The 144179-nt window shown below is 40.6% G+C and overlaps 4 protein-coding genes across 5 annotated transcripts; all 4 read left to right on the forward strand.

The window, feature by feature from the left end:
• The first annotated feature begins 9159 nt into the window (after positions 1-9159).
• Positions 9160-66227, forward strand: VEGFD (vascular endothelial growth factor D). Of its 2 annotated transcripts, none has more exons than XM_072347393.1 (7): positions 9160-9498; positions 50781-50991; positions 57222-57412; positions 59564-59712; positions 60731-60828; positions 63924-64119; positions 65487-66158. In XM_072347393.1, exons 1-7 carry the CDS (start codon positions 9355-9357, stop codon positions 65611-65613), a joined length of 1116 nt encoding a protein of 371 aa, XP_072203494.1. In that variant the 5' UTR covers positions 9160-9354; the 3' UTR covers positions 65614-66158. The 2 variants fall into 2 exon arrangements, with proteins under 2 accessions (XP_072203494.1, XP_072203500.1); XM_072347399.1 differs by lacking the exon at positions 9160-9498 and adding an exon at positions 32525-33185 and having other exon boundaries at positions 65487-66227.
• A 12544-nt stretch (positions 66228-78771) lies between these two features.
• Positions 78772-88626, forward strand: PIGA (phosphatidylinositol glycan anchor biosynthesis class A). Its single transcript, XM_072344060.1, has 5 exons — positions 78772-79661; positions 80212-80344; positions 81988-82120; positions 84037-84243; positions 85543-88626. Exons 1-5 carry the CDS (start codon positions 78992-78994, stop codon positions 85861-85863), a joined length of 1464 nt encoding a protein of 487 aa, XP_072200161.1. The 5' UTR covers positions 78772-78991; the 3' UTR covers positions 85864-88626.
• A 4079-nt stretch (positions 88627-92705) lies between these two features.
• ASB11 (ankyrin repeat and SOCS box containing 11) lies at positions 92706-109778 on the forward strand. Its single transcript, XM_072348287.1, is given in 8 exon segments — positions 92706-92763; positions 92766-92948; positions 96002-96081; positions 104159-104266; positions 105487-105637; positions 105894-106028; positions 107059-107250; positions 109654-109778. Coding segments are annotated over 8 exon segments (1032 nt in total).
• A 13547-nt stretch (positions 109779-123325) lies between these two features.
• On the forward strand, positions 123326-136988 carry ASB9 (ankyrin repeat and SOCS box containing 9). The gene is made up of 7 exons (XM_072345875.1): positions 123326-123699; positions 128736-128815; positions 129918-130025; positions 130297-130447; positions 131010-131144; positions 132447-132638; positions 135268-136988. Exons 1-7 carry the CDS (start codon positions 123606-123608, stop codon positions 135390-135392), a joined length of 885 nt encoding a protein of 294 aa, XP_072201976.1. The 5' UTR covers positions 123326-123605; the 3' UTR covers positions 135393-136988.
• The last annotated feature ends 7191 nt before the right edge of the window (positions 136989-144179 follow it).

A 144179-nucleotide genomic window follows, 5' to 3' on the forward strand; every position in this document is an offset into this window, starting at 1 on the left:
AAAAAAACCCAGCACATATCTTTCCAGATGTCTGGTCAAATAAGAACTTGTTTTGGAACAATTTATATGGAGTACTAGTTTAGTAGAAGTGGTAAAATTTAAATGGCAGAAAAATAATACTCTGTAACTTCTCCCACATGTAATTTTCTATCCTAGTAATTCTTTTGTAGCAAAGTGTGCCCTGCTTTCAAAGAATGAAAAGAAAATGAAAACCATTTTGTGTTTAATGTTCTGTTTCAAACCTACTGAAACAGAGTAATAATTCAATCTTTTCCTATCTTTGTAGCAATTGAAAGAGGTATTGAACATGTTTGAAGGTAGCTGCATCTTTTCAATCACAATTTTGGTGTTGTAATGTAAATTTTTATTAGGATTTGATTGCAAACAGGTGAAAGAAGTGGTCGGTTTTCTCAGTTACAAGGGTTAGGTAAGAGTGCCTTTGTGATCTATAGGAATGTGGTTTGTCAAAGAAAATTGAGTTTTTGTATGTGCTGTGGACCAGCAGGATGTTTTCATCAGAGAAGCTTAGAAAAGAAAAATAAGCAGCACAGCAAACAAGACAGGTTCCCAGTATCCACACAAGGATCCCACTAGCCTGCTCCTGGCTTCAGCTCCACTTCCATATCCACCTCCTCCTTCCAGCCTAACAGGCTTCTCTGAAGCAAATTAGGGGCCTGTAAGTGTCTCTGTCAGAAGTGCATGTCTGCAACCCCAAGTGGGTTCAGCCACCATTCCAGTCAAGGAGTGGCTTTAGAGGAAAGAGCCTACAGGGTAACAATGATAAATGATGTCTCTAGGCTGCGCCTTTTTTTAGTCAGAAAGTACTTTTGTACTTGCAGTTTTATGTGTTTCCTGTGAAGCACGGAGGGATCTGTAGAAATTAGCTGAACATCTGGGGACTGAAGGAAATAGATGGAAAAAGAAGCACCACCCTCTGCTTCATGTGTGCTCTTCACGGAGAGAAAACTAATCATCCAGATGCTTCTTTTCACTGCCTTTCCAGAACTGTGGGCAGCAAAACTAAGTGAAAAGCAAGCTTCAGACCTGACATGTAATTTTAGGAGGCTCATGGCAAGCTGGATGGATTCTACTGTAAACAGTGCAGTGTCAAAGGAAGTAAACTATGTGCATGTAAGTAACACAGCTGTGTAACTATTTCTTCTAGCAAATTTCTGCTTACAAGTGAATGATGCAGAGGGCCAAGTCTGCACGTTGGTCTATCCTGGATATTCAAAACAGGTCTGGAGCAAGGTAGACTCCCTTTGCAACATGGTGCTGTGCTGAGGCTCAGTTAAGCTGCTTTTCACCAGTCTTACATGGTGGCATTTCATACAGCATTTGTCCATACAGCATCTGGTCCCTAGTTGGCTTGTTCCCTTGCAGTGGGGACAGAATTCATTTGTTGCTAGATGCATAAGTGTGCCCAGAGTGTCTGAGCAGCAGTACAGCACATACAGAAGAACCGTTTCCTAACTGAGGAAGTGAGAGATAATGGGTTCCATCTGGAATTGAGGACAGATAAATGAAGAGAATAAAAAACATCAACAGTTTCAAGCATGTTTATTTTATTTTATTTTCCTATTTTAATCAGTTTCTGATAGACGGATGTGAAAAAGGATGCTGGGGACAGCAGATCAGAAGGAATCCAATTTTTCTGTTACAATCTGTAGCCTGGTGCATGAAAGCTGCCCATGAGGCATAGTAAGAACATTCACAAAGCTGAAACAAAATGAAAATAAGAAACCCCAATCTTAAAGCAAGCAAAGCAACAGAAAACAAGTAAATAAACCCCACAGGCTTTTTGTTTTTTTTCCAAAACAGGGATAGTTTTGGAGTAGCTTTGAAATAACTGCTAGGAATCCTTTTTCTTGAAGTCCGGTTGTTTCATACCAACTGAACAATGTGTAAATACAGTCACTAAAAACAGAAACTTGGAATTATAGAGCACTGCTTCAGAGCACAGAGCACATGTTATTCAACAGTCTCCACTTGTAGCAAGGCTGGCCTAACCTGAGAAAATTATTCTTAAGACTAATGTGCATCATTCTACAACTATAAAAACAATGAAGCTAGAAATTCCCCCATGTGCTGAATCACTAGATACAGAAGATATAATTCTCATACAAAATTTGGTTTACCAGGACTAGATGTTTGGGTTTTTTTGTTTGTTTGCTTTTGTTTTTGTTGTTGTTGTGTTTTTTTTGTTTGTTTGTTTGTTTTGTTTTGTTTTGTTTTTCATTTCCAAGCAGAATATTTAACTGACTGGAGCATATTCAGAAATATTAGGGATAACAAAAATAGTCTGGTATCTCCTGCAAATGTGGACACATATGCATCTAGCACTATGACAATGATCTTTTTGTAAGGCAAGTCCATCAAAATAGCAGAATAAGGTCTTAGGACTGGTGCTCTTTAAGTCTGTGACTTGCAGGTATACAAGCTGTGTGAAATGATGTAATTGATTATTATTATTATTATTATTATTATTATTATTATTATCATTATTATTATTATTTTTAAATGATGTGTTTAGAAACAAGTAAGCTAAATAAAGGAAGTATTTTATGTCTTCTGTTCTGCTGGTGTGGTGTCATTTAACTGCAGACAGTTCAATCAGAGAAATACTAAAACATTCAGGAAAGATCAAGATTTTTGGAATGAATGTTTGCCAAAGAAATGCTGCCAATCCACATCTATATTTTTTCTGCAAGACAAGTTTTGCTGTTGATGGCATCATGCTTAATAACACATATTTAATTACACCCTTTCTGAAGCAGCAGTTTCAGTGGAAGAGGTATTGCATAGACTGGGCAGGTCAATAATACAAGCAGTTGGTGATAACCAAAGCAAAGCAAATGTGTAGCACATTTTTTGCTGATATAATGTTTGAAAGTATTTTTAAGTTCTAAAGGTATGTAAGAAAAGCTAAAGAGACTATTGTATGAGGGCTGCTCTGAAAGCAATGCCCCCTATTTTATTATGTTGGTCCATGATGTAAGAGATGGATGCTCATGGCATGGCAGTAGAGGTTGAATCTTCCCAAATGCTTTGATAAACCTTGGGGTCTCTGCTGTTTTAATTACATAATCATGTACCAAACAGTAAGTCCAGCAGTCGGCTGTTGATGCTTTTTGAGGGATGTGAATCAAAGGGCTGGTAGTATTAAAGCTCATAAATGGCAGCCTTCAAATTCAGGTTTCAAAATATAACTTATTTTCATAATGACATCTCTCTTTCAAAGAACAGTAACTAGTTGTCAGCCTTAAAATGCTTAGCAGTTAAATGAATTTTACAGAGATGCAGAGAATATATAAAGGTCATTATATTAGTTGAGACAGTAGACAAATGATAGCCAAAAATGCAAATAATGGGATTTAGGTCTATTGCTAAATTCAGAGTGCTGGACAGAGAGACGACTGCTTGCCGAAACCTCTTTTTTGACAAAAAAGAAATTCCAACTGCTGGGTGTGTCCCTGAATAGTAGTTTGATGAAAGCTGATGCTTTCTCTAGCAAAGACATAGTTAGGCTTTGGAACTCATTGCCATTGACAGCTGTTAATTCTGAGAATGAAATAAGACTCATAAACCACATGACAGAATTACAAGGTTAATAAGAATAGTCAGGGTGGTAGTGGCTATTGGTTTAAAATGCTGTGGTTCAGAATGCTATTAAAATGCATTCTTCTGCACATCAGACACTCTCTATTGTAAAGCAGAAAAACAGTTCCTCTGTCTGACGTGGAATTTCTCACTCTTCCTCTGATATAGATAAGGCTTGTTGCTCCTTGTATAAAAAAATGATGCTGTTCAATTGGATAGATGCTGGACTGATTTATTTAATAATTATTTTCCCTATATCTCTATGCCTCATATAATTGCCACATATGTCTATGTAAAATGATTCCCCAAATAGTTCAAGGCAAAAGCTTTAAGCCCTTTTCCTTTTGTAGACATGTATGCAATGCCTAGCATGTGATGGTCCTGTTGGCATGCTGATTTTTGCCATACACTTACAGGAAAAGAAAAAGCAGAGCACATCCCAAATTCAAAGCCTAGAGCAGTGCAAAACTGAGATGTCTGCCTGAATTTTCTTCTAACACTTATTCTTTCCTCACAGATTCCTGAGCAGTGTTTGATTGTGTGGATCTGGTTATCTCATAGATCTCCAACGGCCTTTTTAAAGCAGTTTCTTACTAATGATGATAAAGATGAGAACAATTTAATGTGTAGCATAAAAGGCTTTAATAATTAACTTGATCTTTCAGACCACAGATTTCAGATATAGGACTCAGGTGCAAACTTACTCTTCAAGTTGTTCTTAGCATTTTTGTGGCTTTAAAATCCTGTGAATTGCACTGTATGGGTTCATGTGGTTGAAAAGAGCTTCCCTTCTGTTGACTATAGTAACCCATCTCTGCCTCTGCATCAGCTGTGTCTGTGGGCAGTCAATTGCATCCTCTGTAGTTGTGAGCCATTACAGACCTTGTCCTGTCTCTCTCAGAAGAGCAAACACCTGTAAGGCAGTGATAGATGTGCCAGTGCCTACACAGCCACCCTCCTGTTTCAGAAAACTGGAGATGGAAAATAAGGCCAACAAGCCCAGGCAGTGTGGAATATTGTGCATCTTTTATTCATTTCTCCTGTGCCATGGCACTTCCAGTGTTTCCCAATTCCCATCTTTCTGCATGATTCCTCCCTCTTGGAGGCTACCAATAGCAATTTGGTCTTTTCCAAAGCTGTGCCTCCAGTTTCTTAATGGCCTATTTGTTACTGACTAGACACTTCTGTTCTTTGGCATTGCTTTTGTTATCTGGTCCCTACCACCTATTTTTATTTATTTATTTATTTTTATAACTTAAATAACAGCATCTCCAGAAGCATGTTGAAAGTTACTTAAAGAAAACAAAGCAAAGCAACACAGACTGTATAATCTCCATGGTGTGGTTTCACCAAGCTCTCATCCTTTGCTTTTGATCAAAGGAAAATCACATTAATCTTATATCCTCCCACTTTCCCTGATCCTAAATGTGTACTTTAAATAAAACCAGATTTACATTAATCCCTAAATCCTCCATTATCTGTCTCCTGTGGCCTCTTTACTTAGGCATTTATCATGGTCCTAGGTTTGTGTTCGTGTCATTTTTCAGTCTCTGTGACATTTTTAATGCTCACTAGTTCACATTAATTTTGCAAGTGAGATTCTGTAAGACAGAGGATGAAGGATTTGCTATAACTCAAGGGTGGTATTAGCTGCATTCTTTTCATCTACACATCTTGCACTTCTGACAGAAAGCAGTCAAGAAGAAACAGTGCACATAGTGCTGGAGGACATAAGGTGCAGCTGAGTTCAAGATGTACAAAATCAGGAACTCAGAGTAATACAGTAGAAACAGTGTTCATAGATGATGCTTCCACTTAATGCATCCAGAATTGTTTTTCTTCTGCCACTGATATAAATATGCTGCCTGGGTGAGCAAATATACCAAAATAGCCGGGAGAGTCTGAGGTGATTTATGGTTCCTCATGCCAGATGAAACATGTATATGTTCACAGAAAAGGGAAGAATGTTTCAAGGCTCACAGATGAGCGTTTCCTAGGACAGTTCTGGGTTTGACTCTGTATGAAAGGTTTATGGAAATTTTCACCCCATTTTAAAGGTTGCTGTTGCCACTCAAACTGAATTAGATCTGTTGACCTCAGGAAGCAGCTTGGATGCAGATGTCTGCTTTTGATCAAATGAAGCTGGTTCCTGGTGCCATTAGAAAGGAAAGGTTGGGTTGCCTTTTTTTTTAATTATTATTATTATTATTATTATTTACCCTGTGCTATGCCAGAACAGGCTGAGAGAACAGGCAGGCTCTCAGTTCTTAGCACCAAGACAGTTTTCCACAGACCACTTTCCACAATTGTATTCATGTTGATGTTGTTATTGAAACTGCTTCTAAGTGCTTCCCAAACCAATTTGTCCAGTCACATTTCACATGAGAGAGGGACTACAGTCAAATGTGTCTTCCTGTGCTAAGGAGCAGTACCTACCTGGATGGAGGCCTGCTCCATCCTCCTTCACATCCAAATGTCAGATAAGGCTGGAACCTATTTTCCCACACACTTTCAGGGGCACTGACATGGAGCTAGAGCTGCAGCTGCCCCTACTATGAATATAGTTAAAAATATTTTTCATAAGGATAGAACATAAGCTTAAGATCTCCCATTCTTTATGTTAATTTTGAGGATGCTGCTAAAAATGTGTTTGAAGACAGCATCATCACCAAGAAGATTGCTACCTTCTTCAGATCCTTCCCTTCTGAAGACAGTAGGTCCTGTAGGCTTAGCAGAATATGAGAACTACCTGATTTTTCCTTTAAAGCCAAAGTTCCGATTCCATTTTTTGCCCATTCAAAACAAATATTATTGTTTTCTGACTGTCTGCCAATTTTAGTGAGGGCCACAGAGAAGTGTCATAGAGCTTATAAAAATTTAAGCAAATCAAGACTAGAGTCAAGTATCTGTTTCCAACTTAAGGAACCCAGTACTTTCAGTGCAAGTGTCATGGGAGAGCCAGAAAGTAATTGTTGCTTTGACTCTCTTTATAAAAGTGCACATGGCTTTTTGCATTTTTCATACTTGATAAGGCCATTGTAATTTATTCTGCCAACTCAGTAGATATACTGAATTAATGTTTATTAACTTGTCATCAATAGTTAATAACTCCCTAAAATTGAGCATTGTGTTGCCTCTGGTGTAAGCTCATTCCCAGCACCCTTGCTGCATGACAAAAGGCAGTTATAGAAAGCTCCTTCATTTTCACCTTGTTTATTTACTTTGCAGAGATACACAACTTTGTGGCTTCATTCTCTTTATTAAGAACAACCTCTATGGGAGGAGGGGAAGATGAATGCATACTGAAATAACATGTTTACCACTAACGTTAATTAAATGCCTTTCAGTTTTCCATGAGTTCTCTTACAGAATAATGAGTCCTCTTACAGTTAAACACAAAGCTTCTCATTGCACTGCATCTGTGATACTTCCTTCAACTATGGGAAAGACAGATAAGATATGGGAAAAGCTCAGGCCTCTTGGCGTTTTTGTTCAAGCTAGCAGTGCATTCCCAGATGTGATGGTGGCTGGATGATACCAGTAACTTTTCTGCTGCAATTTAGAGTTCTGATTACCCAAAATGTTCTATTTTATAAGCTACTCAAAACATCTTATGAGCAGGTGACAGATCGTTGTCAGTTATTTGCTGTTATTTTTAACTGGATTTCTGCAGACAAACCTCAGAGAGATTTTGCTGTTTGTGTAAGATGGGTATTCTATAGAGTTTCCTGCTCTTTAAAGATTTCTGCAAATAGTTCTTTAAAAGCATTTAATATTTTAGCATCTTTTAAAAATAGATGTTATCCAGAAGCTGTGCTACAAAGGTAACATGAATTTATTTGCATTACATTTGCCATAGCTATTATTTAAAGTACTTTATTTCTTTTCAAGATATGGGTAAGGTACATTTTGTCTTAGCAGGTGGAAGCACCTGTGTGCAGCTGCAGTATCTTGAACCCTTAGAGGCTGTCTTCTGCACTTTTTGCTAGATCGTTTTAACTTTGAGGAAGGGCGTTGTGGCTGCCATATCTCTCTAGGCAGACATGATCTATCCAACGTCATCTATTGCTTTATGTACTAAATTAGAGAATAAAACCATGATTTTGAACCAAATTCTTATATAGATGACTCTCTTATGTCTTGTTTCCTGAATGTGCAGGGTACAAAAGCCTTCACTAACAGATCTTAATTCATGTAGTTGTTGAATAAAAGTGTTAGTAGCTGGCAGCTGTAGCTACAAACATAGCTATGTCTTCTACTTGCTCCTTCTCTAAGATCAGATGCTCATTCTCAGTGGATGTCTTTGAAGCAACACAAGAAATACAGCAGCTGCCTAACCTACAAACAGAGCATGAATTGTGATATGGCCTCCATCACCTTTGGCCATTGGAGGGTGATTATTTATTCCAGGTTCAGTAGTTTGTTTGTTTGATGATCTTGCTATTAGTATTAAGGATCAAATAAATAAGAGCAAACGAACACTTGGGTGGGATATACATTTTTATTAGTTTCATTCATCCTGTGGGTAAAGGAAGGCTCTGATCAAAGCGTAGCCTTATTGCAGATATCTGAGTGCAAGCATTGTTTCATTGGTCAAGGATTTGATCTGTAGCACTCAGGTGAGCTAAATGATTTAAGAGACTGACCCAAAGGAAAGATAACACACAGGAAGGGGTTACCAATGCTGTGAAGTTTAAAAGATCTGAATTAAAAGCAGTTCATTTTTGAAACAGGAAGTTTATGACAGTGTTGACATTTACTGCCCTCCGGCAGGAATGTAGTAAGTCCATCTGGTGGGTTTGTGTGTGTGGTTGGTTTTTTTTTGTTTTGTTTTGTTTTTTTCTTCCTAACAAGAAAGGGTTACCTTTTTTTGTTTGCCTTTAACTTACCAGTAGGGGGGAAAGATGCTTGAATAGTATCACAAAATAGGGGGAAAATAAGGAACTCTCCACCCGTTATGAGGTCTGTATATAGAAAAAAAGCCCAGTCTCCTAGTTTGTTGTCCATAATGCTCTCTTCGGCACCACTCATTCATTGCAATAGCACTGCAGATTGTTGCTTTGTAAAATATCCTCACATAGGTTTCCTTATATGAATACTTAGTCAAACAGCAAAAATATACACAAAACTGTGTTTATGTTATGGTAAATAAAATGAACTGTGAAAATATCACTGTCGGGTTTTCCCCCATATTAGTATTCCTAAGTATATCGTTTACTTTACCTGCAAAACATTGGAGTGAAATTAAGGCCATACTGAAGTCATTAGATATTTTGCCATCACCAGATGAAGAAAGAGAATATTCTCTGTTTACTGTCTGCCTGGTGCAGGTAAGATTCAGATATAGCTCGATTGCATTATGTCTGAATTGTTCAAAGTTGGAACTAAGTAATGGCTCCTCATTATAAAAATAAAGTTTTTGGCATTTCTCCTACCTTTGCACAGAGGAGCATTTTCTACTTCTTTGGCATTAATCTCTGTAAGACATCTGCGCCCCACAATTGGCAGGGATTCTTGTTTGCTAAAAAAGGGATGAGGTAATCAAGCTTTGAGTAAATCAGCTGATTGCTCACCAGAGCAGGCCTAGCAGGGAACATAAAGAGCAAATACTTAGAAGTCATTAGAACAAGTAACTAGATGAAAAATTGGAAAGTATTTCTGGGAGGTATAAATTGTTGCTATATACTACAATCAGAAGCCTGTTTTGAGCTTCTGATATATGAAATTACTCTCCTGCTATAGCACCAATGCAGAATGCATGCATTAAAACGAATCCTGTCCTGTCCAACTGTGGCATTTTGCCCTCTGCATATCATCCAGGGTCTTCTCTTATGCACCTATGAGCAGCCCTCTATGGACAGAAGAGGCAGTCTGGACTCCATCTTTCATCACAGATGGGTAAGTGCCAGCTGGGGGCTGAGCTGTGTCAGTAGAACACTGATCTGTGATAGTGTGCTGTGCTGTGGGTGTATCAGGTGTGTGAGGATGGGTAGCATGACAGAAGTGATATTAAGGTGTTTGGATTATACATTCTGGCTACTCAGTCTGTTGCCAGCCTTAGTTGTTTGTATGCACCCTGTATAGCCCTGCCCATTCATTGCTGGATCAATTTAATAGCCCACAATAACTGTATTCTGAATTGCTTTTTTTTTTTTTTCATGTTGACATTACTAAGACTTCTTTTTCCCTTCCTTTATAAATCATCTGTTTTCATGCACTGCTAGAACGATTCCTTCTGGGGAGCTGGATTTCTCTGTGCTTTTCTGTGTTTCTGAAAGCATCACAGAATCTCTGGCAGTTTTTGAGTTACTCATTTCACTACTATAAACAAGGAAACAAACAAACAAACAAACAAAAAAAAAACAAAAAACCCCAAACAAACAAACAACAACAACAAAACTGACTTATTTTGTATTGCATCTCCCTGCTATGAAGAGCTCAGCAAGCATGTCTATATAGTCTACTGTAGTAGTGTAATGCAGAAAATAAAAAGAAAGAAAGTAATAAGAAAATCCTCCTTTCCAAGAGAACAGCTTTGCCCTGGTGTAAACAACACCTCTCCACAAATTTAACACATCTGCAGCACATGATGGAAACTAGTTTGGGCATATTTGGAACACAGATCTCAGGAAAATGAAATATGCAGTGTGTAGAGCTTGTTAAGAAGGCCTTGCTGGCACCAAGGACCTAAAGAGGACCTGAGTGCTGTAATAACTTTAGCTCTATAGTGTTATATAGCAGATTTCTCACAATGAGTAAGCTTGGGTTCAGCTTCAGACTTGTGTGTAACAATGAGATACCCTTGAGGCACCAAGTGCACAATCAGTGATGTTTAATTTTGCAGAAAATCTTCTGAGTTCTTCACTAGCTTTATCTTCTATAAATAACATTGACAGATCATTTTTCCCACAACTGTTTTACCTATAACTTCACAAGTAGTTCACTTTTCGCTTCATGGATGTTACTATGTTTGTTAGCATATGTGCTTTCAAAGAGAATCAGATAAATATTTGCAAAGATAGATTAGTGATCTACCTACAACATTGGAGACTATGATAAATCAAGCTCAGATTAATTATGGGTTGGCCAGTTAGTCTTACTACACAATTTTTTCATCAACAGTAATTAAAGTATTTATATACATCACATGATAAAATAAACAACAGTTCTCTGTGTGTAAAGATTGTTTTGAAGAAATACTTTAGTCTCTCTTTGAATGTGCTAATGTGTGTGTGTACCCAAAGACCATATGATTGCTCTTTGGAATTTTTGTCTTAGCCCTGTTAATGTTGATTGAGTAACCTAATCTCAGTAGTCACATACTTTTTCAAACAACTTAGCAGGGGAACCATGAGATGATTTGACATGGAGACTAACCTTTCACCCTTTGGGGTGGTCTAGTGAGGACATAAGAGACGGAACATAAGTGGATTAGTGTGTGGAAGCTTGCAGTGATGACCATCTCTTCAGTGATTTCCATAATCGTCACGTTATGATGATTCTAGCAGCAGTATAGTCCTGCATAAGTGAAACACATCTGTTTGTGCTGTTTTTGTACCCTCACTCAGTTGTGTTGTTTTTTGAAAGTAAGGCTTTGTGCTGAAATCAGATGCTCAGTACATATTACCATCATGTGAATATGACTAATGAAAAGCAGTATCCAAATGGTGTTTAAAGCACTAATGGCCAATGAGTTGGCTATTTCCTGGCAGTTAATGGCCATCTGGAGGAGGTCTTAATCCATCTGGTCGTTAACTGTCAGGAAATGATTGACTTGGATGTTATTAATGATCTTAATAAAGAAACAGATTTTTTTCCTTCTCAGTCTCCTCACTATCATGCCACCTGGCTCGCAGTACTTAGATACTGTTCCATAGTACTTTCTTTTTTTTTGTATTTATTGTGAAGTTTTTTATCTGCTGTTTTCTGCACTTCACAAAATCAGACAACTGTGATCCCTACCTGAAAATATCTACTATCAAAGGTTACAATTTCGTGTATGTATCTAAAGAGGAAGAAACTCATGAAATTCTGTTAAACTTAAGGGAGTTCTATGCTTAAAGAGAGGTTTTGGTCTTTCAGATACAACTGACAGTCTGTGAGACAGGCAGAAATAACATGTGTTAAAAAAAGCAGAGAGGGGTAAGCAAAAGAGCAGTAAGGGGCAGGAGAATGATGAAGAGGGAAATAATGATTACAGTTATTTCCTGCATCAGAAAATTGAAAAGAAAAAACTTGGACAAAATGGAGAGATACCTTGGCAATTTTTGTCTTTTCCCAGACTTTCTTTTTTCCACTTTATGTTTGAATATATTATGGTGTGACATTTTATAATTCATTCTTGTTTATTATGAAAGATACTGAGGAAAATCTGCATTTCCAAATCTCTCCACAAAAACTTGTGTTGCCAAGTTGGCTACAGTGATAATTTGAGTTTGTAGTCTGCATCTGAGTGAGGCCTGAGTGAGTTAGAAGAGTGGATTTGTTCAATACAGTGCTTCTACAAAAGCAACAGTGGAGAAAATTTTAGCTCATTTCTATTAAAAAATCTCTTTGCATAGTTTATGTGTCCATGGAATTATGAATGACTTATTCTAGTACAGTATGTGGATATAAATGATTTACTTTCTTGATTCTGTCTGTTACTAGGAGCAGAACCTTTGGGAGGAAGACTAACTCATTTTTTTTTCTAATGTCAAAAGACCTGGTGTTTCAGACCTTTGTTGCAGATTATAATTGGGTCAGGTAATCAGAAACAATACACTGCAGAAACTGAAAAATGAAGCAAGTTTGAAGAAGAACATGAAATGAAAATGTCTTTAAAATGTGATTGTAAAATAATTATATTTGAAATCACGTTGAAAAATTTATGACTGCTCTAGCATGTGGACCCCATTCAATTTATCCTCGCTTCTTTATTTCACTTTTAAAATTTTCTTTTGGCTCAGTTTGGCAATAAAAGTGACATACTGAAAAAGGTTTGTAGTCAGTTCTGATTTGCAGAAGAGGAATTTAGTGTGGATGTACATACTCTTGTGTCTCATATTTGCGCTAGGAATTCAAGTGTTTCCCTTTTGGCACAGCTGTGATTACAATGAGCTGCTTAGCGTATGTGTGGCAGTGTCTTTCTTCTTATAATCAAGAGCACATTTACAAATAAAACCCAGGAGATGAAGGAAAGAATGTTGGGGGAGACACAGTTAAAGACTTCTGAATGGAAACTCTTTGAAAGGCATACAACATAGCTAATTCTTTATTTCAGAAAGAAAATTTATAAGTCCAGTTGAGTTCTGATGAGTGCATTTTCTTTATTGAGGCTGTGCATATAGTCACTATGTAAGACTGACTGCTGAGGGCAAATCTTATTTAATGATTTCTGAGGAGTTTGGCAGCTCGCTTATTATCGGCCTGGATGAAGGGTGCTCTGTGAACTCCTCTGCTCCCTAGCCGGTTCAGTTTGGAGCGATACTCCAAGATCAAGACAAAGCAAAGGGTATTAAATTAGTAGTGAAAATCCCGTCAATCTTCCCCATCCAAAAATAAATGCTGTGGGAGACCTATATGGCTTCATTTTTGTTGCTTTCTCTGTAAGTGTTTTTGCTCTTGTAAATTACCTGCCTTTCTTTGATCCACATGTATAATTAAATCTTCAGGCATATAATAAAATGTGTTAACCGGCAAGCAGTTTAGAGCTTAATAGGCTATATGTTCATAAATAACCCAAATAGGCATTTTCTATTTTAAGTATGGATTAGAAATATTTATTAATTTTAATGATCATCACATGTAATGGTAAGCAGACTAATAATGTCACAAAATCTAATAATTTTCTGTAAGGGGGGGGGGGGAAGAATAAAAAAAGAGGCACTTCAGAAAACTTCTGACATTTTCCCAAACTCAGTATTTCTTTGTAATCTCAAATGCTTGCCTCTGCAAGGTTAGGAGCTGTTCTATAACCTGACTTTGACGAGGACAGATGCTTGCTTAGATTCGAGAACCGAATTCTCTGTCAATACCCCCATCTAAATGGCTTCAGGTCTCCAGAGCTCTGTGAGTGGCTCAGTCAAGCACACTCCTCCTTTCCCATGTTTTCCAGGCTGGCAGTCATGCATCCACATCCAAAATAGCAGTGAGATGCAAAGCAGGTGGCTCTTCATTTTGTTCCCCTCCCTGCTAATGCTGGAACAAGCAAGGAGACACAAGTGCAACTGGAGAGCACAGGGTTTGGGTTTCCAAGGCATGTACTGAGTGATGTGTCTTTGGAGTTGGGCATTGCATTTGTAGGGGTAGGACAGGGCCATCCCCAGCAACTGACCACAACATACTGAGCCTAGGGAGAAAACGCCACATGCTTGGTGTAGGTTAACACTTGTGGTGGTCTTCTGCTTGGGTGGAGTGAACTATAAGCAAGCTTCCAAGCCTCAGCTGCTGTCTAGAGAAGAGATGCAGCTTGGGCAAAACAAAGAAAGGCCCTGATGGAGCGAGGGCTCCAATCAGGCATGGATATTAGGAAGACTTTCTTCTCAGAAGGAGCAGTGAGGCAATGGCACAGGCTGCCCAGTGAGGTGGTACAGTCACCATCCCTGGAGGTGTTTAAGCAGTGTGGAGATGTGGTGCTGAGAGAGATAGTCACTGAGCATGGTGGGGATGGGCTGGAGTTGGATTTGGTAATCTTAGGTCCAACTTTAATGATTCAGTGATTCTGGGATTTTGATACCCTGGTGTAATTGTATGAACTGGAATAGGTAGCCGAGGGAGGTGATGGAATCTCCATCGTCAGAGATACTAAAAATCTCTGGACTCAAAATACTTTTTTTTTCATTCAGCATGTATGAATAAAGAATGCACTGCTGCAAAGGTCTACAAGAAGTTATCTGTAAGAAGTGCTTTGCTGTTTTGGTTTTGGAATTTCTGTAAAATTATCACGGTAGTATTTGGATGAAATGTTTTTTTTGTTTGTTTGTTTGTTTTTTAATGTCAACTAAAAGCAACCACAATATATTCAAGTGCATAACTTAGTTCCAGAACTTCTCATTGTTTGCCTAGATGGTCCATGATGTTCTGTCCAGACAGTACGGGGTCTCTGTTTAAAGTCTTTTGCAAATGACCATTACCATGGAGCTCCTATGTTCTGTTTATGGATGGTCAACCTGTTAAACATAAGTGGCTGAAAGCATTCTGCAGAGACCAAGAGAGGAAAATACATTGTTGGGTAGCATGGGGATGAAATAGTAATTACTTAATAAAGACTTAATAATAATGACTTCACTTCAAAAGTTGCATTAGCTTTGAATTCCTTCTAGAGCAATTCAGGATTCTTGAAGAAGAAATGTGATTCTCTGTCAAGGTCAGTTAAACTTGTCACACCAATTTTTGTTTTCGTTTTTGCTTTGTCAGTTGTATTCAGTTGGCCTGCAAAAAAAAAAAAAAAAGGACTTGAGCTCAGCAGCAACGTTACCAGGAGTAATCCCTAAATTGTTCACTTTGAAAAGAAGAATGCTCCACTAAAATTGCAGGTTGATCAAATCCAGTAGCAGAATTTCACAGAGCTGGTGGAAAACATCCATTGGCATTTAAACCTTTGCCAGTTTATGCTGACCTCTTAACTCTGTTCATTACAGCTGAATGGCTTTGTAACATGAGAGTCCCTCACAGGAACAAGTTGGGCTTCTTGTATTCCATGGTAGAGGGATGAATTTAGGAGCACCTCAGGGCTGTTATACAATACATCTGGAAGTTCCAAAGAATCTTCATTGTTTTGTTTTGTTTGTTTGTGTGTATGTGTGTGTTTTGTTGTTTTTAGTTTTGTTTTGCTTGTTTTGTTTTGTTTTGCTTCTGAGGAAGGCAGATGTATATTTTGGAAAACAAAGGCTTCTAACTTAAATGTACTTACAATGTCTTTTTATTTGGTGGGGGGTGGAAGGGTGGGGAGGAAATGAAAATCTTTTCTTATGTACATCTGGAATTGCCTCTTAACTAGATATACTTCCAAATAAGGGTAAGCCAAGTAAACACCCAGTGGAAAAATTATTTTACAGCTTTGCTATTCCTAGTGGATATTTTCATTGGTCTTATTTATTCAAGTTCTAGTCACATCACTGGCATGGAAGAGATTTCATTAATACTACTGCTTTCTGCAAATAATTTTCTTTGTATAAAACTGTGTGAGGTAACTTCTTGAATACCATCATTTACCGAAGAGTATCAGGCCAGGGGTGGTGACTCTTCTAATTTGCTTGTAATCTGTGAATTCAATGTAATATATCCTGTGATGTGTAACAAGGCCTAAAATTATGATTCTTCAAAGTTTCCCTTAATTTTCTTCACAATGTGCCACCAACAAATCATGTCCCCATAAATATGTCCCCATTAGTAACTCTCCTGTTTCAAATTCCCTGTTTACTTCTTAAGAGTTCAAAGGTATATACTTTGAGTGTACAGAGAAAAGTGATATTGTGCAGCTGTTAAGCAGAAAGGAGAGACAACTGCAGTCTACAAGCTTCTTCCTTTGTAAGGGATGTTACATACTTCTGCTTAGTGTATCTATGTGAAGGAAAAGGACACCTTTAAAGCACACAGATTGAGGACATGTTTTGAATATTAACCTCAAACTTCTCTACCTCAGCCAGGATTCCCATCTGTTTTTTTTCTTTTTGATTCCGTGGCTTCCTGTTTTACTATGAACTTTTCTTTTTCTCCATTCCCACATTTTGTTTATGCAGCTGCCATTGTAGTTACTATTACCACAGCCCTAATGCTACTAATGTGGAAATCTTCAACTACTCTTCTGTTTCTGTAGGATATTACTTCAGCAGAGCAAAGGAAAACAAAGTGGCTTTCAATAGTGGTCCTACACAATTTTTTACAAACTAGTCAATTTGTATCACAATAGTGTTAATTGCTATGTGTATTTCTATGTGTATTTTAGTAGGTATGGTACAGTTAAGAGAGAGTGACTTCAAGATCTTCAGCATTGTTCCAGACTGCCCCTTTTCTCTACAAAACAAACAAATAAACAACCTACATTTCTCTGTAGGTACTGTATGCAGTGGAATAGCTACCCTGTACCTCTATGTGTACTTCATCCCTGACCTGAATAGAACTCTGTTTGTGTCCATAATCTCCCCTTTTTATCACTAATGTACTTGTTATTTAATTCTGTAACACAGCAATGTATATCTTTAAAGCTCTTTAAAATACACAGTGCAAAAAAAAAAAAAAAAATGACTAAGATTGTCATTGAGGAATGATATTTGTAGAACCTGACTAGTATATCACTCATTATTTCTTCAAGTTCAGGTAAATGGCATTTACAAAATTAATTTAATATCTTACCTGTTCAGTAGACCATGTTAAAAATAGCTTCCATGTATGTAAAAATATTTTTCTTTCCTCTTTCTTCCTTAGTGACATAGAACCTTAGAATCTCTAAGGTTGGAAATGATCACTATGATCATCTAGTCCAACCACTAATACAACCCATCCACTTCATGAGAGACAAAAAAAAAGCAGAAGCAAAATGAAACTGTCAACTATATAAGCTTGTAAGTGGAGTGGTGTATCTACATACCTTACATATCTGCTGCATCAGTCTGAAGGTAGACGATTGAGCCAGCATCTGTGAGAAGGAATTAAACACAGGCAGCTCAAACAATACCATTATTTTTGTGAAATTTCAGATGTGTTGGTGCATTGTTCCTTCTTTATTTGGCTTCTGTAGATTCGTTAATTACCAGACTGCATTGTATCAACATCAGAAAATTCACACAAGAGTGAATGGGAACAAGAAATACAGAGTGTTACAGCCCCACCAGATATGACTTTTCAGGGAACTATTTGTTTTAATTTTATTCATTTAAAATAGGCACATCTAAGAGTTAAGCATCTGGTCAGGGCTTGTGCTGTCACTGAAAACAGATGTTTTTGCACAGTGTGAAGTAGCTGAAGCAAGCCTGTGGGTTTGGAAGCAGTACTTTCCACATGGCTTGGAAAGAAGCTGGGGTAACATCCTGCAGCATTCATGCATCTGATAGCTCCCTCTTGGGAGCAAGACTCCACACACTATGCGCAGTCATGTCAGTCAAAGGTTGCTCTTAGCATTAGCAGAATCTCAGCACCACATAATTCTTTCACATTTGAAACATATTTTTTTCCCTGCTAGTTGCATAAAAGAGAATTCACTGTTATCCACTGGATTGGTTTTGATTTGCATAATAAATCAGTCTTATTTGCAGTACAAGATGCAGTTGTTAGCTGCATTTACACTAGTAAGGAAAAAGATGGTATCAAGTTTACAACTGTGTAACACCACTAATGAACTCTTTTGCCTTTATGGGCATAAGTCACAAATTACATATGAGTACAATAATAAAGGTGGGAAGTGAATCACCTCAAATTATGCATTATATGCATCAGACAGGTGTGTATGAATAAATTTCTAGTTGAGTGTTTGTGTCTGTATTCAGTTCTGAAATCAGTGCATCAGATCTTAGCTAGCAGAATAGGCTGGAGGTGGTCATGGCTTATGGACAGTAGTCCAGTGAGCAACTACTTTGAAGTTAGCAAAGTGTCAGAGTAACCTGGCTGTTACTTAATGACCTTCTGCTTAAAGGTGGGAAAGAATGTGAATCCCTTAGCAGATCCCTTAAATCAGAAATATACTTATTTGTGTTCTTGCATAATGGAGTTTCCATGCATATTAGTACACAGAACTGTAGTTGCTAAGCCAGCTCTCTGTGAAGGAACAAATGAAATAAATTGAGGTTCTGTAGTTGCCATAAAGTAAGTTAATTCTGACCTTTTGCTTTTGAGGTAAATTCAACGTCATTACAACTTTGAACTTAATACCAAGTAGTCAGACCTCATTTAATTAAATAGTTGCCCTGTGTTGCTTCTTCCTCTGCCCATTACCATATTCACATTAAGATAGACAAAAAGTCATAGTGCTCAGTTAAATTATGATGATATAAAACTGTAAGCAACAAAAGAAAGATATTAGCAGAACTGAAGAAGGCTGATTAATTTTGATTGCTCTAAGTGGGAACAATGCAAAATCATTAACCAATCCCATGTAAAGTTCATATGTCAAGTCTTTTCCATTTTCATAGTCAACAGGGCTGTTCATCTGACAAGGAAGATGTAACATGTTTCTTTAACCTGAAGTAGCTTTCTAAGAGTAAATCCTCTGGGAGGATATTGTACTCTGTGATAATACCATCTTTGGAGGTTTGAACTATCTTAACACTTTTAGGACATGCTGGAGAGCTGTGTCGGCCAACAGTACCGAGCCAAAGCCAACAGTCTGTAGTTTGGCTTGAGGAGACTGACTAGCATCCAAAATCAATTTATAAGGTAAGAACAGAAGTTGGTTAGAACTGGTGTAGACAGATGTTAATAAAGGAGGTGTCCTGTGTAAGGGGCTTAGAGACTGCAGCATAACTTAATAGATTAGGTTGGTGGGAGTAAATTATTTTGAAAGAGTCCCAGTGGCTCCAAACATATATTTTTCTGGGTTTCAATGTATGGGAACTGGAGAGAAAAATGAAAGAAAATTGTTGAGGTATACCTTTCATTAAAATATAATTAACCGAAAGCATAAAAGAATGGATAGAAAGGGAAAATAGGGATGTGAAAAGCATAGAATAGAAGAGACATTTTGAGAACTTCAGAACTCAAGCTCTTCACCTCCCTTGCCTATTGTCAGACACAATCACCAGGAAATCAAGTGATTCCTTGCATGCAAAACATGGAGGGAATGTGATAAATGTGGTCATTGTAACTTGGTGGAATTCCTACCAGCTGTTTTAATACAGATTTACTCCCGATACAGAAGTGGCCTGTAAAAAGCAAAGATGGTGTTGGTTAGCTTGCTAGTAGATGGTGAATGTATGTTGATGATACGTGTGAATGTTTCTCACTGTGGTATGGATTGGAAATTTGACATACCAAAAATCCCTTCAATGCAAAGAGAGTTTTGATAGCAATATTAACTTGGCTGCACTGAATACTAAAGCATAGTTCAGCATGCAGAAAACACAGCACACTTAAGAACTTGATTAATAATTGCAAATAAAGTCCTCTAAAGCCTTCTAACATTAGATAGCATGCACTAGTTGTAGAGTTTTGTCATGTAACAGATCTGCATGTAGGATTCAGTATAATATCTCCAGTGAGACTACTATACACCTACACAAATAGCAAACCACAGCTTCTATTAAATGTAATTGCTTCTCCCATCAGTGCAGCAGTGTAGTTCAATACAGAACAAAAGCTGTTTTCTCACTTTTAAATAATCCTCCCCACAGCCTGCATGGGTAAGACGTGACTGGGAAACAAGCAGAATTAATGATGGAGGGAGGACTCTAAGGATGAAAGCCGTATGTTTTTCCAAAAGAGACCGAATCAAATAGGAAGCAAACTGATCTACAGGGAAATCCTTTGCTAGAGGTCAGTGCTTTGTGATAGTTCTCAGAAGAGGCAGAGCTGGGTGGGAAACCTTGGGAAACAAGGGTGCATTGAGTTACGTGTATTTAGACTTTGACAACAAGAGACCTGCCTCGTGATATTTTAATGCATTTCACAAAGGAAGACATCATTATAGGTGGGAAAAATGTGATCCTAACAGAGAAAACCAAGCAAGCTCTGGCACTTATACAATAGAATCACTGTGAGAAAAGCAATAAAATGTGTAGAACTGTGGCAATTATATTTTATGGTCAGGAAAGGAAACTGACAGATATCTACTATGAGAATAAACTCTGAACATAGCTTTAAAATTTCTATTCTGAGGAGATTTTGGTATTTAAATAAAAAACAACAGCAACACACACACACACACAAAGAAACAAAGAAACAAACAAAAAAATGATATCTGAATTGAGTTAGAGAGTTATTGAAGGTTACTTAAGAAACAGACAACATGTCTAAAATCATAAGGGACTTACAGAAAAATTTGGAAGACTTCATTTTCACCTTGAGGAAAAAAAGGCATGGAATTGAAATATTTCGATTTAGATGAAGCAACAAGTGCAGATGGGATACTTTATGGATTCTTTAAGAAGTGACAACTTATCTGTTGGGTGATATGGCAAAATAATTTGTAATGTTTCCAGAAAACTGACTTTTTTCAGGCAGTAGAAGAAAAGAAGAAAGATGGAAGCCCATGAGAGCTAGAGTCAGTGGAGGGAAACTCCCTAGAGCACAGTCATAGAATCATAGAATGGCTTGAGTTGGATGGGACCTCAAAGATCATTTAGTTCCAACCCCCTGCTGGTCAGGTAAATAGCATCCTGAAACTTTCTTTCTCTCCATTGACTGGAAAGGGAGTTCAGAGTGAAAAGACTGGATAAAAACCTGTGTACTTGTTTAGAAAAGTCCAAAGTTAGATTAAATGAATCCAATTATAGGTACCAGTAATTCCCTTGGATTGCTGTGATTGGGTTCAGTGCAATGAGTTCAAAAGGTTAAGATGGATTGCAGCACAGGTACACAAACACTAGTAACCAAACATAGTAACCAAAGGCCACCCATACCTGGGCAGCTCATTGTCCACGTCTGTGAAACAAGACAGCCCTCTCCAGTGCCAACCGCCCTATAAGATTTCAAAACTCTGTACACTGTCCTTGATTCTTATATCTCGCTGTACTTTGGTGCTCACATCAAAACTGGGAGTGCGTGTGTTGGTAATTCTCAGTGTTGAGCTCTCCCCAAAGCTTCTGTTCAGCTTTTTGAACATGATGTTCTGGAAAAAGACAAGACGACAAGATTTGCAAATATGTAAGATGCTGCTCTTAATAAAAACAACAGTTTGTGGTTGAGCAGAACAATGTGTTGATGGATTGACAGCTCGCTGCTTTCATTTCCTCCTCAGCCTCTGCGCACTGTTGATGCTGCCGAGTTTTAAACAAAAACGTGTACAGACAAGGGTTATATCAAGAGATTATTTAAATGCTCCATGTCATTGATCAGATCTGTTTTACCACCTGCTGGAGCTGATTTTGGACCCACTACACTACCCTCTTTCATCTCAGCAGTGCCCCTGTGCACATGCTGTTGCAAGACCACCCCAGAAGAGCAACCTGACGGAGAAAAGCCAGAAGGCCCCAGCAAGCAGCTTCCCAGCCAAATGGCCTCGATGGTGTACGAGCATCCCACTGTGTAGCTAGCTGACAACAATCAGTGGCTCACAGGTGGTGATTTCAGCTGTGAATTGTGACTAACTGTGTGGTTTCCTCAATCTGTGGTGGAGAGTATTGCTGATGCTGATTGCAGTGCTGTAAGCCTTCTGGAGTGCCAGAGGGCAGCAACTGGGTTGGAATGGAGAATTGCTATCTTGCTTCTGATTCCTTATTTGAGAGATGAGAATGGGAGTTATCCTGCGCTCTTCTTGGTGCTGCAGTATCCCTCCACAGATATACCTACCAGATTGCAGTGAGGCAGTGTGGGGTCACAGCAAGAATGTCTGCGGTCATATTTCTTACTCATATGTGCATGAAGAGAAGCAGTGCTTTCTAGTTATCTGTTTAACAAATGAATGACCAGGGGCACATTTTTTTTCTCAGTTTGTGTATTTAATCCTAAATCCCTTGCTAAGAGATGATGGGCAATCTATAAGTCTGCTGAGTTTTTCCAACCAAGAAGCACTAATCAGAGTTTCGGTACATATACTGCAGTGAAATTGGTCTGGTCCATATGCCTGAAAATGCTGGGAATTACTGCTTAATCCTCAGTGCTGGGAGAAAGGAAGCAGACCAGATGGGAAGTGGAAGCAGTAACCAGTGTATGTGACACGGTATGAAAACATTACAATTTGAAATGAAAGGCAGACTTTCCAGGTAGCTTTCACTGTGGATTTGCAAATGTAATCTGATCACATTTAGAACAGCTATTTTCAGTTGAAACCCCTATGAACTGTACTGTTAGTTAGCATACTTGGCACAGTTTAGCAATGGAAAATATTTCTTATCTGATTTGGCTGTATTTATAAGTGAAAAACGTAAAATGTATTTTGTCTTTCAAAACCTCTTTGATTTATGGTTATCGCATTCATAAAATATCAGAAAAATAGCCTGTGAACATCTATGCAACCGTCTCTGCAATTCTTTTGTAAACATTTTATGTGTAAATAGCTGTGTATTTTACATGTATAATCTAGTCTTGTATAGCTAGAGTGTTTTTTTCTTTTTTTTCTTTTTTTTTCTTTTTTTCAGTAGTGTAGTAGTATCTTAAATGTCTCTGGATGTACTCAAAGCTCTGCCATTCAGCCATGAAGCCAGGAAATGGAAACATCAGCAACAGGCTGTAGAAGACAGATTCATTCGTAATTTGAAATGATCTTTCATATCACAATACTGGTGTTTCCATACATCTCTTAGAAGAACAAGGAAAGGAAAATTAATCCCATATAAAAGCATAAGCTTTATTTCATTTTATTTTACAGACTGGTTCTAGTGATGTTTAGACCGTGATTATTTGGAATTATCTGAGAAAATAAATTGTCAAGGAGCTTCTTCATTAAGAGGTAACTTCTAATATATCTAAACTGCAGATTTTAACAGAAAATCATATGTGTCACTTTGGAAAAGGGCATTCCAATGGTACTGAGTGATTCCAGTGTCACAGTGAGGATGCTGTGAGATCATTCTGTGCTGACAACGTATGCCTTGAGAATATAAAATCTTGCCTAAATACGAACATCCAATTCCTACAGCCTCTTCTCTTTTGCACCATGCCTTTTTGAATATGTATTAGAGTATTTTAGCCATTTCTTACCCATTGTCCCTTTAACAACAGAAGATTTTGTGACAGAAAAGATTCTTTAACATTCTTTTTCAGTGCTGGAGGAAAGACTGGCTGGACAGAGCTGCTTGAAAACAGAGGAAAAATGGCCTTTTCCCATTATTGAAACATTATGGACTGACTTTGAGAAATGATTAATCTGAATATATTTGAGAATAAAATCTTGTTAGTATTTTAAATTGATTATGAATTATACATATTTCTGAGCAAAATCATTTTTAGAAGCGATTGGAAAGAATACTTTCAGAATTTACATTTACAGAATTTACGGTGTTGTTAAACAAAAAACAGAACTTCATCACTTGGTGTGTTAGCACTATGGGCATCGCTGCTGTCTTTGGCCAAACTCAATGGCTTCTTACCACTGGGGAAGTGTTTGTAAGACAAGTAATTTTCTGGGTTAATTCTGTTTCTCCGTGAGGAGCATAAAGCTAGGTGTTGATGGATGATGACTGTTCAGTCTGAGAACAAGTTACCTCTGCCCTAATAACTGCAGTCTGAAGAATAATTCTTGATAAAACTGAGAGTTGCTGACATTGTTGCCATAAACTGTAAATGTGGTTCATCATCCTCCTGATACTTTTCTGCAACCCTTAGTAAGTACATCTATAAATTTATTCTTTACTTATTACTATTACTTACTGCTCAGTGTTTTCTTAATTTTCATGATAATTTAAAGTATGTAAAGTCCTCAACCTCTGCATTAATTTTGAAGTCAGCAGTGGAAAAGGGACTGTTGCATTTCCATCAGCATGAATGTTTTCACCTAGTCTGATCATTTCTTTTAAATCTGTTCTGCAAATCTGAAAGCTTAAGTAGCCCAAGATAAAATGGCATGCTTTCTGGAGTTTAATTTTCTCCACTGCATTTAAAGATTAATTTAGCAGCTTATAAGAACTAAAGAATATCTTGTTATTTCTCTTATCTTTTCTCTTTTTTTCTTCTAAAAGCATAGAATAGCTTGCCACTCCCTGACAATCACCTGGCCAAAAGACTGTGTTAGAGGTTTATGTTCTTGGTGTATTCATCAAATGCCACCCATAGCATAGTTCTCAGAGCTATTGTGACCTCAAAAGATACTCTTTGCATAACCTTGTGCTCTATGTGGCCCAGTGAAATACTTTGCAACACCATGATAGGTAGGTGTTCCTTCAGGTCCTAGGTCTGAGGACAGCAGGCTCAGAGATGAAAGAAAGCTGTGGCACTCCTTGGGCCTCTTCAGGATTCCTCCTTCCCTTTGAGATGATTTCATGGCACCTGGTCTTTTGAATCCTGATATCAATGATGGGCAATTAGAGATAAATAGATCATTTCATACCAGTCACTGACCAGATGATGGGGGATCCAAAGTGTTTTTTTAGATGTTGTTTCAATTGGCAGATAGAACTGGAGTAGAACCATCAATTTAGGTATAAAAACTCTTCACAAAAGCCAGTTGGGTTGGCCATCTCTTATTGCATTTTCAATTGGAATTGGAGGGTGAAGTAAAAAAACCTGTGTTTACGTCAAATACATTATTGAGAGCAATTGGTTGTCATAAGGTGAGGAAGCATGTTTTTTTTATGGTAGAGGGCAGAAGTGTTTTCATGTATTAAGGGTGGAAAAAAAATCATCCTATTAGATTCAGAGACGAACTTTGTAATATATGCACCTAACACTACACATTTATTTCTCTAAACATCCTCGAAAGATAGAACATTAATTCTCCTCAACTGACAGCAGTTAGTTGATTTATCCTTTCATTGGCCTAATGTTTATGAATACTAAGGGAGTGAAACCAAAAATAAATAATAAACACACCATCTCCAAACTTAAAGCTGCTCCAGATGGGTTTCATTTTCAGACTACCAAGTTGTGACTGTCAAATGTCCTCAAATTGATATGAATCCTGAGATTAACTTGCAAGGTTCTGCTGTCATTATAAACCCCTATGTGCATGTTCTCAGGGTTTTCACTGCAAAGTCAATCATGATGATCCTTGTACTTGTTCTCAGACCATCTGTTATATATGCATATATCACTCCAAGGATTTTTCTTCAGAATATTACAGAGTAAGATGGGAAAACACTTGTAAAAAATAAATGTATAAAGACTTCTGTTGCCGCCCTCTCTCTGTCATACCTCCCACAAACTGATTTCAGTTTGCACCACATTTTTTTCCCTCTGAGCTTCTGTGCTTCTACTTCTCTACATGTACTCTCTCATCTATTGCTTTTATTTGTGAAAATGTCTGTGTTGGGAGAGGGAGTGCTCACAACCCAGACACTATTAAGCAAACCAGATGCTCATTGTGCTTTGCAATTACGTCTCCCTTGCCTATTGCATCAGACTGCAGTTGAAATATTGACTTTGAATTCATGCTCTTGGTATCTACCTCCTTCATTGGCACTGTGAGCTTTTACAGACAGGCACCTACCTGACTTGAGTAGTTCAGGATCCTCTGATGTACTCAAACAGCAGTCAGTGAATATTTCATAGGCGATTTGGAGGCATGGCCCTTGTTTTAACAGGTGTGAAACACGGCATTTGCTCCCTGGTCAGAGCTCTCTCTCTTCTTCCCTCTCTCTGACCTTCTCTGTCCCTCTTTTCTTTCTCCTCCTTAAACTTAAAAAGTCTTTTATCTTCCTGTTTAATTTGCCTCACTTCTTTGTAGGAAAAAAACAATGACTTATAAAAGTCACAGGTGAAATAAAGGGTTATGAATGCTATTACATGTCTTAGTAATTAAAGTTTGATTATTGTTCCAGTGGTACCCTCATAAAAGGCTGTGTAAATACAGATGGATAGGAAGACAAGCTAATACAGAGCTCCCATTGTTATATCAGTTGCAGGAATACAGAGATAAGTCCTTTTTCTCTGGGTTAGGGGCGATGTAGGCCAGATTCTTCAAAACCTAGAGTTATACAAAGACACCGAGGAAGCACTGAAACCAAAGAAACTCCTTCATACTTGGACTAGCTAAAGTTTCTCTCATAGTAGCAGAGTTCCCTGCAATGGTTTTCCATCCTTCCAGGCACTGAGAGTAACAAATATGAACTAGACAAGAGTAATGGGGCAGCTATGCACTTTGTGAGAATGGGGCAGAGCCCCTCAAAGGCAGAGCAAAGCAAAGGTGTGTCCATCACTCAACCCAACACGTCTGTGGTTTTTTATCTGCCTGTTGTTGACAGTTCTCCTGCTGCTGCTTGTGTTTACCAGAAGCATTCCTTCTCCAAGCTGGCTTCAGCACAGCACGGTGGGGAGGTGAACATGTGGATGCTGTGGTTCACTTTTGTTGAAGCTGAGAGCCTCTGCCCTTCAGCCACGGGTGTGTTTGTGGCTTGGGCAGGCATTTCTCAGAGAACTTTAATGTAGCTAGATTGGTTGCTGACATCAGTTCACCCACCTCAGCCTGGAGCACAGTGGAGGCCTGACACCCAAGCATCTGGCCCACTTTTTAGGTAGGTTTTTCAGCCTCACAAGATGCAGCATCAGGCTTCTGGTTGCAGGGCTGGTCCTGGAGCAGGCTGGTGGGCACTGCCCCACATTCATACCAGAACAACTTCTGCAGCACCTTTCCACAGCACCCGACCATCAGATTTTGTGTGTTTTTCTTCATTAGTTTTGACAACTAATTATTAATTCATTAGTTTTTGTGTGCCCCCAGTGGCGCAGCGGTATAAAGTGCTGCTTGCAGCACTGGAGGGCCCGGTTCAAATCCCCCCTGTGGCGCAAGTGGTACAAGTACATCTTTATTGATGACCTCGATGGGGGCATTGAGTGCGCTCTCAGTAAGTTCGCAGATGACACTAAATTGGCTGGGAGTGTGGATCTGCCTGGGGGTAGCGAGGCCCTACAGAGGGATCTGGACAGGCTGGAGAGCTGGGCTGAAGCCAATGGAATGAGGTTTAACAAGGCCAAATGCCGAGTCCTGCACATCGGCCACAACAACCCCAGGCAGCGCTATAGGTTTGGGGCGGAGTGGCTGGAGGACTGTGTGGAGGAAATGGACCTGGGGGTACTGATTGATGCACGGCTGAACATGAGCCGACAGTGTGCCCGGGTGGCCAAGAAGGCCAACGGCATCCTGGCTTGTATCAAGAATGGTGTGGTGAGCAGGACTAAGGAAGTCATCCTGCCCCTGTACTCGGCATTGGTGAGGCCTCACCTCGAGTACTGTGTCCAGTTTTGGGCACCTCAGCACAAGAAAGATATGGAGGTACCGGAGCAGGTCCAGAGAAGGGCAACGAGGCTCGTGAAGGGCTTGGAGAATCAGCCCTATGAGGAGAGGCTAAGGAAGCTGGGGCTGTTTAGCCTGAGGAAGAGGAGGCTGAGGGGAGACCTTATTGCCGTCTTCCAGTACCTGAAAGGTTCTTACAGTGAGAGTGGGGCAGGTCTCTTCTCACTAGTGACAAGTGACAGGACGAGGGGAAATGGCCTCAAGTTGCGCCAGGGCAAGTTCAGGTTGGATATTAGGAAGAACTTCTTTACAGAAAGGGTGGTTAGGTACTGGAATAGGCTCCCCAGGGAGGTGGTTGAATCGCCATCCCTGGATGTGTTTAAGAACCGTTTGGATGTGGTACTCAGGGATATGATTTAGCAGAGGTTGTTTTTTTTGTTTTTTTTGTTTTTTTTGTTTTTTTAGAGATGGGGTACTGGTTAGGCTGCGGTTGGACTTGATGATTTTCAAGGTCTTTTCCAACCTGGATAATTCTATGATTCTATGATTCTAAGTGCTGCTCTTCTACACAGAAGGGCTCGAATCCCGGGAGTTGGACTTGATGATCTCTAAGGTCCCTTCCACCTTGCACGATACTATGATACTATGATGATGATACAATCCAGCTTGTCACTTACTGTGATCTTCCAAACATCCTGCTAATTTGGAAGAAATTTGTGTTCCCAGTAACTGTTACAATAAACTTTGCGTTATTAAAAAATATTTTTAATAACTACTTAATAAATAATGTGTACTGAGTGACCTAAAATTGCTATGTCTTGAGTACTGTATTTTGTCTGTTAAGATTCTTTTTGGTAATATTTCATATAACTGATCCAATTATTCATTTTCTATTTCAAAGAAGACAAAATTCCTCTGTGTGTGGATTACTTAGAAATACTGTACAGACCTACTCATAGAATCATCTTATAAACACTTGACAACCTTCTCTGGGAACTACATTGGTTTCCTGACCACTGCTCCATGTTGAGGCTTGAAACTGTGCTGAGTCCTCAAGTGTGAAGTATCTGATGGAAAAACACACAGAAGTAAAGGCACTGAATTTTCTTTATTGACTTTGAATTTTAACTTTTCAGTCAGAGTCTGGTCAATCTAATGGCATTTATTGAGGACAGGTGTTCACAAACGCTCAGTCATTTGAGTAGTCCTATTGATTTATGGCTTATTCTTGTATTTAAAGGTATGAAGTATCTTCCTCTTATGTTTTGCTTTATTTCTTCCAGTGGAGACATTGTTTGGGTGTTTCTGTATTAGTCTTGCCTCACAAATAGAGACGCAGGTCTGGACCTATCTGTGGGTATATGTTATTTGCAGATAATCAAAGGAATTTATTTTATCAGATGAAAGAATTTCAGCTGGATGAACATGGGTTGTTCAGTGTTGTCAAGAAATTCTTCCCTTCCTTGGGTGTGTATGTATGCAAGAAATGTATAAGTCAAATATGGTGCTGTTTTTCTGTGCATTCCATTCATCAGTATTGGTCACTTTTCTCTTTATTTACTGTGAAGCCTTAGAATAGAAATTGCAATGCAAACTGGTAAGCAGTCCTAATAAAAACAGTGTATCTGACCTACAAATTCTATCTTACAAAGTAGAGGAAAGCATATATAAAATATGATTGATCTGCTCTTAGGCATATCTACCAATTTCAGGCTCATTTGTCTGTAATCTTCTACCACAAAACTGGTTTTTAAGAACCAGTGAATCAGGGTTTCTATGCAATGAATGTGAGGCCATTACTTTGGAATAAAGACTTGTAAGTTTACCATAATATTTTTTAAATTACCCATAATTTTTGCAAATAGAGTCTTAAACTTGTTTTTACTTGTATTGCTCATCCATTCGAGTCTTCCATGTTGATCAATTATTTGGAAAAGACTAAGCCAATTTTTTTAAGTTCTTTCTGTGACGAGCCAACCCACAGCTGTTTATCCATAAGAGGTGAAGTATGAACTTTTATTTCAGTTAAAAGAATTTAGCATTGCTGGTGTCAGTGGAACCGAACATTCAGCTACCAAAGCGGAATCATGCTAATAGTCATGTGGATTTTATTGCAGTGCTTCTTCGTACAGCGCTAGATTAAAAATAAATAAATACAGTCAGAGCCTGCCCAGAACAGAGCAAGTGGTTTTACAATAGCAAATGGAGGTAAAGGAAACTAGAATGCTGTCATTATTTCATTTGGATATTAAAAAAGATCATAGGGCTTAGCTCTTGAAGGTGCTTGATCGCTCAGCAAATTTGTTCACTGCTGTTGCAGGCAATCTATAAGCACAATCTCAAAATAAGGCTAATTATAAAACTTTTAAAATCGTTGTCAGTGCAGTGGCAGACAGGAAAAATGTTAGAAAGCTGTGTGGGCTTGAGATGGTGCTGGAGGGAGATGGAACCCTTGTTGAAATCCTGAATTGTATAGGAGACATGGGAAATAATGAAAGGGATGGGAAAGGAAGCTGTTCCCAAAAGGCCATCATCAGAATTGCTTTGTTGTCTTATCACTTGATTTCTCTTGTTTTGTCAGTGCTTTCGCTAACAGCTTTGAGCTAGATTTGAAGTCTACTGCAGTTTAGAAAAGTTCCCCCCCCCCCTTCCCTCTTGTTCTAGTCTTTACATCTAAGCACGAAGGGAGAGATTAAGTAATTTTTATCTTCTGCCTGCAGCATCTAACTTGCTGTTGTAAATGGGTTTGACTGAGTTCCAGAAGTTCAGTTCAGCATTCATGCCAAAAAACCCACTGGTGCCAAAGCTGGACAGCCTTTTCTGATAAACACTTTGCTTCCAGAAAGACAGAAGTTCAGTCTTTCCAGACGTATTTGAAATTCAGAGTTTAATCTGGTAAGCAGCAGTGATGAACTAAAACACAAACAAAACATTATTGAGGTGTTTCCCTCCAGTGTTTCCAAAACAAACAGTGTTGATTTTCTTGTGATAGATTGCCCTGAGGTAAGTTCCATGAGTCCCACAGGGGTGGAAAGGCCACTGCTGCTCTCACCATGAGGCTGAGGGAGGGAGAGTCCTTGGGTTTGTATCTCTTTTCAATCTGATTTAGAGTAGAGAGCTGATCTTGTTCTCAGCTGTCTGTCCTCCTCGTTGACTTGCAGAGCGCACCACCAGAAGGGCTTTCCACTCTCTATCTCCACAGTCTGTTTTGCTTCATGAATACAGTTAAAAAACCCTCTGAGATAAAGGAGGAGTTCCATAGCTGGTATTCAAAACACTCTGTGCTGTTCCTGGATCATCCCTTCTACCTGCCCACTTAGGCAGAGGAGTGGTGATGCCCATCCTGGATACTGCTTGGAGGAAAAGTCCTGCCTTACTCCAGGACCCCATAGTGACTGAAGAAAAGGTGGGATTTTGCACCAACCCTCCCAGGGAACCAAGAGGTCCATCCCTGAACCGTGCTGTAGGTGGGTTGTATAAGTAATACTCAGAGACCAGGCTTTGGGGCATGAGGGACATATTGCTTCCTGCCTGTCTTGGGAACCTGAGTTTGTGTGCAATTAATAATCCCAATAAATGAGAGATGCTGATGGCCAGGTATCCCCTCCACTTAATTGCAGGTCAGTAGAGAGATATTATCATGAAATTCTATATGATGTAGTGCTATTATTTCACTTGGTTATTTCTGCAGTAGCTGTGCACCTGAGGCTAAGAAGCATCTCTTTAGTTCCACAGGGTTTCAGTTCCTGCAAGAAGATGGCTATCAGCATCAGAAGGGAAATGCAGAAACTAAAAGAACTCAAAGTGACTGTACATAAGTGTGAGATAATATGTTCATTTAAAATGACAAATTAAATAGTTGATGTGTTTCAATGAGCATTTACACTGAATGTCCCTGTTGGTGTGGGGCCAGTGAAGAAGTGTGAACACAGCCAGCAGTGTGGCTGTGGGCAAGGCAGGAGGGTAGAAGCAGGTATACAGGACAAGGGAGTTTGCCCAGCTCAGAAGGGGAAACTCCTGCTGTCCTTACACGAACCATGGCAGAATGGATGGGGGAGGCCACCAGCTACAACAGGGGGAACTGATTACTTTAAAAAGAAATAGGAAAAAGCAAGGCTAAAAGTAATGCAGTTACATCTATGTTTTTAAAACATAATAGCTCAGTTAACTGTCAACAGCTGGAAGAAATGGATTCAAATAGTTTTCTCTCCCATCTCCATTTGAAAAGAATGCTTAGGAAGAAATTATGCAAGCTAGTTGTTACATAGACGTGGCTCGTGTTTAAGAGAGCTACTGCTTGGAAGTCTGAAATAGGAAACGACTGCTCTGAATTCTTAATTAAAGAATTGTTTTATGGTAACAACTGTAGGATCTGATTCCACAAACCTTAAGCCATGTGAAAGTGGAGAAAAGTCTCATGGATATCAAATATTACACAAGAGTATAGCAATATGGATTTAACACGCATAATTATCTGGGTCTGTGTGAATGTTATAAATAGAAATGTTTGGTCTCCCCTCTGGTGTTAAACAGGGAAAATATACAGAGGAAATGCATGCAGGTCTTTATTATACCTTGGGACAGAAATAACATCTCATTTCGCTGCAAGAAAAATAGATGGATCCCTTTTATATCTGTGATTTCATGAACTTTCATTAAAAAAATCAACATTCTGTTTGTTACTAAAGATCATTTTTAACTTTCCTTTTTAAAATCTATCCAGAAAACACTATCCCACATAAGAGCACATAAAAGAAAAAAGTCATTCTCTTTTCTGTTCTCTCCCTCTCTTTTCTAAAAGAAGTAACTTAAAATATGTGTTCTGTGTAAGAACGTGTGCTGAAGTTTCATGTTTCAGGTAATCTTCTTTAAAATAATGGGAGTCTAGATTGCATCAGTTAGTTTTAAAACTGCTATGCTATTGGTAGGGACAAAATGGGATCAGAGCCAAATTTTGACTGTGTGGCTGCCAAAGCCTGTATCAGATTTAAGACACATGCTTCTGCAAGCTTCCACGAAGGTTGTGAAAAAAAGTTTTAATACAGAGTTGGATTACAGCTCTCCAGCTCGAAACATTGGCCATTACGCTACCATCTGAAGAGGCTGCTGAAGCACAGAGCGCAGAACAGTGCAGACTGCTTAAATCTTCTGGACCACAGATGGATTTTGAATACCTCTTTGTGCCCTGATGGAAGATATGGTAACTTCATTAGCTGGAACCCATACCTGATCACTTGTGGGAGTGGGAGTGTAGCTGCGTGCACACAGATACCAATCTATTTAAAGCCTTATCATGATTTTCTTTCTAATGTATCTGAAATCTACTCCAAGAAATTACAGTCTCTAGGTGAATTGTTCAAAACAATTGCTTAGAAGAGTGAAGAGTGAGATATTTACTCTTGCGTGCTGGAATCCTTCATGAATTTCTAACAGAAATTTGGAAGCTTTTCTTGTCTGTTGTGGTGAAATGCATTTCAAAAGAGACGCCTCCAGCTGTATGACAACAACTGCGTAGTAACCTGCGGATTTAAACATCAGAATGTACAAACCGTGGGTGACTGTGAATATTTTCATGATTTCATTTCTGCATTTGCTGCAAGGATCTGACTATGAGAATGGCTCTGTGAAGGTAGGCGATGTTTAATTATTGATAATATTAATAATCCACAACGCCAGAATTACACAAACCTCATGGGCATGGTGCTGGCTTTCAAGCTATTTTGGTGAGGGGCTTGTTTATTTTATTTTGTTTTGTTTTAGTGATTGTTGGTGATTAAACAAAAGTTTAGTAGCCATAGAGAAAAGAGAATCTATAAAGAAGTTAAATAGGTATTCACTGTTTAGTATGTCATCTCTTTGTATTAGTTATTCTTACTTATTTTGTTAATATATTTTGTTCTTTAATTGAACTCCTTGTATCACTCATGCAAGATAAAAGCACAAACCAAAAAAGCACAAACCGAGATAAAAGTACAAACCAAAAAGTAAATCAGAGTACTTAGAATACTTTCCAAAAGCACTTATTTTTCTTTCAGTTATTTGCAGTTTCAGGACTAAGTATTCCAGTGTTGAAAATCTTCCTCTACAAACACTTGTTCATCAGTTGCTCACTTGTTTGCCAGAAATGTGCTTCTTTTGTTTTATAGTAAGTGATGTCCAAGACTTTACCATAAGCTACAACTAGTAATTTTGGACACAGTGCCTGGGAAATAATCTTTCTTCTGAATGTAATGCATGCAAGGAAATTTAAGCTGAACTCTCACCTTGATAGTAGGACTTTTCAGATCTGATTTTCTGAGACAATGTGAGAAAAGCCAGGACAATCATGTAGAAAAACAAGAAAAAAACTGGAACAGGATTCTGTGTGTGTAGTGTGTCCAAAAATGATTAATTCAGTGTGTGGTCCAGAACAAATTATTTGTTTCTCACTGACAAGGCAAAACAAGCTAGTACTTCTGTTTTCACTTCAAAAAACCTCCTGCTTGCAAGAGATGACCACACACCAGCCTGTGAACTGCACTGTGTGTTGACCTATGGTTTCGAAAAGAAAGGATCAGTTGTGTGCTTAATTGCAGATTTCTGTTCCCAGCACAAGAAGTTAGCAGTGGTGAGTGATGTGCTTTCAGGGAGACTAATGGCTCACCCCTTTGCCTGCTCCCTATTCACAAGCTTTTAATTTACAACCTTACCAATCAGGTCTTTGGAGTCAGTAGGACCATTGTAATCATTCATATATACATTGCCTTCATTCTTCTATAAGTTGCACTGCCTGACAAGTCACTGTTAAGTTTCCAAAACAATCAGAAGATACAGTATAGGTCATGCTTTAAAGGGCTATGTTTCACATATGTTGGCTGCTGATTACCAAAAGGAAAAGACTGTGTTTTTTCATACTGCTTGTTCTGGCTCTTTCTGTATAGACAAAGATTTTGGGCTGAGACACTGATTATTTTTGCTTTAATGTTTTACATTGTGTATTAGATTTCTGGGTTACTTTGGCATTTATGTTGTGGGCTTTTGTGTGTGTGCATATGTGGACATAACCTGCAGAAAGTCCTTCATGTTACAGTGTTTAATGGTACAGAGGATTATGCATATTCTTACGAATCGCAACTCAGATTTTACTTGTAAAGCAAGAAATAATGTGTTATACTCACCTATAACATCTAAAAGTTCTTTCAGGTCAACAGCAATACTGCCTGGATAGGAACCATGAGAACAGGCTGTAGGTAATGCACAATTAATGGGACACAGGAAGGGCTGCAGACAGGCAGCCTCCTCCCTTTACCCATTGTTACAGCAGTTCAAGTAATCAAACTCAGACCAGGTCACTTCAAGTTTCAAATCTGTTGATGGTCTTAACCATCCGCTGGTGTCAGTGTGGTACCATGTGACACAGTTCCGGGGTCTAAGTATTTAAATACTATATTTACCCCCTCCACAATGACGCTAAGTAATACTGTGAAAGTTAAAAACCTTACATGTTGCTCATGTATCTCTGTCGTGCTTGACTTTTCTTAACCCTATCCACTTCTGTGTACTGGACTCTTTCATTTCCCATTTGCATACTCAGTGCAGTAATTCCCTATCTGCTAGTCCCAGTTCTTTCCATCCCCATTTCTGTCCTGTTCCTGTCTCAGCACCACTGGCTCCCCAGCCTATGATCTTGTGCCTCTCAGGCTTCGAATAAGTTCCACCACCATGATCCTTCTTGCACTCTCTGTGTGCCACTCTCCTCCCCACGCACCTATCATGGTCTGGAATACCCTGCTACTCTCTCTGAACCTCAGGAGGTGGCCTCAATTTCTCAGCAGTAATCTCAGTGCCCTACTGAATCCCTCTGTTTTCCAGTTATGTCTGAACACAGTCCCCTCCTCCATCCCAGGCTTCTAGCTGTCTTTCCTCACCATTCACAATCTTACCTCCCTCTTTACCCCAGTTACTACTTCAGGTGTCCCCAAACACTCTCACGCTTCCTGCCTAGGTTTTGCATACCTCTGCCAACATTCATCTTCATTCCCTTCCACACTCAGCACTGGCACCTTCCTTTTCCATGTTAACTGACCTCTGAAAGAGCCTGAGGGAGAGGAAAAGTGTGCTCCTGCTCAGCTCCGGGCTGCAGCGCGGTCAGCCCAAGCCACATCTACAGAGATTTTAACTGCTAAACCCTGTCAAGTCACTACTGAGCATCTGTGAGCTGTTGCTGATACATTCGGGTGGGTTTTTGCAGAGAGATCAGGAGGCATATCTATGTCAACAAACATTCCTCAGGTGTCAGAACTTAACATTTGTGGTCGGCCACAAGGCAATGCTAGATATTTAAAAAGATGAGATTGACAGAAAAGGCTTCTGCATTGATAAAGAAGGAGAATCATCCTCAACCGTGGTCGAACTATTTTGACTGAGGCAACTCACCAGAAAGTCATAGAATCAGAAAGTGTTTTGGGTTGGAAAGGACCATAAAGAACAGCTAGTTCCAACCCCTCCTGCCATGGGCAGGGACATGTTCCACTGAATCAAAAGTTATTAAAATCATTTAGAAGCAGACATCTGGCATGAAAAGTTTCAGACTGAACATCGAACATCTGGCAATGTTATAACAACTGGAAACAATCTCAAGATGGGAAGCGGTAGGCAACCTCAGTCTGGGGCAGGTATCCGACACGCCTCCTCAACTGAACTCATGTCAAGGTTGGCAGTAATCCCTCCATTTCACACTCTGGTTATTGGATTCAGAGTGCCAGTCTGACACAGTAAATCCTCAGTGAACAATTAGATTTCCACATGGGTTTTCTGAAGACTGAGCATTAATGTTTTTCATAAGGAAATGCTTAAAAAATTCCTTGTCAAAGTGTTGCCCTGACAGTCTCTTACATTTTCGAATACTTCTGCTAGAGAACCACAAACTTTACTGTCTCTTTCCTGTCTCCCCCTTCCCCCTCATCATTTTTCCTCTCCTAGAACAGTGACAGACATAAGCTACTTTTTCCAGAATTTTAAAATTAGATACAGAGGTATGTCCTATATTCATCAAAGCTGAAGTGACTTTTTCCGGTAAAAGCCAGCGGTCTATCAGAGCTACTTCTGTCTTCTCACACTAAAACTGCCTCTCTAATGAGGATCCAGGTCCTGATCTCCGAGAGTTTGAATCTCAAGGCTCCCTGCCCTGTTCTGCCCTTTATTCTATGTACTGAGGGGAAGACAAGAGAAAGTAATGCCCATGTTATAACATACTCGTAGTTTTCTTTTTCTTTTGCAGGTCTTCTCACTGTTAAAAACTTTCTTTGGAGAGAGGCAACCCCATGGTTAGTAGGCCTGAAGATTATCAGAAGACAGTGGATTAGATGAGCTAAGACCTTTAGGTGAACATGGCAGTTCACTACTATGTGCATATCTTTTCCCCAGCAAAACTCTTTTTTTAACCTCTACACCAAATATTTATAGAATCATAGGATGTCCCAAACTGGAAGGGACCCACAGAGATTGTCATCAAATCCAACCCCTGGCTCCACATAGGACCACCACAAACCAAACCCTATGTCTGAGTGCATTGTCCAAATGCTTCTTGAACTCCGGCACTCCGGGCTGTGCCCACTGCTTTGGGCAGCCCATTCCATGTGTATTGCCCTCCAGTGAAGAACCTTTCCCTAACTCTCACCCTGACTCAGCTCCATGCCCTTCTCTCAAAACATATTGATACAGGCTTGAGTGGACATTTTTGCTCCAGCAGGTCTTAGATTCAACAGTCTTATATTGACACTGTCAGCAGGACAGAAGTAGAAGCCAGATGCTAAACACAGCTGTCTTCTGGCCTGCTTTGCTGAAGGTAGGAGCGAAAAAGCACTTACCCATGATTCTCAACACCTAAGTGACGAATGCTTTGCCCTTCGGTAAGCATGGAAATACTGGTGAGCCATCACACCATGAGCTGTGAGAGTTCCAAAACTCTGCATTTCTCTCTTCCTAAAGTCAGCTACACTATATCTCTGCAACCAAAAGAGAACTCTGCAAAGGAACCTGAGCAGTTTTAGCAGAGCTGGAAGTAAGCTTCCTTCTCCCTGATTATCACTGATGCTGTTCTTCAGATAGTCAGATCTTCATAGCATTCTGGTAACTGCTCACAAATGTTGCTGATTTTTTAGAAAAGAGATAATCTAACAGATTTTCTGTTTCATAGTCTCTCTTCCTGAAAGGCAGCTCCTGGAACTAGAGTGAACTGCTCAATAGCTGGGGAAAAAAAACACTGGAGGCTGTTGGAAACAATTTCTCTCTTCAAACTTGACTTTTCTTTCTTACATCCAGCTTCCTTTCAAACTTACCAGACTCTTTGGGGTAAAGATGATGAAACTGTGGGTTACAGAACTGTTTTATTATCTCAGTTTTGTCTTTGCTGCTCTTGATTCTCTGTGATTACAGTCTCAGATAGGATGTCCAACGAACCAAAAACGTGTAGAAATGTACTTGCAGCACTCCTGCAGAAACGTCTGGCTGGGCTTTTGCTTCAGGAGTGGGAAGCTGTCATGGAGGTTGTGAAGCAAGCCATTTTGTTCTTATCTATCTGCTGCTGACTTTCAGTGCTACAGTGAGGAATAAGAGAACAATCTTGCATTGTTGCTATCCCACACGGCATCCGTCCTTGGCTCTTATCAGTTTGGAGAGGGAGGTGCTAATACACTACTGCTTGATCGAGAGCAGTTCACACCCAGGAGAACTAGCAAAAAAATCCCTCTCAGCTGGTCTTCCAGTCTGGCCCACCTCAGCTGGGATCTTAATTGCCGAGTACATAACAGAGTGCTGAAAAATGCATCATGCTGTTAAGATTGATCAGACAAGAATGAGAAATTCATTCTGCCATTCAGCTGTTTGAAATGAGGACAGCACTAATTAAAATTTGACATCAGGCATGGATCACTTCTGGAGCTCTGTAGAGCCAAGGGGAGGCAGGTTCAGAGGGTAGTGCAGCAGCTTTCAATTAATTCATGATCACAAGGCAACTGAAACAAGCAGTCAGCTCAGGCTCAGCAAGTGTTGCTGGTCTGAGGGTGGGTTGCTGCAGCCTGTTTGCTCTTTCTTCCCCTGAGGGTTTTGTTTGTTTATAGCCACTGATGTGGTGGTTTTGATGCAGCTCCCAGAGGAGGCACACAGAGCTAGGAGGGGAACAGTCTGCCAGAAAATGAGAAAAAAATTGGTGTAGACTCAGGCTTGTGAAACCTCTGCTGTGCTGGTTGCAAGTTTTGCTCTGGTCACTGCTGTCCCCACGCCAGATCCATGTAAGGTTTGCTGGTGTTTTGTTTCCTATGTGTCAGCTTGGGAAAAAATACAGTTGTTGTAGGTGATAACTCATTTATTTCCATTCATTAAAAGGCCCATACAATAGTTTTTATAAATATCATTAGATGCTTGGCACCTGTGTTTCTTTTAGACCTTTCTCACAGGGCAAGTTCAATTACAAAATTGGATACTACTGTTTCCTGGGCTTCACTCTGAGATGTAATCCCAAACTGACTGCATTCTCTGGGGGAAAAAGTGACTCAAGATATTTTGCTGCAAGCAGGAAACCCTTATTCCTCCCACTATTTGCCAGTCTCTTGTGTAACTTTCCACCTGCTCCTTACCTCCCCAGTACATTTTGCAAATCTTCCTAAGTCTTATTGAGACTTGAGGGGAATGGGAATAAAACTCTCTGTGTCCCTATGACAGCTGCAGAGGCTCCATTTGTTCATGGGAAGACCAAACAGAATTTGTTTTTTTCTTTGATGTCTTTGTGAAAGTGGTATATGTGGGCTCCTGTATCAAGTAACAGCAGAACAACTGAGTACAGTATTTCATTTTGCTCAAATTAAGAAAAAAACCTGAAGGATGTCTGTATATTGTTTTCTATTTTCTCCAAATATGACCTAAAGGATATAACTGTTCACCCAGTGGGAGAACACCATTAGGGTACTTACTGTTTCTGCAGAATGGTGCTTAGGAAAACTGGGTAACTATCTGAACACATGAGATATGGCAGTTCAGTGTGGGCACTACATGGATTAGCAGTAATTCTTCTTGTTATTGGGTCAGGATGGTTTTGTCAGATCTGTGTTTTTAGATCAAAAGTATGCTGGGTTAGTTTTGAGAACTCATTGCTGAATACAGAGCAGTCACCATTTGCACACACTTGATGAAGGAATCGTATCTGTGTGGTGTTAAATTGCAAATTGTTGCTGTATCAACCTGGTCTAATGAACAACCTAGTCTAATGGGAGGTGTCCCTGCCTATAGCTGGGGGTTGGAAGTAGGTAATCTTAGAGATTCCTTCCAAACCAAACCATTCTATTATTCTATCGTACATTCCAATGCATGTAGAGAGTATGGCATACAATCAGGCAAAACTTTTCACTTCAATTGGCAATGTGACTCAAAAACCATGTCAGGATATTTTCCTGAACTGCTAGGGAAATATTACTTAATAAAAATTACAATTCCAGGAAAATGTGTGCATGTGATTGAGGTAACATAAGTTCACTCAGCATTGGCAGTAGATCTGCTTTGTGAAGTGACATTTGGAAATCCGGCAGTTCAGTTGGCTAATCACACTTCCAAAACATTTGTCAAGAGTCTTGGGGCAAAAACAGAACCTATGGAAGCTGTAACAGAAGGAACCTTCATCACATGAAAAAATATTTTCAAATATTGAAAGAACATACAATCATCTGATATTGTTCAATTCTCCATTACTGAGACATTCCAAAGTCTTTGTCCAAACCTCAGTGATTTCCAAAGGCTGGACACATATCAAAAGAAAGTGACTATGTTCTGGATATGTTCTTTGTAAAAACATATATTATGCTACTTTTAACATGTGTATTCTGTCAGATTGTTAGCAGCTAGCATTGTGTACGATGACGAAAGTGCTGAGTAGTGTCTCTAGTTGTATTCTGTGCTGAGCATCATGTCTGCTTGAATGTGTTGCTGCTGTGCCAGATGATACAACCAAAGACAGAGGAGAACTTGAGAAAATGTACTGTTGGATTCCCATAGCTGTTAGTAGCGTTTGAGACATACAAGCAAGTTACTGCCATGAGCATTTTATGACAATCCATATCTGTCCTTTTATTGTCCACACAAATGTACTTTCCATATTTATCACAGGAGAGACCTAAAGGCAAATTCTCTGCATAAATGGCTAGGACTGAAAATGAAGAAACTCCACACCACGGTAGACCTATTCTTTCGTTCCATCTATCCATTTCAGTTTTCCATCATTGCCCACAAAATGAGGCATATGTGAGTGCCGTTTCCTTCAAAAGCACACTTTAGCTGCTGTGAGGATGTTTCTCATGAGAGCAGAAGATCTGGTTGTGATGTTTAATGATGTTTAATGAGTGATGTATTTGATTCTCAAAATATTTACTGGCTGGAAAAAAAAAAAAAATCAAAACACCAAAAAAACTCAGTTTGGTTAAAAATATAATTAGCTGGCTAAAAGTAGGAGATATTTTGGCAAAATTTTATCTGTAGATATGTCATCTGTAAAAGAAATAATCATGCTTTCATTTCCAAGTTGTGTAATGTTCTGCTGTTTTTACTTTTTTGCTTTGATATTTTGATTCATTCAAACCAAATGTTCAGAGAACAACCAAAATGTCTCATCTCTGAGGATTTTGATAATGTAACCATGCTACTAAAGTGCAACAAGTCTAGTTTGTTTGCCGTAGCACCACAAAAGATCTATTCTAGTTGAAAAAAATATATATTCAAAATATAAAACAGCTGTTCTCTTGAAGACATTGGGTATCTAATATGATTTACTCATGAAAGCATATGATCTTCAGTCAAGTTAGCAACTGTTTGTCCCTACCTGAACCACTAATCTTAGAAAACAGGTAATTCAGTCTCTTTCCTTCACTGAGAACAAGGCTGGAGTCTGGAAGAGTTTGGAGAGAGCATTACCATCTGAATAGCAAAGATGTAGCAGTCTAGAAGTTGCTTCTCCAGTTTTGGGTCTTGGTCAAATGATACACTGGTTAAGTTTTATCAAAAGATACTCTCAATTGTCATGCGTCTATCAGTGAGAACTATGAACCTCTCAGATAAATGCATCCATCAGTCCCTGCACCTTCATACAATATCAGATGAAACTATTCATTTTGTCACCTCACATTCCTCCACAAACCATACTTCATGTACCTGTCAGTACTTCTGTATGTGCCCTGGCCATTCGCTGCTGCCCTTCTTATGGGGCGCTGTGCCATTTCTCTTTCAGTAGCATTGACACACATGTGATAAGTGGTTCTATCAACACATTCACCGCTGACTGAGAGAAAGCAAGGGAAATTTCTGCTCTAACTCTGGAGGCAGATGGCAGAGGCTTTGGGTGGGGAAAGTAAAAGTTGCCCTCTCTGCAAACTTAGAGCTCTATCAGGGACTGATGAGGGTGGAGAGGTGACCTTCAGGCTTTCTATCCAGAGTACAATTTACTACTTCTCCTGCAGCCAGAATATACATTTCTGATGCATTTATATTTTGTTTGCTGTATGGAGTCCTTCTCTGATGGAGAAAATGCTATGGCACTGGAAACATCTGAAAACCTGAAATTAGAAGACAAATTGAGGCCTCAATTTTCTGAGATGACTGTGGAGAGGAATAAGTGTTGCCCTGGTACTTTCCCCCTAAAACAACTTCTTTGACTATTGCATAACTACATCTGATGCTGCCCTAGGGTTTCTCAACTGTAATTCAGTTCTTACTAATTTTATATTTGGGCAAAAACTTATGAGGCCATTTCTAGTATCTTCAAAAAGATATTCACTCCAATTGCATAGTTTTGCAATCTACTCAGCTATGCTCTTTCATTACAATTTTAACGAGAAAGCATTAGAGACCTTTTTTAAAAATTGAAAGCTAGGGGTCTGCCCCACTGGACCCACAATCTACTAAGAGAATGTCCTGTTTATCAACACTGTTGCTGTGATGATGGCCCAAGTGATGTGCAGTTTGGATAAGTCAGTGCACTGAGAGGGATCAGTTTTTTTTCCTGAGCATTAGAATAGATTTTCTTTAAGCAGTCACAGTCTGAAAGTGCAAGCTGTTGAAGATTCATCTATGCTAAAAAATTATTTGAGAAGGCAGAGAAGAGTATTAGTAGGAAGTCAAAATATCTCATTGTTTTGACTCTGAGGTCACAATTATTGTAAGTAAAAATAGCTTATTTGCGTACTATTAATACATAGATAATCATGTGCCCAAAGAGGATAGGGTCAGGAATGAGACAAGATAGATAAAAAATACATACAAATCAAAATTTTGATTTTAGTGGAGCTGTAGAAATTTAAGATATGTTTTTTCTCCTCAGAAATGAAATCAGAGATAATAAATTTAGTGCAGGCTAGTGTCATACATGGTAAAGTTAGAGTCTTTGTGCTATGTTTCTTGTTTGTAAGATTGCAAGTTACTCCTGAAAGTCTGATGCTTTCAAGGTGCAGAAGTCTCTCGCAATTTTATTATCCATTATGCAACACCATAAGATGCCCTATTACAGGCAATATATTATGATAAAACTTGACACTGGTTGGATCCCTGCTATCTCAAAATCAAGGCCTGTCACTCTAAGCAATATTTTCTGTGTTCTCTTGGTACTCTTTTTGGATGAATGCCATCTTCTGTTTTCTCTTATCTTCTAGTTTGATTGTAGATGGTAGATTAGGGATTGCCTCATTATTTTGTTTTTGTACCTGATTACTTACTCCTGGGAGCCGCAATAATGCTAGAAATAATAGTAATGATGCAGATAATCAAAAGAAATTCCTGTAACTGCAGAGATTCTGTGGAATCTTATCATCTTCACCAAGCAAATGGCCATGTAATACCTTCAGGCATCACATACATGTTGACTCCACAATGGCAGGAGTTGGTCCATTTTCCTCTAAGAGAGAACAAAGCTTTTCCACAAGAATTCTCTTTCAATCTAGAGAATCCCTGGCCACATCACAGATGGTACTACGAGCTACAGCATGACTGAGGAATTAACCCATGGCTTTGAGGTTGTGAATTAAGTGCATTCCTCAACCCTTGTCTTCAGCCATTTCCAGGTTTTTCAGGTTTTGTTGCAGTGGCAGGTCCTGGTTGTTTATATTTGTGTCCTTAAGAAAAAGTGAATATTGTGCCTCAGCAGCAGGATAGGGGACATCATCTCATATGACTGATGAGCTAGTGACTGTACTCTCCATTCACTCTCTAGGAGAGTGAGAGGCAGTTTGGACACACTTTAGAAGGAAATGAATGTGCAGCCAAAGCACCTATTTTTCTCACTTCAAGATAATAAGAACCTCAAATAACAAGTTCACATATTCAGTCAGGTGAATTACATATATAGGATCATATTTTTTTTAGTTGTAGGGGGTTGGCTAGGTTGACAGGGAACAGTAGGAAGTATATCTCTGCAAGATGAGCCTGTAACACAGATGAGATCATACACTGTCATGAAAACACTTCAGAGAATGCATCAGAGGAAAAAAATTGTTTTATTGTAGCATGCACAACAGCAAAGTTCCTTTGTATTTTTATGTGGTGATGAATCATATACCTTGTATTTAAAACTTGATTGGATCTAGTTCTGAGGCAGCATTGTAATAGGGGGAGCATTCATTCTCAAAAAGTACTTCTGTGTTTGTCTTCCACATGACTTCTCTTGACACGACTGTGGCTGCTACTGCTGCATCAAGCACACCATGCCCACCTACACCTCAAAATGTTCTCACTTGCTGCCAGTCTTCGTTGTCAATGTCCAAGTGTCCTCAGTAAGTGATGAAACCTCCTGACCAAACTGGCTAATTTTGAAAGATTTGGTTCAAACTTAGCTCAACCATGTTTGGTCATGTTTGTGATAAAATAGCATTAAGAGAGCCACAGCTCTTTGCTACAAAGCTAAAATCTGCTTTCCTTGGCAAGATAAAGCTGTTACCTTCTTTTTATTGTTTAACAGCTGAGATGGTGGATCGTAAAACAGTGCAAGGTTATTGAGAGGTTCCCCAATCATTTGTCCTGGCTCCAGATGCAGTGATAATGTTGAAGCTTTCCATTGGTATTTGTGCAGTGCTTGACACAATAGAATCTATGACCGTAAATCAGAAAAAAAAAACATTCCTTTTCAGAAGAGCTGTTACACACGTGTATAACTTTGAGCAAAGGTTTATGTTCCAGTGTGGATAAGAAGTGCTGAGATGGAGGTTTAAAGAAAGTAGTTTTGATATCGTGTAATCAAATGGGATGTCCTTCTTGGGTTTATTTGTGGATATTGATAACCTTTATTTTTGCCTGTTCACACATACAAAATATTATTTACCATTCATCAGTTTCCTTAAATAAATATATTGATAGATACTGGACTTGAAAATAATGAATTTTGGGTCCTAAGCATGTGTTTGGGGTATAGGTCCTCATGAAATTTAGGACTTCAGTGGACCTTTCTTTTACTTTTGCATTTCACATGGCCTTTCTTCTTAGTTCAAAATACATCCAGGAAATCTTGAATAGGCCAAACATATCATTAATGTAAGATTATCTGTGACATGCCGGAAAGGGTGGAATATGTGAAAATGTATTACTTGTATTCTGCTAGCTCACTCAGACATTAGTTTGAAAAGGGTAGGGTGCATTTTCTTAGGCAGGAAACCTAAGATCTTGCCAAAAGTGGAGAAAAGCTTGGTGCAAACTGCTGATTTGTGCCATCTGATAGGAGACTTTAAATACTAATTGTCAAGAAAAGGCACTGTTTGAGCAGTGCAGACTATGAAATTTGCATGCGTATAACATGACGCAAAAAACCACACAAATATCTGACTGCCATAAATCAAAGGGTTAATGAACTCGGCATCTGATTTAAGCTAGCTTCCAAAGTGGAAAAGGCCACTGAATGCATCAGTCGCCTTTTGTTTCTTTCCAATACTAACTACTTATAGGGTTTTTCTGGCATCTGAGATTGCTAGGAAGAAGATAGATAGTCCATTATAGTTTCTTTTGGAAGAGCAGAAGTTGTGATTATCCAAAAATCACAATACTAACCCAAGTTATCATTTCCTGATGTCAATGACATTGCTCATTGCCCAAAAACAGGAAAACAGCTATTCCTTTATGAGCTGAACAAAGTTTTGAAATATACAGGAGGTTACTGTTTCAAAAGCCAGAAAACTTCATCAGACCTTTAGCTGTGGGTATGAGATTAATTCTGATGCTTTGAAAATCTAGCACTTTCACCTTAATTTGATATACCTTATTGATGAGCTCTAGAGATAAGAATGAAATACTTAAACTGAATACTTTAATTCAGTATTTCTTATTGATGAGCTCAAAGTAAAATTTTATTAAAGGCAGTAATATTATGTACATAGGTCACTCTGAAAGTAATATTTCCTATTTAATTCCATGGGAACTACAATAGATACAAAGAGCACAAGAACATTATTTGATAGAGCAAATTCTCAGCTACAAACACTAGTTTTCAACACTGTCACCACTATTAGCTCTGTATTTTTGCAAGTACTCAGAGAGAGCCAGCATGCTGAGCTCATAAAAATCTACACCAGTGGAAGCGACTCACTGTTTCACAGCTGTTACGATGGCATCTTTGCTAGGAAAAGGTTGCCCATGCAGTTTATCTTTCATTGACCAGAACAGATGGAAGTCAGAAGACATCAAATCAGGACTACACAATGAATGTGGTAGAACAGTCCAGCCAAGATTGGCAGTGAGTTCTATGATCTTCAAACTTGTTTGGGACCTGGCGCTACCATGTTGCAAGGCAAAAGTTTTCTTCTTTGAAGATTTCCAGTGATATGGCTCCAAAGATATTTTTTTCTTCTTGGGGTCACGTAATATACATTGTCTAGGTCTTTTATCAATTTCTCTTTCTCCCCAAGTCTTAATGGAAATTTTCACATTTTTAGGGCCAGAGATTACCATTTTTCTAACTCTATAAGCAATACCAAATGCAGTGAAGTCCTGTTCCACAACTAGATTTCAGCTATCACAGCCAATAAACATGTTTATTGCTCATCTCAGCTAACTAGCAAGATCTGTGACTTAAAAGAAGGGGAGTGAGGGCATGAGAAATGGATGTCCCTTTACACCAAAAGGTTGAACAACTAATTGTGAGTTTGGTATCATTGAACTTGCACCTGACTTATTTCTTAAGGCTACAGGGAAAGAAAGTAAAAATAAACAATATCAATGGACAGTGGGATCCCAGCAGTACAAGATGATAAGAGCAGAGTGGCAAAAGTTAGAGGTGGAAAGTAACTGAGGAGGGCAGAGTGGAGGCAGAGCACACCATGACAGGGAGGGGAATCTGGAAGGAAGAACTGTATTTATCAAAGAAAGCATAAGAAGTGAAGTTAGGGGCTCTGAAAAGTATGAAATAGCATGTGCAGGTGGCTGCAGTCAAGAGAAACAGACAAAGTGGCTCTGTTCCTCTTGCTGTTTCTCAGGATCTGGACCTCCCAAAAATGTCAGTGGAGATTTGGCCTTTTTGCATGCTGCCCATTCAAAATCACTGTGAGAAGGAAGAAAGTCCTTAATCGTAACACTTGGGGTAGACTTAGAAAGCTGTAAAATCTAAGATTTTCTTCCACTTTCATATTTTAAAACATCTATGTGCAAAGCCACACCCAAAGTGGGTTTTTTGTTAGTTCATTTGTTTTCATTCAGCCAGCATATGTTTGTCTATAACTAAACACGTACCGAGTTCATACAGTGGTACATGAAAGAAGTGCTCAGATCTGCATGATATTAACAATCACACCATATGCCATCTGTCGTATTACCTGAGGCCAGAAAATGTTCTATGTTTTCCTTTTGATGCCCTTTTCAAAACAGACTGACCATAAATGTTTGCTTGGGAAATATTTTATGACCACACAGTATTAACTGACACAGTGCCGTGATGAAAGAATGTTCCATCTGAGGCTATAGTGACATGTCCTGCTATAGATTGCTACATCTATAGTCAAAGTGTATAATGATGGAGATGTTCGAAACAATGAAAAGTCTGTCCATGCTCTAGAGGTAGTTTAAAAGAATATACTAGGGGAATGCATTGTAATGGCCTCAGTGAAGTCAAAACAAAAACGTAAGGCAGTTTTTATTGCACCTATTTTGGCACCTAGGTAGACTGGAACAAAATGAGATGTTTTTCTTCAAACTTTTAATATCCCAGATAGTTTCAATGGTACTTGTTTGACCAAAGATCTACAACATGGATAACTCTTGTGGTCTGGTGAGTCTTTGCTTGCTGGCCAAGTAAAGCACAATTTCAAATGAATCATGGTTTAAAGTATTTCTATTACTCTGTATAGGCTGCAATGGGAGCTGAGAGCAACTAGGCCACGGACTCAATAGATGTCCACGCTGTAAAAATCTACAATTTCTTGAGATTCAGTGGTCTTTTAAAATCCATCTGTGTCTTCCATTCACCATCATGCCTAGTGTGTCTAGTGCTCTGAGCAAGAGACAACACTTTATCTCAGTACTGCTATTGATATGGTAAAGGACATAAGCAATTTCTGTATTGGATTGCTGTGAACATTATAAAATCAGCAGTAAATTCAATTCCCTCCAGTAAGGAGTCAGATATAAGAAGAAGGAACACACCTATTATGGCATTGTGCTGGGAGGCAATTGAATATATCATTAACCCCAGAGTCTGGGTGCTTGTTAGGAAATTAAAAGGGTAAAGGCAGCTGATCCACTTTGGGTTTGAATAGCCTTGGCCATACTGAGCATGGTTTGAGTTGGCAGAGAAATTATAACTCAGTTCCATGGATTCTGTGTGAGTTTTGGATGAACACAGTGTAGTTAATTAGGATTAATCTCTAATGACTACCAAGAGAATCCTGTAATGCCTACTGTTCTTTCCATTTCCCAGGAGTACTTCTCCAATTTCCAATAACAGAAAAGAAGGAACAAAATTGCATACATAGGTAGGCTTTGTCCACACCACTGTAATACATCAACATCAGAAGTACTGTTTTGTAATTACCGCAGTTCAAAACCTACTAGATGTGCATACGGAATAGAATTCTATTAATAAAACTTATTATCTTTTCCATACAATAACTATTTAGTAGGCATAAAGCCAGTGAATTTACACATCAGTGAAATTCTGTAGCTTTAGAAATATAAAAATACTTAAAGTAGTACAAATAATTGAGTTGGATAAGCCTGGAGATCTTTCTGTACCATGTAGCATGTGTATTTTTTTCTGTTTTCTATGATCTTAGGTTTAAAATTACTAGTAACCATTAATAAAAATATTTGATATTTAACTAAAAGAAATGGAAATGCAAGGTTAAACTACTGACTTCCACAAGGAATGCAGAGATACATCTTTTCATTTACAGGATGCCATCATCACATTTTACTGGTTCTCTGTAATTTTGTTTAAGTTTAAAATTTTTAGATGATGATCCAGACAGAAAATCTTTTTACTGTAGACAAAGAAATCTTGTAACTGCTTCAGTTTTAATACCTTTGATCTCAGTGCCACACCACATCAGGTCCTATACTCATCTTTTGTATAGTCAGAGACAGTACGTGGATAGGAAAGAATACAAGCTGTGGTTCTTAGAACATATAACTCAACACATTGACCTCAAGTTGAATTTCAGCCTTCCTAGATCAGCAAAATTCTGGGTATCTTGTTTCTAAAACTGTGTTGCAGTTCAGTTACTGGTGCTAATTATTCACATTCCTTTTGACTTATTGGCCATAAGTATTGAGATGGGCTTTCCAGTTTTCATCACATATGAAATGTATGAGAAATCATATACTTACAAAAAACAACTATCTTTGTAATGATACATGGCAACTTGGTAGAGCACAATACATTGTTCCATATGGGCATAAAAGAAGAGCAAAGAATTTATTCCAAGTTAACTGCTTAGGGATTTTTAGGTCAGTGGAAGGTAATTATGCAAAAAATGAACTTGGCCAGAATGTACAAGTTAACATCTGTATCGTTGCAAAATAAATGCCACAGATGTTTTAATAATGAATAACAGATGTGATTAGTGCCTAGGTTTTAAATCTCATCTAAAAATCTTCCTCTTGTAGGTAACTCTTCCCCTTACCTTTTCTCCAGCCTTATGCAGAAAACTAACTGGCTACTGGTTGGGACTGCCGGCTGCTGCCTACCTCATCACCAGCTCCTATCTTTCGGCTTTGCCTTTAAGACGTGGTGCATTATTTATGAGAGCTGGCAGAGCAGCCCTTAATTTGCAAGTCAAAAAGTACAGTCAGCTGCATAATCAGAGAGCACAACTGAGAGCACCAGCCCAGTGCAATGCAGTCATGCACAATGATAACCTTTTGCTTGGGTTGAAGGCAATAGTATTCTGCAGACTCAGTGAGTCATTGGAAAGAAATACAAACTGTCTTGGTAAAGGCGTAAACACAGATGCTGGAAGGCAACAGTCAAATAATCAAGCACTGCTGTGGAGTGCTCTGCATTAAGTTTATCTTAAAAAGGTAAAGATTAACAACTTTAAACTAATGGAGTAGGCCTCTGTAAGGAACATTCTACCATGGGAGTGAAGAATGGTCATATACATCAAGATGGCAGAAAATGAGTGACTGAGGTAACAGTGCTGCACAGCCAAACATGGAGACTGGAACTGAGGCCACCTTGTCTGCCCTGTATGGTAGGGTGGGAAATGGGATAGGTACCTTGCACTTTGCAGTTTGTTGAATGTTGTGTTTGCCCACCCAGGTGGATAGGCCCTTCTAGTTAAGAAAGCTTCTGGCTCTATCAGCTTCTCTTGCAGTGGTGTTTCCTGATAGACACACATTTTGGCACCTGAGGTGACTTGCTGCAAAGCTGAGTGGATTGTCCACACCAGCTGAAGTCACTCAGATTGTGAAGGTGATCCAGTGCTGCTGTGACACGCCATCCCAGGCACAGAAGTGACATGATGGGTGCTAGGTTTCCTGGGGAGCAGCAACACAGGGAGTGTGGCCTGCTATTTGTCAGTCAGCTCCAGTGGCTGGAACAGAAGGGACTGGGGAGAGAATATCCCAAGATATAAGGGCACAAATCTCTCAAGTCAGTTTGACTTCAGGTGCCATCAGAAACCGGTAGCTGTTGTCCCAGCTAATCTTAGCTTCTCTCAGCAATGTGCTGCCTCTTGTGTAAGAGCATCCAGAAGCTCTGTAACGGTTCTGCCTTTTTGATTTCCTCCTTTCCTTCCAGAGGACATCTCTGTCAGCATTGGAGAGGTCAGAGCAGCAGATCAGGAGAGCATCCAGCCTGGAAGAGCTCCTTCGAATAACTCATGCTGAGGACTGGAAGCTGTGGAAATGCAGGCTAAAACTCAAAAGCTTGGCCAACTTAGACTCCCGCTCTGCATCACATCGCTCCACCAGATTTGCTGCTGCTTTCTATGATATCGATACACTGAAAGGTAAGTGCAGGATTGCATTGAGACTAGCTCCAGCTTCAGGACTGCTGTTTCTTATGCAGTAATGGGTTACGTACCACGGGTTTCCTAGAAGACACCTGCACTGGAAACAGCAGGATATTCATGGAAAATGACATTGTATGAAAAAATGTCAGGCAACAGTCTGAGTACATCTCCCTTTTTATGGCCAAATCAGGCTTATTGTACTGTATACCATCCAAAGGAGAGTTCTATTATGTATGGATCTGTCAGTCCAAGGACAGACAGGAAATAGACATGCAAAGAGTGGTCTGGAATGATGGGCTGAGGGGCTTGCCAGTGGCACTGTGCCAGATTCAGGAATTTACTTGCAGTCAGAAACAAATGAGCTTTAAAACAGGCATTGAAATTCTATTTTTTAATGAAGTGCACTCTGATCTAAGGCACTGCATCAGCACTAGTGTCTGGGTGGGAAGTGGAGGAAGGAGCTATTGTCCTAATACTCTTGCTCTGTTTGAGGAAATCTCCCTGGAGATAAGTAGGCTTTGAAACTGCCAGTCAGCACCTAAGTAAAGGGAATCACAATCTGCTCCCTCTCTTGAAGCAAAAACGAATGCTGTTCCCTGTAAGTGAGAGACAAGAAGGCCATTATATGATCATTGATGTAAAATAAAGGATCAGTTGCTATGCTTCTGTCAAGGAGGTGGATATCCTACAGCAGAGCTACTCTGTAGCCTAGCCAAGTACTGACAAAGCTATTTTTTTGTTCAGTTTTAAATCTGAAGCGATATGACCATATCACTTTCCTTTGGGGAAATCAGATATTGCTGATTCTGTTCCAGCATCACTATTGCAATAACCACAGCTACATTTGCACACCATTAGTGTCACTTTCATATCTATTACTTCTACATTTCAGTTAATTTATGGCAAAGCAAAGGCCTTAATTTGCTTCTCTAAGACATGGGACAGAACTACAGAGATGAATGCCAATCTGAAAATGGCTTTCATATGACTGGCATGGCTTTAAACTTCTCATAGAACATTTGTACTGAAAATAAAATAAAATAAAATAAAATAAAAAGACACACATACACAAAAAACAAACAAACAAACAAAAAAAACCAACACCAACAACAAAAAACAGAAAAAAAACCCACAACAGAAGAAAACAACATCCAGTATACAAAGGAAGAACAGTTAAGAGGGCTTTACTAAAGACACACTTTTCATTTTAACACCTTTACAAGCCTGTACAGAAACATTAGGAACCCATGTAGTTGTTGTCAGAAGTAGTACCAATGCTCAAATACATTTTTTCTCTATTCACTGTGGCTCATTTAGTGAGCATCAGTATTTCTGGAGAATAAAGAAAAAAAAATAATAATAATCCTTTTGTCAATACAGTGAAAAAACAAAGGATGTCGTAATAGGTTTTCTTCAATGGCAGAATAGTATAACTGTTTGGGTAATGTCAGACGCCTGTAGGCGTACAGATATAACTCTTTTATAACAACATGGCACAGCTGTTAGGTCACTTCCTACTTTCTTTTTAAAGATCTAACTTTAGACACAGAGATGTCAGCCTATTGGGTCATCTTCTCCATTCCTTCATCCAAAGTGGAATTACTCCAGGACAGAAACATCTTTGTTCTAACATCTTAATACATTCAAGGTACTAAAGCTCCTTACAAAAACAGAAAAAAGCCCCTCCTCCCCCCCAAATAAAAAAAACAACAAAAAAACCCCAAAGCTTACAAACCCATAAACATATATTTCTTTCCCATGCTCTTTCCAGTCAGTAAGCACTGACCCTTTTGCCAAGGGAAACTGTTTTGTTTCAGTGAAGTGTTATGATGAGAAGTCTGGGTCTAGCCTATTCACTGCTTCACTATTAGACCATCTCCCACAGCATCCCAGACACCAACCAGGGTGGGAGAGGTCAAAGCACAAGAAAGACTTCCTTAAGTATGTCAGTAGCAAAAAATAGACTAGGGAAAATGTGGACCTGCTGCTGAAATGAGGTAGGAGCCCTGGTAATGGAGGACACCAAGAAGGCCAAGTTACTGAACACCTTCTTTGTTTTGGTCTGTACTGCTAAGGCAGGATTCTCAGGGATCCCAGACCTGGGAGATTAGAGAGAGCCTAGGGAAAGGAAGACTTCCTCTTGGTCAAGGAGGATCTGCTCAGGGGTCGTTTAGGCAACCTTGATGGACACGAATCCATGGGCCTCAATGGAATGCACTCATGAGTGCTGAGGGATCTGGCTGAAGTGATTGCCAAGCTGCTCTCTATCATCTTTGAAAGGTCATAGAGAATGGGAGAGAACTGGAGGAAAGCCAGTTTTCAAAAAGGGCAAGGAGGAGGAGCAGGGAAACTACAGAACAGTCAGATCACTTCTGTCCCTGGAAGGCAATGGAGAAGCTTATTCTGGATGTCATCTCCAAGCAAGCAGAAAAAGAAATATTATTAGGAGTACTAATTAGGAGTAGGTGTTCATCAAGGGGAAATTAGACAGGTAGTCTATGGTGTCATGACTGGTTGGGTAGATGATCAGTGAACAGTGGATGTTGTCTACCTTGACTTCATCAAGGTCTCCCATAACATCCTGTTAGGTAACCTTAGAAAGTGTGTGGGATAGATGAGTGGGCAGTCAGGCAGATTGAGAACTGGCATTGCTCATTGGGTTGTGATCAGCAACAGAGTCTGGTTGGAAGCCTGTAGCTAGCACTGCTCCCCAGGGATTGGTACTAGATTGATTCTTGCTCAACGTCTTCTTCAGTGTCCCGGTTGAAGGGCTAGAGTGCACTCTCAGCAAATTTATTGATTATATGGAGCTGGAAGTAATGGCTGACATATGACATATCAGAAGGCTGTGCTGCCATTCGGTGGGACCTGGACTGGCTGGAGAGTTGGGCAGAGGGGAACCTTATGAAGTTGAACATGGGAAGTGCAGAGCCTTCCACTTGGGGAGGAATAACCACACACATTAGTACAGGTTAGGGGCTGACATGCTAGAAAGGAGCTCTGTAGAGAAGGACCTGGGTGTCCTGTTAGACTACAAGGTGATCAGGAACCAGCAGTGTGCTCTTGTGGCCAAGAGAGCCAATGTTATCCTAGGGTGAATTAAAAAGAGCATCACCAGCAGGTTGAAGGAGGTGATCCTCCCCCTCTGCTCTGCCCTAGTGAGGCCACTTCTGTAGTTCTGTGTCCATTTCTGGGCTCCTCAGTCCAAGAAAGGGAAATTCGGTAGAGAGCCCAGCAGGGAACCATAGAGATGACTCGAGGACCTGAAACATCTTTCATACGAGGAATCCTCAGAGAGCCAGGTCTTTTCAGGCTGATGAGGAGAAGGCTGAGGGGAGGATCTTATCAATGCTGATAAACATATAGAGGGTTGGAGTCAAATGGATGGGGCCAGAGCTCTTTTCAGTGGTGCTAAGTGACAGAACAAGGGGCAATAGGTGCAAACTGAAACACAGGATGTTTCATATGAGCATGAGGAAAAACTTCTTTGCTTTGAGGGTGGCAGTGCTGAAACAGACTACCCAGGGAGAGGAGATGGACTAGTTGATCTCCAGAGGTCTCTTCCAACCTCCACAATTCTGTGGTTCTGTGAATTCAAGAAATTGTTCCTCCTTTCTAAAGCTTTAGTGATGATCTCACTGAAAGCTCACCTCACCCCATGCCACCACAGTCTCTCCACAGCATCTCAGCTCACCTACAACAGTAACACTTTCAGACTTCGAGTGCATCTCATTGCACCCAAATTTTGCAACAGAAAAGATCAGAGTGATCATAATGTTTCACAACAAAATATGACATCCAGATCTTTGATCAGACCTTCCTAAAACATCCCTTCTGTTAAAAAAGTGGTTAATAAAGGAAGGATATGTACGGATGGAAAGGTCACTGCTTACACTCACTGAAGTGACATCTGAAGCGATTACATGCATGTACTGTAATAAGTTTGGCAAACACTTTATTTTCTATTTTAAGGCTTAGGATTAGAGAGATGTTTTGATTGACTCAGTTACTCCAGAGAATTCTATTGATTTTAGTGATTCTGCTCTTAATTTATGCTGTAGGAAGTAAAATCAGAATCCAGGTCCCAAACTCTTATTTTTTGTACTTTTTGCATGACTGGAAAGTGACATGAATCAACCCTTGGGAAAGACTTTGCAGAAATAAACAAAGTGATTTAAATGTACACGGTCAGATGAAGAAAATAAATAAAAGTAATAAAAGGAAAGTCAGACAGGAAAGGGAGAAATAAAGGCTCATCTGAAGAAAAGTATAGCATTTTGATTAAAAGTCTTTCAGAGTTTATTTTCCTTCTTTTAGAACTGCTCTGTAAATGCACACACTGCTGGCATAATAGCAGGAAGATGGACTGCAATGGAAATGAAAGCAATTTTCTTGATAGAAGTTGCTCCCTGTCCTTCATAAAGCTGATGAAAGGAGGCAGACAGGAAAAAATATCCTTGATTTTGAAACAGACTTAAAGCATAAGCGCTGTTGACTATCAACTTATTCCATAAAAGGAATCTGGAAAACAAAAGTGCAAAAAAAACCAAACCACGGCCACCTCTAAAAAGAACTGAGGTGGTATTATGTTGAGATTTTTCTCTCACTGCATCAGCCAGTGAATGCATTATTCCTTCTCACAGTCAGTATTTGATAGATGTGCCTGAAATAAATTACTAGCTGACACCAATTCAGTATTTGAAAGATGCCACAGTGTTTTGAATAGATAAAACACGCTTGAATTTGTATTCCTGTTATTCTAACTTGAATACCCTGAGGGCACTTAGTGTGAGAGTGTTTATCTTGGATTTCGCTCATCAGCTCAGAGACAGCGCTGTCTGGCTGTCATCCAGTGGGAGCACTAATACTCTCTGACCAGAGTCTGTTAATCACTTATGTGCTTTTCCAGTCAGTCAGGACTGGGCTCTGCATGCCTACTGAGGGGTACGGGTGGTGAGTTGCTGGGACTGCAATTTGAGATGGTACTGCAGGACAGGAGAAGGAGCTGGGGACTACCATGATGAGTGGACCCTGGGATCTCATTATCTGCCAGCAGGTATCACAGAATCTTAGAATGGCTTAGGCTTGGAAGGGACCTTACAGCCCACCCAGTTTCAATTTCCAGCCACAGGCAGGGCTGCCACACACATGATCAGGCTGCACAGGGCCCCATCTAAGGCATTCAGGGATGGGGCATCCATAGACTCTCTGGACAGTCAATGCCTCACCATCCTGTGAGGAAAGAATTTCTTCCTAACATTTAACCTAAATCTCAGTGTTTGAGTTTAAAACTATTCTCCCTTGTCCTTTCACTATAAGACTGTGTAAAAAGTTGGTCTCCCTCCTGTTTATAAGCTTCCCTCAAGTACTGGGAGGCTGCAATGAGTTCTCCCCAGAGCTTTCTCTTTTCCAAGCTAAACAAGTCGAACTCCTTCAGCCTGTCTCCCCAGGAGAGGTGTTCTAGCCTTCTGGACTGTTTCCCCATCTTTCTTGTGCTAGGGGCCCCAGACCTGGATACAGTACTCTAGAGGGGGCCTTACAAAGGCAGAGCAGAGAAGGGCAATGACCTCCCTGTCCTTGCTGGCCACCTCTCTGCTGGCCCAGGAAGTTGGTCATAGCTGGCTCATTTTCAGCTTTTTGTCCACCAGAACCCACAAGTCCTTCTCTACTGGGCTACTCTCAAACAGTTCTTCACCCATTCTGTACATATATGTGGGACTGCTGCAACTCAGATGTAGCACCTTGCGTATGGTCTTGCTGAGCCTCATTAGGTTCACGTGGACCTGCTTCTCAAGTTTGCCCAGGTCCCTCAGGATGACATTCCTTCCTTCTATTGTGTCAACTGCACCACTCAGATGAAGGTACATTAAACCCCACTGCCTATGTCATTTATAAAGATGCTGAAAAGCACTGGTTCCAAGACTAACCAGCCTTCATCCAGACATAGATCCATTGACTACCAATCAGCCCTACGTAGCCCATAGACATTAAGGGACATTTTGGTCACCCCTATTGAATACTGAAGGCAGATAAATGTAGCAACTTCTTTGCCAGGGCAGCTGGCATAAGTTACTGGGATAATTTTGTACTCTGCCTCTCTCTGGTCCTTAAATTGATCTAAGCAAGTGTAGATGGGCTGTCAGCACTTTATTTCTATTTATATAATACCTTACTAATCAGAGGTTTACTTTGCCACAATTGTTCAATAAAAATGGGGATTTTTCTAGTCATAGATGAAGAATGGCAGAAGACTCAGTGTGTGCCAAGGGAAACCTGTGTAGAAGTTGCCAAGGAGCTGGGTACGACAACCAACAAGTTCTTCAAGCCACCCTGCGTGAATGTATTCAGATGTGGAGGCTGCTGCAATGAGGAGAGTCTGAGCTGCATGAACACGAGTACAACTTATGTGTCAAAAACGGTAAATGAAGCTATTTATATTCTCTCTTTCTGACCTGGCTCTCAAAAAACGGAGGGGAAAGAGGATGTTTGGTTTCTGAAATCCTGTTGTGAAAGATCTGTCTGCACTACCATAACAAACAAGAGAATTAATTTTTTATCCACGTGGAGTGAATGCAGGCATGTGCAATAACATTTCACACTCATGCTGCATTACTAAAAATGTCTGTGTATGCACAGAGATGGAAAATCAGGTCCTGAGAAAGTGATTGCAGGCTCATGTGACATTAAGGGGTTTAATCCTTATTTAACATATTGTTACTTGGATCTGGGATCCTTGAGAACATTGGCTTGTGAAAATCCAAAGGATTAGGAGAGACTGAGAAATTTTGTTGTGTGGGGCCATGAGTCTGAGAGCTGTATTTTTAAAACTGACTTCAATTCCACAAGCCTAGCTAGTAGTTTTGAATTTTCAAGCCTAAAAGAAGAGATGTTTTCAGCAGAAGAGACCAGATGCTCTCCATATGAATGCCTTGGGATCTGAATATCACTAATCACAAGTCACTATGGAAAAGAAAGGCTTAAATCAGTAGCAATAAATGTCTGAGTTTTAATGTCCACTGCAAAAATGTGAGCATAAAGAGTATCCAGAGAGTATTTTTCAGTAGACTACCTTTAGCATCTATGTACAGAGATAACTTGCTCCAGTGGGTGGCTGAGCACAGTTCTAAGCTCTACATTTGAAACTGAAGACCAGGGGACTGGTCTTCCTAGATTTATCTTCATCTTGGGCATCCCTACTTTTAAAACCTTTTGCACTTGGAATAATTTATTAAATTCCAGTTATCAAAAAGAATATTCTTTAAGTAAGAGTGAAGATTGGGGCAGCTGTTTTAAAAAGATTTAAGTCCTTATAGGGAAACATTTGAAGGCAGCAGTCCTGATTCACTTACATATTGTTTCAGCTTTTCTGGATAGTAATTTCTTTGTGTCTGGTTTCATTGGAATATAGTTAAAATAAATCAGGGCCTATCCTGCATGTGGCAATGTTCATTAATTGCTTTAATTCCATACCAGAAAGATAAAGTGTTTACGGGCTGCTGGCCACACACAAGACATCTGATCAGCTCAGGGAGACAGGTTAAAAAGTATTTATTTACTTACTTTGTTTTTGAGCAGCAGTTCCTAAGTTTGTTGAAAAGCTGCAATTTTGCATTTCTTTAGTGCTCTCCAAAATAACCATTCCCTCCAAAGCTCTCACCTAAACTCCACTCCTGGATACACTACCATCAGCTCAGAATTACTTCTCCAGAATCAACAGAATTACTCCTATATAAGTGAGAGTATTTTTTTTCCTCGTGTTAAAAATCCACTGAAGGATATTCCTGAAGTTAGATGCCATGACACTTAAGTTTAAAAATCTAAACAATAAGATCTAGGAATATTTCCCAGATGATGAATGTAGATGCAGCAATAAGCTGGCATGCAGAGAAGTACCCTGTGCCTTACTTTCCACTTGAAGAAAGTTGGCCTGTCAGGGCAGAGGGGTTGTGTATAATTTCAACACCTCTTACAATTTGCTGCACAAGGAACCAGGGCTTTCACTCTGAGATCACATTAATTTGCATGCACTGAAGTTAGGCTTCTTGTTTCTTTAGGTTCTACAATAAAGAGAGCTGTTCCCAGGATAATTCCCTGTAGTAACCCAATTAAAGTGTCCTTCATTTACTCCTGTTTCTTCCTTCTCTGAGGAGGCCATGTGGATCAAGTTAGGGATCTAAAGATGTGGTGTGTGAGTAATCTAGGATAGTTAGTGTCTCCATAAGTGGTTAAGATTCAGCTGATGATGTAATTGAGAATAAAGTTCCCAATGTCCATATGTTTTTCATCTTGGCCTGGTGTCCATGAGAAGAATTTGGGACAATGTTGTGTATATAGCACCAGTACGATCATTTTGGCAAGCTTCTACTTTGGTGGATATAATCCATCCCTCACTTCAAAACACTCAGTGGCCACCTGCTTGTTTATACCTGTGGTAACTATCGATACAAAAGAGCAGTGATGAGGCAAACAGTGGCAAAGGATAGAAAGTTTTAATTTAAGACTTCACGTATGAACTGTAGAATGGAAACTGGAAAATAAATAAATAAATATGGTTATTTCACCCACATAGCTCTTTGAGATCTCAGTTCCTTTGACAAGTGTTCCAGAGCCCGTGCCAATCAAAATTGCCAATCACACTGGCTGTAAGTGTTTGTCGAATACCCAGCGTCACCAGTACACCATCATAAGAAGATCTGTCCAGTACCCAGAAGAAGATGGGTAAGTTAATTCATTTACAATTTGCTACCTATGAAATCTGAAGTAAGAAAATTGCTTTGCACTGATTTGATTGCTGTAAAGGTGCCTTCGCTTTCTGTTTTCCCAAACGTTTTTCCAATTATCTTGATTATCACTCAGGATTATAAAGCTTTGACTGAATCTTTTACATAATACTGAATGGAAACTGGAATCCAAAAAGCAGCAGGCTAGCACAGAAGGATCTGAATTCATTAAGATATGAAAATGCTTGAGAGGGGACTCAAAGTGTAGATGTTATCATCCCACTCCACTGGAGCTACTTGGGTATATGTGCATAGATTTTTCAGCTTGACACAAGCAACTCTGTTCACACATTAACTAGCCAGGGCATAAAAAGAATGCTGAGGTCAACATAGAGAACTCCACTCTACCTCATGGAACCCCGGGTCAAAATCATGGCCTTGCAATTCTCGTCCAAGTCTTGTTTTGCATCTGCCAGGTTCAGTGCTCAGACAAAAGTGATTTCACACCTCACTCCAAAGTATGGTATAGCACAACTGTAATCCTGATGGGAATTTACTAAATTAACTCAACACACTGGAAACACATCTAAAGGGTTATTTAATGTTAACTCTGATGTCTTTGTCTAGCCTTATATGTAAGCATACAGATAGATGGCATGAATACTAAGACTGCCCTGGGTGGAGCAGAGCTGGAAAAAAACAAATAAACAAACAAACAAATGAAAAAGAAAAGTGGAGCCGCAAAACAGTAGCTATTTCCTTCCTATGTATGTAGTCTGAAATGCATGCTTTATCTATGCTCTACCTACTTCTACTGTTAGCTGAGATCCAGCCCCATCATCCAGTGTTAAGGCTTTCTGTTTGCAGCAATATTGCACTCAGATGCCACAACTTCACATAGTACAAGTGGCAGAACACCAGTAGGTTCATTCTGCCAAATAACTGTGCTGCTGCTCTTTATATTTACTTTTTTTAATTTCCATCTGTTCTGGTTTTTGTTTTTCTTTTCCTTCTAGTTGTCCCTTTACGAACAAACTTTGCCATAATGGATGGGTCTGGGATAGCGACAAATGTGAATGTGTTGCAGATGTACAGCACTCAAACAGACGGGAAGGTAAAATTAAATTAACAATGGACACTTCTGCTTATTATCTTCAGGATGTTTGTGTTGCATCTAGGCTTTGTTCTGCTTCTTTTTGTGAGAGCTACAGTTTTGACTCTACATACTTAGACAGATCTTGTTTACAGTGTAGAAACTCACCTGAAAATAAACATTGGTATGTTTATCCCTATCTCATACTTTTTCCTTGGATGTTTTAATTCACTTCTAGTAGCAAACCTGAATGAGAAACAGCAATGTACTAAAAACATGCAGTGAAGTAGGCATTCTTGATTTATTTACTTTTTAAAATCTTATATTTGCCTTTAATTGTATAATGGACATTATGAAAAACCTTTTAACTGTAGAAAGATTTATCCCTGGAAGATACTGTGGGGAAAGTCTTGAATTTTCATTATGGGTCATTCTCAAGAACAGATGTATCAGGAATAAGATGGGTAAAAGCAGATCCTCCTGTTAGCTGTAGTCATTGCAAAACGTTATATGACCTTTGAAATTATTTGATTGTATTTTATGAATATATTAAAGTGTTTAGGATGCTTTCAAACTGATATACTTACTATACATACTCAGGAGTATGCAAGCATACTTTTTCAAGTCTGTAGAAGGAAATGGAAGAGGGTAAAATTGATACAAAATAGAAACTTAACATGAGCCAGTAGTGTGCTCTTGCAGCTTGGAAAGCAAATGGTATCCTGGGCTCCATCAGGAGAGGGGTGGCCAGTAGGGATAGGGAGGTGATTATCCCTCTCTACTCTGCTCTTGTGAGGCCCCATCTGGAATATTGTGTCCAGGTATGGAGCCCTCAGTACAAGAAAGACATAGGGATGTTGGAGAGGGTCCAGAGGAGTGCCATGAAGATGGTCAAGGGGCTGGAGCACCTGCCCTGTGAGGACAGGCTGAGAGAGCTGTGTTTGTTCATCCTGGAGAAGAGAAGGCTGCGGGGTGACCTCATTGCAGCCTTTCAATACCTGAAGGGTACCTATCATCAGGAGGGGTATAAACTCTTTGAAGGGGCCGATAATAGTAGGACAAGGGGAAATGGTTTTAAGTTGAAAGAGGGAAGATTTAGGTTGGATGTTAGGGGGAAGTTCTTTCCTAGGAGAGTGGTGAGGTCCTGAAACAGGCTGTCCAGGGACGTTGTGGATGCTCCATCCCTGGAGGTGTTCAAGGCCAGGTTGGATGGGGCCCTGGGCAACCTGATCTAGTAAACATGGAAATTTGGTGGCCCTGCCAGGCAGAGGGGTTGGAGCTTCATGATCTTTGAGGTCCCTTCCAACCTGGGTCATTCTGTGATTCTGTGATACAAGTGATCAGTACTTCTTTTCTCTCTCTGCTTTTCCTGGAAAGCTTTACTGCCAAATATATTTGCAGGAAATATTCTGTGAGGGAAATGCATAAGTCTAAAGACACCTACTGGCAGTAAGTTTTAGGAATAAAGTTAAAATTTCCCCAAGGCCTGTATAAGATTAAAAACAAACAAACAACACAGGCAAACAAAAACAAACAAACAAACAAACAAACAAACATGATTTGCTTAGGAAATTGTACTGGTCAAAATGAAACTATGACAGCAGTGAAGCAGATGGACCCAGATGGAAGCCTCTCTGGTTTAAACTGCATTCAGGAAACAAAACAATAAACCAAGGCAACCATAAAAACAAGCTGGCTAGTAAGCTAAAGTAGAATCTAATAATTTCATGAAGTACTCTGTTGATTAAGATGTCCTAGAGCTAATAGATCAGTTTCATGATGCTTTTTTTTTTCCCCCTGTAGGATCTGCTCTCATTCTGAATCAGATTATTTGGCCATCAAGTAAAGTAGTTAAGCTCAAGTTAGGCTTTCCACTCAAGAAAGAATTAGTACACCATATATCAGAGTATGTCCAAAGAACACTGAATAGCCAGAGTCCTCTTAGCCTTTTCTAAGGTCAGCTTGGAGATTAGAATCTGTGGCTTGTTAAATTATTGCTTTTGTTGACATAAACTCAATATTTCCTCAGATAAAATATCATTCTGTGAAGCACAATGGGTTTGGCTGTGGCTGGGGCAAAATAACTTAAATGATGTGGCCTTTGATGTTGAAATGAAGCAAGGCTGAAACACTCATACATGCCAAGACTTATCACCCCAAGGAAGTGGTTTGTTTTCCAAGAATTTGTGGCAGATTTCTTTCCTTCTTCTTTCTTTTTAATTTTTTGGATATTAGTTTTCCAGCATTAAGCAAAAAATAATGAAGGTTTCTTTCAAGTAGTGTGCAGGTCTGTTCTGGTCACTCAGATCAGATCTCAGGTTGCAGAGGTCATGGGCACAGGTTACATTCCACATTCCATAGGCTAAATCCAATAGTTAATTGTAAAATTACAGGAAATTATCTTTCTACTGACACATTATAAGCCATGACCTTTAACCAAGGATGTGCTGCCAGCATTTTAATGTGTCTTTCAGAAAATACATTCCCTTTTTTCTGGGATTAACCTCATATTATAGTCCAGATGTGTATTGTGAAGGAAGACAGATGAGGTATTAGACAGCGTGTTTGCTTGGCTGGGGATTGTTTCTGAAACAAAGTATTTTCTCCTTCCTTTAACTGACAAGTGTACATATGTTGCTTATTGAAGAACTAGACTGGATTACATCTTACTAGACATAGTATTACTTCTACAAAAGTTTCCGAATTGTGGGAATAGTGAAGTACACTGAACAGTGAGCATGTCAGTTTGTGTGGATACGCAGCTTTGTGGAGGGTATATACTAAATCCTGGGAGTTTTCTTTTTGAAATACACTGTCTTGTAAGGATTCCTGTGTTCCAAAACCTAACATTTGGCACTTCTAATATGCATCCCCAAAATAAAGTACTGTTATGCAGGGTTCAACCCATAAGAAATAACAGTACTAGTGAAAGAATCAGCCCACTCCTATCCTGAAAAAGCTTAAAAGTCCTTCTCTGCACTGTAAGTAACAACAGAAGACCAAAATAAATCAGAGAGTATATGCGCCCTTTTGACTGCAGCAAATAAGTCAGCCTCTTCCAGAGCAGAATTTAATGATGTAAAGCTTATTGCTAAAAGTTGTACTTGCTATTGCAGGGCTCCCTCCTCTTGCTGAGCTGGCTATGTGTGGACAATATATGGAATTTGATGAAGAAAATTGTGAATGCATCTGCAGGCAGAAGTGTCCCACAGAATTCATTCAAAGTAAAGAGAACTGCAGCTGCTATTTGTGTAGGGAGAGCCAGGAAAGCTGTGCTCAGAAACACAAGATATTTCATGCCGAAACCTGTAGGTAAGTGTTCCTTGTCACTCAGTGGCTATACTGCAAGGTCTGAGTTAGCCTGTGTAGATGCTGAAGGTGCAGGTGCTGAATTAGCTAGGATTGCCATCCAGTATAGAATTGCTGCAATTATGGTTATAACAATAATAGAGATAGGAGATAGAAGGAGTATAAGGTATTTTTAATTAGCATGTTTTCAGAAATATGAACAAGGATGCTATTCAATTACCTGTATTTATTATTTTCCCCCTAATTTTAAGGGAATGACTGCTAAAGCTGCGCTACACTTGAAATTACTGTGTTACGAAGGTGATTTACAGTGAGATACTGAATCTTGCTTTTCTAGGGAGTCCAAACCCACTCTGTGTTCTTTGTGACTGCCCAGTGCAGTCTTATGGACTTCTAGGGGCAAAGGTACCACCCCAAATTAACACCCACACCATGTACTCATTATTTGCTATGTTTGTCCTCAAATGATTTCCAAGAGCTAATGAAATTCTGTACACATACAAAGCTATTCAATTGATAGCATGGGGAAGCAGAAAAATTGTTCTGGGACTGTTATATTCCATGCATTCCCCTGATCCCTTTGAGTAACTAGTTTTGAGGATTATTTGGCAAAACATAAATAGAAAATATACTTTTAAAGTACTCTTTTTTTCATGCAATAATTTATTTTTATTCTCATGGAGAATAATTTATAATTTATTTATTTATTTTCTCATAGAGCCCTTGTCACATGTACAGATCCAAGAGCATGCAAGTATGCTGTCTGAAAGCTTACATATAGAAACACAAGAGCTGAGTTTCACTGGTTACTAAAGCAGAACTGAATGGTCACCCATACAGTCCATTCTCACAGACTTTTTAGATTCATTCATGTAGAGGAAGCTGTGGAAGGAGTAACATCTGCATCTTTAGATTGAGCTCTGAAAATAAAGGCAAGCATAAAGTAGCTGTCAACAGCTATAAAATAGCTAAAAGAATCAGGAGAGTTGAAACATCATCAAAGACTGTCATTTATGAGTTTTGGATACAGGAAGATATCAATGCCATCATTTGTTCACATTAGTTTAGATTCTAGAACTGACTGTAATCTGTACATAGTAATTCTATGCCAGATTTGTATGCCTTTTAGTCCTGGAGAACAAAAGCTGAAGCATCAATGAGCAAAGGTACTTCATAAAACTTAAGGACAGCGCTATCCAGCAGCAAAGTCTTTCTCCCTGTATCACAGGATGTCAGCACTGTCCCAAGTGTGTTCTGTGTGAGAACACTGCAGTGTTCAATGATGAAAAAGTTGAGGGATGTAACAGTGAAGAATCATCATATTAAAATCCTTATCTTTTTCTTTTTCTTTTTTCTCCTTTATCAAACAGCTGTGAGGACAAATGTCCGCCCCAACCCAGAACATGCCCAACTGCAAAGCCAACATGTCCCAGGCATTGTCGATGTCCAAAGGAGAAGAGAAATTCTCATGGGTCTCAGAGCAGAGAAAATCCTTGACTCAGCTTCTCCAGTTCTCCAGAAATCCACTGCTTTGCAAAGTAGCTGTCACTGACTTTCAAACAGTAGTAAAAACAGACATCTTCCACATTAACAGCAGAAGAATGAATCCAGTCTGCATTTATTTATTAGAGTAATTATTAACTGCAGGTCAGTCCTCTGGGGCATTGATAATTGTTCTCTAAGAGATAAAAACAACTGATGAAATTCTGTCTATGTGGAAGAAAGAGCAGAAAGAGCCAGTTTAATGCCATGCTATGGAAGATGAAGCTGGTATACTGGTAAAAGTCACAGTCAACAGCCAGCCTTTCAGAAATTGAGACTAGATAATCTTAGCCTCTGAATCCTTAGCTAAATGCAACTCTAGGGTAAAACTTTCTTCAGAAATTCAGTGTGCAGGATTTGGCTTCTAATAGGGTCAGCACTGAGTTATTTGATCTACTGTCCAGCTTTAATTATCATTTTGAATCTATTGTACAACTACTGTCAGATGTGCCATATTTAATTGTATATAAGAAAATAAATACATCAGTTATTCGAGTGCTTTTTTTTCCTCCTTTTTTTTTTCCTCTCTTTTTTTTTCTTTTTTCTCTCTGTTATTTTAAAACTCTGCCAAACAAAAAGAAATTAAACAAAAACCAAAAGCCACCTCAAGTACAGCCTTTCTATGTTTGTCCCTCTGGGACTGGCTTCTGCCCAAACACTGGTAGACACAAGGTCACTAAGTCCAATAATTTCAGTAAAGAAGAATCATTTTTCCCACGTCTGCCTGACAGGCATGTGTGATTTATTTATTTGTTCCTGTTGTAGTGTGTTAATCTCCCTAAGGGGACAGCAGCCACAATGGTACGAACTGTTCAGCAATCTTCTGAAGGAAGAGATGGATTTTTTTTCTCTTAGCTCACCATGGCATGAAAATATGTCCTTTGCACTGAAATTGTTTTTACCAGCGTGAGGCCTGAATAACAGTGTTTTAACTAAATCAAGTATAAGGACAGTATTATTTTCTGGACCACTGAAATCTGGTTTGAGATGAAATATTGTAAGCAGCAATCCTGAACTGCAAGTGGTGGTCTTGATGACAGAATCGTTTTTTTCCCCTTTGCTGAATTCTCCAGTTCTTTAGTACAGTTTGAACAGAGGGAAGAGAGGAAATGAAACAACTGCAACAGAGACTGAAATGCTGACATGGCACGACATGGCTTTTGATGTCTTAATTTATATAGGGAAAAATAGATTTCTTTAAAATAAAATTAGAGCCCAGCTGTGTAAAGTGTACTGAACTGTTTGAGAAAACACTACAATGTAATATACCTTCTCTCTGAGTAAGGCGTTTAAAGTCACTGGGTGACTGCTTCAAGTGCTTTCCAATTCATCTTGTGATCTAGGTCTGTACAAATGCACTGGAAGGCAGGTTTTGTCAACCACGCTGGGAAGCGGCTTGGGATCCTCTCAGCAAACAGTGTGGTCTGATGTGTGATTGCATGAGGTGAAGCCATGCAGCAGGGTCACCTCCTTAGCTGCAGTAGACTCTTCACTGAGGAGATTCCTCCACAGTTTAGGCCATGTGCAACAGCATTGTACACAGACAAGGAGAATGGGACCCCAGTGCAAATCAAGGTGAGCCAGCTGGGCAGTAGAAGCTCACCCTTACATTCCCTTTCTCCTCTAAGTGAAGCCTCCAAGCTTTGCAAAGGTGTTTCTAAGGAGCAAACCACCCCATCACTTTTCATCTCACTCATAGTTGAGGTTACTGACCCTGTGGTTGCTTGCAGCATTAGCACATTCCTGGAAAAGACAAAGAGAGACAGAGGCATGATGCTTTGCAAGCCCAAGCACCTCATGCTCAACCAGACACAGACATTTAACTGATTGCACCAGTGGCACATGGAGCAACAATGATCCTTTGTCCAAAACTATACATCAAGCTGAATTCTTAAGCGTCAAGAAAGCTAACATATATTCCTCTACTACAGCCCCGTTGCCCATGGGCAGTAGTTTATAGTGTCATTTAACAACACAACAATTGGAAAATGAATGCATTTCCACGGGCTAAATCTAAGTGGAAACCTGCTAGACTTACAAATGAATAATTCCTGAATTCAGTAGAGCTGTACTGACATAAAAAGACAGGATGAGAAGATGCCCTCTGGGTATGTGGGGCTCTGACTTTAAGTGACATTTGGAAAGAGTGAGAGAAATGTAGCAGTTGGAGACCGGTATTAATTATGCCTGAATCTTTGTCAGTGCTGATCTGTAGAGCTTCCTCAGCTCTGCTCTGCCCAGTGAATACTTTTTTCTTTCTTTCTTCCCCCCTCACCCCACCCACAAAACAGAGCCTCTTCAACCTGAGAGACAAGTAAGTCTCCTCTAGTTCCAGAAGGCTCTTAAAGCAAAGAGAGCTCAAAATGATGTTCAAAAGCCCTGCAGCCTTCCCTTGAAAATCAGCAGGATGGATGCAACCCCTCATTTCACATAACATATGACACTGTGCTGGGTGGCAAAGCAGGGGCATCCAAGTGCTCTGAATTAGCCAGCTTCACACTCAGAATATGAGAATACCTTTCTCTAGTCATACAAGTTAATGCATTGGAATATGAGCGATAGCCACCCTTTCCCTCCTATGGGCATCTGCAAAAGGAAGGGCTTGGAAAAGCCCTTCCATCTTCCAAAGCCTTGACTTACCTACTTCATAGATGGCACTAGTACACTACTGTGCTGGCAGCACAGGGATCCTACAGCTTACCTTTTACAAGTAATTTTGATCCTGGCAGATCACCTGCTTGTAAGGCCTCATGCCAGTCCGTTCTTTGCTGGATACCGCGTTTATCCATCTTGCTCTCCTGTATGATGGGAAAGTGATCACAGTTCGAGCATGTAATGGCTATTAATAACTTCCACACAAATATTATGAAGAAAAGCTCCAAAGATTAAGCATAATGCTGTGAATGCCTACGTTGTGTGATGATCGTCACTGTCACAGACCAAAGAATATCTGCGTTGCTAATAGAGTGGCACACTCAAAGGATGTAAATCTTTACACGGAAAGTGATGACTGAAAGGAGGCTCTGAGTGAAGATGGAAACACAAGGAGATAATTAGAATTCGATAAGGATTTAGAAAAACTCATAGTGTTATTTGATTTGAGAATTTCTGGAGTCAATCCATTTCAAAATATTCAATAAACTTGAGAACAGAAATGCTTTATGTTGTATCTCATATCAATACATCAGAATTTAATTGCAGAGATTTAATATAAATATTCAGAAGGCCTAAATGGGATACGTAAAATTCATGGCAGATCTGGTTTTTGACTGATGTCATTAGCTTTTAACTTATGACTAAATGACCTTCTCAGAAGGAAGGTTATGGAACAGAAACATTCTGTTTGAAGTTTGAAAAGCCTTTTATTACTGTGTTCAGCATGACTTGCTTTTTAAACATATGGACATGATTTACAGGTTACATAGCCACAATAATAAAGCTAAAATTTCCTGTTATGGTGTGTCTTAATTTTTATATAATGAGAGATGTCTTTAATGCGACACTTGGATTATGGCCTCTGCATATCCATTTGTATAACAGGAATAGGAATACTTAAATAATGATGGTTAATTCTGAATCAAATGCACATTAAGTTTCTAAAACTGTAAGTTTTTATGAGTGGTTAGCACATGCTTTTTGTTGGGAGGGGACAAGGAAAAAGAATGAATGAGTAAAATATTGTGTTTGAAAGAATAAGTAGAACTTCATCTGCTTGTAAAAACTCTACTTGACCTCTACATTACAGAGATACATGTGGTCACAGAAAAATGCTGGTGATACTAAAGAATATCAAGAAAATCTGAAAGTACTGCCCCCATTTACTCTGGAATTTGTCGTATGTCACGTACTGCAACATTGCTTATAACCAGCATTATTCATAGGAAGTTTGACAGGGCATATATAAATCCCATCACACTCTTAGACACTGCAAACAGTTCCATTTATAAGTATCCTTGGGGCATCAGGTCCAGCTGACTCTTAAAATCCTCCTCTGTTTTCCAGCCATTCTTCCCACAAGAGCCTTTACTCATCATGCAGTTCTCTAGTGCTTCCCTCGTCTGCACATTTTGTTTTCATGTACAACTTCAAGCCAAGACTTAAGCCATTTAAATCAATAGCTACTTTGATTTATAGTAGTGTAAAATAAAGAAAAAGGAAACCCAGAATGCAAAACGAAACAACAACAAAAATGTTTGAGGAAGCTCCTTTAGCTGCCAGTTCCATTCATATTTTCTAGATAACTGATAAATGCTTTTCAACTTCAAAATAAGACAGACACTGTCACCTTCTAATTATGGACTCACTGAATGAATCAGCCTCTGGGGAAGTATGAGGTGGTTACCAGAACAAGTGGATCTGTGTTCTCCTTTGTTACACTATTCATTAAAACAGAAACGTCAGGGGTTATAAATGATGTACTGCCATTCATTTTATTTCTGTCAGACTCCAACATCAGCATTTACTCAAAACTTCAATAAAACCTTTTCACTCCAGGGGGGAGAAAGTCTGTTTTAAATTAACCTAAAAGGAAATGGCTGTTCTAGCCGATAAAGCAAAATAAGTACATAAAAAGAATGCTGTTGTGGCTTGGTCTAGATGTTGACTTCCATTCCATTAGCAGTCTTTTTTATTTTCAATTTTATCATAATTTACAATACAATTCAAAGTGAAAGGTTCTCCCAGGTTGACAGCATTGACAATCCACGACTTAGGGCGAACTCTTTCACATCCTAAACATCAAAGGCTACCTTTACCATATTTATGGATGAAGAATTTTATTCTAGTTATTCTAGTCCCTATTATTCTAGTCCCCATTGGCATATGCTATGTATTTAAAAATAAATGAATAATCAAAAGTATTAGATTAAGTGTAATTACAAATTAAATGACAAAACAGTAACAAAGTGGGAAACACATCACCTAGTCTTCTGCCCCGACTTGTTTTGCAAAACTGCATTTTTAATCGGCAAGGACTGTATTGCTTGAGCTTGGCTTAATTTTACCAGTTCAGCTGAAACTGACACAGAATAACTAGACCAATCCATCACAATCTGCTAAGTGACTCAAAGATAAAGTATTTATCCAGAACTTCCACTTGATCCCTGATCTGGTTTGTCTGAGCAGATTCACGTGCCTCCTTTGTTCTTCTTTCTTGGGAAAGCTTTTCTTACTCTCAATGAATGAGCTAGCTGTTCAGGTTCATGCTTCAGTGCTGAAATGTGGTTGCATTGCTCTAATTTAGCTTCGCTTTTCAGAATAAAACAACGCAAGTCATGAAACACAACAAAAAGCTCAACATATTCACAAGAACTATGCAAAACTTCTTATCACTGCCAACCCCATAATAAACCACAATATTTTCCTGTAACTCAGTTACAAAGGAATATCATGAAAATCTCTTTAAAGTCATCTCGTTTCTCTCCCTTCTGGCATTTCGCTGTGCACACCGCTTGAAAACCACCCACAGCTCACTCCTAAAGTTTTCACAGCTAAAAATTGATTATCCTCCCTACCTGTCCCCTGGAGGCCAATCACCTTATTACCTTTCTCTGCTCCACATTAATTAAATTACACTCACAGCAGTTGTTTCCAGCCTGTAAGCTTGAAGCCTGTGGCTTTCTTTGCAAACCTCACAAAGCATTTGTGTGCCTGAAAACTGCTCTAAATTTTGCTACCTCTAATGGTCAAATAAAAATCATTGCTTCCTCCAGAGAGTTTGCCTTGCAAGGCTACACTAAAGCTACCAAGTGAAAGAAAATTGGTTTAGTTTGGTAGGTTTTACATCATATGCACAACAATTACACTTAGTTTAAATCCAGATATCGGGTATAAAAATATTGCGTTGTTGGGGTGCTTTTTTAAGGAAGAAAGGCAGTTTTATTTCAAGCGATGTACAAGCAGGCAGGTACTACAGTAATGGGTACCATAAACAGAAAGAACAGTGCTGATAACGTTCTGGAGCATGTATATGAGAGGAGCATTAGTAGCAGGAAATAAAGCATACGATGTGCACAGTCTTCAACTTTGCACAGAGGATATTTTGCATCTCTGCCAGCACCAATATTTTAAGCTTCCAATAGCTCCACCTGCTGTTGTTACTGCACTATTTTTCCTCCTTTAAGTCCTTAGGTTTACTTACCATTCGATTAAAACCATCTTGTTAACATTATAATACTGGAACCATGTAAGAGCTCTGGCACTTCAGGTTTTTTTTGACTATTTGATGATACATTCCCAGGATATATTTTTTAAGTAGGTTGAGTCCTAACTTAAAGGTACAAACAGAAGTCAGGCTTTCTTAAACACCTGATGTACAGATGTTAAAGCACTTGGCCTTAAAGCTGCAGGAAGGGTAATTCAGATCTGCAATTATATAGACTGTAAAGATTAGCAAAACTCATTAAAAAACAAACAAGCTAAAAAAAATCCAACCACACAAGTCTAGTCTAGTCAACAGGTTGCAGCTTTAAAACAATCAGTATCAGATACTGTACCATATTTGATCCAGATCAGACATTGTTACATGGATGCATTTCTGCTGCATTAGTCAGATTACTTGACAAGAGAGCTGATGCTGGTTGTATGCTGGCTGCAGGTGACATCTATAAGGTATGCTGAGACAAAGGTAATCCATATTTCTGACTGATTTGAACTGTCACAGAGAGGCCAGACACCACTTGTATTGTTTGTCCAGGAATTTTTCTCTCCCATACAGGGAGCCCTTAAGTTGGCTGCTGGCTCAGCTGAAAAGGCAGAAAGCAGCCAGCAACCTGGCTCTATTTCCAATGATTCAGGTACTGAAATGGTCCCTAAATTGAAGTGGTGAAGAATTTTGGTTGGGCAAAAGAGGATTGTCCACAGCAACTGTCACCATTATGAGCAATGGTCCTGTGCTGGTAAAGATGGAGACATGACCTGTGTGTAACCTTGGGGGACTGAAAGCTACTCCTGTGCAAATACACCCTAACTGCTTCCAAACCCTCCTACCCTTCCCCATCTGCACTGTCCTGATTTGAGCAGGAATTGGACCTGGGCTCTTGGATGGGAGAGAACTAACATACACAGAAAGCTAATGAGAAATCAAGACTTTGGGATGTGCCTTAGGAGCACAGATGTGAGACCTAACAGACACAGAGCTGCTGATCAACTTCTCATTTCTATTAGTAAATTCATTCACCTACCTTAGATGCGCTGCTTGGAAGGGAGATGTGCCTGCCAAATGGAAAACAAATATAGTTTCTGATGTCTAGGAGAGAAATATGGCTTAGAAAAGAAGCCCCTGTTTTACAGTTTGTAATCAATGTCCATTTCCTTCATCAACTACACTGCAGCTTGCTAATCTTTTGTCTTGAAACATTTACTAGAAAAGAATATCGGTGTGTCACCTCATGTGGCTGCAGTTTCAAGAATAGGGGACTACAAGAATATGCTGGTGCTTGTATGAGAAAGGCATGTATTTTATTGCCTGTTTTGTAGGTAGTATTGTAGCCAGTTAGGGGATTGGCTACATATAGTAGAAACCATTCACAACTAACTTATTTAGGGTAATACAGAAACCTGTTAACACCTTATCAAATTCCAACAACAGAAAATAACTGTTGAAGTAAACAGCTGGGCTCTTACTTCACAAGAGGCTTAGGAAAAGAGAGAGGCTCCCACAATTTACCATATAATAACAAAGAAACCAGAAGGACAGTTCATCTTTTCCTTCAAGACAAAGATTCCATATTCTGCTTGCCTCCTCATTTTGGAGCACATGTAATTCCAGTAGGGTCAGAGACCAAAGCACTCTGTTTTTTCAGTGTTGGGCTGCTTCCAGATATCTCTTACTTGTTTTCCCTACTCAGTCTTGCTCCACTCTTGCTCCAGTGACACGATTACCATTTGGCAGTATTATTTTTTATGAACGTTCTCCATTTGGATCTTCAAGTAGTTTCTGCTTTCCTGAATCCAAGAAAAGAAATCTTCCTGCACTGAGACCCAGTTATGCACTCTCAGAGCACTAGTCCCTGTCCTGGGTTTTCTTTTCCAGGAGCACTAGTGCTCACTTGCATTACTATCAGGACCTGGAACAGCATAATTCTTTTGTAAACTGGTCTGTGAACAACTGATCCTCTGCTCTTGCCAATTACTGATGCTTTGAAATAACAGAGCTGCATGCTTTAGACACATTAAGTGTTAACAATCATGTTAATTTAATACACCAGCTTATTACATGCAGCAAAGGCCCTCCACCAAATGGCTATTTTGTGCTCAAGAAAAACTTTCAATAGAAGCAATGTTGTACATCAGGCTAGGGGCAAAGCAACAGGCTCGGCATGAGGGGAAGATGAAGTAGCACAATACTTGGAAAAAAAGCTCTCCTGTGTTTTCAAGAACACTGAAGTAATCTCCTTGAGGCACAATGACATCTGCTGCCGGAACAATACCACAGGAGTCTCCTTAAGTCTCCTCCATCTTCTCTCTTCATTAACCCAACTTAGGAAGGTACTTCAGGGAGTATACAAGGACTGGGTTTGTAAGCAGTAATTACTCTGTTGTCACTGTTTTTTACCATCTGCTGTCACTGCCTTTACTCTCTATATGTTCCGTAGTCTTACTCTGACCTTGTATGTACTTTAAATGAGAACACGCATACATAAAGTTCAAGCATTTAGAAGAGAATGAAACGTGATTCTCTCTCTCTGGTCCCTCCACCTCAGAACAGAGTAGGTTGGACTCTGGATGTGCCCAGGATCAGTGGTGAATAATCAACACAGTAACCCTGACACTGAAAAGTATGAAGTGCCCTGTATTTCAAAAACAGTTGTGGACATAAAATTTAGCAGTATTTTTATCAATGGTGTTTTTTTCTTACCATTCTGGGTGATTTTTGTTTGTTTTGTTTTTTCTTCCCAGGCTTGCTGGCAGACAGTTTTTTTTCAGGGTTGTTTGAACATGACAGTTGAAGGACCTTACTGGTACAGGGTGACAGAACTGAACTGAGGATGTGACACTAAACATAACTGGATGCTTAACACAGAATGCAAATGTCAGAACAACAGACGTAACATGCAAGGTTTAAACACCCTCCTACAGTGTGGAATGGTCATTGCTACAGAGACCAGCTTCAGGGCAGGTAAGACTGCACTGGGTAAGGGACCCAAAGCAAAAAGGCAGACTTTTTTTTTGCAGCAAAAGCACTGTGATAGTGATGGAGGGCTGGCAGCTTGTGGGCAGGCTGCTGAGCCAGCAGGGGTGGAGCTGGCACTGCCCACTCTTATCTCTTGAGCTTGACCTTGACCCTTTTCTGCTAGGGTGGAAGTTAGCTTCTGCCTATGTAGTGTGCTAGGTGAGATAAAGGTGAAAAAAGGGTGTTACTATCCACTGATAACAGGGAGGGAAGTCTGAGTTTGAGCACAGCCCATGCTACCCATACACTACTGTAGCAGCAAGTATGGGAGCTGGGTCTTGTGGCAGGACAGGTCAGTGTTTTTGTCTTTGCTCAAAAGACCAGCTCTCCTACTGATAGACCCTGAGGCTACGGCTTCAAACATGGTATCTAACAGACAGCAGGCTTGTCTCAAGAAGACTGTAGCAACTCAGACGGAGGGCCTGCCCAGAAATGTGGTGGTTCAGGTCTCTGGCTGCAGGGAGTTCCAAAGCCTGATGCTGCAGTGGGAGGATAGGAAGGATGCCACCTGCATGAGGTGCGAGCAGGTGGATGAGTTGCTCAGCCTGGTGGTAAAGCTTAGGGAGGAGGTAGAAAGATTAAGAACAATCAGAGAGTATGAGTGAGAGATGGACTGATAGTGTGACTCTCTGTGAGAAAGACACAGAGATTGCACCCTCCACCCCCTCCCCCCCTCAAACTGTGGTGGACCCTCTCCCTTGCCATAGTGAATCTGAGAGAGCCAACTTGAGAGGAGAGGAAGAATGGCAGCAGATCCCAGCTTGGTGATGTGGGCAACCCCCATTCCGACCTACCTTGGTTCCCCAGGTGCATCTATGTAATACATCTGAAGCCCTGAAACTAGGGGGTGAGGTGGCTAAGGATGAGGTGTGAGGACTGCCTCCTCTAAGCTTTTCTAAGGAGAGGTGGTCAGCTCCATGCATAAAGACTGCCTCCTCCAGTAAAGAAAGGAAAGTGATAGTCATAGGTGACTGCCTCCTAAGAGGAAATGAGGGCCCAATATGTCAGCCTGCCCCTACCTGTAGGGAGGTGTGCTGCCTCCATGGGGCCTTGGTCAGGGATATTTCTAGGAAACTTCCTAGTCTCATCTGCCCCTCTGATTATTTTCCTCTATTGATAGTTCAGGCCAGCAATGATGAGGTCACTGACAGAAGCCTGAGGACTATAAAAAAAAAAAAGATTTTAGGGGACTGGGGAGGTTAGTTGATGGAGCAGGCATACAAGTAGTATCTGCCTGTATTCCTACAGTGTCTGGGATGTACTCTGAGAGGAGCAGGAAAATCCACTTTATAAACACATGGCTGAGAGGCTGGTGCAAATGCAAGAATCTGGTGGTCTGCCTGGCACCTGGCCTGAGGTCTGCCGATGGGTATCACCTGTCTCAAAGGGGGAAATGGATCTTTGCCCAGGAGCTGACAGGATTTGCAGAGAAGGCTTTAAACTAGATATGAAGGGGGAAAGGGGATAAAGCCAGGCCTGCTAGAGATGAGTCTGGGGGAGAGGTAATGGGTTTAGGGGTGAGGTGAGGGGCTCAGCTGAGGTGCATCTACCTCAATGCACGCAACATGGGCAACAAACAAGAAAAGTTGGACGCCACTGTGCATGCAGCATGCTATGACCTTGTTGTTATTATGGAAACATGGTGGGACTGCTCCCATGACTGGAGTGCTACAAATTAGCTAAAAATTCTTCAGGAAGGATAGGCAAGGGAGGAGGGCTGGTGGTGTGTCTCTCTGTATTAGAGAGTGATGTTACTGAGCTTGTGGCTGGAGATGATAAGGTTGAATCCCAATTGGTAAAGATGAGGGGAAGGACTGACAAGGCAGACATCTTGGTGGGCATCTGCTATAGACCGCCAAACCAGGATGAAGAGACAGATGATGTGTTCGCAATCACCAGCCCTTGTCCTCATGGGGGACTTCAACTTCCCCAACACGTTAGGAATACAACACAGCACAGAAGAAGCAGACTAGGAGGTTTCTGGAGTGTATGGAGGATAACTTTCTAATGCAGTTGGCAAGAGAGCCTATGGGAGAAGCTGCCCCGCTAGACCTGCTGTTGACAAACAGAAGGTCTGGTGGGAGATGTAGAGGTCAGGGGCTGTCTTGGACAGTGACCACGAAATGGTAGAGTTCTTAATTCGTGGTGGAGCCAGGAGGGGGAGCAGCAAAACTGCTACTTGCAACTGGTCACTAGTAGTGTTGCCCAGGGGTCGGTGCTGGGGCCTGTCCTCTTCAGTATCTTTACTGATGACCTGGATGAGGCACTGAGTGCACCCTTTGGATTTTCTAAGCTGCATATCAAGGAGTGCCATTTCTTTATACAGCATACAAGGATTCTGATATTAGCAATAGCTAGTCCACAAAGAAAGAAAAAAAAAAAAAAAAAAGTCATTTTCCAAATAATTTTAAAAAGTAATGTTTTTCTAACTAGAATGTCAGTGAGAAGTACAGCTTGATTCTTCAGGACAGCCTGACCCCAAAGCAGGTTACTACCATAATTTACCAGGGATCACATTATAGAGTGCTGCACCTGAGAACCTCAAAACACTTTCCTCCTTGTTCTGTACAACTTTGTTGTTTTGGGTTTTTTATTTCTTGGATTTTATATAAGTCAAACTTCTTATATCCAGGCTCCAGTTTCTGCTGAGAATTAGGATCCCTATGGTCTCCAGCTCCCCTGGCTCTTTTCACAGCACAACATCTTGAAATTCAGGTTCCCACCAGGCGTTCCACCCAGGAGGAGCATTTAATGATGACGTCAGATGTACCAATACCGGCCTCACCTTGCTCAACACTGGAAAAGACTCAAACAATGAGCAATGGATTATTCAACACACCAACACGTCAGCTCTTTCAGTCTGAGAATAAAGTATCTGACTTCTTTTTTCCTTGTTCTTTCTTGCAATCAGCACCTCCAAACAATGGCTGTCCAAGCTTTAACCCAACCTGGAATCCAACCAGCACTGTGGCCTAGATCAGCTCATGCTGTAGATATTTGCATGGGAGAGATGATAGAATTGAATCTGACAAAATTCATACCGGAAATCTTTGCAAGGAGAAGCAGCTGCCAAAGAAAATATTGAGAACATACAACAAAGTCATGAACAGCTCTAGCTTGCTGTGATAACATCCAGTCTTGGCAGCCAGCAATGGACAAGTTTGAACTGGTGTCTGCTGATTCCAAAGCTCATTGGGGTAAGATCAGAAGGGCTCAGCCAAGTGATGCCAGCTCAGAGCATCGAAGCGTGTTATGCTACTCAGTTTCTAGGCTGTTTCTAACAATGTTTTTACTTTCATTTACCAATAGCACCTGCAGCAAGACTTGAGAACGTTCTGTGAGTTCCTGCTGTGAATGACACAAGCCGAAAGTGAATCACAAGAGCTTCTCCATTTGGGGATGGTGTAAGACCTTTGGAGCTTGAAGGTAGCTCTTCATTTTACAGCCTGCAGTTCACTTCTTTTCCATCGGCTTGCCTTATAGTGCACAAGCTTTTTTGACAGTAATTAAAGGCAGATCTGCCACCTCAGCACACAACGTTGTTTTAGGTGAGTGAATGCAGCATTCCACTGCCTGTCTACCATGAGAATGGCTGAGGTGAGGCCTGCAGCTCAAGATCCTTCCCTCCTCATCTCAAAGGCTAACCTATCTGCTCCAAGACACCTCTGGGTAACGATTGCGTAAGGGCTTCCAGAGCGGGGTACGAACACTGCGGGGCGGTGACTCCTCACACACAAGGTGACCAACGGAAGAAACGAAACCGGCACCTCCTCTACCGCAGCCCCTCCCACCACCGCACACCCGACTCTCGGAGCCCGCTCCGATTGGCCGCTTCTTTTCCCGCGTGACGCGACTGCGGGCGGCGATTGGACGAGGCTCGGCGGCGGGGGCGGGGCGAGACAGCCGCGCGGTTACCGTGGTGACGCGGCCGTGCCCGGAAATGGGAAGGCGGCGGTCGGCGGGCAGCGAGCGGCGGCGGGCGGCAGGTACGTGCGCGGCCCCCCCTGAGAGGCGGGTGCCGGCTGCTCGGGGTGAGCGCTCTCTTAAAGGGCCCGCGGCGGCTGCGTGCCCCTCCGGGAGTGCGGCCTGCGCTTGCGAGATGGCCGGGCCCAGCGACGGCGAGGGGCCCGCGGGGGTCCGACGGGCGACCGGGAGAGAGTGATGGCACCTCGTCGTTGCCCCCGCGGGAGGATGGGGGCAGGGAGAGCGCAGACCGTCTGCATGGTGTCGGACTTCTTCTACCCCAACATGGGCGGCGTGGAAAGCCACATCTATCAGCTGTCCCAGTGCCTCATCGAGCGTGGCCACAAGGTTCTGGTGGTCACCCACGCCTACGGCAGCCGTAAGGGCATCCGCTACCTGACCAACGGGCTGAAGGTGTACTACCTGCCCCTCAGGGTGATGTACAACCAGTCCACCGCCACCACGCTCTTCCACAGCCTGCCTCTGCTCAGGTACATCTTTGTGCGGGAGCGTGTCACCATCGTCCATGCCCACAGCTCCTTCTCAGCCATGGCACATGATGCGCTCTTCCATGCCAAGACCATGGGGCTGCGCACCGTGTTCACTGACCACTCGCTCTTTGGCTTTGCGGACGTCAGCTCGGTGCTCACCAACAAACTTCTGACCGTGTCCCTGTGCGATACCAACCACATCATCTGCGTCTCCTACACCAGTAAGGAGAACACCGTGCTGCGAGCGGCGTTGGACCCCCGCATCGTCTCCGTCATCCCCAATGCTGTGGATCCCACTGATTTCACCCCAGACCCATCCAGGAGGGATGACAGCACCGTAACGATTGTGGTGGTCAGCAGGCTTGTTTACAGAAAAGGTAATGGTAGAAAAAAATGTCCATTGTGTACAACACTCCCATTTGCACATGCTGGATTTAGAGGTGTATTTCTTTTGATATACTGAGATTTGTAAACTAAAATTCATAAAGTGCAAAGCTTGGCTTCTATTACTTTACTACCTTACAGCATCTGGGTATGGGGTCTGCAGCACAAGAAAGGTGTGGAGCGTTTGGATTAGGTCCAGGGGAAACCATGAGTATGCATAAAGGGCTGGAGCACCTCTCCTATGAAGAAAGGCTGAGGGAGTTGGGCTTGTTCAACCTAGAGAAGAGAAAGCTTCTGGGACAACCTCATTGCCTTTCAGCACGTGAGGGGAACTTATAAACAGGAGGGAGAGCATCTTTGTACATGGGCAAATAGTGATAAGACAATGGGGAATGTAGCAGTAGGCTACATCATGATACGTGCTGATACCAAATATAGTAATGGCATGTTCTACATTTTTTGCTCCTAAGTCTAGATTTTCTTAGTGGTATAACTTCTAATATCCAGTACAATAACATCTTGCCTTATATTTTATGTTCTTAGGTATTGATTTGCTTAGTGGTATAATTCCTGAGCTTTGTCAGAAATATCCAGAGTTACATTTCCTAGTCGGAGGAGAAGGACCAAAACGAATTGTACTCGAAGAAGTGCGGGAAAGATACCAGCTACATGACAGGTTTGTTCTGAGCATGTTTATAATCACTGTACTTATGAGGTGGGAAAGACAGCAGCTCCCTGCCCCCCTTCCCTCAAATACTTGAGAAGATGAGAACTACCGAAGGCAAGGTAGAAAGACCAAGTGCTAACTGAGAACTTCCAGAGTTGGACTATGATCTTGCAAGTTGACCTGGTGTGAACCTTGTCTTGAGTCAGAGAAAATCTGAGTTTATCACACTATTAATGTACTTGTAGTATCACTGTGTGGCAAGAACTGTTAGATGGCTACTTTATGTTGCTGGTATCTGTGAGAATGATTGTTAGTAATTCTGGAAACTTCCTCTTTGCCATTGCTTTACTTTATTTTGTTAAACTCTTTAATTTCAGTGGGAAACTCTTCAGGCCAGGACTTATTTACTATGTCTTCCTGTGGTGCTACAGACATGTTCCTTGGATTAAATGTTACCAAATGTTTCCGTCATGTCTGTGAATATATTTCTTTGTTGTTGTTTAACGATATTTTTTTTTATACAGCAAGTATCAGGTTGTTAATTTTCCAGTAACTCAATCAGTAATTCTTTCATCCGCTCCTCTCTGGTATGAAAGATACTTGTTTGTTAGTTATGTTTTTCTTTCTTCTGGTTTCACAGCATCTCTTCAAAGTGATGGTCTTTGATCTTTGCTATTCTAGGTATATACACCTTTTTTTTTTACCTTAGACTTTGATATTGGTCACGCCTCACGCTGAAAATTCAGATAATGTATCTAAACAGAGAAAGGGGAATGAATCTTTGTTATTAATTCTGTGAAGCTGTGTTCTTGTGACGTGCTAGAAGGATCAGACAGTAGTAGTATGAAGGTGGTTGCTCTTAAAAAGAGGCAACGCCTTCTCCACCAACTTTTTTTGGAATATAAGCAAGATGGTCTTGTATTTCTTTATTGTTGATCAAGATTTAAAGAAAATGGAACAAAGGCATCTGTGTTGCTTCTCTCTCTATTTGTGCATACCATTGGAACTCATTTTTCAGTATATATGTGTCTTAGTTTCACCTGGGACGGAATTGCTTTCTTCAGAGTGTCTGGTATGATCTTATGTTTTGTTTCTAGGAGAAAAACAACGCTGATAAGACAGCAGTGTTTATAGGTGCTTCTGAGCACCTGTTGCACAGAACAGCGTTGCACAGAGCCAAGACCATTCTCAGCAAAGGGCCCAAGTAGTAGGGAAGAAAGAGAATTAGGACAGCTGACTTAAACTCGCCAAAGGGATTTCCATACCATATGACATCAAATAGATGGAGCCTTGAAAGGGCTGGGAGGTCATCTCACTCTCTTCAACTGCCTGGGGACTAGCTGAGCATTGTTCGGGGGGGGGGTGGGCACTTGCTTGTGCTTTACTTGCTGTATACATTTGTACATATTTATGCATATATATATAGTCATTACTATTATCCTTTTTCTTTTCTCTTTCTTAGTAAATTGTTGAGATAAAACTTATGAGTTCTGCTTTTGTATCTTCTTTTTCTTTCTGGGATTTGGGAGAGTGAGCAAGTGACTGTGAGGTACCCAGCCACCAGTCAGGTTAAACCACCACAGTGTTTAACATTTTACAGAATTATTACAGTACAAATCTAGTGTTTATTTTGTATTTTTTATTATATACAGGGTACGTCTCCTAGGAGCCTTGGAACACCAGGATGTTAGAGATGTTCTAGTCCAGGGTCACATTTTTCTCAACACTTCCCTCACTGAAGCCTTTTGTATGGCAATTGTGGAAGCAGCAAGCTGTGGTTTACAGGTAAAACAAACAAGCAATCAAAAACCTCAACTATCTAGAATGCATGTATCCATTTCAATCAAAGTTCATGAAACTTGTACAGAGTTAGAAAGACAGACACACTTGCTAACTGTCAGTTTGAATTAACCACACTATCTCTTCACAATGTTACTGTGTATGTACTGCTTTACAGATTGAAGGGTAGTTTATGTTCATGAAGACTTACTCTGACTTTGCTTAATGAGGAGCTCCTGAAAAATGTCTTACTGGTCAGCTGGACATATTAAATTATCAAACTAAACCATTGTTTAATGACTCTTTTCCCTCTGAATCAAGGTCTGACATATAGTGTCTTGCTTCAGTTCAGTGCAGGGATTCAAGATAAGAAGAGAAAGGAGACACTAGAGCAATCACACTAGAAGCTAATTCTGGCTAATAGATAGGTCATTTTACACATTGACAACTAAAAGAAAGTTAACAGCTTTAAAGAGCTGAGGTCCTCACATTAAAATCTGACGAAACTTTTTTAATGGCGAACTGTTGAGGTATCTAATGGTTTAACCCAACAGGTAGCTAAGCTCTAGTGGGATGGGGAAAAAGGTAAAACTTCTGAGTGAGGATAAAGATTGTTGAATGGGAAAGAAAAAGGGGAAAATAAAAAAATACAAAGTGATATACATTGCCAGTCTTGCAGCAATGGTTGGCCCCCTCTACATCCCCTGTGCTTTATTCATAGAATCATAGAATCACCAAGGTTGGAAAAGACCTAAAAAATCATCCAGTCTAACTGTTCACCTATTACCAATAGCTCCCACTAAACCATGTCCCTCAACACAACATCCAGTCTTTCCTTGAACACCCCCAGGATCGGTGACTCCACCACCTCCTTGGGCAGTCCAAAGGGTGCCTGACCACCCTTTCTGAGAAGTAATACTTCCTAATGTCCAGAATGTCTATTGTTCAGGATGATGTCATATGGTATGAAATATCAAATATTTTGGCCATTTTGGGTCAGCTGTCTTGATTTTTGTCCTCTCCTACCTTCTTATGTACATCCCTCTCCTTGCTAGTAGGGCAGAATGAGAAGCTGAAGAGTCACTGGCTTAGTTTAAACACTCCTCAGAAACAATGTGTGTGTTATCAGTGTTATTTTTCCTCTTAAATCTAAGTATGGCGCCATACCAGTGACTAGTAGAAAAATTAACTCTATCCAAACTGAAACCAAGACACTAGTATACAAGAAGTGCAGAAAATAAAAGGGACTCCCCCCTTCTTCCACTCCAACATTCTTTCATAGTAATAGTACTAATTTGTGGCATTCATTCCTTGATCATCTGTTTTCCACTCTGGTGGCTGGGAAGTTCTGTGGTTTTCTTACAGTTGCCTGCTAGAAGTGGTTAGAGAACACAAGTCGTAGTAATTCCTGATTTATCATTAAAAATAATTCAGATTACTGAACTTTTAAAGAAATTCTTGTAAAGGTTCACCCTAGAAACCATAAATGGAAGGAAGATGAGGTAAAACTACTATCTACAAGTAGAGACAACCCGTTTTGTGAGGGTCTATGGAGAAGAGGTTGAACAGACCTAGTTTTGTGAGAAACAACTTTTGGAAAAATGCATCCTTAATCACTTGCTGGATCATCTTCTGTCTTGACATGTTATCAAATAATTCTAAACATCATTAAAAGCAATTTGTTGTACTAGGTCTTCTCTAGGGCCTTTACCTTCAGTTATCATGCAGGTAAAACTCCCAAAATAAGGCATCAATCTTGGTGCCTTCATGGCAACCAGTCAATGTATTGTGGGGTGTTTTTTTTTTTTGTTTTTTTAATTTATCTTTGTGATAATGTTGCATCTAAGCAGGGAAACAGCCCTATCATCACTGTATTTTATTGTTATGCAGCATACGTAGTAATTCTTTTGTTTCTTTCTAAGGTTGTGAGTACAAGAGTTGGTGGGATTCCTGAGGTGCTTCCAGAAAATCTAATTATTTTATGTGAACCTTCTGTGAAGTCTTTGTGTGATGGACTTGAGAAGGCAATTGCCCAGCTCAGATCAGGAAAACTACCATCTCCAGAAAGCATTCATAATAAAGTGAAGACATTTTATACGTGGAGAAATGTAGCAGAGAGAACTGAAAAAGTACGTATAACCACTTCTTCTTTAATTCTCTTAAAGTATTATTTTTTTTTCCTATGACATAGCACTAATAACTATTCAGAAGAATAGCCTAGATCTTTAGTTACGTTTCTACTTGTATATCTTTTTTCCAGAGTCTTCATAGTAACTCTTGTGGCATAACTGGCAAACGTGCTGCATAAGATTTATGAAAAGGAAAAGAGTTCATGACACAGTTTTGTCTGTGATATGCTAATGAGTGTTTTAAAATGAGGAGACGAGTGGTAACTTAATGTCAGCAGACATATCTGAATATACATGAGCTATGGATGTAATGAAAATAAATTACCATGCTTTTGAAGTCGTATTTCAGAATTAAAATTGTGCTTCAGTGGGAAAACTCACTCATTAATAAAGAGAGTTAACCGCAATAATTTATTCACTCCTGTGAAGATCTGTCATTTCTGGCTTCAGCCCCTATGTTTTGGACAAGAATGGCTGGAACACATATGTCTTAATTACTTTGTACTGTTACTTAGATAAATGTCTTATAAACCTCCCTGAAGAAGTTTCCAATACAATGTCTTTATCTGATCTTTACCAAATACGGTCAGTAAAACTTATCTTATGATTTTTTTAACTGCAAACAACATTTCAGTTGCAAAGTTTTTATATAAGCCAGCCTAGGTTTCAGCTACTTTTGTAACCATTCCTTAAGACATGAAGCCAAAGTCTGTAAATGGAAATGTTATAACTGAGAGAAGGACACATTGAGCTTAAGTTGCACAAAGGACGGTTGTTTGTTAGCTCATTGCTAATGTATTTGTAGGATGAAATCTGCAGTGTTTGCAACAACAAAGATCTTTTGTATAATTTGAGACTCGAGTTGTGTATAGTAGGTCCCTGAAAACATTTTTCTGGTTTATGAAACTACATTGGGTGTAAAATAAATAACTATATTGTGATAAGAGTAGTAAAGCACTGGAACTGGTTGCCCAGAGAGGTGGTGGATATCTAGTCCCTGGAGACATTCAGGGCTGGGTTGGACAGGGCTCTGAGCACCCTGATGTAGCTGTAGGTGTCCCTGTTCATTGCAGGGGAGGTAGACTAGGTGGCCTTTAAGGGTCCCTTCCAACTCAAGCCATTCTGTGATTCTATGAATCACAGGACTAACTATATAATGTATGATTTTATATATATGTTGTCATTAATAGCATGTATTTTGATATTCATTAAATTTTATCATAGTAGTGTTTCCTTAATTAAAAAAGAGTTGTCTGTTCTGGTTTACTTACAGGGACTCTCTATCTTTTCTCTTCTTAGGTGTATGAGAGGGTTGCAGATGAAGTGGTTTTACCAATGGATGAGAGACTGGACAGACTAATATCTCACTGTGGCCCAGTGACTGGGTATATTTTTGCTCTTTTTGCTGTTCTGAACTTCCTTTTCTTGTTGTTTCTGAGGTGGATGACTCCAGATTCCATTATTGATGTTGCAATAGATGCCACAGGTCCTAATGGTGCATGGACTAAACAGTATTTTGGGGGGAAAAGAGGAAGAGTTAAAGAAGAACCTCCAAGCTCCAAAAATGCACAAATGGAAAGAAAGAACACAGCAGTCCCTAGAGGTTTTAAGGCTTGCTGATAGATGTTACTACTTAAATTCTTAAGTTTCTTTCTGGAATTCTTTGAAAGAAACTTAATTAAAATGTACTACCTCAATTTAGGACTAGTTTTGAGTTCTTGAAAGTATATGAACATCACTTTGCACTTAAAGCCGAGGGAGAACATGGATTTTTATGTGTCAAGAGCCTTTGAGACAAAAAATATTATTTTTTTCTCTGTAAATTGAATATTACAGACAGTGAGTATAAGCTGTTGTGGTATTTTAAAAAGCAAAACAGAAAAAAACATTAGTTTATTGTAATTTCCATCAACTCCTCATAATTACAGTGATTTTTGAGACCTATCTAAGCAAAACGTACCTTTTCTTTCCTGAGATGAAAATGGCACTTGAAAATCCTCATAAATTAGTTATTGCTCTGGAGTTCCTTATGACTTTGAATTCATTGTTACCATAGAAATTTCAGTGATGTAGTTCTAGCAATTGTGTCCCAAGTGACAGTGTTTTGCCTGCACAGCCTTCTACTTTTGAAGTCCTTTCATGAAATGAGAAAACTGGATTATCCTGTTGTGAAAACTCCATAATGAGTTTTTGGTATTTTCAGAATGGCTGAATTTGTCCTCCCAACCTACACATAAGAAAGTGATTATTATTATTTTTTCCTTAAAATACTTGGGTAGCTTTTTTAAAAAATACAAAGGTGAAGGAATGATATTGCTTAGTGATTAGCATAATTTAATGTAGCCTTCAGAACCAGCTCAGGCCTGAAAACACCTCCAGCAGACTATGCCAAAGCATAAATTAATGTCTGTATGCGTGTGTGCGTAAGTGTGCGTGAATGAAAGAGAGAAATCTGTGTGAACTTACCAAGCCTTAACAAGCACCATCCTACTCTTATTTATTATTATTATTATTCCACTTTCCATTCTTCTGCTTTTTATGTAAGTGGCATTGCAGTCTCTGGGAGGGACAGTGTTAGCGTGCGTGATTTCACTGAGACCACGCCAGAAGCACTGTCAGACAGGTTCTGCAAGTTAAATCCAGAGAGAAGGCATCCCTTCAGTGGGAGTAACCAGTAGGTAGGCTTTTCATGAGGGGGGTGGGAGTGGGGAGGAAGTTCATTGTACCTGTTAGCTGTAAGTAATTCCTAATTGGAACAGCAGAACATGCAGATGTGAGAGGAGGCAAACGTCACTGATGTCAGATGACCATCGAAATACCCCTGCCTAATGCACAGGCCTGATTTCTTTTTCAACTGAAAAACTGATGATTTTTTATTTTTGACCCTAAGTATTATGTGGTGTTGGACATGGCATTAGTGTTAAAATAGTGCAATATGAAAATAATTCTTTTCAAACCCTTGAAGGGTAGTATTAGAAACACAGCTTGTGTCAGCGTCATCTTCCTTCCCTAGCGATAATGTACTCTAACTGACATTTGATAATTTCAATGACCATATATTCACAAAACTTGGAAATATTGTATGAAATACACGTTACTTACAAAGTATGTTCTTTTAATAGAATTTTTTAGCTTTTGATACATAATGTAAAATATGCATTGTCTTACAACTTGAATCTTTCAAACTCTACGTTAAGGGTGGAGTTCAGTTCACCCTAATGGTGCCACATGTTATGGTAAATAATGGGTGGAGATAAGGTAATGTTTTACTTACAAAAGTTAGTTACTTCTTTTTTAACAACAACATTCTACTTTATAGCAACTCTTTAAAAATACTGACTATCATTCCAGGAAGATATTATGCTATTTTTTTAATAATATTTTATTGATTCTGGTTTGTTTCGTTTTGTTTCCCACAGCAGCTACAAAAGCAGATGTAATTTTTCAATAGGATTGTAAGAATCTATTCAAAATAATTCTATTTTTTCTTTTGAGGAGCATTGTGTATTTATAACATAATAAAACAGTTCATCCAAACGTTTATTTCTTTTTTTTGATAAAGAGTTGGTATTTTTCATTAATATGTGGAAACATAGAAAGTACAGAAATATGACACATACTGCTGCTTGCCATCATTTATGGATGGGTTTATAATGATGACTAAAACATGTTTTGCGCAAGCAAAACTATTTAAGCCATAACTGGTTTTACTACACATACACTGTTTCCCAATTGCATGTAACTCTTTGGAGGGCTGATTTATTTATCTATCTTGTGCAGTAGAGCAAGGGGTGATGTCACCATCACTCAACCATATACAGCGTTGAAAAGCAGCAGCAAATGAAATGGAAAACTTTATTTAAAGTAATCACAATACCAAGAGATTGAGCAGAGAGAGTTATTTTATTCATTTCTAAACACATATTCCTAAAATACAATTTAATAAAGCTAAAATGTTTCGATTATGGTTGTGAGCAAAGTTGGAGCACTGTGAAATACTAAGAAAGTGTTACCAAATAGGGAGTGGTACTCAGTAACATCTTGCATAGAGCAAAGCCTCCTGCTTGGAGGAGGAGGGAACGCCCCAAGCCCTTCTATATAGAAGCTTAATTGCCTTCCTTCGTAGAAGGGACTACATAGCTTACCCAGGAGTGTTTTGAACTACTTTATTTTAGTGATGTAAATTTTGCATTGATCCTTATTAAAATTCTATCCCACAGATACAAGGAGAAGTTGTGTTTCCAATACATTATTTGCAGACACGGTGAAGTATAGACTGCATGTTGATAGTTGAAAATTGTGTGTTAAACCAGAGCAAGTATCAAGTGAAGTGTGAATGTAGGATTTGCCTTTTAGATTGTGTTTTAGAGGATATGGATAGATCTGGAAGAAGATATCTGCACTGGAATGAGCATATTTTTTTTCGTGATCAAGCTTTTCTTCATCTTTAACAAATAAACTTATTTTTTCTCCTTTTGATATTTATGTTTGCTAGTCCTTTTATTCATATGCACTTAGGCTCATTAATTGTAAAACTGCATCTTTTTATGATGCTTCAGTTACACACAAACTCACTGTAAACAAAGGTAAGAATGACCCATCCTAAAAGTATTTCACAAATGTTTTTATTAAATATCAATTTTAAATACTTTTAATATGTTGCTTGACTTGCTATTGTTAAACTACTCTTGCCATATTTGCTCTGGATCTTTCACGACACCCAGAAGTACATTGGCTTCTATAGTTTTTCTAGTTGTTCTTGCATTGACACAGTCACTTGGATGAATCGTAGAACAATGAAATCACTCAGGTTGGAAAAGACCTTAAAGATCATCGAGTCCAACCACAACCTAGCCATACTACCCTAACTAACAACCCTCCGCTAAATCGTGTCCCTGAGCACCACATACAAACAGTTTTTAAACACATCCAGGGATGGTGACTCAACCCCAGGAGGGCCCTGGGGAGCCTATTCCAGTGTTTTACTACCCTTTCTGTAAAGAAGTTTTCCCTGATATACAACCTAAACCTCCCCTGGTGCAACTTGAGGCCATTTCCTTTTGTCCTGTCACCAGTGAGAAGAGACAAGCCCCGCTCTCACTGTAAGTACCTTTCAGATACTGGAAGAGAGCAATAAGGTCTCCCCACAGCCTCCTCTTCCCTAGACTAAACAGCCTCAGTTTCTTCAGTCTCTCCTCATAGTGTAAGTTCTCCAAGCTCTTCACAAGCCTTGATATCCTTCTTTAGACCTGCTCTAGCACCTCAATGTCCTTTCTGTACTGAGGTGCCCAAAACTGAACAACAGTGCTTGAGGCAAGGCCTCACCGATGCCGAGTACAGGAGCAGAATGACTTCCCTAGTCCTGCTCACCACACCATTCTTGATACAAGCCACGATGCCATTGGCCTTCTTGGCCACCTGGACACACTGAAAGGGATATATTTTTTGTTGAAAAATAAAGCCGAGAGCAAGGTGCTGTTTTACACCTGAATCTACAGTTCTTGTGAACCTAACAGGATTATTTTCACATTCTGACTTGTTTCAGCACTGACTTACCTCCAGTGGTAATGTTTCTGTGGGATTTATTGAACATTACCATGTATAAACTGGTCGTGTAGTATATGCTGGTTATTTAAGCTTGTTTAATCAGGAGTGACTGGTGGAATCTGTCTAGAGGGTGAGTCATCCTGTGCTAGCATAGGTGTTGGAGGCAGATAGGAGGATACTAGTTACCAGCTGGAATTCCTGGTCATCCTGCCTGGACAGTAGAGGTTTAGATAACCAGAATATATGTGGTGCAATGGGCTATGGGTAGGTGAGATTAATCCTGCATCTCCTTGATGAGAACAGTGAGTCAGTACATATAACCCTTTCTAAAAGCTGGAATGTTGTAACTGTGCTATCTAAGGATGCAAATAAGATAATGGTTGCATGGGAAGTGATATGATTTATTAGATCTCTAGTATGTATTCTTGTGCTGGTCTATTCCCTTAGATATAATGTGTCTGTGGCTGTTTTTTCTTTTTCCTTTTCTATTTTCTTTTTCTTTTTCTTTTCCTTTTTCTTTTTTTTTTTTTTCTCCCAATTATCTTACTAATTAATAATGTTACTCAAACTCACAATTAGAAATATCAGAAAGACTGTCAAGCAAAATAATAGACTTCTCTTTTAATTTTTTTTTAGGAGGTTCGTTCCTCTCTAATCTTCATTTCCTTGCCAAACTCCTCAGGTCATACCTGACATATTTCTTACAGCTAAAGTTAAGGTGACCCATAATGAAAAAGAGTTCTAAGTCAGACTGTTTTTTCTTTTGTGTTCTTTCCTTGAAGGCTTTTACATTAAAGATAGATATATAAAAATTAACTTTCCAATTCTTCAAGCTAAACTATTCACTCACCACATCATGACAGTCATATTGAAGCATTAACTTATCTGCTGGATATTCTGATTTGTTAATTTGTCAGTCACTCTTACAGAAGACTGTTGTGGGTTAGGCATCGTGCTGAATTTCTCAGTGAGGGATGCTTTTCCTACCAAGTGCTGACTTGTTCAGTTCAGTCCTGCAGCCTATGGATAAGTTGCCCAATCCATCCCATTCAAAACACAGCACAGTGATACTGCCCAAAGCAGTGAGGGAGGAACATTTCCTGTTTCTGTACTGTGGTTGCTTTTCCTTTGTGTAACATCTCTTGCAGTGCCCATCTTTTGTTGCTCACCTTCCTCCTTCCTTTAGTTTTGTAAATGCCAGATGTTTCTGAGTGATTGTGCCAGATCTTGCTATTGCTTATCTGACTACCACCTTCGTCTGCATCAGTGCTTCCCACTGTGCTGTTTAGCTGCCTTCTTAATGATGACTTTTTAATTTCAATCCAGAAGGGTTCTTATATGCAAGAGATTACACGAGTTTTTCTCAAATGACTTCATCATTTAACTCAAGTCTTTCGGTTGTGCTGTTCTGAAGCCAGTGGGGTGAATTTTCTGCTATAGAAATGAATCTTGTCCTTCTGGGTAGTCATTTTTATTGTGTTCATGTTGTTTTAGACAACCTAGAGAGCTTATCATTGTTACGAGGACTTCACACTCCTTCAGGGTAAGGAGAATTTCAGCAGAAATTATCTGATCTCCAGTTTCTTGTATTTTTCTGTAGGCAACAAACTCGTACAAGCTTACCCTTACCCAGCCAGCTGACTGTGAAGGCAGATAACAGACCTCCTTTGCAACCACATGTCAGTTTTGTGGTCATCCTTTTAAAATGTACTATTCCTTTTTGCTTACATTCTCTTGAAAGGCAGTTTTGTGGATCTCTCATAAGAAAGATTTCTCTGTTATTTAGGCTGAACATTTTTTTTTTAATTATGTTATTTTTTACTACTTTTTTTTTTTTTTCTTTATCACCAGTTGTCTTCCCTTTCCTTCCCTTCCCTTCCCTTCCCTCCCCTGCAGGGTATTGCAGTACTAAGTCAGAAATTTTGCTGTAAAACAGTTTGAATCTCAAGTGTTCAAGGAAATAATTTGCTGTAAAATTTCACTCTGCATATCCACCAAGTCTTTGGGATGTCCCACTCTCCCTTCACAGGTGTGTGAGTTTAAGGGTGGAAGAACCTGAGAAAAGAGAGGATACAAACAAACAAAAAAATCTCCGTCTAATTGTACCTATAGGAAAACAGTGATAAAGAAATACTGAAATGAAAAGGAAATAGTCTATTCTATAGAGATTCAGTTAATTACATGCAGAAAAAAATACAGTTCTCTGTGGAAGCCATTTGTTACCAGAAATAAAAAAAGGAAGTCAAAGGGCTCATCCTAAGTTTCAAATAATATACCTTGGAATCAATGACAAATATAATGTAGAAATATTCCTGTTCTTTTGAAAGACTAAGAAGCTTGCTGTGAGGGACAGTAATGAACACCATTCTTTATCTGAAGGATGGAATATACCAGTCTGTTATCACGTGTTTCTGATTTTACACTTAATATCTTTTTTCACTCGTAAAATAACTTTGACTTCTCAGTCCTGGCTTTGAAAATAGGTGGTTTTATTTCAGTTTCTTTCAAGGTAGTGCTTTTCTTTGTTATGCTTGCTTTTGTTCCATATGTGAGTACCAGCAAGGCCTATTATCAAAATGAGAAAGACAGAAGAGTAGTCTTCTTGCAGTATGTCTGTACTACTTCTGCAACTTTGCCTATGCAGCCTTTGTTAATCCAACCCTTAAGTCAAAGAATAAATACAATGTGGATGTGTAGGCCTTCAGTGCTATGGAGAGCTTCTACCTATAAACGCCTTCTAATATCTGTGTGGGTTTGGAAAATATTTTTTTTTTCCATTTGTTTCCTGTATGTTGTGGGATTTTCAGACTATTTCATATTTGGTATTGTTATTTAGTATCAAATAGCTGCACCAAATGAAAACCAGTGTATTTTTGGTAACTGAGGAACAGCAAGTTCTGGGGGGTTTAAAATAGATGACATATGATACCAATAATAGCCCGGTGCAGCTTAGCAGACCTGAGAAACTATTCAAAGCAAAATGGAGGGCAGTTCTATACTCCAGGCTTTCACTAACATTTATTTTGCTATTTTTGCTTTGTTTTGCTTCAAACTTTTAATTAAGATTTCCTTGGCTCTGCTGACTCATTTCTATATTGTTAAAGGCAACAGAAAAGAGGCTGCCAGGATAGCAGAAGAGATCTATGGAATAGTCCCAGGTAAAGTAAAAATATAGACACTCTTAACAGGCAGACGTCTATTTGCTACATATTTATAACTTTGGGATTTAATTCATTGAGTTTCCATAAAATGAAGAGTTTCTTGCTAAGTGCATAGGGTGAATGTTTTAACCTGACGCGCCTTCCACTCCTGAGGTCTTTGCGGTGTTGCTATGTGTTGGCATGCGATAGGTGTGCAAAATTTGAGACTGCGACAGCTACCCAGCTCAAATGAGGATGACATTTGCTCAAGGCACTACAGTAGATAAAAAGATTGTTCTAGGAAGCATGACATTCTTTGGTTGGGGATACAGATGGCTTTGCTAGCTTTTCCGACAGAGAATATTTAGGGAAAAGCTTTATTGTGTTGATTTCCTGAAAAGAAGTACTAGGAGGCTATAATTAATTACTTTGTGAATCTCCGTCAACAAGTCAAGCCATAAAAATGAAGAAATCTGAAGTTGTTCTGAAAATTATATAGTGCAGAAATATATTTACTATGCCACTTAGTCAGTCATTTTACTTTTTTTGGTTTCTTTATTTTTTTCCAAGTGGTTTTACCTCCATTGCATCACTGCTTGTGCATGTGTCTATATAAAATAATGTATAGATAGTGGAATTACTGGAAGTACTGGAAGAAACACCTTATTAAAATGACACAGTATTTTAAATTTACTATTAATGAAAGTGTGTTTTCCAGCCTGAAGATTTCTTTTAGCATTGTGACATTTCAGGCTTTTATGTGACTCAGCCTTGGACACACCCTGATGAACTGAACTGTCATGAACAGCTACAGGAAAGTGAGTGGGACTGTCTGTGGTGAAAGATGGTCACCCAAAGCACCTCTGCCCAAGAGAAATACAGCAGCAAAACATTTCTTACAGAGCATTTATACACAGGAATGTCTGTCTCTGGGTTATTAACTTATATGTTGTTTTCTAGAGTGTAAGTTCAATTAATTTTTGCTGCCACTTTTTTCCTGGTGCATTCATACAATTGTAGACATGTGACAAACTCCAGGTTTTCCTTTGAACAGGTTCTTAGCAAAGTGTCTTGAAAATGAGCACACTACAACATGTTTTTATCTGCAAATTGCCATTTGCAGAAGCCATTAAGGATAATCTTTCAAAATATAGGACCACGTCACACTGTTGCTGGGGCACTGGATTGGGTTACAGGCAGAGTTTCACAGCTTCTCTTTGCAGTGTAGTGCAACAGGAGTGCTCCTTAACATATCTTTAAGTTCAGTTATCCTTGACTTAGAAAAGACAGTGCTTTCCGACATGTCACTCACAGCCATGGAGGGAAGAAGTACTCTGTATGGGAACTATATTTGCCATACGTTTCAGGGAGGTAGGTTGCTGTGGCTAGCATGGAAGTATGCAACAGCGTGTGTTTTCACGAAGCATGTGTATGCATACACATGCCTTTACAATGCATGTGAAAAGTGCTTACACAAACTCTACAGTATGCATAGGAGCTTTAATAAGACACTGAAACTGTTACTTCTGAACTTGTGTGGTGGATGAGGCCTCTATGTTTTTTCTCTTGCAGTGTCATCAGTCTTCTAACTTTCTGAACTCAGCTTGCATATTTTAGTCACCAGCATGAGGAGGGAGCTGAAATTTTTTGGATGTTTTCATGCTAATCTTCCTCCATCCCTACCTGTTTCCATCATTTTGCTTGTCTAGTCCTACTTGGCCCTCAGGAGCCTGACTGCGCATTGTGCTGGCTATCCTTCTACACCATCTTCCTGCTGTTGGAGCCCAGGGGCACCTCCTTAAGTAAATGTAGAGAAAAGTGAAAGCACTGTTTAAAACTGTAACACCACAACAAGGTGGAGTGCTAAGGTGATGAAAACACACTGCAAGAATGCTAAGGGTTGCTGGAAACCCCTTAAAGCAATGCTGGCTTTAAACCAGAGGGTGATATGGGCGTTTTAGGTCCACCTCCTCCCCGTGCAACTCTGAGCAGTCACTGGTGTATAATCATAATGGCATACTGAGTACCCTTGGGATGGTTGGGCTTCATGGACATTGTGGGGAAGGCTCATGATGAGAGCTTGCTTGGCCAAAGCAGAAACCTCTGCTGTGTCTTTGGCCTGAAATCCCCAGGGACATTCACATGACTCTCATTGAGATTTCTTTGCCTCAGGTATCACCTGAAATGGAGATATATCACTTTTTCCTCTTTCTCTGTTGCATAGTGTAGTGAAAATGCTTAATTGTATATGGATTTCAAGCACTATGCTTGTGGGGCTATAGTACAATAGAGCACAAATGCAAACACTGGTATTGCTTCCATCCTCTGGCAGGGTAAATGCACTCCTCCTGAGCTGGCTATAAGTGTAGGTAGCAGCCAGGCTAAGGACTTATTTCATGGCACATAAATAGATTAGAGTAAGGAAAAGAACAAGCCTGCAAGAAGTCTACACAGTTCAACAGCTTAAAATGATTAAGGAAAGAAAATGAAACCTCAGACAGGATCTGATTTTCATGTCTGTTCTGAAAACTTCCAGTGAGAAGAAGGATGAAACTTGTTACCTGCCTGTCTGAGCTGGAGAAGTCATTTGTGAAATTGTCAATTTGAGAAATAAAGCAGACAGAGTCATGCTAGAATTCATCTGATGGACGGAGCGTCCCAGCGTCTCTCTGCTATGAGAATCTTAATAAAGTGAAGGGCAGCTGGAATATGACTTGTGACAAAAGCTCCCTAAAACAGGCAAAAGCTGATATATTTCACAATATGAGTGCTGCAGGGCTCTGAAGTCTCTGGATGAGCCCCAGAAGCATTAAACCTGTGATCTTTGCTGAAGTGTGTCCTTAGGTATTTTTCAAAGCTGGTGTTGGGGTACCTTACCGAGTAGCCAGCCTTCTCCGGAGTGCTGAGCCTACAGCTGCTCTGCTGAAATCAATTTATCTACAGTTTCTCTGCTGACACTACATTGGTTTGAAGCACATTCTGCATTTCCATGCAACTGCACTTCCTCCCAGCCTCCTAGGAGAAATACCTGTTGCACACCTGAATTAACTTTTATGAATGTGCTGTTTCAGGTAGCTGGGCGGACAGATCTCCTCTGCATGATGCTGCCTTCCAAGGACGCCTCCTGTCTTTGAAAACCTTGATTGCACAGGTAAAAGCCTGCAGGTAAAGTAAGACAGGGTTGGGAAGCAGTGTGGTTTCTCTTGAATTGTATCTGAGTCAGTGAGCTGATAACAGGCTGCAGCAGGCATAAGAAATACAGTCATATAAATAATATATCCCCATGCATGCCCTTGGATGTGGGTTGGCTGCTTAGTTAAGATGCTGAGGACAAGTCCAGGACAAAGACTGCTATTGCTTGTAGCTTTCTGTATGATAAACAATGATCCTTGTGTTCTTTTTTCAATGATAAATTGTGCAGACTGGGCCTGGGGAGAACAGGAATAATATATACATCAGCTGTTTGAGGGAAAAAAATAACCAAAACCACACACACACACACACACACACAGAAAAACCTAACACCAATACCAGCAATAGAAATCTGTAAAAATATGCATTGCTTTATAAAACATAGAACAAGCATATTCATAACATATCAAAAAGGAGATCTGTTGGCCTCAAACTCTGTTCCAACAGCAACCATGAGTTCAGACAAAAGAAAGAGAGGAGAAAAAAACTTAGGAGAAAGGATAAGAAGTTGGGTATGAATATAAACAGCTGTAAAGAGGTCACAATCGTGCTTTGCCATTCATTCTCCTTATCACCTTCCTTCAAGCCCAGCTACCCAGTCTGGCAAAAGTGAGTGATTTCCCTGCATCTGTTGCTGATTTCCCAGTGCTCTCACTCATCTAGTTCCCTCTGCAAAGCCACTTTACAGAAAGGGAAGTGGTGGATTCCCTCTGTCTTCATCTGTGCTGTCTTTACACCATCCTGTTCATGGCAGGCACCTGGTGTTGTGGTTTAACAGTGGAGTCCTCGGTTCTTCACCAGTTGTGGTTATACACATGAGAAGCACTGGGTGTTGTGGCTATACATTTTATACTTAATCTACTCTTTCTCCTTTTCCCAAAGACATTAATTTCAGGAGTGAAAAATGAGGGTCCTTGCTGATGGAAAGAGATTGAGACAGAAATGTCTGCAGGGAATGAGATGGTGATGAGTCACAGCAGTTTAATAAATGAGGGTAAAGCTCTTCATGGAGTACTATGGATGTTGCTCATTGCTTCTATAGCTATACTATTAGCCTAAAATGAAATGCAGAGCTGTGCTTTAGCATGTGTGTGGGACACTCAAAAGTCTGTGCCTTCAGGTTACTTTAGATAGTCAGAAAGGCTTCTGCTCTCCAGGGGATTAACATTAGGAGCTGCTTGTGCCTGTGAAGAGATGGAGTGCTGGAGTTTTAAGAAAGCCCAAGGACACAGCGAGGCCTGGTCCAGCACTGAAAGTATCATCTTGTCTTTGAGATATACTAAGAATGTATAATCATATGAGAGTAAGGCTTAATGCCCACATTATTTTGCATTATTTCTGAAAAATGATTGTTTTCCTATCACTGAATTTCTATCTTAAAGTAATTATAGTGGCTTTTTTTAGTGCTTATCGCAGCAGGATAACTTTTACAATGTTATGCTGCTCAATGATATTAATATCCACTGAAAGCCTTTATAGCTGCGTACTAAACAGTGCACTGCTGCCATCTCGTGAGCTGCCTGGTCTATAGCACATTGAACAGAGGGGAAATGGTGTTATGGAAGATACTTAGACCTACTTCAAGGCCTGTTCTCACATGTGGCTGGGAAATCTCACAAGAAGATTCAGCTGCATTTTGGGGACAGCACACATGGTAGTTTCTTTGTTGCTTGGGAATAAATCCGGTGTCTATTTCTGTGGGAAAATATATAAGAACTGTCATTTAAGGGAAATGCTGATATTGAAGGATTGTGACTCTAATTCTTACAGTGTAAAAACCCTTTCAACCCAACCAATCTATGATTCTACCATTCTACAATTCCATGATTCTGTGAGCTACACTGGCTACTCCATATAGTCAGTGGGTGTGTTTTTAGGATGGAACCCATCTGTATGGGAGATTGGTAATCACAGCCTGAACCTCTGATTAATCAGCTGAGGCAAGTATGGGGTCAGCTGTGGGAGCACAGGTGAGAGTGATGTAGCTGTGCTCCCGGAAGGGGTGGAGCTTGACTCCATCCCCTTTGAGACCTCATTTAAGGGCTGACTCCCACTGGAGCAGTATCTCTTGGAGATCGCTCACCAGGGAGGACTGCCTCAGCTGCTTCAGTCAAGGCACCACCGTTGGTGAGTTTTCCCTTTACTCATTCACTTATATACCTTCTGTACATTTTGTTTCCATCTGTACATTTAAAACCAATACATTTGGCGAGCCAGGCAGGAGCCTGCAAATATCGGAAAAAAAAAAAAAAAATGTCTTTCCTGTGGAATGTGTTTAGCTGGTTCAAGGGGGAGAAGATCACCCCCTTAGGGAAAATCCTCCCTGGACAAATACCAGGGTTTGAGGCGTCCCCATATTTTCAATTAGCGACGATTATCGAACAATGGGGGCCCTTACGGGTAACGGGCAATATGTCCCCTTACCATCTAACTGAATACTTTCAGGGGTTGCAAAAAGATATTTTGACAACCAAAGAAAGGCAAATGGCTGCATCCATGGCTGCTTGGCCTTTATTGAATGCTTTAAATCAGGCAGAGGTTAAATCAGATAAGATTGAACATGAAAATCAATTATTAAAAGCCCGCATTGAAAAATTGGAGGGCGAAATTAATCTATTAACGGGGAAAAATTCATCATTTTTTTCAAACACCCCCCAAATTAGATATATTACAATGGATGATAGTAAGGATCCTGAAACATCGGATCAAACTAAGGTCACTAAATCTGACCTAGAAGAGCCACTTAAGACGGACTTATTAGAAGTCCGTCCTATGGTAACCCAAAAAACAAAAAAAGTCCAGGAGCGACCAGCAGGGGTGCCTCCTGATCAATGGACCCCTGCTGACTCCTATTTACACGTAACAGCACGTCCATACACACCCACCGAACTTATGGATCTAGTACAGCGCTTCAGGCAAAGACCAAGGGAAAGTGTCCCAGCCTGGCTGTTACGATTATGGGACTCGGGAGCAGAAAGTGTAATAGTTAGCGGCTCCGAGGTATCTAAACTAGCAACTATAACAGTCCATCCTGCCCTGAGGCAGAGATTGTACTCAGGGTCCCAGTTCCCTGAAGAGAATCATTCGATCGTAGATTGGATAATGGCTGCCTGCCGTATGGTATGGTCAAATAAAACAGACATGCCAATACATACAGGAATGTGGTCTTCTATGGAAGACCTACAAAATTATATCCGGGAACTAGGCATGCGAGAGGCTGTCTATGAAGATGTATCCGTTAGTCCGGACATGGTGAAGTTTTCCGCGGGAATGAGGGACCTAATCTTACAACAGGCTCCCTCACATATGTATGGAACATTGGTTTCTATATTGAATCCTCTAGTGGCCGCAGAGGCAGCAGTCCAGCATGCTGCCCAATTGGTAGCGGACCTGGGGGAAACGGAGCGCCTAAGAACCAAGCGCAATATTAGAGTAATTGAAGATCCTGAAGTTTTTCCAATAGCCCGAGCCAGGAGATCGGCTCCACGAACCCCTCGGGCGGGACCCATTAGGGTGTCCCGAAAACAAATGTTTAATGACCTACTCCGAGCAGGTGTTCAATTTGCCAAAATTGATGGGCAGCCCAATCACGTTCTGCTTCAGTTGTGGAAACAGCTGAAGGATGAACAAAAATTTCAAAACCGCCCCAAAAGACCGGGGATAAGGCTTATAGAACGACGACCAACAACAGTTTGGAATCTAGAAGACTTTATCGTGCCAAATAGGAAAAAGAGGCCACCTCAGGTGCCTCGGGTCACAGTACCAGAGGCATCAGAGGTAAAAGACTTGAATCTGGCCCAGTTTATGGCGTGATGAGGGACGTCAGTCACCCTAGGGCCTCTAGACGGGACCGGAGGCCCTATGTGGAATTGACAATATATTGGTCCCGAGAAAATGTGCAGAAGGTTATGGCCCTCGTTGATACGGGGGCGGAAACATCTATAATTTATGGAGACCCAACAAAATTCAGAGGGAACAAAGTAATGATTGGAGGCTTTGGGGGACAGACCGTTCCAGTCACCCAAACTTGGGTAAAATTGGGGGTCGGGCGCCTCCCACCACGGGAGTACAAGGTATCTATTGCTCCAATTCCGGAGTACATATTGGGAATTGATATCTTGTGGGGTCTGGCTCTCCACACAACAGTGGGAGAGTTCCGGTTGCGGCAGAGATGCATTAGTATCCGGGCAATTCAGACAATATTGAGAGGCCATGCAAAACATGAGTCTATTTGTCTGCCCAAGCCACGTCGGATTACTAATGTAAAACAGTACAGACTCCCAGGTGGGCAGGATGAAATAACAAAAACAGTGCAGGAATTAGAAAGAGTGGGTATTATAAGGCCTGCACATAGCCCGTACAACTCCCCAATATGGCCAGTGCGAAAATCGGATGGAACATGGAGGATGACAGTGGATTACAGGGAATTAAACAAGGTCACGCCGCCCGTTCATGCAGCCGTACCCAATATTGCCTCCCTAATGGACACACTAAGTAGAGAAATTAAAACGTATCACTGTGTCCTAGACTTAGCGAATGCATTCTTTAGTATTCCGATTAGTGAAGAATCACAAGACCAGTTTGCATTCACATGGGAAGGCAGGCAGTGGACTTTTCAGGTTCTGCCGCAAGGGTACGTGCATTCACCTACTTTTTGTCATAATTTGGTGGCGCGTGATCTGGCTAAGTGGCAGAAGCCACATAATGTAAATTTATATCATTATATTGATGACCTCCTGTTAACATCCGATTCATTAGAGGCGGTGAGACAAGCAGCAGATTTATTGATAGCTTATCTGCAAAAGAGAGGGTGGGCTATAAACCCACAGAAGGTGCAAGGTCCGGGGCTATCTGTAAAATTTCTGGGAGTAATTTGGTCCGGAAAAACCAAAGTACTACCCAGTGCAGTAGTGGATAAAGTCCAAGCGTTCCCAGTCCCTACAACATCAAAACAGCTACAAGAGTTCTTAGGTATATTAGGGTATTGGCGCTCCTTTATACCTCACTTAGCTCAGTTGTTGAGGCCATTGTATAAGCTTACCAAGAAGGGTCAATCGTGGAACTGGGGGAAGGTAGAACAAGATGCTTTCCAACAGGCAAAGCTGGCAGTTAAACAAGCCCAGGCATTGGGTATATTTGATCCGACCCTCCCAGCTGAACTAGACGTTCATGTTACCCAGGATGGTTTTGGCTGGGGCCTGTGGCAACGCCAGAGTTCTGTTCGAACCCCCATTGGATTCTGGTCTCAGGTTTGGCACGGAGCAGAAGAAAGATACAGCATGATTGAAAAACAGTTATTGGCTGCCTATTCAGCGTTACAAGCGGTAGAGCCAATAACGCAAACAGCAGAGGTTATAGTTAAAACTACATTACCGATCCAGGGGTGGGTAAGAGATCTAACTCACCTTCCTAAGACAGGGGTGGCCCAAGCACAGACGGTAGCACGATGGGTCGCCTATCTAAGTCAAAGAAGCAGCTTGTCTTCGTCTCCACTCAAGGAGGAATTACAGAAGATCTTAGGCCCAGTGACATATCGCAGTGATACGCCGAAAGAACCAATGGTCGCTCCACCAGAGAAGAGCCCTGTTCAGGAAGGAAGATATCCTATTCCTGAAGATGCCTGGTATACGGATGGGTCCAGCAGAGGCAACCCGAGCAAGTGGCGAGCTATAGCATACCATCCCTCTACTGAGACAATCTGGTTTGATGAGGGGGATGGTCAGAGCAGCCAATGGGCAGAATTACGAGCCGTGTGGATGGTTATAACTAAAGAACCTGGTGATGGCATCCTGAACATCTGTACGGATAGCTGGGCCGTGTACCGGGGGCTTACTCTGTGGATTACGCAGTGGGCTACCCAGGAATGGACTATCCACGCCCGACCGATCTGGGGGAAAGACATGTGGGTAGACATTTGGAATACAGTCAAACACAGGACGGTATGTGTCTACCATGTCTCTGGTCATCAACCCCTGCAGTCACCAGGAAACGATGAAGCGGACACACTGGCCCGAGTTCGATGGATTGAGAATTCACAATCCGAAAATATTGCCCGATGGTTACATCAGAAGCTACGGCATGCTGGACAAAAGATAATGTGGGCAGCTGCTAAAGCATGGGGGCTGCCTGTACAGCTATCTGATATCGTCCAAGCATGTCAGGACTGTGACGCTTGCTCGAAGATGAGACCAAGACCGTTGCCTGAAACAACATCCCACATTGCTAGAGGATATAGTCCTCTTCAGAGATGGCAGGTTGATTACATTGGGCCCCTCCCTCGGTCTGAGGGGGCGAGATATGCCCTGACCTGCGTTGATACTGTAAGTGGACTGCTGCAAGCCTATCCCGTACCAAAGGCAAATCAAGCATATACAATTAAGGCACTCACTAAACTGATGTCTGCATATGGGACACCTCAAGTCATCGAGAGCGACCAAGGGACTCACTTTACTGGAGCGATGATACAGCGCTGGGCAGAAGAGAACAACATTGAATGGCGATTCCATCTGCCATATAATCCAACAGGGGCAGGCCTTATTGAACGCTACAATGGTATTCTTAAGGCTGCCCTGAAGACAGACTCCCAGTCCCTGCAGGGGTGGACAAAAAGATTATACGAAACCCTGCGGGACTTGAACGAAAGACCTCAGGATGGCAGACCCAGTGCTCTGAAAATGTTACACACTATATGGGCCTCCCCTCTTAGGATTCAAATTACAGGTGCTGATAATGAGGTAAAACCGCAGGTTGGTAATGACAATAATCTTCTGCTCCCTGCCCCTGAGAATCTAAAACCAGGAATCCATAAGATAAATTGGCCCTGGAAGGTGCAAGTAGGACCCAAGTGGTGTGGCCTACTTGCACCTTGGGGGAGACTATTGGAGGTGGGAGGTTCAGTTACCCCCTCGGTGATAGGTACATGGCCTACTGACATCGTGGTCAATACTCCGGTCTTTATTGCTAAAGGGACACCCATCATGTCCCTATGGCAGATCAGGACTCCTCCTCTGGTGCCAGATATAGTTATACAGCCACAGATATCTGGCCAGAGGGTATGGTATCGGAGGCCGGGACATAATCCAGTGCGAGCAGAAGTATTGACCCAAGACAAGAATACGGCCTGTATCTTGCCCTGGAGGGCAGACCTTCCTCTCCTGGTACCCTTGAAACATCTGTATTACTCTCCCTAAGATTCTAAGCCTCTAGGACCATCAGAGAACAATTTGTGTGGACTGATGAAACGCAAATGGACCTGCACCTCGAGATGGCTTGTCTCCAGTAACATCTATCAAGCACTGGCCCACGGAAGATCGTGAATACCCATCCAATCATCATTTGAATAACATCAGCATTCGGTGCGACGGGAAATTGTATCAGCGTCGCGTTGGGTCTCTGTGATAAGGGAAAACTCACCTAATCATTGGTTCACGCTGTGAAGGGGTGGAGTGTATGGGAGATTGGTAATCACAGCCTGAACCTCTGATTAATCAGCTGAGGCAAGTATGGGGTCAGCTGTGGGAGCACAGGTGAGAGTGATGTAGCTGTGCTCCCGGAAGGGGTGGAGCTTGACTCCATCCCCTTTGAGACCTCATTTAAGGGCTGACTCCCACTGGAGCAGTATCTCTTGGAGATCGCTCACCAGGGAGGACTGCCTCAGCTGCTTCAGTCAAGGCACCACCGTTGGTGAGTTTTCCCTTTACTCATTCACTTATATACCTTCTGTACATTTTGTTTCCATCTGTACATTTAAAACCAATACACCATCTAACCTAAAGCTACTTTGAGATAAGCAAAATCAGATCCTAAGGGTGCTCGTTTCCCCCCACTGATGGAGCCCAAGGGCCCAACCAAACTCTGAACCATAACCATTACTGGCTATCATGCCTGGAGCAAGCAGCAGACATCAGTAACAAGACTCACATGCATCCCTACCCCCTACTTAGCTCTCTGTTCAGGGCCCAACCACTGCTAGTGCCCCAGGATTGTCCCTGAGCTGGACCAGGCCCTCTTCTCATGCCCCACGCTCTATCTTGCAGGGTTTCAATGTGAACCTGGTGACAACAGATCGAGTCTCGGCTCTTCACGAAGCCTGTCTGGGCGGCCATGTGGCCTGTGCAAAGCTGCTGTTGGAGAATGGCGCACACGTGAGTCCTGGGCTGGTGATGATCACCCCAAGGAAAATTATAAATGTTTTTGTTTGTTTGTTTGTTTGTTTTCCTCCACAGTCATCATTAGAATTGCCTCTGGTTTCCTGAGAAATAATTTGGGAATGTCATGTAAGTAAAAACAGATGTGCTTAAATAAATGAGACGGCTTATCTGTTATTAAAATAACTTCCCCAGCTGGACCTCAGGTAGGATGCACTTTAAAAATGGAGATACCCAAATAGGATGATATATATGAGAACATGTTTCATTCAGCTGGGTTACGTACTTTCCAAGCACTGTTTACACAGCAAGAAACTGAGCAATGCCAAAGCAGGAAATAGGTTTCTTTTGCAGAAGAAAATACATTAATTATTTCCTATACTGTACACCAAATTTCAGCCTCACTGAATAATGAAGAATGAACCCTTTCTGCACAGTTTTACTTGATTTGGGGATACAAGTGGCATTACCTTTTTATAACTAGAAGAATCATCTCTTAACTACCTATGAAAGCAGCCTGTTCCTGGTACATAAAGCCTCTTGATTTTCTTCTTCTTTTTATCTTCTCTCTGTGTTCATAAATAAAGCCAACAAAATGTTTACTAACTTCTGTGCCACGTACAGGCTTGGGGCAGAGCCTAACTCTAGTCCTTTGTCTCCCATCTCTTTCCTCTTCTTGATTTGGAAATCATATGAAGTCTTGTATGCTTGCAGAACCCATTGTTCTTTTCCATCTTGCAAAAATAACAATAATAATAAATATAATAATAATAATAATAATAATTAAGGCATGTGGATTTGCTGCAGAAATTGCCTCTGAGGGCTTGCCAGGCAGTCAGACCTTGCAGCTGCTGCAGCACAGCATTTAAAAATCAGAGTTGTCTGAGCATGCAATGGATTTGGGCTGGTGCAAAATAGGTATGGCAATACTCAGGTTCTCTGCATTAAAAAGAAATAATCTGAATTATCTGATCAACCCTAGGAGTATCTCTCATAACCAGTGATGATGCTGCCTTATGGCACTAAGTGTCTGGGAAAGAGAATTCAGCTCAAAGGAGAATGTTATATGTGTTGTCCCTCACTTTTAAGGTTGCAAACTGAATCAATTCTGACATTAAATGACAAGCATTCTAATGCACTTTAGTTGGGCACATGATGCATGCTGCAAGGGCATTCCTCTTATACTGGATTGTTCTGAGCATGTCCTGCTGTTTCAGGTCAACGCAGCCACCATTGATGGGATCACTCCTCTCTTTAATGCCTGCTGCAGTGGCTCTGTGGCTTGTGTAAACATGCTGCTTGAATTTGGAGCCAACCCAAAGGTCGAGAACCACCTTGCTTCACCCATTCATGAGGCAGTCAAGAGAGGTAACATTCAGTCTGTGAGTGAAGCTAAGAGCAACTAAGTGTGCAATGCATCTCTTATTTACTTCAAAACATTTACTCCCTGCCCCTCCCACCCCCCCCCCCCCCCAAAAAACAAAACAAAACAAAACAAAAACCCTTATACAGCACAGATAAATGTTCTTGGCTTGTTCCCAGATCATATGCCTTATTCGTTGTACCTGGGTGTATTCCGCTCTGTGTCACTACATTAAAGTGATAGTTCTTTTTTGCTGCATAGGACACCGAGAGTGCATGGAGGTTCTTCTGGCTCATGGGGTTGACATTGATCAAGAAGACCTGCAATATGGGACCCTGCTTTATGTTGCTTGCATGTACCAGAGGACAGATTGTGTCAAGAAGCTCTTGGAACTTGGTATGTCCAGAGAAGAAGCTGGGGGAGAGCTGGGGTGGTGTAAGCCACTGCAGTGTCATCCAAGTTACCCCACTGCCATAAACATTTTGAAGTATTTCTGCAAGAGATATTTGGACAGCCTGAATCTGTCAGATAAATTTCATTAGTATTTGTAAAGAATACATGCCTATGGAGGTGGTGGAGTCACCATCCCTGGAGATGTGAAGAACTGTATAGATGTGGTGATGAGGGACGTGGTTCATGGGCATGGTAGGGATGGGCTGACAGTTGGATTTGATGATTTTAGTGGGTTTCTCTAATCTTCGTGATTCTATGAAATTAGAATCTCCCTACTGGAAAGTTCTAATTACAGAGATCTATCTGAGGCCATTTGAATATGGAAGTTTTAGTTTTCTAAAACAATGGCAGGAAACAGAAAATACCAGCTTATATTGATGACTAAAATCAAGTCTTTTGATTATGAAAGATTAAACTGCAATCCTAAGCATTAACCTAATTTTCTTCTTAGCTAATGATGAAAGCAGCAGTAAATATGCTTGAAAGAATAATCTCTATAGGTCCAGGTACAACTAATAAGCTAGTGTAAATTTCTGCTGATGGCACTTGGTAGAAGTATGGCCCTGTTGTGCGTGGCGAGCTCAGGGCAAGCATATTGCTAGCTCTGCTCCAAAGCTATTATAGACACCTAAAGGTTGTTTTCCTCTCTCTAATTAAAATAACATAATCTAAGATAGATTGTATGACACTAACAAATTTGTGATAGGTTTTGATCATCTATTGGGCTGAGAGTCTAAGAATTTCAATGGTTGATCAGATTTGCCTGTTGTAGACAGGATTCAATGGCTCAGAAGATGCTTAAACAGAGAATATTCGATCTGAGTTTTCACTGATGTCACAGAGTGGTGACAGAGGCCTGGGTGCCATCCATCACCTTCACTGAGGCTACCATTGGATACACAACTTGTATAGTGCAACATCAGATACTTCTTGCTTTTTCCTTGTGCTAATCCTGCATTCTTCTTCTCCCAAGGAGCCAATGTGAATGCGGGGAAGCGACTAGATACTCCGCTCCATGCTGCAGCAAGGAAATCGAGTGCAGAGATAGTCATCTTGCTGGCAGACTATGGTGCTAACCTGAAATGCAGAAATGCTGAATTCAAATGTGCCCTGGACCTTGCCATACCCAACAGCAAAGTGGAACAGGCACTTCTACTTCGGGAAGGTAAAGGTTTCTTTTGCCTTTTCCCCTTTGCCTTTTCCCCTTTGTCATTTTGAAGTAGAGCAGTATTTATTTATTCTACCTAAAACCTTTTTCTTAATTGATTTAGTCTTCTCTGTAAGTTCTCTATTGATTCTGAGCCTGTATCACACTGCACAGAAATGAGCAAGCAATCTCTGTTTTCTTGCCAGATCTGCTGCCAAGTTAGAGTTTTGGTGAGCAAACTGACTAGTTATTCTGTGCCTTTGTTTTCCATTTATTGAAGGTAAATTATCCTTATTTATGAATCAAGTCTCTAAGGACTGAGGATTGAAAATTGCCATAAGAGTTTACTCACAGATATTATCACAGCTATTTTAGTATCTTGTGTTCAATCAAGCTCTGTGGCTCAATGACCATCTTCCTGGAAAAAAAATATAAAAAGTGCATGTTTGTGGGACTGCGATCCAAGCACAGACTAGTACTGTCCTTTGCAGCTTACTTGCAGGCTCTCCAATAGTTCTAGTTATCTTCCCAATCTACTTGAATAAACTTCTAAGCAGAAATATAACATTTGTGCCATTTTCATCTCTGCCACATATAGCCAAAACTTTGCGCATCTCCATCCCTGGAGAAGGGACATGCTTTGTTATTTCCCCTTTTCCTCTAAACTCCACGCTTCCTAGCTCACTTGTGCCCTGTTAGCTGATCAGTGCACCCCCAAGGCTCTGCCTTCCTGGTCACAGCTCCTCACACTCCCTGCCAGTGGGGAGCAATGCAATGTGCATAGAAAACCCAAGAGATCATGGATGGTAATTAATGTCAGTGGGGTGCATAAGCTTTGTGTTGACCTCTGCATGCAGGTTAGTTTTACGGAAGAAGTGAAACACTGGTTCAGTATTCTTCTGTCCCACTCTCTTTCTTCATGACATTTCACGTGGTGTTTTAATTTGTCATAGAAAGGTTGTCGAATCACATGAGTTGGACGAGACCCAAAAGGATTATCAACTCCAACTCCCAGCTCCACACTGGGCCACCCAAAATTCAAACCATCTTTGTGAGAGCACTGTCCAAACACTCCGTGACCTCTGACACTCGGGGCCATGCCCACTGCACCTGGACAGCCTGTTCCATTCCCATCACCCTCTAGTGAAGAACCTTTCCCTAACCCCCAACCTGACCCTTCCCTGACACATCTTCATGACATTCCCTCAGGTTCTATCACTGTCATGTTTAAAAACTTCCTGGAGGACATTTGCTTGAATGCTTCTCACTTCTTGTGACTTCTGTCCCCGTGTCAGAGGTGTTCAGGCCTGAGCAGAAGCAGGTGTCTCACTTCAGTTGCCTTGTGTGATTGAGAACTTCTGTAGATAAATAAATATGCCCATTAAAAATCCCATCTGTTCCTAAACATTGATTTGCACTCTCAAGTTGTACCCCCATCCTCCCTCACAGTCAGGAGGGCCATAGGGTTCTTCAGTTACTGCTGGCTCTTCCCTTCTTGAAAATGAGATGTTTTTCAGTGCCTGATATAATATACATTCCTTCAGTCTTACTTGCAGACACTTTCTGTATCCAACATCTACAACTCCCTCACCTTGGCTGTGTTTTCTGAGGTCCTTCTGTTTGAAAGAAGCACCCCAGGGAATTCTCTTCAAGAGTTTTCTTTATTCCCCCAACTTTTCTTCCATGCTTATTATTTACATCTCCTTTTAAATGTTCTTCTTCCTAGCTATTATTTGATGCGAAATATAAAATGTTTCCATTTTCCTAATTGCTCTAGGAGGTGATAGCTTTTCTCACTTCAGTGATGGTAGCGCAAGTACCCCTTTCTACAAATCCTACAGATTTCTATACATTTATTCTCAGAGGGGAATTAGCAACTGATTTAGATGCCTCCATTTTCCTGTAGTAAAAGCAGGCTTTGGTGATTCTGCTCTGGGGCTGGGAGCTCCATCCTGTTCACCCCACTGGGGACAGCACCGTGGTCTGCAGTGATATGCAAGTACCTGCTAAATGAGTCTCTGGACAACTTTCCTGTCAGTGGACTCTCCAGTTAATAATAAGATATTGTCACAGGATGCAACATTTCCCTCAGGACTCAGGAAGGGCCAAACCCTGCACAAGAGCTGTGTATCCTATCATGCTGTCTCCAGTGCAGACTCCTGTATAGCATTTTCAGTATTTGCTCAAGAAAAGATTCAGAAAAACTTGTCTGTGCATGCATAGAAATGTTTTTAGTGTTCATAGGTTTCAAGCCACTGAATCAATGTTGACAAAATAAGTCAGCAATGTATGTTGTTCTTAACTTCAGGAAGTCACTGTGTGGTGCTCAATTTGATTTTCAAACCTTGCTGCTGTTTGTTACCTTCTGACTTATACTGGGGATGAGGGGGCTTGCTCTTGCTTTTCTTTCTTTCCTTCCAGGCCCTGCCAGCCTTGCCCAGCTGTGCCGATTGTGTATCAGAAAGCATCTGGGTCGATCGTGCCTATATGCAGTCCATAAGCTGTGCCTGCCTGAGCCGCTTGAGAACTTTCTCCTACACCGATAAGCCCATGACTATCTTTACACTGGAAAAGAAAGAGGAACAAATGGTTGTGTACTCCAAAATTATTATATCAAAGAAAAAAAAAAAAACAAAACAACAATCAAAGACATCATTTACTGTCTACTCTGGGTACAAAACATTGCTGCTGATTGTGCACATTGAAGCCAATGGAAAACACCTTTTCACAGACACAGGATGGTGTGGATACAGCTCCCCCAGTTTATTGCCATATCTATTTTTACTAAACTGAGAAGTTGCAATACATGAACAACTCAATCAACATGCGTTTGTAGATAGACATGCAGATGTCCACCCACAGACACACACACAGGATTTCCCCTGCATTTACTGTTGTCTAATGATTGTAGGTTTTTGGTTTTTATTTTTCCCTTTAATATCTGTGCAGCTTCTTCCTCTTAATTCTAAAAAAGTCACCTTCAAAATTAAGGCTGTTATTCTTCCACTAGTGTGGGAATGAAAACCTTCAGTAGTTAATGTTAGGCATATTTATGTACTGCACATCTTTATTCCTCTTTGACTTTTCTTCCTGACAGCTCTTTCCCATTCTCTAGTAGAGTCATCACAGTGACTTCTAGCAGGCTCTGGCTGTCCAGATGTCCCATCATGTGAGCCCAGCTGCCCCCTACACTAATCCATGTTCTCCTCCAAGATGAGAATGATGTTACCAAATCAGATCTCGGGGCTTGGAGTAAGTCCACAAAATTATTGTAAGTCTTAAAAAAATACATTTGTCTCTTCTAAAAGAAAAAAAGTATATATAGAGAGCATATATATATATATATGAAAGTCTGTCTTACTTGAGATCTGGCTCTGTTTGCTATATGAATAATTTTTGTTAGCTTAATTTGAGGAGAGAACAGCAAATGTTTTCATGGGCATATAGTAGGCCACTCTGTCCTTTGCAAAGCTTAATGACAACCAGAAGAATGAGTTGCTTCTCCTCCTTATTGTCTTTGAACACTTTGATGTTTCCCAAGAGAAGTCCTTGGACTGTAGAGCAAGGGAGGGTCAGGGTACCTAAGGTTAGTTGTGTATCACCCAAATCTTCTTGTTGCTTATTACCCACTAGGAGAATAAGTTGGCAGGGCATCTGCTTCCACATCACCTGCTGTAGAGTCTTTCATCACCTTCCTTGGAGAAGGGAATTTTAAAGGAGATTCTAGCCACTGTGATAGTGGTTTAAATCTTGTCAGGTTTTGTAGCTTGGGCATAGCAGTTAAAGCTGTAGACCTCTCTGAGCTGAGAAACTTGCTATCCAGTGACAGGTGCCAGCATGGCTTTGCAAATATATGTTTATTTTTCTTATGGGGGCTTCTGAGGGCAGAAACATTTCTACATACCTGAAAGTTGATAAACTTCAGCCACAAAATGGGCAATGGTGTATCACTAGTACTGCAAGACATAGAGGTTAAAGGATGGTCTGCCTACACATAGCCCAGCTTTGCAGGCCCAAGAGGGTGGTTCATTTTCCAGCTAGGAGCTGTAGAGATTTTTTTATGAGCTATGCATGCTGGTACCAGTTTTCACTGCCCCTGTGTTAAAAGTCAGGGGAAATGAGCCTTGCAAGCTATAATGCACTGAACACTTTTCCAGGAGCCACTGAGTGGCTGTCATCACTCCAGCAGAATCAGCCTCTGGTCCAGTGCTAACTCCTTAATTTCATCACATTACTTTCCTTCTCTGAGACAGAGGACTCACCTTTCCTGTACTTTCCTATGAATCATTCAGCACAAGTAAGATAAATTGTGCTCCCAGCAGTTTGTGAGACTAGGCCTGCAGCGTTACAGCCACTAACAAATGTAGTTTTCAGCCCGTGAAGTACCCTGTTTCTGCACATATTGAATGCCCCCTGACAGCAAGAACTATTGCCCATAAAGTTTTCTGTGACACGAATGACCTTGTTTGGTACAGTATATCATGGATTTCAGAGATTTGAACACTAAATTCTCAAGAGCTTCTGAAAATCAGATACTATGAAGAAATGTCTGTATTAATCTGATGTCAGTAGATCTCTCTCAGGCTTATCCTTACTTCCAGCATGCCTACTCTGTTTATAAGCTGGTAGTCAGAATACCATCTGCTGTCCAAATAGAGGGGCAGAGCCTCAGCTGTGTGGGTTGTCAGGCTTTTATTGCAATCAAGGAGTGGAGACAATTTATGGGATCTATTTCAGAACATGTAATGCTGAATTGATTTCCTTCTGCAGTCATTGGTGAAAGCAGTATTTCACTTGCATGGGATTTTAAATTGAAAAAATGTATCTTCATTAAGGAGATGCAAAACCTACTCAGCCTCTCAAGAAGTTTTATGTTATGAAACAGCAGAAGCTGCCCTATTTTATTGCTGATATTAGGTTCCCACCAAAAAATCACCCCACCTTTGCATCCTCCCAAAGATATCATTCTTCTTCAAATTCCATATATCAGAGATTCAAGTGGATCAGAGCTATAATAAATCAAGAGAGAAGTTCAGAAGTCCTCATGTTAAGCAATATCATTAAAAACTTCACCTAGACTTTTTTGCTCTTATCACAAGCATGGTTCAGACTAAACATGACCTATTTAATTTTCATTGGCTGTGCTTTGTGTTACAACAAAGCATGGAAATATTACCAAGGAAGTAGCTGGAAGCCGTATTTGATTTTTATTTTGTAAATATGCCACGTTGTGATGATAGGGAAACACTAGTTATTGTGCTAGGAGGTTACTAGATCTTATTGGTGGTTTTTCCAAATAAGTTTGAAAACTATTGGTCAGATGTTGACAGAGTTTCTTTTCCTTGGGAAGAAGACAGCTAACTAATCATACAAGGACTCTTCAAAATGGATGGCATCTTCCATGCCATTCTATGATCCTGTACAGAAACCCATTTATTTGAGTGAATTACAACTTTCCTAAGAATGTAGACATTTTTCTGCATTGCAATGTCCACTACTATATCACATCTGTAAGACTACACCCAAAAAACTTCCAGGACTGTCTGCTTTGGAGAAAAGTGAAGCAGATCTCAGTAGGAATCATTTCATGGTGTCCTGTTTAGTGGGAAAGTGTTGGGTCATTTATTTATTTATTTATTTATTTTCAAGCCACAAACATCCATTCTAAGTACAGACTCTTTCAACTTTAATGCAGAATCTTCAGCTACTGATGTTCACCAACCATAAACATTTGTCCCAAGTTTATTTTGCAGAAATGTCTTGAAAAAGTTACCAATAAGCAGTGTAAACTCAAGAGATTTTCTTTTATTGTTCCCAATCTGTTGGTCCACTTTTCAGTTTTATTTTCTATGTTATCAAAGCCAGAAATGTGGACTCAGAAATGTTGGTGAAATGGACCTCACAGAATCACAGAATACCCTGAGGTGGAAAGGACCCATGAAGATCACCGAGTCCAACAGACATCAAACTAATTAGAAGTTGACTTCAATCTATCATTCATTACTTAGTATGCTTGTTATTGTGATCCAAAGCAAAACAAAGTTAATACAGTTAATAGAGTACAGTCCTACCTTTATTTCTATTCCAAAATAAGCAGTCTTTGTATCTATGTTCTGCCTAGTAAAGGGTGCATTTCCGTGACTCCAAGCATTCTTACAGCCCTTTTTGTCTTTACTGCATCTTCTCTCATACCACTCAGCTCTTGTTCAGCCCAACGATTTCAGTCCCAGTTCTGGCCACTGTCTTCTGCAGCACAATTCTGCTGTTGGCACTTACAAGCCCTCTGTTCTTTATTGGGTGAAAACCACTGGTGGTGCCATTGGGCACCAATCATTAGGGCAGGACTGGCTATTTGGACTGATACTAATGAAATGAAACATATTTGTGGCTGTTCTGTATTCTGGGCTGACAGTTCATGATGTCGTTGTATATCTTTTTTCCCCAAGAAATTAATGATTTGTACAAGCCAATTGCTCCTCTTTGTTTTTTTGGGTGGGTTTCTTTGTTTTTTTTTTTAATGTTCTTCAAGAGGTGTATACTTTGTTATTGTCAAATACAGATTATTCCACAAAGAACTTCTGCCCAATTTTATTTCTATTTCTTGAAAATTCCTGCAACCTTAGATTTCATGACTTTTGCAGAAACTCTTGATGCATGTTGCAAATGAAAGGAGAAGTGTATCAGTTTTAGAACTGAAAAATGTTCAATAAATGGTATCAGGAACTGAGGAAGAAAACATAATTTACATATTCAGCTGAGAAGAACATCTGGGGGATCGGAAAGGGGTGAATTGGCAGGGCATGTCATTCTAGAACTTTAACAAGTAACACATTAGTCAGCAAACCATTGCAACTAATGGCAGCATTCTTCATAGCAATGGATAAAGTCTCACATGTGCAGGGGATTCCCTTTTCATCTTACTTTTAAGTGAATTAGACTTATGTATGGAGAGCTTCTCTTCATGGCAATTTGAGCAAAACTATTGTAAATGCCAAACCTCAGCGTGCAGTCAGTCTAGCAATTTTTGTCATTACATGCCTTGTCTGTGATATTCTGCAAATATGGCTTCCCGGAATCAGAAGCACTAACTTGGCTCACTCTCATTCAAGCACAGAATCAAGGTCTGAGAAATAAAATTATGTTCCAGCCGTGTAAAAATGAAGAAAACAATTAAAATGAATTTGGTATTTATAGTAACAAGAGATTTAATGCTTTTAAATGTAAGATGTACCAGACCCTGGGGTGACAAGGAATAGGATAAAAATGAGACTCCCTAGCCAGTCCTTGAGGGCAAGACAGGATTTGGACTGGTTTTAAACCCATGTTTTACTGAAACAATTCAGTGGACTAATATACAGGGTTCTATAGTTTCATCCTTTCTCTCACATGTAGAGGTTCAGCAGAAAAGATCTGAAGATGGAGAGAAGAAGTGCTCTATCCTTTAATATCTTTTCAGGCCCAGAGGCCATGACAATTTCATTTGAACTCCTCCATAATGCAAGCCGCAGAACCTCACCCAGCAATTGTGCTAACCAAGACTGTGCCCTGGGCTATGGCATGCTTTACAAAACCTTGTGGCACAGAGAGCTTCCCACTTCATCCTTCCACTGCTGCTGCCACCCCAGGCCAAGAGATCATGAGGATGGGAGGCTACCTTCTTCATTACACACATTCATTCTTGTCCATAGCCTGAAGCTGCCAGTTAGTCTGTCTGAGGTGATGCTGGAGGTGCTTCATAGCCAAGGCTAGTGATGTTCATGTCTCAGTTTGTGGTAACCCAAACTTTTAAAAAATAAGAGGATACATTATATGAGTAATGACAAAAATTTCTACACCAAGTTCTGTTTTTTTCTGGCATGTAGAAGGTGAATTTTGCTGTATCCTACAGATATTCAGCCATGTGTTACCTGTGGTTTGCTAAGAGTGCATAGCTGTGGTAGATGATTCATCCTTCTGCCAGGTCTACCTGTTAGCTATAGAGGTTAACATGCTGTAACAACATAGAAATTAGACAGGATGGGAAGGGAGGGTGACAGAGAATTCCAGAGAAAATGTGTTATAACTTCTGCTCTTTGGTCTAGGAGTCTTTTTAACTAATACACATTATGGTTATTATTATTTTTCTCTTAGGAAGAATTTAAGTTTCCATAGGCCTTATGACTTACTAACGTTAATTCCAACTTTTTTATTTTCTCTAGGGTGGTGAGGAACTTGCATTATACTTTGTATTTGGAAAGGGATAATATATGAACTTCCTAAGTCCCAGAGTAAGCTATTTGAGAGCTACGATGCTAAAAATATTTGCTTTTTACACTTTGCTTACAAATGATGCTTTACTCCGATAAGAATGAGCAAATGGTTATTAATGACTATAAGCTTGAGATATGCATAAAGACTCTGGCTTTGTCCCCTGAGCTTTGTGCCTTTTGTCATTGAATCCATGTCAAGGACCCAGTCAACCCCAAATATCCAAGTGAGATAAAATTAACAAGTAAGATAATATAAATTTGCTACTAGTGCTTTCAGTGTCATTACAGATCTACATCAAGGCATATATCTGTGGAACAAGGTCCTGAGTAACTACAGTTACTAAGGAACAGATTTTTGGGTCAAAGTTTGCAAAGGCTTCAGTGGAAAGTTTCCACAGAAACAATGCCAAGTATCACCAGTTTGTTTCCAAAAGCAGTTTCTCATAGGCTGTTAGTTTAGATAGAAGAAATCCCATTATGAACTTGGTGGTGTTTTTTTTTGGCTGGGAGTTGGAGCTTTCCAGTTCTACCCCTGAAGCACTTCCCATCCACTCACTAAGTGCAGGCTTGGTAGCAAGACAAACAGCTGCTCTATCGAGGGTCCACAGACAGCAGCTTGTCTGACATTTATTAAAGCCTTTGAGCTGATGTGACTCATTCTCTGCAGAAAATATCCCTGTCTGTTCCTCAGTCATTGTTCATGGAAGATAAGTACCTAGGCTTTTCATGCTTGTAGCAGCCTGGGAACAAATATGTTTTTACCATTGCTCATGAAATCTCATTGGGGATTATATTATTATTATTTTTGGATATGGCTCCAGTATAACAGATAAAACAGTTTATGCTAACCTAGAGATATTTTAACAGATAATACTCCTTTGCCAGTGCAAATCTCTTGCAAAATTCATCATTGCAAGAAACAGTAGGTGAATGAGGAAGTGATGGCAAGGTTACTCCAGATTTTCAGATGTTTGCCCCAGTGGAGCAAATAGAGTCTGGTTGCAATGTTCTCAACGTTTCAAAATAGGAAAGGATTCAGACAACTCTCATTTTGTCATCTGCTGAAGAAGATAACTTCCAGAAGAGATGGGAGGCGTGGCGATCTAGTTTATACAAGTGGTGTGAGGAAATACAGGAGCACATGGGTCTGGTCTCCACTCCCTGTATCACTATCAAGGTGGCAGCTGGGTACTAACTTTTTCCACCCTTGTCACCATCCAAGGTCAGCCAGGGTCCTAGAGTAGCACCACCAGTCCTGATGTGAGATAATGAGGACAACTCCAAGACCTGTTGTGGAGTGCCAGGCTAGGTTCAGCAGTTCAGCTTTGGGAGAGATCAGTTAGGGCTTGCAGTGCATGGAAGATAGGGAAAAGGGAGGGCCAGCTGGTCCTACCACACACCTTGGTCTTTGAGCTTTAGCATTGTTAATCTTTGCACCCTGTACATCAGCCTCCAGAGGTGGTTTCCCTTCTGCCACAACATCAGATATTACGTGGCCACACTGGGTGGGTCATGACTAGGAGAAGCTTGTACATTTGTCACTGTACTCAGTTCACAGTCCTTTGGAAGGAATGCTCTCATTTATATAGAATCGGTTTTGTGAATCAGCTTTCACCAATAACCTTTTCCAAAAGGAAATGTCATCACCATCTATGCTAGTGGTAAGCTGAAAGGAACAGGATCACATGATAGATCCATGGACATTTTACCTCTTTGAGTTTATTGTCCAAACAGTTGAGCAGGTAATGTAGATTTCTACAGGACATATTTGGAAGCTCACAGAAGGCTCAGTTCAGGACAAGAATTAAAAGATCATAGCTTGCTTTATTGTGAAAGTCAATTAATTGCATTTTTCAGTTGTGACAAGGTGCTGTAATTTTGGGGAGCCATTGAAAAGCCCTGGGAGGCTGTGTGAGTGTAGCTGATGAGTGCTGGCCATTCCCATTAGAGGCAGAAGTTTGGGTAGATCTGTCACATTAGTGAAATTTCTAGAGTCAGCCTCCAACAAGGTCTGGAAATCAGCCTTTCCGTGACTGTGGATAGAAGAGCTTATTGCAGTGTAATGTGTTAATGAGCAATGGGCATCTAACCCCAGCAAGGCTGGAGAAGCAGTAGAGCAGAGGACCATCTGAATTAGATACTCCAACCCATGAGCTCTTGTCGCCTTCCCATCTGCATTGCTGACATTCTTCAGCTTTTACTGCTATTGTGTCCTGGTACATCATAGGTAGTGGAAAGAGAGAGAAACTGGAGGGAGGCATAGAAATTGGCTTGGCTTTATAAGAACCACTGTGGATCTTTGGGCTTGGAAAGATGAGATATTGGTTGGCAGTCTTTATATTGGGAAATATTCCTGGGTGGATCTGAATAGGACTTGACACCACAAGCATCACTTAACAGGACCAACTCAGCTGACTTCTGTAGCTCTAAACTTGCTTTTATTACATTTGGGTTTTCTGCAATGTGATCATCAGTTAATCTTATTGTGGAAGCAGTGGAAAACTGTGGTGTCATCATTAATATTTTTAAAATGGAAACCGTTGTTCTCAGAAAATGAATGCGTTTGGGAATTATTTTGCTTTCTTCAGGAATGGTTATTTTTCACTAGAAAGTCTGTGTACCTAAAAGGTTTAATGGCAAGTGACAGAACTGCCACTGGTTTTCAAAATTAAATATGAGAAGCTAGAAAAGAGGGGGAGAAAGAAATATAATTCTTTATGCCTGGATTTGGATTGCTCTTAAACTTAGTATTGGACAAGACCACCATGCAGTTGGTGAAATTCTACTAGGCTGTGTTAAAAACACCAGCACAGCTCTCAATAACTATGTTGAGGTTTTTGCTGTAATTATACCTACTGTCTGCTTAGTGGCGTGTACTTGCCACTTGAGAACATTTCATCACATTAATAACCTGGCATGATTGATAACCTACAGTTATAACCCACAAGACAAGAAAACAAAATCCTGGCTTGGTGTGGCTTGGGATCACTATTATTTGGGAGGGAAAAAAAAAAAGAAGCTTTCAGGGTTTGGATTCTTTTTGCATGGTCTGTAGTGTGCTCGTTTTAAAGCCAGTTTAGAAAGCAGTGCCAAGATTTATTTTGCAGCATACAAAAATTTACGTAGGTGTTCACTGAGAGATGTTTGGCACCAGATGGTGGAAAATGGAGTGTTACTGCTTGTTCCTCTGTGGGGAAGATGCTTTAATCCCCTCCTTGCCACAAAGAAGATACAGCAAACTCGTGCTAAGTTTGTCCTGCTCTCTGGGATACTGCGGTGCTTCCGAACATCTGCGACGAATTAAAACACAAATCCAGGTGCTCTTGATACCAAGACGTATTTGCTACTTCTTTCAGGGTTTGTTGGCTTTGATTTAGATGGCAATTTGTGAGACTTTCTTGTTAAGTACAACTACCAGCTTGCATAATATAAAAGCCTCATGCAGAAGTCAGTGTGGTCCCCAACTGGGCTGATGGGATGTTTGCCAAGGAAAGTTTCTATGAGGGTGTGAGGAAGGAAACATGAAAACTTGACATGCTCAAAACAAATGTGAAAAAAAGGACAGCCCCTGCAAGAGGAAAGAAAAGAAGGGAGACGAGAACTGGATGATGTTATGAATTTCATCAAGGGGGAACCTCTTCACCCTGTGCCCACTTGGAGATTTAGTGGCAGCTCTGCAAAGGAAACTTGGGCACCGCTGGAAATGGCACTGGTGATTTAGTACCCCTGAGGATACATTTTACTGCTGTGATTTAATACATGTCTGTCTCAGATGTTTGCCTTGCTCATTGGCTGGAAATTAGTGCCTCGAAGGAGAGGCAGCAGAATGCAACATACGCTATTGTTTCTGTACTCAAGTTTCTAGACTGGAGTAGAAAACAGCTTTTATTGGGTTTTGAGCTAATATAATGGACCATATACAGAACAACTGAGGCCTCAGTTTGTGGCCAGGGCTTCCAACACTTCTAACTGTGCAGGTAACCTGTGCTGAAAGTGGGGAATGAGGCAGGCAGGAACAGACTCCTATGAAACATAGGTACCCCAGAGGCAAGGTTCGGTGGCTCAGGGGTTGCGCAACACAGAGCTGTCATTGGCTATGAGTTCAACCATGCTCCTAAGGTGGGTTTTGGCTAATCACGTGTACACACATCAGCTTCTTGTTCAGAGTTGGCAAAGGCTGATTCTCAAGAATCAGTTCATGTCCCTTCAAAGCGGAGTTCTAAAATAGGTCAGATAAATCGTGATCTTAAAATGCGTATTTATCTTCATTAGCTCTAAAGCAAAGCTAGGATATCTGGCTTGGACTCTGAATCTAAACTGAACAAATACCTCACTTTATGCCATATTTTCCAAATATTTTCTGTATTTCTATGGTTTGTATCCTCAGAAACCAATGCTGAATTTGCATGCCAAGACAGATCTACCAGCAATGCATTTGCACTGATGTATCTAATATTAGCTTTAATGATACAAAAAACACACTGTACATGCCCAGAATAGTAAACAAGAATAAAGTCTTTTCTGTGATGATTGATGTGGAATATTTATAAAGCTATTAACAAGTGGGAGAAGAAATAAGGGCAGTGGAACACTTGGATGACTTGCTGTCAGCATCTTGCACCTTTGAAGGAGAAAGAAAAAAGGATTCAGTTTACAAGATACTCTGCCAACGTAAAAAGTAATATTGAGTGTTGTATGCACAGCTTCACAGTGCACTTTTATCCATGCAGGAATGTTGCGTTTGAATTATGATGCAGGGATTTCTTTTTGTGTGGAACTTGGAGCTGCGGAGCTATTTAAATGGAAAATAGCATTGTAATGACTAAAAGCTCTGTGTTGGTAAGCCGTTTCAAGTCTGTATTTGAAGTTGTGTGCTGCTTATCTTGAGATTCAGGTTGACGTTAAAATGTGTTTCTTTGTCGCTGGAGAATTTTATGCTTGCATCTCAAAACAATTTGAAACTGAGGTAGTTAAAGGAGTCAAAGCTTTCTTACACTGTCTTGGTGCCAATCAAAGCCTTGTAGACCCTATAGAAATCTCCTGATGTGGGGATATTTTATATAGGTTGCTCCAAAAATAATGTCTCCTATTTATTTCCATGGACCTCACATGCTGATTTTCTGGCTGGCCATACAGTAGGGGGAAACACTGCAACAAGGAGAAAAAAAATGCAGTTTTGGAATTGTAAAGAGAGGAATAGAAGCTTTGTCTTTCACTCTGTTCTCTATATTGATAATTTGGCCCTTTATTTATTCTGCCTCTACTACAAACTCAAGTGGCAGAATTTAAAGCTAGGCTCTTCATAACTGCAAAAAGTACCAAACTTGTTAATGTAGGTGACACAGAAAATCTCCACAGATTAGATCTGGCCACCCACAAATTATTTGGGATGTGTATGGACTGGAGAGAGAGATCCCACACAGTACAAGAGAGCGTGTGAGATACCACACAGAACAAGGAGGGAAGAGTCATGAATCTATATTTTTATGAATAAAAAGAATATTTATGGACTTTTGCTGGACTCTCCTTGCACTGCCCTAACCCCACTAAGACTACTGCACAAGACAGTGATTGTGGAGAGGACAGGCAGGGCTCAGGGGACATCAAACTCTGTAGCAAGAAATACTTTGTAATGTAGGATATTTCCAGTCTGGAACAAAGACAGGGAACTTCAGCACAGGAACTTAAGATGCTCTGTGTAAGCAAAGGCTTCAGGATGGCCCAGCAAACAGAAGTGGTGATCCAAAGGAGAAATACTGTGATCTAAAGGAGAAATCTTGCCCCTAAGGCGACACTTCAGAATGTAGTCCTGTAGCCCAGAAGGAAGCCCATTTCTAAGTAATAGGTATTGTAGTTGGATCACACAGCGTGGCTTTGCCCAGGTCTCTGCATCTTTGATGCTGTCAAAAGACAAGCATGATCTAACTAGAAGCTTTTTATTTGAGACCTGCATCTATCTGCAGAATGAAATACCAACACACGTGAATTAGGACCAGTTTGTTGTAGGGTCTTCAGAAGCTTCTTTCATAAAGGATTATGAAGGCAGGAGTAGAGAGAGGTTTCCTGCAACTATGGAGAGTGATTCAGGCTAATCAGTCCTTCTTGGTGCTGTCTGGGGTCCCATCAGCTTCAAGAAAGAACAAGCTGAAGCTCCTCCTTCAAGGCAGAGGTTAATACAAGAAATCATGACCAAATATATGAAGCTAATATCATATTATTCAAATGATCAGCAGATCAGAGGATCAAATGACCTAAGTCTCCCTGTCCACGTACTCCCGGGGACTAAAATATTTCAGTCTTGTAGGCTCCTTACTAGTACTGAATTTAAAGATCACAGATTATGCTTCTTTACTTACAAGACAGTGGGGCCAGACTCAGAAGCCAGGAGAGTATTGGGTAGGAACAAGCCTGGAAGGGACAGACTTCTTATCCATGTTTCATTGTCAGTTATGAACCAGCACGTGTCCAGGTTGCCTTCACAGGCTCCCCACCAGCAGGGCCTGTGAGTGATGCTCATGTTGTTCATGTAGAAAAATAAAATAAAATAAAATAAAATAAAATAAAATAAAATAAAATAAAATAAAATAAAATAAAATAAAATAAAATAAAATAAAATAAAATATAAAAGAAAAACCTCAAAATTATTCCAAATCTCTTGCACATGCTAGAAATGAAACCATGATTCTTGGGATTAGCCCAGTTAGAATTTGGTTTATTGAAGTATCACAGAATTTTTGGATTGCAAGGAAGGGACCTCAAAGCCCACCCAGCCCGAACCCCTGTTGTAGGCAGGGCTGCCCCCCACCAGCTCAGGCTGCCCAGGGCCCCATCCAGTCTGGCCTTGAGCTCCTCCATGGATGGGGCACCACAGCTTCTCTGAGCATCTGTGCCAGAGCCTCACCAACCTGAGGAAAGGATTTCCTCCTAACATGTAACCTAAACCTGACCTCTTTTAAGCTATTCCCCCTTATCCTATCCCTGGTAATTTGGATCTTCAGAAACACACATGCAATTTCTGCTCTCCTAAGGCCAATTTTATCAACATGAGTGAGATTTTCATGTGGCAGTTCTGCCTGCTTTCACCTGTGCACAAATGAACACATACTCAGGGATGGCAAAATGAATTTTGCACTTGTAAATTGTACTCATTTGGGAAAGACAACTGTGCAAGCAGAGATGATCCATGAGATCAGGATTTATGCACGCAGACCCAAAGAAATAAAATGGAGGTCTTTTGGAAAATCAGTCGCTATTTGTTGATGAATTTGTGATTCTTGTTTTAGACCAAGAAATTGATTTAAAATAAAAGGACAGTGGTCACGTATGAAACCCTTCGTGTGACTGTGCCAGGGAAACCATTTGAAGTGAGGAGGAAGAAATCAGCCCGCTCAAGCACTGCGCTTCCTCAGCCACAGAGACAACAAGGAGCTTCCAGTGTAGAGCACGGCTCGGCGAACACCATGTGGTTCCAATATCCGCACGACACGCAGTGACCACCGCCGTGCGGCAGGAATTCGGCACTCAGTCCTTGCCTTGCCGGGGTCCCGGCTGCTGAGATGGGGCGGTGGGCTCAGACGGGGCAGTGCTAGGGGAGGAGAAAGCGCAGCCTGCAAACCGCTCGCCTCGGAATGGTACGGATCGCACCAGTGTCTCCCTGGGTTTTCTTTGCAAATCCCCCGCAGGCAGAGTTTGCTCAACTAGTTGAACTGGCTCTTTCTCCCTTGTTGTTTTTTTTTTTTTCTTTTTTCTTTTTTTTCTTTTTTGGCAAACCAAGAATTTCCTTCCTGATAAAAACAGCCGACTGGCTCCCCGATTGGGTGAGGGGTTGGGGAGGATATGACATCAGGCACATCTCTCGCTTCGTGCAGTGTGGTCTGCCTGATCACTGGCTGCTTACCAGCACGGCCAGGGAGGTGTTTCCCTAACTCCCAGCCCAGGTACTTAAGTTTCTGCACAAAGCGGTGTAGCACCGAGTCTCAGCCCGCGGCCGGCTCCTTTGAGCTCATCTGCTGGGCAGATCGCTCCTGCACGAGGGGGCTCGCCGTGAATGATGGAATATAAACTCATAAACTCCTTGGAGTTACCGTGAAGTGAGAAAACAGACACTGGACAGACGGGGCTGAGATGGATGAGGAGAGAATGAATCAAAACGGCAGCAAGTCGCAAGGAGCAGGAGGCCAGGTGCCTGCAACGACTCCATCAGAGGTGCTGATGAGGGGTGAGTAAGGCTCCTGCCTCTGTCCTCCCGTCTGCGGGCAGCAGGAGCGGGCAGGGTCAGGCTGCAAAGGCGAGCTTCTATCGAAGTTACACTTCAGTGCGGATCTGCAGCAACGTCCCCGTGCTCTTGCACTCTCAGAGGGATTTTAATAAGCTCGATACTGATTTCTCTTGTGGTATTTTTTTCCTCTTTTTCTTCTTTATTTATTATTATATATTTTTTTTTCCTGGTGCATCACAGAAAAGGTGTCAAATTCTGCAGTGCAGTTCATGCAAGCAGAAACAAATGCAGTAACTGAACGACAGCAAACTGGAAAAGAGATTGCAGTGTGGCAGTGTGTTGAACTTCGATTGGTGCCAGCTCAGCGCTGGCTCAGTTCCTCTTTTCTTTTTCTTTATTTCCTCTGTATTTTTATCTGCTTTTTATTTCTCTCTCTCTTTTTCTTGTACCCGCTTTTACTTTGCTTTTTTCTTCTTCTTCTTCTTTATTTTTTCTTCTATTTTTCCTTGTTTTTCTTCTTCAGTTTTTCTTCTTTTTTTCTTTTTAACATTCTTATTCTTTCCAGTCAGCAGGCCCAACTGCCCTTGCCCAGATGCAGCCACTTGCCTGTACAGGTTCTTCCACAATGTCTATGGCCTGACTATCAGCTGTGACCAACGCTGTTGTAGTCAGTGGTGAAGTTATTCAAATAAATGCCCTCACTCCGATTGTTGCTCTGTTGGCTGGCCCAGAGCCATTGAAAATACAACATGGTGACCAACCAAGGACAAAGAATTTATCTTTACACAGCAGCTTAGCTAATGATGTTCCCTGCACCCCCATTTTCTGAGGCACCATTCTTTCAGTTCATGGTCAATGAAGTGGGATTATGGAGGGAAATTAAGATAATATGACTTCATAGTGTCCTTCTTTCTGGGGCTATTGAGAACACTTCTATCCTTAACACGTAGAAAAATGAGATGCTGAAAAATAAACAGAGGCAAACTACAGCTTAAAGATGATCAGTGTGTTGGCTGTGTTGCCTGCTGCTCCTCATGTGTGTGTGCGTGTGTATGCATGCACTGAGGCTAGGGTGGGAGCGAAGGGAAAGCGACGTCATTACAACAGTGTGAACCAAATCCAGTTCACATGGGCGATGAGCTCTGCCAAAATGGAGTCTGGGAGGGAGAAAGCTTACAGGCAGCATGGGTGGCTTGGTCTCTTAGGTGCTGGAGCTCAGCATGTTCCTCTTGCGCCTGCCTGAATCTTAGCAGAGCCAATAAGCTCTGCTGGTGGCTTGCAACGGGAATATATTTGGTTACATATATCATGGGTGTTAGGTGAAAGCCTTTAAATATGAAAAATACCATTCATAGTATTGTTATACATAACGCTGTAGGCTTATGTAAATGTAAATGCGTTTGCAAGAGCATGCCTCAGCTGGAAGGATTTCAGAGCCCCTTGTGAGCTACACTGTGTGAGGTTACCATGAAAGGAAAGCAGCCTAGGGAGTCACTGGGTGTGTGACACCCTCTCCATGGTCAGAGACTGAAAAAATATGCTTTCAGCCTCTACCACAGAGTGAATGCTCCTCTAGAAACGTGCTGTAAGCACATCCACAGGCAGCAGTCAAAGCTTGGTTGTTCATGAAGTTACTGGTATAAGGCTCCCTCTATATTTGCCCTGCCAGCATTCAAGGGCCCAGGTGGATGCAGTGCAATCAAGTAGGACCAGAGGTTTCATGTAACCTCTGGGTTGGCTGCAGTTTTCAGCAGTGAAAGGGGAGCTGGATGGCCCCAGGCCACAAAAAGCCAGTGGGTTTTGGATGATGAAAGCCACGAGGCCTGACAGAGCTTAATTGTGGATCAAGGTGCAGGCAAATTTCAAATATGGATTAACAGTCTCATTTTTCCATGATAGAGCAATTGTACATATTTTTGGGTAGCAGAAATCTGTGCTGCTGTGGCCATATTTGTAGTGAATGCAACTGTGCCAACTGTGTACACTGGCCTTTCTTCTCCATGGACTGCTCTGACAGCAAAGAATTTCAGAATTTAAGAAGTCTAGGGCTAGTTAGCATCGGCACTTATTTAGGCTTTAATCAGATGCCTGTATATGGTAATAATAGTGATCTTTTATATTACTGGCATTGTATCTACTGTGCCATGCAGTCAAAAGGACCTTTCACCCTTTATTCACAATTTACCCAAGATGATTTTAAAGCTATCTCAGGCTTCCACTTCTGTTTAAGGTAAATGATCCAGTCCTGCCTAGTACAGGATGCCCAACCAGGTTAGGACATCCTCGCATATACCCCTTTTATTTTCCACTGACACTGATCAGTCTTCTAATTCATTATTAAGAATTTATGAAATTAGAAGTTAATGGTCATTCCACAGATCTCTATGATCTGGTTTGGAATCTTAATATAAACTTGTTTTTTTCCTGAAGAAAACACTGAGTTGGATGGATAAGGGCTACATGTGGATAGAGCAGACCATGCACCTCCCTCTTTGTCACCAAAACAATGACACGATGATATAACATCATGGCCGTTCATACAAAATGTTACCTGTATTTGACTAAAAAGAGATCAAACACTGCTCAGAAAACTTGTTCTCAGTCTAGAACTTTAGAACTCTTGTAAACATGTTTCCTTGCAACTCATTAATATCTGGCAACAGCATTGGTAACAGCATGGCACTGGATACACAACCAGAGTTAAGCTTAGAGGTGAGCTTAGTTCAAGGTACGAGGAGAAAAATACAGTTTTGTCTCTCAGTATACTACCATCTGCATTATAAAAAGCTTTGCAAAATCAAGGGTCTTTGCTTAGTGATATCTGTGGGCTTTGGTTTTCTCTTGCTCTTATCACTGCTGACTGGGGTCTTCTCACAGGACTACTCAAAACAGCACAATGACGGTCACTGAAAAAGCATAGGTAAATGTAAGACAGTAACCTCAGTACACACAGTGCACTGCACCTGACGTTCCTGAGGTGTTCAATGCAAACAAGAAGAGATGCTTTGCAACTTTGTACCTTGGAAGATGAGATATTTAACTTTGCACAGGTGAAGGTAATTTAACAAGCACCATTTGAGACACATCACTTTTAAAGCACAGCTATTCTAGTCAATAATACTGTGCTTTAATAACTGTACCATGGTTTTGCTGTCATTATCAGATGACATATCCTTATGAGACCAGAATCATAGCTTCTGGAAATTGTTGTCCACTTGCTAAGGCCAAAGAATGGTTAGGAACTTACTGCAAGTACATGTTATGGTACACAGGCCATGGAACTCAGGAGGAGGCAGGCAGAAGGTAGGTGAAATGCCCTCTGGAAATGCTTGTTTTCCTTCCCAGGAGTACCTGGGCTATTAATATAGACCAGATGTTGAATTTCGAGGCAATGGATACCAAAGGAGGTAAATCTCTCCAGATGAATTAGCGTCTCTGGTGGCCCTGAGCCATAAACTTGTAATGCTAAAGGAGCCCTCTGTTAATATTTGGATGGCCATCAGTACTGCATTAGTTTGTTTCACTGTGTTAAAACAAAGAACAGATACAGCATCTACATAAATGAAGTGTAAAGTATTTCCTCAGACCTTTATATTAAGCTGCAAATTGAGGAAAGGTATGTCCTGTAAAATGCATCACATAATGTTTTTGCCTGTCAAATAAATCTTTCAGAAAAGTACTTGACATGACTTAACAGGTTTGTTACCAGATTTAATCATAAAGGCTCCCTCCCATACCTCCTTCATTCAACCAGAACTACGCTGACTCATTTCCGGAAATTATTTTTGGCATGTGGTATTTTTATGAACATCAGTTCTGAAATATCAAGATTACTTCAAAGTAGGAGTTAGAATTCTGGTTCTGATGCAGACCTTTTTCTTTTTGTTTCCTGAACCATCTGCCAAAGTGCCCTATGTTGGTCTTTTGCACAAGTCCCAATGAGAGAAAATGTGATTCTTTTTATTGTTTGTTTGTTTTATATAGGCACTTAGAATATTAGTGTTTTTAACACAGTTATAGGAACACTTTCTTTATGACATTCCTAAGTGAAATTACTGCCTTCGTGACCTGGGCCTGTGTTCTTACTACCATTCACTGGGTATCCCACCCCCTGCACTGTCCCTTGGAGAAATGGAGGGATCATGTGCTGAGACACAAGTAGATCTTGGGGTCGTGGTAGGTGTTCCCATATTGCTGAGGAGTCTCATTTTCTTCAGCATCAGAGAGAAGATCATTTGCAAGTCCTCTTGCTCTCACTCTTTTGCCATGGCCCAGAGAGGCAGAGCAGCAAGAGATCATGCAGTCCGCATGTCCTTAGGGTGAAATCACATCTCTTTCTTAAAAAAAAACAAACCACCTTACTGTAAATACAGTGTTTTTCACTAAATCTGCTTCACCTAAAACTGTGTGACTTCTTTCCTCCACTAAATGTTCAAGCATGAAAACTAAAATCTAAGGCGTTCCCTTGAGCTTCCATCTACATTTGCTTTTTATGGCTTCCACAGCACTGAGAATAAGCTATTATTTAAAACGCACCACTGCAGAGGCTGACACTGGACTGAAAACTGAGACACAAAATCAACAGGTAGTACAATTTGTCTCCTTGTACTTTGGTTCTGTCTCTAGTTACACATTGTTGAACTAAGCCCACCTCTTGAGCAGGGGTGAATGACTGAGCAGCTGTACCCTTTCCAAAACATGCTCCTTTTGAGCTAATTGTTAAAGCCTAATGAGCTTGTGAAAACAAAGGCGCTGGAAATAATTCAAACAGAGACAAGCTCAGTCAGAACAAGGTGGTGTTCTGTAAATCATTCTCTTGTCCTCTGAATGGGAACACAGCTGCTCAGCACTAACAGGGGATGAATTAAAAACACACCCAGAGTGAACCCATCCTGTTTTTTCACTCTTCCCTGCAGCCTCTCCAAGAAAAGCTTGGTGGTTCAAGTAATAAATTAGAGGAGAGGATTACTGGGTTACACAGTTGAAGTAAAGTACATGGAATTGTTAGACATTCTCCTGTCTTTCTCTTTATGCAGACTTCGTTTCAGACTGGTCTCCTTTACATGATGCATCTATCCATGGGCGTCTGCTTGCTCTGAAGAAGCTCATCAACCAGGTATTCCTCTGCCAAGTCAATATGATCTCTACTGTGTTAATTTGGTTGCTGAGTGCAGTCTGTGTTTTACTCTGAAACATCCAGGGTGAGGAGATCATGTAGACCAAAATGCAGTGAAGTCTTTGTGTAACATATTTTTTTTCTACACTTTTTTGCCTCACTAACTCTGCATGCTAAGCTGAAGACCTACATCTTGGGTTGCAGGTAACAAGACTTTAGCTGCTACCCCTGTGGTCGGTTGCAGGGCTCTTTCTGCAGCTCCCGTGCCCATGACCAGCTCTTGTTGCCTTTGGTGGGGGCAGCTCCAGATGCAGACGAGACTCCAGTTGAGGCTTCAGTTCAGGCACCCAGACATCTGTTTCTGGTGCTCTTTGAAGTGCTTGAAGGCCCTGCTCCTCCCAAAGAAGGGCACAGCTGTGGAGAAGAAAGTTCTGAACTTCTCTTCACCGTTCCCTCAAAATTATTAGACTTAGCCAGTGGAGGATAGAGAATTGTTATTGTAAACTCTTCCATCTTAAACTTCTAGATCATGAAGACTGATAGAAGAGATCCTGTGATAGAGTCAATTCAGTGGTTTCTAATGAAGAAGCCAATTTTTATTCAAAAAGTTCCATTATCTAAAGAAAGTATATCAAATGTATATATCAAGAGTACTTCTAAGTTTGTTCCATTCAAACAGTCACAGACTGGAGGTCAAAAGACATGAGCAGACATGTAAACTAGAGTCAGGCACGACCCTGTCGAGGGGGTTTAAAATATTTTTAAATCATTTTTATTTCAGAGTTTGTTAGCTGTGATGTAGTAGAAGTAAAATAAAGCAAAATACCTAGAAGGATGTCTGCATTGTTCTGTTGGACAGTTTGCTGACCACAGCTTTCTGTCTAGATTAGAGATGTAGAATAGGCATGATCTCTGGCACAATGTGCCAGTATCCGTTCCAGCTGAAGCACCACAGACTCTTTCATTGCTTACCTAGTAACTCCAAGCAGTTGAGAAAACTATGATTAAATAAAACTAAGAATCATTATGGAAGGGTGGTGGGCTGTTGCTACTGTTGTTTGTTTGTTTTGTAGTTGGCTGTAATGATATTTTCTTTCATCAGGGGAGTGATGTTAATCTTGTTACTGCAGACCATGTGTCTCCTCTCCATGAAGCCTGCTTAGGTGGTCATGCTGCTTGTGCCAGTTTCCTATTAAAGCATGGTGCTAAGGTAAGTGCATCATGGACAAGATATTGTCTCCAGTGTTAACATGTTTTATTATGACAATTTAATGCTACATCGTAGAATCACAGAATGGTTTGGGTTGGAAGAGACCATAAAGATCATTTAGTTCCAACCCCCCTGCTGTGGGCTGGGACACTTCCTATCAAACCAAGTTGTCAAAAGTCTCATCCAACCTGGCCTTGAACACCTCCAGAGATGGGACATCCACAGCTTCTCTGGACAACCTGTTCCAGTGTTGTTTTTATTCTTCCCCCAGGTGAATGGGGTTACTGTTGACTGGCACACTCCTTTGTTCAGTGCTTGTGTCAGTGGCAGTGTGGCTTGTTTGAATTTACTGCTGCAACATGGGGCCAACCTGCACCCGCCCTGTGACTTGGCATCCCCCATCCATGAAGCTGCTAAGAGAGGTAACCTCATGGGTGTCAGCACTGTTTTTTATCTTGCTAGAAGTCTGGGGAAGTGGAGAAAAGAGGTAAAGAAGATCTTCATGATTTAGGCCAGGGATTGTTCCTTCCTACTTACTCTCGTCACAACTGTTGCAATTGCTCCCAACACTGGTGCTCACCAAGGGCCACTTGTTGCTGCTTTTGGGGCCTCTGGGTTAATGTGGTGACACTTGGAAAGGGATACATTGTCCAAATCAGCTGTCTGTTATACAGCGATCCAAGAGAGTTGTCTGGCCATCTTCAAAAGCAGAAGAGAAATTCAGCATGATTCATCTCATCTCCAATAGAGATCTGTAATGAGTCAGATGTAATGCAGGGGCTTTAGCATATTTTCAAACTGGATTTGCAGTTCCTGTTTTTCTGATTGAAAACACTGGAGTAAGGAGAATGGATCAAAGTATTACACTATCACCTCTTGGCAAAACAGCGAATCTTTGCCAAATTCAACTTCTGCATCAGAGAATTTGGACTGTTGCAAAATGCCTGATCTCTGCATGTTGACTCTGCCTTTATCCCTTTTAAGGTCATGTGCAATGTGTTGAGCTCCTCACATCCCATGGGGTGAATATAGATCACAACGTCAACCATCTGGGTACTCCGCTTTATGTAGCTTGTGAGAACCTTCAAGTGGACTGTGCCAGGAAGCTACTTGAGTCAGGTAAAAGAAAAAATAAAGGATGATGTATTTTCATTCCCTTTAATGTCTGACTTTGGATTCTCTTTGCAGCAAAGATTTAGAGGAATTCCTACTCTGGAACCTGGATAAGTTTTCTGTGTCAGTCCTGTGTTAGAGGCGGGAGCAGGGTAAACAGGGCCTTCTTGATCAAGAAATGAGCTTTACAACTCCCAGCAAAGTGATGGATCATCCTGGATTTCATGCTGCCAGTGATGCCTACAACAATGCCATCTTCTCCAGCATCCATGTATTTGTGCTGCTGTAGCTATTTGAAGAGAGTAGAAAGAAGCTTCCTTTTTTCTTTAACCCTCTTTACTCAATAGAAATAACTGAACAATTTTTACATACTTCTTTTGCAAATGTTTTAATTCTTACAAAGTTCATAAAACACCTGAAACGTTTCCAACATGGAGGAAAAACATTCAGCACTGTGTCCTTTTCCTCAGATAAACTCAACTACAAATCTAACCACTTGGATAATTATACAATGCCATTTCTTACCTATGGCAGTTCATCTCTTCTAACAAAAGGGGCTGCATAGCAAAATGTAGCCACGTAGCTCATAGAAAAATGATGGACCAACCAAACCCCCTTGACACATTTAGATAGCATTATTCACGATTTAATCTTTTCTAAATAAATCAAATGCAGATTAAGACTTCACTTTTGCTTATTATTTTCTGTTGTTTTGCCTTTTGTCTTTTCTCACTTCTGTATATAGGAATATGTGCTTTAAAAATGTCATAAATGGTCTTGAATTGATTCTGCAGTTCACACGTTTTGTGATATGTTAGCTCAGGATAACAGACTGAGGAGCACTTGAAGATTAGAGAGTGCTTACATCCTCCACTATTAAGGGCCTCAAAATTTTTCCATCCTCATATTTTTTCCTGAGCAGACTTGGTAACTAAGCACCTGGAAATCAGCTTAAGCCTCCACTATGGAGCAGGTTGAAACTTTGCATACATTTTAAAGGAATGGTGAGCTGGGATAGGGAGCAAATGAGATCCATAGAGGGAACTACTCTTTTGTTAGGCTTCAAGAAGTCTGTGGGCTGGACTGTGGGTGAAAGACTTCCTTGTGCGATGTTCCTTTGGAATCATTTTCACAACTCCACTGCTTCACAGCAAGTACAAATTATGGGACTAAGACCTAAAGGACAGGAATTCATCTCTAGGTGAATGCTACAGTGTTTATGGATTGCTCAGGGAAATTGCAGCTAGTGCAGGAAGTGGAAATAAACTCTGGTGTAGTCATTTTTCCTTGTCATCTCTTTGTATTCAGGTGCAAATGTGAACAGCGGCAAGGGCCTGGAGTCCCCACTGCATGTGGCCGCCAGGAGTTGCAGTGTAGAGCTGGTGATGCTCCTGATTGATTTTGGAGCGGACATTTGGGCAAAGAATGCTGAAAGCAAAAGGCCGATGGAGCTGGTTCCACCTGGCAGCCCTTTGGGCCAACTGTTCCTGCAGAAAGAAGGTGTCTCTTAGTACTTGTTTTTTTCCTTCACTTGGGATGCTACAGGGAAAAATCATACAAAGCACTTCACAAGGCTGTAGTATTTTGTACTCCTAGTTCTACAATGCAGAGAATAACTAAGGCTACCTCAGTTTGCTGATATTTGGACACTGTTTCCTTCTGTGTCAGAGTATAGTGGTGCTAAGTGACCTACAGGTCCATGAACATTGCATTAGGGAGAAACCATAATGAGCTTTCAGTGTGATGCAACAGAGAGCTTAGGGTAAAAAAAAAAAATTCCCTTGAGTCTGGGATGGGAATAAAGCTAGAAACGTTGTATGAAACATGCCAATGAATGTGAACAAAAAATCACCTCTGATGAGAGCTGTGTTTATCTGGTGGATACTGGGACTAGGATCCTCAGTTTTTATAGTGTGCCAACTTTTAGACACATACAAAATACTGCATACATTAAAAATTATAACACTGATCTTCTAGTTGATTGGTATTTACTTTTATTGTGGGGACAAAGCCTTGCGTAGGTGCAAAAGTGTCTTTAAAGTGAGACTATATTCATTATTCTGTGGGGATTAAGAAAAACTATGCAGGAATGATAAACGTATATATACACTAGATTTTCTTGGAAGGCCAATTACCAGTATCAAGCTGTAGGGCTAACTCTTAGGAAGTGCTTATTTAGAGCATATGAATGAAATTATGCCAGGTCTATGTTGTTTGATTGGTTACAAACACTTTGATGAATGAGGCAGATGCATTTTACTTACTGTTCTTGAGAGAAATTAGAATAAATTCTTTAGTGTCGGAGTTCTTGTGTTCTTCTTTAAGTGCTCTCGTTTAGTCAGTAAACTACACAAACTAATAACCTGGGTTATCATTATCTTAAACAAATTACTGACCCACAATTCTACTAAGTGTAGATGTGGTTATTGTCATAAACAGATTTACACCAAGTAAATAAAGTGATGAATCAGGCCCTTTGTGGAACAGTAATATGAAAATATCAACATGGAAACAACTGTGCTGTGCGTATTATATATGTGCAGCAGACATTTGGTTTCCAGCCTAATCTATGGTGCACAGAGTGGTGATCTTTTCAGACTCAAATCCCTGCTGCACGAGCCTCGTGACTCCTGAGGCACCACATGTGTCCTGTTTATTTGAGATAAAAAAACATCCCAGGCACACCCTGTGGAGCTGTCATGAAAACTGCTGTGGCTGAGCTAAAGGCTTGGGCAAAAAGGATCTTTTCTAAGCAAAATTCAGCAATTGAAGTTAGAAATGATGAGTGCCTGAAGGGTATTTTGCAGCTGACTGGTGTTTTTCTGATGTTCTCCAACATGCCTTTTCCTGAGTAGGGTGATATCTAATGGGCAGCTGATGTCTGTCTCCTGTGGCTTCGAATTGTTGCTGCCCAGGAGAGGGGTGTGCACATTGCATCCTCTGGTTTAAACGGGGATCAGAATTTCCTAATGGGCCCCATAGCTCCTCACAGGCCTCATAGTTCCTTATGAACCTCATAGGTCCAGCACACAATTCTTGTTCCCCTCTCCCTGTGCACACCATCACATGCCATGCTGGCATTGCAACAGGGTCAAATATGTGCAGCAAAGGGCTAACTAACAACCCAAGTATGTTTTCTGAGTTGTTTTGAAGAGCTTGCTTGCATCTGCTTTTTTTGTGCTGCAGTCTGCATTCTCTCCTTACCACACTTCATTTCTTTGCCTCAGCATCTCTGCTTACCACTATCTTTCCACTCACTCATGGCTGCTGGTACTGACACTGGCCCGTACCATCTCCCTCTTGCCTTCTACACTTTCTTCTTATCATCTCCTCCACAACCGTGGCATTCAAACTTTCATTTGTGTTCACTGCTTGCTTGCATTTGCAAGCCTGCCTATGGCAGGGGGATTGAAGCTGAGTGCTTTTTAAGATTCCTTCCAACCAAAGCCATTCTATGATTCTCTGATCTTCCCTTCTCATCTTCCTTTCTCCTGGAAGACCATCACTGCTCTCAGTGCTGGCCAACCGCATGTGCGGCACAGGGCTGTGCAAGTGGTAAGTTGGGGTATGAACAGTGGCAGGCCCTGCCATCAAAAGCACTGAACAGCATCTACCCTATCATGAAAAGGATAAGCCTCCCAAATAAGCCCTTAATGTCATTATACTTAAATAAAGGGGTTGAAAATAGCACTAGATTCTTCAGCATGACTTGTATTTATCAGCATGGGACTGTTTAATCAGGAAGGCTTAAATAAAGGATTATGTAGCATTTCTTTTGCTATGTGTTTGTCACTGTTATGAAATAAGTTTCAAGCAGCGGGGTGCAATTCTGGATCTCAATGAAGGTCTGTGGGGGGAAGACTTTGAAGGAAGCATCAGTCATCTCTTCACAAACAGTACAAGCGCTTTAACACTCATGCAAGTTAAAAAGGAAGGAATGATTCTGTTAATACTTATTATGGGTGTATAATGACAGAGAGTGATGAGGCTTGAACCAAATGGTGGGTTGACATCTTTTGGTAGATGTAGGCCTGGCTTTCCACTACCAAGTGTGCTGTGGGCTGCATGTCTATGGTGGGCCTTGGGGAGGTAAAGCCATATGCGTAACATGTCTTCTGTCTCTCTCCAGGGCCGCTGTCCTTGATGCAGCTCTGTCGCTTGTGCATCAGAAGGTGCTTTGGACACAAGCAGCATCAGAAAATAACTGGCCTTCTTCTCCCTGAAGAGCTGAAACATTTTCTTCTTCATGTTTAAGCCTTTCAAGTATGAAATGGTGCCTTAATAGCACAACAAGGTTTATTGAAGAAAAATTTCTCACCAGTAGTGTTGCCAACACCTGCAGTGTGTTAATGTGTGACGGCTACTGGTCCCTGGTAAAGCCCAGGGTCTGAGAAACATAGGAACAACCAACTTGCTGAGTCCTCAGCATCACCCCCGGCCAAACAGTGGCTTGAAAAGGAGTTATTCTGCATGGCTGTACTGTAGAGCATAAAAATGTGTCTCAGGATCCGCCTAGAAAGGGCAGGAAATAAGCACCACGTTTTGAGACAGACCTCGTGTTCTCTGAGTCCTGGCACAGTTTCAGAGGGCTCATGGCTGACAAAAGCTTAAAAAGAAAGCACATATCCCAGTGCAGCATGAACAGCACTTTGTGTATGTTTAAGGATAGCTGCGCTTTTTCAGCAAGCAGACTTAGTGCCGACATCTGTGAGGGCTGTATCCACACCGCCATAAGAATAAGGAAAGGGAACTCAACTGAACCTACTTGCAAAGTTGGACAACACAACTGATGGATACAGGTGTCTGGTACGAGAGGTTAATTTTTGTGCTGATCAGACACAGGAAGCAGTTCTGTTGATCTGTGGGACACTAAATTGTACACTAATGGGACAAAATGATAAACACAAATAGGTCCTTAAGTTCCCTTGTTATGGGATACAGACCCCTAGAAATTTTCACTGGCCTGACTCAGTTCATCACACATCTGAGCTATATAAACATCCACTGGCTGCTTTAAGATGTCAATCTCTACTCTTTCCCTCCTGATGAAAGAGGAAAAAAAACATTTGTCATATTCTGAAAAAAAAAGTAATAAATAGAGTTTATTATAGAAGGATCCTTCTAAAATCAGTATCTTGCATATGCTGAATCTCCATTGAACAGGCAGGGAGCAGACAGCTGACCTAGTGCTTAACTTTTTGAAGATTAATGTTAAGCGTGAAGAATCCCTGCTTTGGTGACACATCTGAAAGCTGAAAATCCATCTTACTACATTTGAGATCAAGAACTATTTATTTATTTTTTTACCTACAAGTTTCATCAGTTACCTTTAAGCATCTTATTTTGTTACATTATCACAGCAATATTAATATCAGGATAAGGAGAAGATGGTGAGAACATTGCTTCTAGATCGCTTTTCATCTGGAAATTTCATACCTTAACTTTGCTTCCTTGAATTCCTCAGATCACGCATAATTAGGATGAATTCTGTTTGCTCAGTTTGTGTCATCTCAGCATATTTGCTTATTTATTTTAGTATAAATTGTGATCAACACTGTTGAATTCCATCTTTATGCATCAACACTTATCCAGTTATGAACTATAAAAGCTGTACAAGATGCAAACCAAATAAGCTAAATAAGCTAAATAAGCAAGGTTTGGGTGTTTTTTTTTTTTTTTTTTTTTTTTTTTTTTTTTTTTTGTATTTGAAATCAAATATAATGCAAGATTTGAAAGACTGTCATGAATATATTTTATCAGATATTTTGATATTATTTTGCTGACAGTTAAATGGCTGTCAACACACAGTTGTATAAGATGTTAGTTAAAAAATAAATGGTTTATATTCTGTTTTGATTTTCTTTCATTTTTTAAATATGATAAAATGAATACTGCCTGATGCTATGGATTTTTGGACTGAACTCTGATTGCGATGCTGTCTACAGGGTAGTAACATAGAGAGTGTTATTACTAAACAGACGTAGTGAAGTTGAGACTAAGATGCAGACACTTCTCAAATCTTGCCCTTTGCTGACATTTGAAGGTGGAATTTGACACTTGCAGTTATTTTTCTACTCAATTGAGGATTAATGAATAGCAGTATGTGATTTCATAGAGCAGGAAAAGATGTACCTTAAAGTGGTCACCGTCTTCAGTTCACATTTTTTTAGTAACTTACATCAGATTGGTTCTTATGTCTCATAGGCAAGTGGCACATGTAATGATCAGGGTGCCCTTTTGTGTGCCTATGCAACTGAAGAATTATTTGCCGTAAGTTAGCATGTGGAAATCCCTTTACAGCTTGACATCCAAGAGACATCTGCCAGAACTGAGCATGTACACTATGGGTATTGAGAGGGGTGGGAGTGCAGCAATTCCCTCTTCTTTCAATGTGTCTCCAAGTATGCCCACTGAGACCAGCTTAAAGAGAGATGACAATACCAGCAATTTGCTTTACAGGATGCTGTTTCAGCTTCTTATGAAAACGGTTGAACTAAATAAACACCTTCATAAAATAACTAATTCTTAACTGGAAACCAGAGGCATCTTAATCATGTAAATGTAATATAAAACTTTGGAGTGTATGCAGAGAATGTCATAGGGAAAAGCCCTAGAGGGATGAGTGGACCAAGAAATCTTGTCAGTATTCAAGGATTACTTTCTTCTAGCTCAGGAGTGATGCATCCCAACAGAAAAAGAAGTCAGGCATAAATGCCAAAAGGCCTACATAGATGAATAAGAAGCTTCTGGCCAAACTCAGGCACAAGAAGGAACACGAGAAGGAAGTAGAGTGTGGAATCAAGGACAAATAACATGGGAAAAATACAGAGACATTGTCCAAGCAGCCAGGGATCAAGTTATCAAGCTAGAGCCCAAATAGAATTTAGTATGTTCAGGGATATAATGGGCATCAAAATGGCTTCTACAAGCACCTCAGTTACAGAATGAAGACTACAAAAACTGTGGACCTCTCCTGAAGAGAAAGGAGACTTAGTTATCCAAGGAGGTAGAAAAGCCTAAGAAGTGAATTCCTCCTTTGCCCCAGCCTTTACCAGTAAGACTGGCCTTTGGGAATCCCAAAACCCAGGCTGAATGGCTAGAGCAGGGAGGATATGCCTTTGGAAGAAAAGAACAGGGAATATTTGAGCAAACTGGACGTTCACAAGTCCATGGGCTGTGATGGGATGCACCTGTGAGTCCTGAGGAAGAAGGCAGATGTGATTGTGAGGTTGCTCTATAATCTTTACCTGAAGACCAGAGAACAGCAGTCACTCCTATATTGAAAAATGACAAGAGGGAGGATCCAGGGAACTACAAGTCAGAAAGACTCATCTTGATCCCTGAGAAGGTGATGGAACAGTTCATCGTGGAAACCATTCCTAGGCACGTGGAAGAGAAGAAAATCATCCAGATTAGCCAGCATCCATTCACCAAGGGGAGGAGATGTCTGACCATCTTGGTAAGCTTCTGTAATGAAATCACCAGCCTGATGGGTAGGTGAAGAGCAGTAGGCATTGTCTTCCTGGACTTCAGTAAGGCCTTTGACACTATTGCCCAAAACATCCTCCTGGAAAATCTGTTGAAGTATGTGCTACATGAGCAGACAGTGAAGTGGACTGAGAACTGGCTGAATAGCTAGACCCAGAATTCAGTGATACAAAGTCTAGCTGGAGGCCTGTAACGCAAGGGCCAACATTGGGTCTACTCCTATTTATCACCTTTAGTAGGGATATTGCATTAGATGACCTCCAGAGTTCCTTTCCAATCTCTATGATTCTGTGATTCTGTGTAGGTCGCATTACAGCTTTTAGGTATTTAAAGACTTATAAAAAAGACGGAGCACAACTTTTTATACAGTCTGATAGAGACAGGACCAGGGGGAATGGTTTTAAACTAAAAGAGGTTAGATTTAGATCAGACACTAGGAAGAACTTATTTTTAGTTTAAAACCATTCCCCCTGGTCCTGTCACTTAACCATTCTGTGGTTCTGTGATTCTGTCCTTTTGAGTCTCCACTGACATTAAGTCTTTTCAAGATGACATTTTAATTTACTAGTTCAGCAAAATAGGACTGACTCACTGTAAAACAGCAGATTAGCGGTGCTAGAATAGAGACAACAGAAAAAGCTTTTATCCTTAAACATGGAATGTACTGAATTCCCCTCAGCACTCGTGTCCCTGAGCACCCCAAGTCCAGGATTGGATGCTGCTGAAGCCATTTTTTCTTGATTAATTCATGCAATGTCTCTGTCAAAACAGAGACTGCCTTGCCCTGCGGTCACAGCCAATACCCTGCTGGCTTTGAATAAATGTTCCTGGGAGCTATTTCTCTGCATATTGTGTGATTATTTGTCATTCTTTGATACATTGCTCATCTCACTGCTCCGAGGGATGGAGCACTTTTACACACACAGGCAACATTTGATGCAAAAGGATGCTTTGGGGAGTCCACTTTTCTTTAAAATGACAGCAGTGAGCTATTGCTGCAAAGACAAATGTTCTACGTATCCCCACTTGGCAGGGTAACCCTTATTATAACTCTCAGTGAGTGTTCGTATAGGGCAGCCAGACCACACCTGGGCTATGTTAACTGAGCAGCAGGATTTTGTTTCTCTTCTAGGTCAGATGAAGCCTTTACTTTCTGATCTGTTCGTATTTTTAAGGTGCTTGAAAATCATTAATCATCACCAACGAGAAAAACAAGCTTAGACTCGTGGCTTTCTCATTTGTGAAGTAAAAATGGGTTTGCGTTCGGTCAGCTGTCTCACTTCACAAATTCAGCTCTGGAATCTCTGCTGGCTCTGGGGTTTTTGAAATCCCTAGAGCTTTCCTTTCTAAGGCCTGAAAAATGCAGCAGTCACAGAGTAGCTCTTTGTCTCATGAAAGCATGTTGACTGAATCCTGAGGGTTCATACAGACCCCATAAAATATTATAAACATGATAAATATAGGATTGCAGTGCACATTTTATTAGCTTATTTTGGGGAATGGGAGTTGTGTTGTTTTGTCTCTGATGATCTGATTGTCCCCACACAAGGACTGGCTGTGCTGTGAGGTTGTGCTTGTATTAAATTCTCCAGTACCCATTTGCTGCCCCTGAGGCTGCTGTGATAAGTCGACCTTGTGTGTGACCCTACAGATGCCACTCCAGTGAGTGCCAGGACTGAGGCTGGCAAACCTTTTATACCTCCCAGCTGTTAATACATACTTTTTCTATAAGCTAGTGAGTAACACATCTGTCTTCTTATGTCTCTTCAATGAGAACTACAGGCTTTCCCTTCAGTAATTATTACTTTCTCTTTCACGGTTTTGAAACGGGCAACAGATCACTTCTGCTCCTGAGCTGATCAGTCGTAGTGAGTGCAAGGTGCAAGCATATCCCAGCTTCCTTGGATTTAAGTCTATTAGTTCATCCCATAGAGAAGGCAAAGCACTCCTCAGGCTCTGGGAGCATCTTGCTCTTTGCTCACTGACCACTGGAGGGGGAGAGCAGGAGATAGTGCTCTGAGCTCCCAGATATTTTTCAGTCAGCCAGACATTCTACATTAAACCTCCTCCTGGAAAAGCAAAGATGAGAAAACATATTTTCTCTATTCTAAGCTACAATTAATTTTACTAATTCTGAAACCAGACAGTAAATGAAAACAACTCCAATTGGACTATTGTTGGGACATATTCTGGGGAAAATATTGGGATGCAGCTATTCCTGGATAATGATACTAGAATTTTTTAAGAGTTGATAGAGAGAAATCCAAATTCCCTCATATGAAATAACATATTCAATCTTTGCTCACTCAGGTGAAATAGATCTTTCTCATTTTTTATGACTCCAAACCTCTCTCTCTTGCCCAGTGTATCCAGCAAGACTGGCTTAAGTTCCCTGATAGTTTCTCACTGATAGTTCCTTGATACGTAAGAGCATAGGAGTAGGTGTTCAGAGAAGGGCCTCCATAAGGCAGGGTCTGATGGCTCTGGGGGTGACAAGGGTGGGCATTTGCCCACACATAGAATCATAGAATTATAGAATTGCTCAGGTTGGGAAAGACCTTAAAGATCATCAAGTCCAACCACAACCTAACCATACTATCCTAACTAACAACTCTCCACTAAATCATGTCCCTGAGAACAACATCCAAACAGTTTTTAAACACATCCAGGGATGGTGACTCAACCACCTCCCTGGGGAGCCTATTCCAGTGCTTAACAACATTTTCTGTAAAGAAGTTTTTCCTGATATCCTACATAAACCTCCTCAGGCTCAACTTGAGGCCATTTCCCCTCATCCTGTCACCTGTCACCAGTGAGAAGAGACCCATCTTTTTATCCACGTGCATTTTCAGCATCTGTTGGGCTTCTAAAAAGAGAGCTGTAGCTCTGCCACATGTTCTATGTATGGCTAATCCCTCCCATTTGTTTTGTGGGAGTCTCCAGTTAATTTTACCTGATGGTCTCTGACTCCTGTACTGTAGAAGAAAACAGTTGTTTCTTGTTCTCTCCTTGGTACCCCTTGATTGTTCTCTCTCATTCTAATCAGATATCCTCCTTTATCCCACAGGCCAAAGATTCTCAAGCCACTTTAGCCACACAGAAGCTATGTGACAAAAAAAAACCTGTATTTGTATTAGTAAATACAGTATCCACCCAACACTCTCCACAAAAATATGGCCAATGTTATCTGCTGGCTCCTTTCCTTGCATGCCCAGTTGTGTTTTTCAGATATTTCTTTGCAGTGGAGACTTGGACTGGCAGCCTTTGCTTGCTGCTGCCAACAGTTCAACTTGAGCCAGTAGGTGGCAATGCTGGCACATGGCTTTTTTTTTTTGCCTATCTATACGTATCTATCTATCTATCTATCTATCTATCTATCTATCTATCTATCTATCTATCTGTCTGTCTGTCTGTCTGTCTGTCTGTCTGTCTGTCTATCAATCTACCTATCTATCTTTTAATTTTCTATAATTTCCCAGCTTTTCTACACCAATTGAAATGTGATTCAGCATCATGCATACAACTCCTGGTCTGATAAATTAATGCTGCTTCTTACTTACTGTATGGTGATGACATCTACCGTTTACAGATGCTGTGAGGGAAAACCAGGCTGCTCTGGTAAAAATGCAGGCCAATGCTCTGGTGTGGTCAAGTATCTGGCAATCTGAGGCAGACCACAGAACTCCCAGTCCTTGAAAGGTCCACTCAATTATTTCATTTTTAGTGTAGCATTTTGCTGAAGATATTTTACCACCAAGATCTATTAACACTTGACAAAAAATTGTGAAAGCCAGAGAAGTCTAAAATGGAACATCCTTTCCTGCTGAAATGACATGTAACTAACCAATTAGACACTCAAATCTGTCTCAGATTCAACATGAGTACCTATAGAAGTACAACATCCTTCAGAGCCCTTTTTCTACTCCAAGGAAATACTTCCAGTTGCCAGCTTCCTAATTTCATAGCCTGCCTGTTAATGATTCCTAGACAGAAGCTCTAGGCAAGAGTCCTTCTCATTTACTTTCTGCAAGAGTGTTCCTTGCAGTCTACTCCTAAGACACATGCAGTCCAGGGCCATCTGTTGTCACAAGCAGGATTCATTGCATCCATGCTCCATGCCATGCAGTGGCTGATTTCAGGGGAACGTCTTCTTCTCACATTTTCTATACAGTGTTTAATTTGCACTGTTTTCCACAGTTTACTGGGTGCGTACATTGCAGATGAGGATCTAGTTTAGATTTACATCTTAAAAATAAATGCCTTCACATACTGACTACATGTAGGCAAGGCTTTTTAAATATAATATGTGCTGTAAGTTACCATGGCAGATCTTCACTCATCCTTCTGGATAAAGCAAATTAGCAGGAAATACAAGTGACTGCCTAAGATATTAATTTACCTCATGCAAATTGAGGCACTTAAATAGTGCGCACATTTCCTTGAAGCACGTACAGGGACTGCCTAGAATATTTTAAATATTGGTGAAAAAAGATATAGGGGCATCACCAACATGTGTTTGTGCAGACTGCAGCTGGCTGAAGTATATAGGAAGTACAGCTCTGTCAGCAGCTTATTTTGTCTCCACAAGAGCCAAAAAGGAAAAGAGGCAGGAGCTCTGTTCTGCTCCCCCTCACCTGCATTCCTCTGAGTTTGCTTTATTAGATGTCACCCTTGCAGCCTGAGTCCAGGAGAGGTGGAGAGTTGTAACCAGCTGGGCGGAAACTGTGCATGGCACAGATGCATGCAGAGAGGTGTTTTTGGTTCTTTTAGTACAGGCTTCATCTGAAGTGATGCATATTTTAACACTAAGCTCCAGCTATGGCCATCCTGGGGCTGCTGTCCCCCCAGCAGCACTGATTTTTGCATGCTGGTTGATAATGCAGTATATGCAGGTGAACAATCTTATTTCATAGTAGACATCAGCCTTTGCAGCTCCTTTATCTGACAGTAAGAGCATAGAATTTCAACTACCGTTTTTGGCCCCTACAGAAGTGCAGATATTCCAGTATAGACAGGGAGAAAAAGATGCCTCTGTCTAATTTTTTGAAAATCATTTCTGTTCACTTTTCTGATTCATCACTGTAAACAATTTTCTCTCTAAGATCCCATTTTTCCTTTCACTAATGCACTTATTGACTCATATCTATGGGAGCACCTTGCCTCCTGGCTCCTTTTGCTCGCACATTACATGTATTTATTGCTGCATTTCTCTTTAGCAATTTCATTAACTTCTGTCTTACGGTTATCCCAGAAATGTACTGTTAGTATGCAGTGCCCTTTCACGCTATAGCAGAAGCAAGATCATTCAGTCTCTTAAGTTTTATTAATCTCTTTTTATCATTTAAAAATGAAAACCAGTGAAGTTACTGCAGGATTTTACCTCTTTCCATTAACAGCAAAATAAAACTAATTTCCTCCAGCTTTCTGCTTTATAGCTCAAACCTTTTTTGAGAGCTATTATGATTGCCCACAGGCAAAACAAGTTCAGTAGAATATCAGCTGTTGAATCTCTGAAGAAATATTCGTTTGAGGGAGAACTTTGTTTGCATCATT

The sequence above is a fragment of the Excalfactoria chinensis genome, chromosome 1 (assembly GCF_039878825.1).
Source record: "Excalfactoria chinensis isolate bCotChi1 chromosome 1, bCotChi1.hap2, whole genome shotgun sequence".
NCBI lineage: Eukaryota > Metazoa > Chordata > Aves > Galliformes > Phasianidae > Excalfactoria > Excalfactoria chinensis.

What these genes read in the sequence shown, in the direction of transcription:
- VEGFD (XM_072347393.1), top strand. Translation starts at nt 9,355, where the DNA reads ATGCATGCATTAAAACGAATCCTGTCCTGTCCAACTGTGGCATTTTGC. An exon ending in CAACTTATGTGTCAAAAACG is followed by an intron (nt 57,413 to 59,563) that starts GTAAATGAAGCT and finishes TCACCCACATAG; the next exon opens with CTCTTTGAGATCTCAGTTCC. An exon ending in TTTCATGCCGAAACCTGTAG is followed by an intron (nt 64,120 to 65,486) that starts GTAAGTGTTCCT and finishes TTTATCAAACAG; the next exon opens with CTGTGAGGACAAATGTCCGC.
- PIGA (XM_072344060.1), top strand. Translation starts at nt 78,992, where the DNA reads ATGGCACCTCGTCGTTGCCCCCGCGGGAGGATGGGGGCAGGGAGAGCG. An exon ending in CAGGCTTGTTTACAGAAAAG is followed by an intron (nt 79,662 to 80,211) that starts GTAATGGTAGAA and finishes TTATGTTCTTAG; the next exon opens with GTATTGATTTGCTTAGTGGT. An exon ending in CAGCAAGCTGTGGTTTACAG is followed by an intron (nt 82,121 to 84,036) that starts GTAAAACAAACA and finishes TTTCTTTCTAAG; the next exon opens with GTTGTGAGTACAAGAGTTGG.
- ASB9 (XM_072345875.1), top strand. Translation starts at nt 123,606, where the DNA reads ATGGATGAGGAGAGAATGAATCAAAACGGCAGCAAGTCGCAAGGAGCA. An exon ending in CCATGAAGCTGCTAAGAGAG is followed by an intron (nt 130,448 to 131,009) that starts GTAACCTCATGG and finishes ATCCCTTTTAAG; the next exon opens with GTCATGTGCAATGTGTTGAG. An exon ending in ACTGTTCCTGCAGAAAGAAG is followed by an intron (nt 132,639 to 135,267) that starts GTGTCTCTTAGT and finishes GTCTCTCTCCAG; the next exon opens with GGCCGCTGTCCTTGATGCAG.